Source organism: Carex rostrata, chromosome 34, assembly GCF_964058835.1.
Source record: "Carex rostrata chromosome 34, lpCarRost1.2, whole genome shotgun sequence".
Taxonomy (NCBI): domain Eukaryota; kingdom Viridiplantae; phylum Streptophyta; class Magnoliopsida; order Poales; family Cyperaceae; genus Carex; species Carex rostrata.
Window position 1 is genome coordinate 1,652,695 of NC_135951.1, and position 139,157 is coordinate 1,791,851.

General features: G+C 33.7%; 11 protein-coding genes and 1 pseudogene across 27 annotated transcripts; 11 read left to right on the forward strand and 1 right to left on the reverse strand.

The window, feature by feature from the left end:
- Positions 1 to 3,058: 3,058 nt before the first annotated feature.
- LOC144548845 (uncharacterized) lies at positions 3,059 to 7,173 on the forward strand. Its single transcript, XM_078297559.1, has 5 exons — positions 3,059 to 3,353; positions 3,748 to 3,897; positions 4,092 to 4,465; positions 6,088 to 6,340; positions 6,534 to 7,173. The coding sequence occupies exons 1-5, from the start codon at positions 3,059 to 3,061 to the stop codon at positions 7,151 to 7,153; spliced, it is 1,692 nt and encodes a 563-aa protein (XP_078153685.1). The 3' UTR covers positions 7,154 to 7,173.
- A 21,359-nt stretch (positions 7,174 to 28,532) lies between these two features.
- LOC144548846 (uncharacterized) lies at positions 28,533 to 30,748 on the forward strand. The gene is made up of 3 exons (XM_078297560.1): positions 28,533 to 28,857; positions 30,497 to 30,627; positions 30,740 to 30,748. Exons 1-3 carry the CDS (start codon positions 28,557 to 28,559, stop codon positions 30,746 to 30,748), a joined length of 441 nt encoding a protein of 146 aa, XP_078153686.1. The 5' UTR covers positions 28,533 to 28,556.
- A 49-nt stretch (positions 30,749 to 30,797) lies between these two features.
- On the forward strand, positions 30,798 to 35,983 carry LOC144549078 (putative disease resistance protein RGA1). Its single transcript, XM_078297829.1, has 4 exons — positions 30,798 to 33,909; positions 34,280 to 34,413; positions 35,201 to 35,283; positions 35,370 to 35,983. The coding sequence occupies exons 1-2, from the start codon at positions 30,868 to 30,870 to the stop codon at positions 34,391 to 34,393; spliced, it is 3,156 nt and encodes a 1,051-aa protein (XP_078153955.1). The 5' UTR covers positions 30,798 to 30,867; the 3' UTR covers positions 34,394 to 34,413; positions 35,201 to 35,283; positions 35,370 to 35,983.
- Positions 35,984 to 63,568: 27,585 nt separating this feature from the next.
- Positions 63,569 to 64,860, forward strand: LOC144548847 (uncharacterized). Its single transcript, XM_078297561.1, has 2 exons — positions 63,569 to 64,165; positions 64,571 to 64,860. Exons 1-2 carry the CDS (start codon positions 63,580 to 63,582, stop codon positions 64,858 to 64,860), a joined length of 876 nt encoding a protein of 291 aa, XP_078153687.1. The 5' UTR covers positions 63,569 to 63,579.
- A 567-nt stretch (positions 64,861 to 65,427) lies between these two features.
- LOC144548848 (nudix hydrolase 20, chloroplastic-like) lies at positions 65,428 to 67,129 on the forward strand (annotated as a pseudogene). The gene is made up of 5 exons (XR_013509483.1): positions 65,428 to 65,619; positions 65,921 to 65,977; positions 66,413 to 66,592; positions 66,704 to 66,783; positions 66,876 to 67,129. The product of XR_013509483.1 is annotated as a nudix hydrolase 20, chloroplastic-like (transcript).
- Positions 67,130 to 72,614: 5,485 nt separating this feature from the next.
- On the forward strand, positions 72,615 to 80,348 carry LOC144549140 (putative disease resistance protein RGA3). 4 transcript variants are annotated; one of them, XM_078297878.1, is made up of 6 exons: positions 72,615 to 72,960; positions 75,017 to 78,246; positions 78,627 to 78,846; positions 79,284 to 79,395; positions 79,541 to 79,862; positions 80,152 to 80,348. In XM_078297878.1, exons 1-3 carry the CDS (start codon positions 72,657 to 72,659, stop codon positions 78,645 to 78,647), a joined length of 3,555 nt encoding a protein of 1,184 aa, XP_078154004.1. In that variant the 5' UTR covers positions 72,615 to 72,656; the 3' UTR covers positions 78,648 to 78,846; positions 79,284 to 79,395; positions 79,541 to 79,862; positions 80,152 to 80,348. The 4 variants fall into 4 exon arrangements, with proteins under 4 accessions (XP_078154004.1, XP_078154003.1, XP_078154005.1 ...); XM_078297877.1 differs by having other exon boundaries at positions 78,627 to 78,755; XM_078297879.1 differs by having other exon boundaries at positions 78,627 to 78,715.
- A 4,538-nt stretch (positions 80,349 to 84,886) lies between these two features.
- On the forward strand, positions 84,887 to 95,983 carry LOC144549206 (putative disease resistance protein RGA3). The gene is made up of 3 exons (XM_078297937.1): positions 84,887 to 85,303; positions 92,037 to 95,302; positions 95,626 to 95,983. The coding sequence occupies exons 1-3, from the start codon at positions 84,988 to 84,990 to the stop codon at positions 95,656 to 95,658; spliced, it is 3,615 nt and encodes a 1,204-aa protein (XP_078154063.1). The 5' UTR covers positions 84,887 to 84,987; the 3' UTR covers positions 95,659 to 95,983.
- Positions 95,984 to 96,783: 800 nt separating this feature from the next.
- LOC144549113 (nudix hydrolase 20, chloroplastic-like) lies at positions 96,784 to 100,781 on the forward strand. Its single transcript, XM_078297859.1, has 9 exons — positions 96,784 to 97,030; positions 97,633 to 97,697; positions 97,782 to 97,965; positions 98,076 to 98,156; positions 98,412 to 98,537; positions 99,036 to 99,115; positions 99,217 to 99,332; positions 99,951 to 100,071; positions 100,445 to 100,781. Exons 1-9 carry the CDS (start codon positions 96,815 to 96,817, stop codon positions 100,512 to 100,514), a joined length of 1,059 nt encoding a protein of 352 aa, XP_078153985.1. The 5' UTR covers positions 96,784 to 96,814; the 3' UTR covers positions 100,515 to 100,781.
- A 703-nt stretch (positions 100,782 to 101,484) lies between these two features.
- On the forward strand, positions 101,485 to 104,037 carry LOC144549046 (uncharacterized). The gene is made up of 3 exons (XM_078297806.1): positions 101,485 to 101,893; positions 102,468 to 102,886; positions 103,294 to 104,037. Exons 1-3 carry the CDS (start codon positions 101,729 to 101,731, stop codon positions 103,739 to 103,741), a joined length of 1,032 nt encoding a protein of 343 aa, XP_078153932.1. The 5' UTR covers positions 101,485 to 101,728; the 3' UTR covers positions 103,742 to 104,037.
- Positions 104,038 to 105,788: 1,751 nt separating this feature from the next.
- Positions 105,789 to 110,337, forward strand: LOC144548892 (katanin p60 ATPase-containing subunit A1-like). Its single transcript, XM_078297601.1, has 7 exons — positions 105,789 to 106,021; positions 106,658 to 107,168; positions 107,988 to 108,185; positions 108,427 to 108,671; positions 108,978 to 109,136; positions 109,438 to 109,525; positions 109,612 to 110,337. The coding sequence occupies exons 1-7, from the start codon at positions 105,903 to 105,905 to the stop codon at positions 109,891 to 109,893; spliced, it is 1,602 nt and encodes a 533-aa protein (XP_078153727.1). The 5' UTR covers positions 105,789 to 105,902; the 3' UTR covers positions 109,894 to 110,337.
- A 10,619-nt stretch (positions 110,338 to 120,956) lies between these two features.
- LOC144548893 (uncharacterized) lies at positions 120,957 to 133,516 on the forward strand. Of its 13 annotated transcripts, none has more exons than XM_078297609.1 (19): positions 120,957 to 121,099; positions 121,683 to 122,200; positions 122,291 to 122,372; positions 122,738 to 122,792; positions 122,877 to 122,968; positions 123,067 to 123,139; positions 123,435 to 123,565; positions 123,704 to 123,876; positions 123,984 to 124,129; positions 124,731 to 125,435; positions 125,552 to 125,692; positions 126,171 to 126,473; positions 126,927 to 128,136; positions 128,415 to 128,542; positions 129,078 to 129,185; positions 129,498 to 130,484; positions 130,594 to 131,289; positions 131,802 to 132,034; positions 132,653 to 133,516. In XM_078297609.1, the coding sequence occupies exons 2-19, from the start codon at positions 121,693 to 121,695 to the stop codon at positions 133,272 to 133,274; spliced, it is 6,393 nt and encodes a 2,130-aa protein (XP_078153735.1). In that variant the 5' UTR covers positions 120,957 to 121,099; positions 121,683 to 121,692; the 3' UTR covers positions 133,275 to 133,516. The 13 variants fall into 13 exon arrangements, with proteins under 13 accessions (XP_078153735.1, XP_078153728.1, XP_078153736.1 ...); XM_078297602.1 differs by having other exon boundaries at positions 131,802 to 132,030; positions 132,646 to 133,516; XM_078297610.1 differs by having other exon boundaries at positions 123,987 to 124,129; positions 131,802 to 132,030; positions 132,646 to 133,516.
- Positions 133,517 to 134,900: 1,384 nt separating this feature from the next.
- LOC144548896 (pathogenesis-related thaumatin-like protein 3.5) lies at positions 134,901 to 137,191 on the reverse strand. Its single transcript, XM_078297616.1, has 4 exons — positions 136,903 to 137,191; positions 136,417 to 136,688; positions 135,661 to 135,891; positions 134,901 to 135,029 (listed from the first exon to the last, which is right to left on the reverse strand). The coding sequence occupies exons 1-3, from the start codon at positions 137,144 to 137,146 to the stop codon at positions 135,664 to 135,666; spliced, it is 744 nt and encodes a 247-aa protein (XP_078153742.1). The 5' UTR covers positions 137,147 to 137,191; the 3' UTR covers positions 134,901 to 135,029; positions 135,661 to 135,663.
- Positions 137,192 to 139,157: the final 1,966 nt, after the last annotated feature.

The window sequence follows — 139,157 nt, forward strand, 5'->3', positions numbered from 1 at the left end:
TTTGCCCTTCAATTAAAATTACTGTGACTAAACCTGATTTCTTTATCGCTGATTACTGTTCCTCTTTGTTTTTTCCCACGACCCTCCCTTCGTGCGACACTCCCCCATCTCTTTTGTTGATGATGATGCCTAGCTTATTAGATTACCCCCCTATAAATTTATCTAACTGGAAATTGTTTTTCTTTTCTCCTTCGTTATGCGTCTGGATGTGCAATGACAATAGTTGAGGATGTTGGAATTAATTTTAATTAATTACAATATATGTGGGTTTATATGTAATAAAAATATATATTGAATAATAGACTGTCAAAATTTAGACCCGTTATGAAGTGATCAAATTAAGTATTATTTATCGGGTTCAATATGTGTGATGAGAAGTGGGGCCTTTAATGTGTAGAATGTATATTAATAACTTTATAATTTAGTGATGATCTAAATTATATGGACGCTGATAGCAATCTCCGCAGCCTTCCTTGACCTAACCAGCAAAGGATGCCACGAACCAATCAAATAAATTATAAATTTCATCGTTTCTTCATTTGATCATTTGATGAACTTATTAATTATTTGAAGTTTTGAACTAATAATAAATTTCCGACCAGAGACTAGTTTGCGTTTCATCAAGTTTCTAGCCTTTAAGGCCCTTGGAGTGAAGAAGCTGGTGGTTGGTGATTTCCCCATTGTAATTAAGGACAACTATGGATGAAGCATGGTTGACTACAAGCCGTTAATCTCGGGCAACTTGCTATTTTCTATTCTTCTAATGACAATAAATAGATGCAACTGGGTATATGTTAAGATTCATTATTGCACCCATTGACAATACATTTAATCATGCCATGAGAGATATCCATGTGCAATCCTATTGCACTACCAATGCACTTCATTCTTGGTATAACAATAGTGTAGTGAGTTATTTTTTCCTAATTCAATTATTTATACTTTTTTTTTGTCTCCACCTTAGTGTAAAATTTGGGTCCATTCCATAGTAATTTCGGGCTCCGGCCCTGAGTGTTGTTATCAATTATTTGAACTTTTTTTTTTTTTTTTCCGAAAAATCCTACTGAACGTTCATACATGGTTGGTAGAAAGAAAATCTTATATGATTAGAACCACGATTTTTTCTTTTTTTCTGAAAAATCCCACAGAGCATTAACACACGGTTGGTTATAAGAAAGCATGTAAAATTGTTGAAACACATCATAATATGTTAATTAAAATAAAACCGTGTACACTTGGTTACAATCCTACACAGATTTTTAATAAATAAACTATGTATGAATATTGAAGTACATTTATATACATTTCTTAATTATAAACCGTGTATGAATGTTTTTGTTCATTTTCTCACGTTCGTGTACAATTAGAATTCTTTTTACTAATTGGGTCGTTGAAAAAAGTTAAAAATAAAATAAAAATTAAAGAAATGATTTGTGCGAACAAATCAAATCAACTATAAATTTCATCCTTTGTTCATTTGATCGTTTGATGAATTTAATTGACCTAATAATTATCGAGTAAGGTCATTACCCACCAGAGACTAGTTAGCGTTTGACCAAGTTTCCAGCCAATTAAGGCCCTTGAAGTCAGATTAAAATTAAGTTATATCTAGAACCTGGTTGTTGGTGATGTGGTTTCTGAAATGTTTTGATGGTATATTAATTTAAGGACAACTTGGATGATGCATGGTTACCACAAGCCTTTAATCTTGGGCAACTTGGTATTTTCTATTCTTTTATAATTATTAGAAAATAGTTACAACTTGGTATATATTATGAATCATTATTGTGCCCATGGAGTATAAATTAATCACGCCACGAGAGAGATCCATGTGCAAACCTATCGCACTGTAGACTTAAATCTCGGTGTAACAATGGTGTAATGAGTTATTAATTAACCAGCTGTCATGATAGTTGTTGCACTTGCACGAATTTTTTTTAGCAAATTTTTAAAGTTTATAAATTTAAATTAAGCTATTAAAAATGCGATGTTGTGTATGTAATAACTAAGGTTGCGAATGATCGATTAGTTAGATATTTTAAAATGGACGATGATCATTAAATTTTAACACCAAAAAAATAAAAATAATAATAGGTACTTGAGTAATTTAGGACGGGAAGTTCAGCCTGTAATTCTGACTCGCTCATACTCATTTTGAATCTGGCTAGAGTTATTTTGCTTATAATACATTATTGGCAGCTCTATTGAGTTATAAATTTTAAAACATTTTAATTGACCATTATTAATGAAACATTTTACTTGATTCAAACATAGCTTGGTACTAATGAACGTTATTCAGTTTAGAGTTTTAGCCGCAAGCATTAAAGCTTTCTTAAATAATCAAGATGTATTTTTTTTTTCTAATAAAATTTTTTATGCGATCAATTGATAATTTACTAATTTTCACTGCAAGAAGTAACTATTAGTTATTTATCATTTGGTCTTTAAAATAATATAACAACAAATATAACAAAAATAATAATTTAAGATCCCGTAGAATTTGACCTTGATCAATTCAAATTTGAATTACTTGGGGCTGAATATCTTAACAGATTCAAGCTCAAATTCAACTCAATTTAAATTATAATTAATGAATCAAATTTATTTGGGGATAATTTAACTCAATAACCTGTCTTTAGTCTAATGACTAAAAAATAAAAATAATAATAACTGTACAAGAGGGGTTGTAAGTTTGAAACCCAGTTGAAAGTTGTTTTATAAATAAAATTTAAAAATAAAAAGTTTGTTCTCTAGTTTTATTTAAAATAATAATTCAATATATTTTTAAAATAATAATAATTAAAAAATTTGTACAAATTTTTATCTTAAATTTGATTAAACTCTTGCTAAATTCGTGAGAGGATGTAAAGAAATTTCTGTTTTGTTAATACAATTGTTATCTAGGTTACGCCTAACAACCTTCAAAACTACACGACACGCTCCTCTTTATCTCTTCCAAAAGTCAACCAATACTTATCCTTCTCTTCAAACCTCAATCTCATCTCTTCCTATTGGAAATTTACATACTTGAATCCCCCTGTTTGATTATCGGAGTAGCATGGATCCTGTGTCAATTGCGGCAATCGGCTGGGTGATGCGATCTCTGGGCAACAAGGTTGTAATGGAGTTGTTGGAAGCATGGGCAAAGCGCATGGACCTCGGAGAGGAGTTCAAAATCCTCAAGAAGCAGCTGCTGCAGCTTAGTTCCCTTCTTACGAGCGCCGGCCGCCTTCGTCCCGAGAATAGTTTCCTGGAGGATTTGCTCATGGACCTTCAGCAACTCGCCTATAAAGCTGAAAATTTGCTTGACGAATTGGATTACTACCGTCTGGAGGATCAGATTCAGCAGGGAGGTACCTAAGAAAATATATTGTATCTCTCATAATTTAATATGTATGTTTTTTTCATGATTGAAAGGGAAATATATGTAATAAAATTCGGAAAAATTCGGAAAAATTCAAATTCTCTTACATTTAAAGCTATTAGAATTACTATGTTCACATAAAATTAGCTATAAAATATTTGAAATTTACATTTGAAATAATTTGTTGAAAATAATAAAGAATTGAAAGATTGATCTTAGTCGTTCATTATTAATCAAACAAAAGTCTATGTCTTTTCTTGTAATTTTAAAAATAGAAAAAAGGCAATATGTGCCTCGGTACCTGTGCGTACCAAATACATAAAATACACCAACGGTAACAAACGGCTAGTAACCACGGGACATGCATGGTTTTACATATATAGGGGCAACTGTTGGAGAGCTCAATTCCAAGTCGACAATGAGGCGATTCAAGGAAATCACCACCAGTGATGGATGCAGAAAGATTATCCGAGTGCAGCCACACATTGCACCCAACGTGGCACCCAAGTCAAAAAAGCTTCGCCCTCTCCCAGGTAAACAATACTACCATAGTCATCACTACTCACATCAGTCAAAAGTGCAATGGTTTTTTCAATCATGAGAAAAACCTCATGTCTACCAAAATGCCATGGCCACAGTTCACTTGCGTATGCACACCCAAGCAATTTTTCATCACTGTTTCCATACCCAAAAGCTTCACCAAATCCCTATCAAATCCATCAAACAGCTACCTCTAGAATGCCATATATTAAACCCAAACCCCTCAACCTTCATCTCCCCACCACAGCTCACTCACTCAACATGCCAAAGAAAAAGAACAACTCCCCACATCCTTCTCACTTCACTCCTCCGTGTGCCTCTATTCCACAGGCCGCTATGGCCACCCTTGCTCGTTCATATGCCAATGTACTAACCGGTACCAACAACATTCACCTCATCCAACAACCTAGCCGCTTCCCTCACCCTATTTGGAAAAGCTACACCGATGAGAACCCTTGGTCACTTGTATCCGACAGCCCTAACCCGCACCCAACCCGGTGCATTCGGATTGGAGAGGCCGTTTCTATAACTGCCCCTCCATCAGCCATGAACAAAACGAATGTACTCACAAAGAACTAGTATGTGCAAAGTGTTGGATGACCGGTCACGAGTCAAAGATTTGCACATTTGCAACCATAGAAGGAAAAATCGATATCAGTATCGGGATCGGTCCTGGCCGATACCGATCCCAGATCGGTGTATCAGCCGGTATTGGCCGATTTGGCTCGGAAAATTGGACTTTTTGGCCAAAAGCTTTTTTTACACTAAAAAAATAGAAAAAAAATTATAAAAAAATAATTTGTCAACAATTTATGTTTAGACAAATGATTACAATCAAATAATCCACTAATACAATATAATTTCACGCCCCGACGACCGGACCGGGCACGCGACGCGGCAGAACAGCACCCTCGCATACATCCGCCGTCCTGTCAACCTACGTCACAACAGAAAGAAAACAGAAACAATATGGGATCAGCTACAAAGCCGAGTAACCAGTTATTTAACGACGCATCTTCTCTATAATTGGCTTAATAACAGTAATCAATCATTTCAATAGGATTGGATTAATCCACACAATTAAAAATCAAATTACGTATGCATATTTAACCGGTAATATCAGTTGGGTCTAGGTTTTCAGTAAAATCAGTTCCATTCCAGTTGGAATCCCTGAAACAGGCGATTCGCAGTATTTCCAGTCCATTAAAAAATAATTTCAGTATCTAGAACCAATATTCAAGTTAAATATGCTATCATATTCCGATTACACAATTCAATAGCAAATAAACCATACAAATCGAAACCACATATTATAGAGAAGTCTGGTTACCTGATAGTGATCGGTTCAGAAATCCAATTCGAGATGCAACACTTGTTTGGAATCAACGCGACGTAGTCGGAATTCCAATTGGATATAAAATCAAATAAAAATAAATATCAAAAGATTTCTCTTTATTTTTCTTCGATCTTTCTCATTTCTCTTTTCTTTTCATTTTTCAATCTTTATTTCATTTCCTCTCATGAATTTACAAAGAGATAGATATGATTTTATCTATAGACCGGTCAATAGCGGTATAAAATTTTACCATGCATAAGCCACGTGGCAATAATGCCACCTCATTCTATTTTATTTTTAAAGTTTTTCTCATTTTACATAATACACCTTCAACTTTTCTAATATTATAAATAAGTCCAAAATAATTAAAAATATATGTATTACTGGGGTGTTACATATAATTCAAGCATTAAAACTATAAACACACTCTTTCACTGCCAGAAACTATGACGTGCTGGCTGGATCACTTCATCGTCGTCTGTATTATGATAAAAATAAGAATATTGTTGTCTGGAACCAAAAAAAGAAGAAATTGTAGATCCAAATGAAGGATTGTTAACATCTTCATATCCATATGCATATGGTGGTTGAATAGGAAAAGAATTAGGTTATAATATTGGAACAGTCCCTTTCTCAAATGTGGTATGTTTCTTGCTGTGCTGAACTTTGTTGTATAGTTGCTGAGAACCTTTATCTTTTCTAATTGTGCTTTGTTGGATGCCTTTTTAGTTGAATTTTCGCATGTATGAACTATTTTCTTTGGGTTGAACGTCAATAATTATTTTCTGGATGACAAAAGGCCTTCTTAACTTTAGTAATAACTACACTTGTCTTCTCCAAAAATCAGATGCTCAAGCGAAAGATTAAAAGCACTACCAATGTTGAGAGAAATTGGTCTGAACTTCCAGAAGACATTCTCCACCTCTTCGCCAAAAAACTCCATGATATCTCTGATTTTATACGCTTCCGTGCTGTGTGCAAGAGGTGGCAGTTATCAGCCCCAGTCACTGATCCTCCTCTACAACTCCCCTGGCTTCTAGAGCATCGCCAACAAGAACACCATGAAAACGGTATTATGCGCTTCTACTGTCTCTCATCTGGTAAAGTTCATACTATCCCTGTCCAGGCTCCCGTCGTGCCTGGCTCAATGGCCCCGGATGCCGCTACTTACTTGCCTCTTACTTTGGAACTTCAGATATGTATCTCCTTAATCCTCTTACTCATGATCAGATATTCAGATCCATGTTCCTTTTGTTAATGTCCCTGCATTCCTTCCCGACTATATTGGTCCAGATCCATTTGAAGGTGGTGATATTGTGGTTATATTGTCAGCATATGGGGTTGTTGACATGCGACAAAATACTTTTGCATATATGATGGCTTGTTGGCGACCTAAGGTTGACAATTGTATCTTTGTAGAAGGGGTTGGCCACTATGGTAATGCATATTATATGGGACAGTACTTCAGTAATGATAGGGAAACTGGCATTACCAATGTTATTGATATTGCAACCAAAAAGTTGGCTTATCAAGTCGCACCACCAGATGGCGCAAACTCTTTTCCATATGGTCGCACAATTCTGGTTGAGTCAGGAGGAAAGATCCTAAGGCTGTTCCCCCATTATGAGGCTAAGCAGTGGCTCTTTGATATATACTGTCTTTATTTCAGTGATGGTGAAGAGAAACCTTGTTGGGTGAAAATCATTGATATCGGTGATCAAATGTTGTTTGTGCAATCTTATCGTGGGTTATCTTTCAATGCAAGTAACTTTTCTGGATTCAAAGGGAATTGCATTTACTTCGTGAAAGACCGGCAATATCTTTGTAAATATGACATAGGGGATAGTACAACTGAGGAGTTGCCTTACCCTTTTGATTCAGTGGGAAATTGGTTTGTGCCTAGTCTTGTATAACTGTCTGATATCAAGTAAGTTTAACTCATAGTTCGTAAAATCGGCCGATTCCGATTCAACTCGGAATCGGACTGGACCGACCCGATTTTTGCCCGATTCTCAAGTTGGTGCGATTCTTTTCAAAAAAAGCGGATGAACAGTGAAAAAATCGGCCGATTTTCCGATTTTTTGTCCGATTTACACCGATTTGAACCGATTCAAACGATTTAAAGCAAAAAAATTTCAAGTTGACTAACCTCTGTGCCGATTCAGAGAAAATCGCGCCATTTGAATCCACCTCTGTGTCGATTCAGAGAAGAAGAAGGCAGCCCGAAAGGGGGAGAAGGCGCGCAGGAGGAGAAGGTAGCCCGAAAGGGGGAGAAGGCACTGAAGACGCGCCATTTGAGCTTGATTTTTCGAACCATGGAGAACTGAGAAGGCGCTGATTTTTGCCACCGTGGTGAGAAGGGGGAGAACCGGAGAAGAACACCGAAGTCGTGCAGGAGGAGAAGAACACCGTGCACCGAAGACTTGATTTTTCGAAAGGCGTTGATTTTTGCCACCGTGGTGAGAAGGGGGAGAAGAACACCAAGTCGTGCAGGAGGAGAAGATGAACACCGAAGAAGTGCTAATATTTGGCACTTTTTTAAATAGGCCCTTGATGTTTTTCTTATTCAGAACTTAATATGTATATATCTTTTTTTTAGTGAAAGGCCCTCATTCTTTTTTTTTTTAATGAAAGGCCCTCAGCAGTAGCATGACTAGTGTTCAATTTGTTTTTTCTTGCATGTGATGCTCATTACATTATGCATGTGACTTACTAGAGTTCTTCTGATAAAAATTTAGTGAGTATTAACAATAAAAACAAATACATTATTAACTCACTATCAGCAAGGCATCGAAATATTAATTCTTATGAGTGTATGGGACCTCAGAGTTTAGTGGAGGATATCATTCAAGCTCATTTACGTATGGAGTACAACCAGACTACAATTCAAGTAGTAATTCAGAATTTTCTAGCACATACAATCCATATGTTGGATATGAGGATGCTAATAATTCTTCATTTTTTGGCCCTGTACAACAATATCCCTATTCGTTTTTTAATACAGAGGACGATGAGATGATCCAGCCAGCTCGGCATAGCTTCTGGCAATAAAAATATGTTATATTTGTAATGTTTGTAATACATTAAATAATTAGTGGATTATATGAGTGTAATATTATCTTAATTAACATAGTTTTTTTATAAATTTTTTTTATCAATTTTTTCCTATTTTTTGGCTACAAAACAAGGCTTCTGCCAAAAAAACCCGATTTACCGATCCGATTTTCCGATTCCGGCCGATTTATCCGATTTTAACTAGGCGGTCAAAAATCCGATTCCGATTCCAATTCCGATTTTCTGAACCATGGTTTAACTGAGCATTAATTTATCTTTTTGGTAAATTTGTTAGATATTTAATTGGACTTTTTACTTGACTCTTCTTATGATAGGTCCTTTTGCATAGTTATTTGAGTATGACAAATTTACCTACTGACTTTAATACTAAAGCTTGAACTTTACAATTCCATTCGTGGATCGTCACTGCTGCCAGTTAGGTTAATTTTATTCCCATTCAGGGTTATTATATTAGGATTTATTCTGATTGCAACTGTTATTCTAATATGGTGAAATTTGATATCTTAACTAAATCCTACATGTTTGTGGAAATTTTCAGAATTTTTATTTTTTTTTGTTATTTGAGCCTGGTGAGTGGACCAGTAGTGGCAGTTTCAAATATACAGTTATAGAAGGTTGTCATTAATGGTGGTGCTTTCTCATGTTTTTCCACCAGAAATTGCATTAATCTGTGTCTGGCAGCTTCAAATTTCATAATTTAGAAAATCCATGATGTGTGTTTTTCCTATGCCATATAGAAATTTTGGGACGAATGTCTCGAGAGCATGGGCCAGCGGAGCCACATGAACATGAAATTTTTTATTTTGATTTTATATGAATCAATAAGTAGAAAAATAATTTAAGTTACATTCCATCCTATCACACTTCCTTAATGGGAGGCAACACATGGGAACATTGGGACTTCAGCGCCTATCGGCTATCGCACCACAACACTGTGCGAGGCTTTCTTTCCCTATAACATCAAATCCAAGCGCTCGATTAGATGCATATTCCCCACAACGCCAGAGATAACAGAGGTACGCACTAACATCAATATTCATGCAAAAAGCAAAACGAGGTGGGTCGATCCAATGCTAGAAGAATCTTATAAATTAATTATACGGATCTAACTACTAGAAATGAACAGGGGCGACCGTATAAATGAAAATACAAGACATGCTTTGACAAGTTACGTCGTGACTTGAGTTTTACGTGTTGTATCGTGGTTAAATTGGGATAGATGATTACGGCACGTTAATCACACTGTGACCAATAAGGCAGGTTATGTTCAAATGTGTCTAGTTGCATCAGAAGCGAACATAGAACTTTAATCATGGAATGACAATAAATTATTGAATCGGATTCAAATTCATTAAATTGAATGAACCATCAAATCTTCTAATCAAATCATGATTAGCAATCGAATTCATTTTAAATAACTAATCAAATTACGATTAATTATAAATTGAAACCAACGAGCAAATCGATTAAACGGATGAGATGATCTTATGTTGTACCAGTTTAACCATCTCATACCAATAAACCTTATTATTATCTTATCAAATTTAAACAAAAGTATGCAAAACACATGACAATTGAATCAATAGTTTAATTAACTAAAAAATATATATATGACAAGAAATATATAATTTAATAAAATTGAAATAAAAAAACACATAACAATTGTATCAATAGTTTAATTGATCCTTACTAACAAGTCCTCTTTTACCATTGCAACCCGGAAAATGTTCAAAATCACGAACTACCTTAAATATCTATATTATAATTAATTTTTAAAAAGTAAATAAAGAAAGAGTACATGTCTTAAATTTTGAGAAAATAGGTTATAACCTATGAAACAATCGAAATCCTTCTCAATATTTATTGGATTATGTATAGATGCAAAGTGTACCATGCATCCCAGTTTTCGAACATGTGGGAAATTTATTTGACTTGAAGTAAAACACATACTTGAAAAACATTTATAACGTCATCATATAATATTGTGACTCATATTAAATTTTTGTAAAATAATTCAAACTATCTATAGTATTTATAAACTAATTATTTCGAAAATAATTAATTAATACACCAACAAAAACATAAGAATTACCAATTAAAAAAATAGGTAATTGTAGAGTTCTTAACAAATGTAGATTTATAAATTTTATGTGTTAAATAAGAAATGTTAACATATATAGATTATGAATTTCTTGTAAACTCATATAATTATGTATTTCTTTTACTTTTACTTTTACTTGAAATATTTTAAATTTTAACTGTAACCTCATGATAATTAAAATCGTAGTATTTTAAAGTTTAATTTTATTTCTAAAATGATATACGGTGCTCAACATAGTGAATTTATTTTAAGACTAAATTTGCATGTGGGGACACATGTCAGCCCCTCCTGTCCCCCACTTAACCACCTTAATATTACCTAAAACCCACTAAGAAAAGTTAAACACTAAATCTCCACTAATTTTCATCTCTCCAATATGGTACAATTTTAACATAACAATAAATGTCAAATCCAATTCAATAGGAACACAATAAACATGATTCAGAGAGAGGGTACTACTGACTGATTAGTACCCCTTTTAGTACAATATGACATGTAATTAACTTTTGTGAGATGAATTAAACACCGAAACACACTTAAACTTAACTAAGCAATATAAGATCACATGGAGATCAACAATATTTCATGACAAGTAAATAGCAAATAGCAAATACAATAAATAGCAAATAGCAAGTAAATAGCGATATGAGACGAATTTTTAACAAAAGATGTCATAACTTTTTCAAAGTAAAAACAGAAGAAATTTTTTATCCAGCAAGTGTTCACATTCATGCAGAAAGTCTCCGTATTCTGTGCCACATCGGCTCCGATTAATTAATAGAATTAGTTTTGTTTTATGCGATTTATTATTTGACCTTCTTATTTCTTGCATTTCTCTGGTGCATTCCATTTTAATTATGTAATTAAAAAACCCTCACATAACGAAACTACTATATATTCTTTACTACTGTTTATAAAAAAACTACTATTCCATTTAAATTTTGCAATCTACAAATATGCAATAAACATGTACATATTGCTTATGACCCACAAAATTTGGTAAGATTAATTGACCACTTCTAAAATTGTATTTTGTGGAGTGCAACACTAAAACTATATAATTTTTTTTTTTTTTTTTTTGCAATAGTCATAATAGAAATCTTAAAATTCTCAACTAATGCTCCAAAACCGGTGTACCGTTGTTGTACCGGTATTTAAACCTGCATATTTTTCTTTCGTTCAAAACCAATAAATAGAAGTGGAGCCTTTATAAATTTTCCAAACCGTGTTATGCACTTAGAGTTGTTTGCCACTCAAAAAGTGATGAACTTTTTCTTGCAAGTCATATATATAAATTTGATTTTTTTTTTTTTTTTTTGGAAAAATAGTGAAAATTACCCACCGATTTCGATTGGAAACTGTATCGACCAACCATACGGTCCTAAAGCAGGAACTTATTACTCAGCCAGCATATCAGTAATATTTACAAAATAGGTAATATATCTATACATGTTTATTGCAAAATTCGTACATCTATTTAGCATAAAATCTAAAATGTGGTTATAAGGCATCCCCACATGTGGGACTACAGCTTTGAGAAACTTCAAATTGTTGATATTTTTAAGGAGATTACAAAGGTCGCAACTATCTTTTTTTCCACAATAAAATTTCCTGAAAGGGTCTTATGGACATGAAATACACCTCTTTCAAAGGGCTTATATGTCAAATACAACACAAGCTATCCTCCTCTTTATAAAAAGAGGAGACCCGGCCCTTCTCTGTTTGTAACACGCATTTACATAAAAGATAATTTCTTTTTGACATGATGCGCTTTCAAAATATAATTCTTACCACAATAATGGTGCTCCTTACCGTTGGCTTATTGCTTATCAGCCAAGCTCAAGTGGTCCGGGCTCGCCCCGCACCAGATACAGGTTCATTTATCAAAGTTTGTTTGTATTTTAATTTCTTTTTCTGTGAATAAAACTGGTTGTTATTATTATATCATTTTTTTCAAATATTTTTCTTATAGCTAACATAGTATTTTTAACTTGTACTTCCGAATTCACACCAATTTTGAAACAAATTGTATATAATTCGAGTAATAACATACCTGATTTCTTCTCCAAAATTTCAATTATTTGGGACATGTCCTATTTTGAGTTCTTGACTGTATAAAGCACAAAAGATAACACGGTTAACCAGTCTGTTGTAAAATTGATGTCCTCCTATTTATATGTTTTTTTTATTTTATTTACTAGGTATCGATCTACCACCTTCACCACGTCATAATTTTCCCTGCGGTTGGCACTGCTAGAAGGAAGGCAGGAATAAGTTGAAGAAAACAGAAAAACACCATTTCACATTGTTTTTCAATATGATTATAAGAAAACACCAATCAATCTTCTTTCACTTTTTGGTAGAGATGCAGCTGATGTGGGTACAATAAGATGAATATTTTTTGGAAATAATCTATAAGGTGTTCTCTATTCTATATAGTATGAGGTTAATAGTTTGAGATTAAACTTCTGCTACACAATAAATTACTGATGAAATATGGTTGTAGATTTAGTTTACTAAGAAAAATTTAAGATTTTTTTTCTAAAATTTAGTTTTACTAATAAAATGAGTGGCACAAACCAATTTTATCAGAAAACCATCCCTAAGTATTACTTGGGATTGATTCCTCATTTCTCTAATGATGCAGTCCTTAGGAGATGCATAGCAAACATCAATTCTATGTCACAAAAAAATGATTGATTTTTTTTTTACGCGCACGACAGATCTTTTCTGCTGTAGTTCTCAATATTTTTATTGTCAAACAAACAAAGAATGAATTATACAAGGGCTCTTTTTCTAGTTCGGCTCAAAATATAAATTCGTGTAGCAGAAACTGTATTAGTTTTCTTTATTTACATAAATATTTTTTATAGATTAATTCGATCTCCAAAGTTATCAAAATATTATTTTCTTCATCGTATAATCTATTCAAAATTGATTGAACTTGATCTAAAATTTCGAATTAAGCAACGAAACGTTAGATTTTTTTTTTTTATATACTGAGATTAATAATGAGGAAAATAAGTTCAGATAGTGTTGCTTCTGTTCGTGGCGACTAAGAAGAAATTAAATCTCACCACCACTTATCTCTTCTCAATCTCACTTGTCAGATGACGACTCTTCTTCTGACGGAGAGCGGTTTATTGTATAGTGTGCTCCTCTCCATGCCAAAACCATTAAGTGTAAGGGAATTAATTATAAAACAGGCGCTGACGAATGGGTCCGTAATGTCAAAAATAGGAAATTTAGATAAAGGGTTATTTCCCAAATAGAAATTTAGGTCAAGAAACCAACAAGTATGTTATTATTTGAATTATATACAATTTCTTTCAAAATTTTGATGCAAAGCTCAGATACTTGGTACAAAAACTATGTCATCATCAGTTAGCTGTAAGACAAATATTTGAAAAAAATGATATAATAATATCTACGAAAAAAGTAACACTATTGATGCTCTGCCATACATCTTGCACTACTTGAGCTTAAGCCATTGGTAAGGAGCACCACTACTATTGAGCCAATAATTATATTTTGAAAGGCGTGTTACAAATGGAGGAGAGTCTCTTTTTCCTATAAAGAGGCAGCTGATGTTGTATTTTACATATAAGCCCCTTCTGTAAGATTATATTTATGACAGCAAAAAAAAGAAAAAATCTTCAGGGTGTCAACAAAATATCATCAATTTCAACTTTTGAAGTTTCTCCAACATGCCAATTAATTTTAAATTGGCTGGCTATAGATATGTGTCAAGTTTGTAATAAAAATATAGAGATATAAACATAATTTTCAAAACCAAAAATATTTTCAAAACTAGTTAATTAGAAGAACCCAGACATAATATTTGGTAATATATATGCAGGGAACAAAACAAAATAACAGCCTCAAGTCAAATTAAAAAAAGGCAATATGAATAAAACTTTCAAGTCCACAGATTTATAATACAATATACGACTTTCAAGAAAAAACCACCTTGAGTGGCAAAACTCAAGAGCACAATAAGGTTATAAAATTTGTAAAGCCATCACTTCTATTAGTTGGTTTTGATCAAAAGATGCACTATAACCGTACGCACTAAGCTAGACTTGGAATATGACCAACCAGTTGACACCAAGTCCCCAAGTCTTGGTCTTTGATGGGACCTGGTATTTGGTTGGTGTTCCCTCTAAGCAACTGGTGCATGCGTGATATTTCTTTTATAAATTGAGAAATTTATATATATATATCCCCATCATAACTTCTCAATTTAGATATTTCCCCATCAAAATTCAAAATTTAGTTATTTCCCCATCAAAACTCAATTGTTTTAATTTATTTGTATCTCCATATCTTAATTTAACCACTAAAAATTTATGATTTATATTAATGTGCGACACTCCCCCTTCCCTTTTGTTGATGATGATGCCTAGCTTATTAGATTACCCCCTTATAAATTTATCTAACTTGAAATTGTTTTTCTTTTCTCCTTCGTTATGCGTCTGGATGTGCAATGACACTAGTTGAGGAATTTAGAAGATTACAAGCAAGCCGATTAATGCACTTGCTAAACCTAGTGTACCAGATACCTAACAAATGAAACCACATCTTATTAATTATCATGCCAATTTACAAATAAGGTCTTAGATCCTCACAACATAATAATTTCACAGAACAATTTTACAAGCTGTGCTGCTAGATAATTCATATATAAACATCGGAGCTGCAGAATTTGAGATTGTCAATTCCTGTTTCAAGGTTTCATTCCCTAATAGGCTTCTCTAAACAATATTGATGCTAATAGAAAGTTACAAAATTTTAGTAGATTACAACCAAGCAATGGAATTCAAGTAGATTACAATCAAACTATGAAATTCAAGTAAACCAGAAAGATTTTGTTTTCAATTTTACCCCATTTATATGCTGAAGGATTACACACTACCTCTTGAAATTCATCCAACAAGACATCACTTCTTCAACCTTGTATTTTTGTGATCTCAACACAACAACACATTGATACCACAAATCAGTATAACAACTAGGATAGTACGCAATTTAGTACGAAAGAAATATTATTTAGTTTCATGGTTAACTGTTTGTAAAAGTAAAACACAGGGAAAGTTGGAATTAATTGATCTAAAAAATATTAATCAATCTTTACTTGCTAAATGGTGGGTTAGGTTTCAAGATCCTAATATTAGTTGTAAATAGAAATCAATAGTTTTAGCTAAGTATGGTGTCATAGGTTTTTCTTCCACATGCTTTCCTTTTTGGAGAGGCATCTTAAAAGGTGCCCATGCAGTCAATACTGGACTAGCTAGAATTTTGTTTTGGAAAGATAGATGGTGTTCAGAAAGTAGTGTAGCATGTTTATATCCAAATCTCTTTTTTATTGCTCAAGATCCTGATTTATTAGTTAGTGAGACGTTAGCATATGATTTTTTAGATATTTCTTTCACAAAACAACTCATTGGTGTCACTTTTCATGAGTGACATAATATGCTTTCTCATTTAAATAATTGTAGGCTTAATTTCCTTTTAAATGACATTTTATTATGGAGATGATCCTCTATAGGTAAGTTCACAGTTCATTTTTATTATATGTAGCTTGAATGTGGAGATACCCCAAATTTTGAATTCATATCTATTTGGTAATAAAAAATTCCTCTAAAGATCAAAATTTTTCTTTATCTTCTTGAACGAAATAAATTGCTAACTAAGGAAAATATTTCTCACAAAGGTTGGATAGATAATACATCATGTCAATTTTGTGATTCTTTTGAATTCAATAATCATCTTTTTGTGCAATGCCCCTTCTCTTTTCAAATATGGAATTTCATTGCTCAACATAATAACTTTATGTTTGAGGGATCTACTATGAATGATATTTGATTTATTAATGCTTCTATTCCTCTTAAAGATAAGCCTTTAGTAGAGCTTGTCCGAGGTGCTGTGCTTTGGTGTATATGGCTTGCAAGAAATAAGTCATGTTTTCAACAGGATCTAATTGTCTTAGGACAACATGAGACAGTTCAGGAGGGAAATTCAGAGATAGAGGTCGAGTACCCTATGCTGACACAAGAAGATTTAACTCATATGCTTGGATTAGAGTTTTTAAATAATTAGGAATTGTTTGTTGTCTGATGTTGTCTGATAATTGTTTTTGATGTTTCAGTTCTATTCTTTGGATATTTGTTTGTCTAAGGCTGTTTCTGTGGACAAGCTTTTTGGTTTTTTTTGTTTGTTTTTTGGTACAAGCTGTATGCGTTTTCTTCTCCAATTGTTTGGAGATTAATTGGAAGCAAACAATATTATGGTTTCTAATGAAATCGGTGGGTGACCACTTTTAAAAAAAAAAAAAAAACTAGGACAGGACAAGATAAATGTCTACATATTTTTTTTCAACAAGTAGCTTTAAAATAATATGTGCTTGGAGACCAAATTTTATATTTTTTGGAGACCAAATTCCATATTAAAATCAAAAAGCACCATTGGATCAGTTATTTTCAAAGTGGCTTAATAAATAGTAAAAAAATTTCAAAAAATGTAAAATTTGGTCTCCAAGCACATATTAATATGGAGAACAAGATGAACGGTTTGGATCGGTCATTTGGACTTTGAATCCGGTGATTTATAGTCCAATGCACAAAATGCCTATGCATTGCAATGTACCATAGCCCATCTCTCTCTCTGTATATATATATACAGAGAGAAAGTTGACTACGGTGCTACGCATAGCATAAATGGACTCCGTGCAATGGCTCAATATTTGAGTTTTCAAAATCCTAACGGTCAATCCGAACCGTTCAACATGAATTCCATATGAATATGTACTTGCAAACCAAATTTAACATTTTTTAGATTTGTAGAAAATCACTTAATTTGAATGGTTTCAGAATGGCTCATGTATCGTAATATTTGGTTAGATAAAAATAGTTAAATTGCTCATGTACGCTCATGTATCGTAATATGACTGTCTCAATATAACAAGTTATAGTTTTTTGTTAAAAGTTCAGAATGGCTAAATAAAAGTTATACAATTGAAACGAATACTTTTAAAAGATTAAGTACACATTAAATGTGATAACTGAAATAAGTACCTGGTTTAATTGTACCAGATATTGTAGGCTCAAAAGTTCTTCTCTTGAGGGGATGAATCTTGGTTGCGTTATTTGGTGCAATCCATGTTACAACCTATAAGCCCCTCGTGGCTTATATATAGGATATAACATATAAGAAAATAAGAAAATAATTTATGCTCACTATTAGGATTGCCAATAGACCGAATTCGGATCAGGTATATAATATAATTCAAATACAAATCCATTAAGATTTAACAATATCCATATGTGAATACATGTAAAAAAAAAAAATAGAATTAAAGAATTTAAATGCAGATTTATTTTTATTTTTTAGCGAATTTCATATCCGATTTAGATCATATCAATATATATAGATTATGAATAATGACTTTAATTAAACTAATTTTAGAATGACTAATTATATTTAAATTTGCTTAATATACAAAACAGATAAATTTAAAATAACTCAAAATCATATTTCGTATAGTAAAATTTTGTTTGTTGTATCTGATTTTAACAAAATTTTAGAACATTCAGAATCCATAATCCATTTATTATGTAGCGTCTACTACAAGAATTTTGTAAGACTTCTGATTTGATTAATGAATTTGAGCTTACGGGCTTCACCTCAAAAAATTAACAAAATTCTACAATACGAGATCCAGCTGTCTTGCAGATAGGGGTGTCAATAAATGGGTAAGGTTTTTTTTAGCCATTTACCTGGCCCGTATCGTATTCGATAAGGCGGGCATGGGTAAGTTTTTTTTTTCATTAGCTTATTGGGTATGGGTATGGGTATGGGTAAGAATTTTTTTCGTTAAATAAATGGGTAAGGGTATGGCCGGTAATGACTATTTCGTACCCGTTACCCTATAGGGTAATTATAAAATCCAAATATATATTCAATTCAGTTTTCAACCCACTTAAATGTATATTCAATTCAATTTCCAACTCACTGAAATGTATATTCGTGTTTTTGAATTTTTATTCTTTATAAAAATTAATTTAGTTAGAATTGATTGCACATCTATTTTATTTTTTATTAGAAATGCACTTATATATGTGTTAAAATGAATGAGTTTTTGATGTTTAATTTGTAAAATATAATAAAACTAATTATTATACTAGTATTATCCGTTATTCACCCGCTACCGTTTCGTTACCCGATAATATTAACGGGTAAGGGTAGGGTAGGGTAAGATCAATTTTTAATGGGTATGGGTAGGCTATGGATAAGGTCAATTTTAATGGGTATGGGTATGAAAATGTCTCCACCCGACCCGTACCGTACCCATTGGCACCCCTACTTGCAGAGTATGAGAACTGGATACATGCAGTCTAAACAAAATGGAGCTTCAGTACACTAATCAATAAACCCACTTCATATCATTTTAGCAATCCGAAAAACAGGCCTTAAAGGAATGGGCCGTAGATACATATTTGACTGAGCTTATGGGCTTGAGCCTTCCTCTACTTATATCAATATGAGCACTCCCTTCTATTTAAACAAGGTTTAACATGAGAAAAATATAATATGATAAAAAAATTGAGGATAAGTTTAACATGGAGAAAATATAATAAGAGTAGAACTAGGGTGCTCTTAAGCTTACTAAAGTTCAAAAAAATTTTAAACATTCAAATTAATTTAGTATAACGTCAAGCGGTCAAAAAAGTTCAAAAAATGAATGCACTAAAATTAATTTATTAACCTTCTAATTTTGACCGCTTGACTTTATACTAAATTAATTCGAATGTTTAAAAATTTCACATGTAGATGCATCATACGTAAGGTAGGCGAGTTTCAACAGTTCGGATTCGTCATTTGAAATCGATTTGATGAGTTTTAGAGTTAAGCTCATCAAAATTTTGGTGAGCTTAAGAGCACCCTAATTCTACTCATATAATAATAATATATGATGATTCTCGATATCCTATCCAGATCCAATGTGGATAGAACATATAATTTTCTTGTTGGAATACTGAGTCATATTAATATATTTAGGATCAATATATAAAACTCATTCATTTTATGAAGAATTTGGTGCTACGAAATTATATAGAACTCGAATTTTACGACCACAAGTTTTTGATGTTCACATTCCGAGGAGTGCTCGAACAACTTGCCCTATATATATTCGCAAAATATTCGTGCATGGCATGGAAATAATTATACAGAAAAATAACATAATATATAGTAAGCACTACCACGTACTACATATTCATAAATCATAGCCGGTCATACAACATATCAAGATCATAATTTAGATATATAAAATGGTAATAAATACCCAACATGCTGAATGATTACAAGATATAAAATTTCACTATATTAGAATATTAGTTGGTAATATAACTCTTATGTTAGAATAAAATTAACCCAAGTGGCAGATCTCATAGCATATGCAGAAACACACCTGAATCTGGCCTTGAATTCTGAGTACCTGAAACCAACATAAGAGAAAACAAGTAGGTAAATTTGTAATACTAATTATTTTTAAAAAAGCACTCTCACTAAAAGAGATTAGAAGTCAGTCAAATTAAAAGAACTAAACTAAATTTGTAACCACTTAAATAAAATGCTAAATAAGTACTTATTTAAACTTACTTGGCTCTTAATGTATAATTCATATCGAAGAGCTATGCCAGACTAGGTACAAACCAAGTCCCCATTGAACGAAAAGGGCAAGGCAGCACTGCAGTTGTACCGTCTCCTATGTCGTATCTACAAAGATATCGATAGTTTTTTAGGAAGTAAATGCAATTCCCTTTAAATCCCGCAAAGTTACTCGCACGAAAAGATAACCCACGATTAAATCTTAGAAACAACATTTGGTCACCGATATCAGTGATTTTCACCCAACAAGGTTTTGCTTCTCCATCACCGAAATAAAGATAGTATATACCAAAGTGGCACTGCTCACCCCCATAGTATTGGAAGTTTGGAACAACCTTAAGATCTTTCCTCCTGACTCAACCATAAATGTGGAACTTTTTAGAAAAGGGATGTTTGTGCCCTCAGGTGGTGAAACTTGATAAACTATTTTCTTTGTTGCAATATCAATAACATTTGTAATGCCAGTATCTATGTTGCTGCTAAAGTATTGCCCCATATAATATGTACTACCACCGTAGCAATCACCGATTCCTTCTACATAGACACAATGGTCATCCTCAGGGTGCCAAAAAGCCATCATATTGTTATTTCCTGAGATAATAATATCGCCACCTTGAATTGTTTCTGGACCAATATAGTCTGGGAGGAACCCACAGACATTTACAGCATCTGGGACATGGATTTGATTATGAGTAAGAGGATTAAGCAGATACCTCTCCGAATTTCCCAAGTGATAGGCAAGTAAGTAGCGTCTTGTGGGGCCTTCGAGCCAAGCATGACAAGAACCTGGACAATTGATAGTATGAACTTTACCAGACAAGAGGCAATAGAAACGTATAATGCCATTTTCACGGTGTCCCCTAAAGCGGATCTCTAGAAGCCAGGGGAGTTGTGGGGGAGGATCGGTGACTGGGGCTGACAACTGCCAGCTTTTGCATACAGCACGGAAGCGTATGAAATCAGAGATATCATGTAGCTTTTTGGAGAAGAGATGGAGAATGTCTTCGGGAAGTTCAGACCAGTTTTTGTCACCGTTGGTGGAGCTTTTTGTTTTTCGCTTGGTCATCTGATCGGGTTTTGGAGGAAACAAGTATATATAGTTAGTAATAAAGGAATTTCATGTAGTGGCACCTAATGATACGTCAGTGATTTGGCAGAGATATATATGTAAATTCTGATTTGGGCCTTCTAAAAACCCTATATTGAGCCTAGACCGAGGTCACAATGCATAAAATATAGGACTGCCAATAGGCGGGTTTAGCTCGAAGCCTTATCCATATAATTAAAAAAAAATCAAACTTAGATTCGGCTCGAACCACTAAAGTAGTGATGGTCGATTAACAATGTTGATGCAACCAAACCAGCACATTAGACTCAATTTAGCCTAAATTAACCTTCAATCAAAGTACATAAAAACCGAACAGCTAACTTCAACTATACATAATGGACGGATAAAGACACAACAATCTTTTTATGACTAACAAATCAGAACATCATACAATTTTACAATTGTTTGGTGTTTTCACAAAAGCCGGACAGTAGAAATTAGGAACTGAATTATAAGATAGTATTACAAAGAATTGCAATATATTCTTTTGGATATCGAAATCAGCTAAGATCAAGAGCTGCTTATCTGGTTTGATTCAAACCATGAATCAGCTCTCCATAGTATGTACAAGTGTATCAGAGATTGAGAGAGAGAGAGAGAGGAGACTAGCCTTGACAGAGAGAGAGGAACCTACCTTGTTGAGAGGTTTTGAGACGCTCGACGCCTCAGGGGTCATGAAATTAAATGAAACTGGCCGCCTTTTTGGGCTTGTAAGATTAGCACTATAGAAATTTTAGTGTGAGATAAGAGATAATTATCTCAAGTTAGGGACAGAGAATTTTAGATTTAGGATTTCTCATATTAAAAATAATTTATCGACCAATTGTAAATATGTTTCTCTAATTTTATAATATCTGCGTCATAAAATGACAAATGAAGTTATATAAATTTAGTACTTTAAAGAGATGCCGAGTGGATACCTATAAAGTTTTGTTATTGGAATTTATTCAATTAAAACTATATTATTAGATATATCCCTATCCAAAACTTAAATATATTTTATATTTGTCCATGAAGTTTACATTATTGGAGAATATTTCCGTCCAAAATTATAAATAGAATCTGTCATATTTAATTTCCTCATATTTAGAATTAAGCATACGTACTAATAGTTGTTAAAACAAATTAACCCATAATTCTTGTTTTATTTTATTTTTTAATTTAGTATTTAAATATTTGAATTTCCATTTTATGGGATTCTATTGTTTAGATTTAGATATTAGTCTTAATTTTATCATCATTTTTTTTTCCGTTGGATAGTTTGATATTACTATCATTAGATATAAGCTCCATTCATTATTGTTTTTTTTTTAATATTACCTGTTGAAATTACTTTTAGAAACACAATTTTTCTTTGTATAGATATATTTCTAGTCTGAATATCTACTACAATGGATTTAACTTGAGAGAGATGTAGTAGGGATAAAATTATTTTAATTGATTAATAGAAACAATGGAAATGTCATATATATATTTTTCTTGGAAATGGGTACATATTCATTAATAAAATTTTCATGGACCAAATTTTTTTAATGTCAGATCCGGATTGCCCGATCCGGACGGTCGTGATCCAAACTCAAATTTGAGTTACTTTAGGGAATCCATAGTGGCATGGTTTAGCATGCGGCATTGAGAATGTGTATGACATGACGATTTCATTCTCGATTTCTTACATTTAATAATAAAATTTTGATGAAAATATTTCACAGAAATTGTCCAAATTTAAACGAGGTATAACCTTAATTAACAACGGAAAATAATGGTTAGAAAAAACTCGCCTATGTACGTACAGCCAAAATTACCCACTTTGACAACCATTGCTTAAATGTGGTTGTTGTCTAATTGGTTGTATTATAAAAGAGAAAAGGTATTGTCCCTCGTCTACTAATTCTTCAAAAATCACCGGACTAGATTCCACGCGTTTTTAACGGTCAAACTATACCACCGTAACTCAATCCCCGTATTTCCCCGCTGATCCTCCTCGGCTATCAGTTCTCCAGTCGGGAAATCCTCTTCATCCTCTCCGGCTTCTCGTTCTACGTCCTCTTCTTCACACCCATTGCATCTCTTATTATACAGTCTTTACTGGTCGGGTTAGCAGTAGTATGTGTGCACGGTGCCCTTCGAGTGCCGGAGGATTTGTTTCTTGACGAGCAGGAGGCGGCTTCCAGATCTGTAGCTGGAGGTGGTAGTGCCGCTGGTGGATTGCTCTCCTTCCTCAATGCTGCAGCGGCTTCTGTCACAGCAAATCCTGCTTCACATGTTTGATCAGATTTTTTTGTGTTCCACAGATAACTACTTTCTAATCATCTAAAATAAAATGTTTGATATGGAACAGGCCTATATCACGTTTGATGAGTTTCAATAGAGATAAAATTGCTCTTAAAATGTACATAGTAACTTAAATGGTTCAGAGATCGAAGACCTCTTTAATGAATTGATCAAGTCCGAAAAATCAAAATAAATTAGGAACCTAATAATTGACCCCCTAATAAATCTCCTAAATACTTGATGTCTAACATCCATGAAACAATCAAGTCCCTGTAAGAAGCCTTAATTTATCAATCAGGTAATTAAGAAGCCTTAATTTGTCAATGAAACGCCTTGATTTGGAACAATCAAGTCCCTGTAAGAATTTAAGTTTGAGTTGTATAAGCACATCAAAATTTCAAATGCAATAAATATTTTGCATTGTAAAGTAAAACTATATGAGATTGACATATCGTTTTTTGAATTTATTTCTTCATTTACTCTGGGTAAGAAATTTCCTGCCGAAATTTTTGTTAATATCCAAAAAACATATGAAATTTCAGAAACTATCCACGTTTTCGCATTTAGACTGAATTTCAAAAATGCAAAACAAAATTTACGGTTAAAAAAAGAGAAGAAACAGCAATAAAAATGATTGTTTTTAAAAAAAGAATTCTCAAAATAGATACAACGTTTTACAAATTAAATGTACTAGAAATTTTTTTACCTAGAAGTGGCTTCTAAACCGGGATCTATAACTCAGAATCAAGTATTTTTATTTTGTTCCAATAACTGATAAAGAAATATATTAATTTTTCATATAGCCACAAAAAATCTAGCATGAAAAAAGTTGATCCGGGTTATTTGTTGCAGTCTTTCTAATAAATCAAATTATGTAATATTCCGTCTATTTTGAAAGAAATATATCAAATATTTCTATTATTTCAATACAAAAAAATAAATAAATTATAAATATTTCTATTTAATTCAAAATATAATATGAAAAATACAAAAACAAAATCATATTGGTTTGAAACTGCAAAAAATTGTTGCGGTTTCTTTTTTTTTTTTTGAAACTACAACTTTTTTTTTGCGGTTTGATTCCTTGAATCAAATAGAATCTTTAAATGAGACATGTCACAAATTCATAAAAATATATCCTTCTTTTACTGAAGTTCTAGATAAATTAACAATGGTAGATTTTGAAAAAAATACAAAAACATTGATAGTTTCTGAAATTTCATACTTTTTTTGGATATTAATAAAAATTTCAGAATTTCCTGCGTCCTTGCTTAAATTAGAATATAGTGAAATTTTCCATGCAAATATGAAATAATAAATTCAAAAATTTCAATTAATTACTTGAAGAATACCCTCATAAATCATATTTTTGCACATTTGTGTAAGAAATTTGTTTACAAAAAAATCAGAAGTGTTTCATTTTTATTAATAGAAGGAATTAGATTTAAAACCTATACCTCTGAGGTAAATAATATTTTAATCGTTATATCCAAATTAATTATATGTAGACCTTTAATTTGTCAATAAAACGCTGTTATTTGGAATCTAAAAAGTCCATTTACATCAAAATTTCTAATGTAATTAATTTGTTTGATTGCAAGTAACATTGAGTGAGACTGACATGCCGTGTTTCGCATTTATTTCTCAAGAATTTCTTGCCTTCTATCTCATAATTTAAACCCCACCATTCATAAATTTGCCTATAAATACCATCGATCCCTCCTGCTGGTCCTATTGTACCAAATTCTTCTCTCACTTCATTATTCACACAATGAAGAGATATTTTGTGGCACTCGTCGTGTTTGCTATAATGATGTTTGTCACAGAGGCACAAATTGCTCTTACCCCTACCCCCACACCTTCCCCTGCCCCTGCCCCTGCACCTGTTCCATCTCCAATGGTAATGTCTGATGTGGCATCAGACATTTCTGCTGCTGCCATTGCCATGCCGATGTTTGGTCTATCCGTTTCTGTTGTCATGGTTCTCTTTGGGTACCTATATATCTGATCAGACGTTGAGCTTGGTTCCTACCTTGTTTGGTTTGATTTGGAATTATGATAGTTTGGTTTGTACATTGCTGAGCATAGTTCATATTCAGTTATGGAGATAGTGTAATAAGCGACCACTTAGGCACTAGAGCGTCGCATTATATGTAAGGTACTTCTTATTGTACACAGCCATTGATTATATATATACATATTGTGCTTATACTTGTATTAGAAGTACCATAGGCGTATCATGACCTGTTTCTAATTATTAGAACTGGAATGTTTTGACTTTCTTTTTTTCTGTTTGAGAAAAAAAATATATCGCTCGGTCCAGAGAAAATGAAGGATCCCAAACCCTTCTATATATGAAGGATCCCCTTTGAATTTTCAACTTAAGCGGAATTGATCCAAATTTTAATTGAACGGTCCAGAATCCAAACTTATAATTTTAGGTACCGTAGAGGATGCAGAGACACCCATTATGAGTCCATATCCTTGAGAAAACAAAAGATTTCTGTTTTGATCCATACCGTCCGATCAGAATCCAGGTCAATTCAGCTCGAAATGGAAATACGGAATGCATGAGCTCTTTTAATATTTGTGTGGATATTATGATCGGACGGTCTGGATCTAGACATAAATATTTTGTTACCTTAGATGAAATGATTTCTCCCCTATGGACTCTTTGAGGAAACACAAATTGTTATTTTTCTATAGTTGCTAGAAAAGTTTTGTGTTACACAATGGTCTTTGTTTTGAGTCATTTGATCTTCATCTTCACCACGAAGAAGGAAGATTCAGATGCCGGGCCAGATGCAAGGCAGGATGCCAAAACGAAGCGATGAAAGACTCAAAACAAAGGATTTCTTTTGAGGAGGAGTCTTGATTCTTTGATAGCTCTTTGAAAGGGAGTAGTCTCTCCTCCTCTGGCTTCTAACAAGTAATCTTTGAATTTGTGTTAATCTTTTAAGTTCCGATTTATCTTGAGTTTGACATGTGCTAACCCAATAAAATGTTTGAGTATTGCCAAGCTACAAATTATCTGTTTGTTGTATGATCTGAATTTACTTTGCAAATTTTGATAGTGAATAATGAAGTCAATGACTGATCACCTGAGTCAAAATTAGAACCTGAATCAGGCACATGAGCTGAGCCTAGAATGTCACTTTTTATTTAGCTTTTGTAAATCAATCTTTTTAATTTTTTTTTGTTTTTATTTTATTTGACACATGCATGACAAGCGCATGACAAGAATTTTATTTAGCTCTTATATATATGTTGATTATCCGTAGAACATGCATGACAAGTTTTGCAATATTTGTTGAATATGTATATGTATTTATGTTGGATATTTGTTGAATTATGGATGTATGTTAAATGTTGATGGTACGTTCTCTCTATATTGAATGTTAAGTATTGAATATTGTCCTATGTATGTTGTAAGTATTCAATATATATTAATTAAATTATGAATATGTAATATTGTATGTTTAATGGCTAGAAAATATGGATGCTGGTCAATTACAAATTATAAAATTATATTAGAAATCATACTCGGTTTGTATTACAAAACAATTAGATTACGTAGGATTAACAAACAATTAGATGGACATGAAACAATTAGGATTAACAACCATATAAAGATTAATCCTTCATCCTAATATTTTAATTACTAATTCTTGGTAACAAAACAATCACTCATAGAAATAATTCCAATTTATTTCCAAAATATTCAATTTAAAAATAATTAGGGTTTAAAAAAAATAAAAAATAACGTATAGATGGACATGAAATATATTGAATACTGTGCTCATTTAATTACTATTAAGAATTAGAAAATCAATATTCTAAAACCAAGATTACTCAAATATAAAATTCGTCCAAAAGAAATGCAAACTAAAATAATTTAAAGTACAATTAGCCTCATACACAAAATATATCTTTGTAGGGTTCTTTATAAAAAATGTTTATATAAAGAAAATTCCTGGAGCTGAAAAGTCTTTGTAGGGTTCCTTTTCCTCTGCAAATGAAGTCAAGAAGCATTTAATTAATTTCATGACCTGCCAATTAATACAGCATTCAATATATAGCCATGTACAGTGAACCGTCAGGATCATGAAATTAAGACTTATTGACCGATGAAATGCCACCATTAATTAGTAGCTATTCCTGTAAATATTGTGTTTCTACAAAGCTGACGAATTAAAAGTGTATATTTTGAAGGATTTATATATGAAAATTTGTTCGTCAGATTGCCCAAAAATTTGAATTGAACAATTATATTGTGCATATGTACTAAGATTCTCCGTGAGAAACTCTCATATGCTGTAAGATTGAAGAGTAATATATAATCTGTTATGAGGATTACAAAATTAGATACCACAGAGAACCAAGTTGCATTTACTGTGTACCCACTGACTATAAGTCTATGTGGGCCACCAGAGAGATCCATTGACAATGTCTTTGAATTTCTGAATATAGCAATAGTGTAGTGAGTTATGCTGTCATTCACTGCTGACATACATAGTAACAATATTCACCAATAATTCGGATTTAAAACGGTAATTCACGAATTAAATGAATTCGGATTTAGTAACAATATTCATGAATTCAGATTTAGTAACAATATTCGGCTCTAAAACTATGTTTTTTGTGTTACTGTGCAGTTTACGTTTTTATATGTTTTCGTATTTTTAACGAGATTGTAAAATTATGTCTTTACCCTCAAGATTTGTGTTTTTTGGTTTATGGATTTGTATAATTTTGTATGTTGTATCGTCGATATTTTTTTTATTCTTTCTAATTGGTATTGCAAAAAAAATTTTATTCTTTCTAAATTATACTCTATTTATTTTCGAATCACGAATTTTAAACTCTGAAGAATATTTTCCAACTATGCTGGCTTAACTTGTAATACATAGCTTGTCTTAGTTAAAAGCACGACCCGCTTCACAGAGAATAGTTACAGAAAACCCGGAGCACTAGATTTTTTCTCATCTCTTCCCAGCATCCAGCTCTTATCTTGTTTCTCTTGAAAATAGATCTCATCTCTCCCAATTGAACTTCTTCATACTTGTATTCTCCTGTTTGATACCCGAGTAGAATGGATCCTGTGCATATGGCCATTGCGGCAGTCGGCTCGCTGATGAGTTCTCTGGTCGACAAGACGGTAACTGCATTGCTTGAAGCATGGGCAAAGCGAATCGGCATTGGAAACGAGTTTGAAACCCTCAAGGAGCAGTTGCTTCAGCTTGGTGCCCTGCTTACAAGCGCCCGCCGCCTTCATACCGACAATATTTTACTGAAGGAGCTGGTTAATAATCTTCAGCAACTCGCGTATCGAGCTGAAAACTTGCTTGACGAATTGGACTACTACCGGCTGGAGGACGAGATTCAACAAAGAGGTACCTGAGAAAAGTTATTGTTCTCACATATTTACATACTCATTTAATGATTAAAATGAAATATATATATTAAACCAAAATCTAGCTATTTTTTTTTTTTTTTTGAAAGTAGTGACGGAATTAATCCCACCAATTTCCATTCCAAATAGAAACCATCACACAGAGTTAAGTACAGGTAAAACCCATTTGGTACCAACATGTAGCAACACAAATAGGAAAGCAGCCTACATAGGTATTACAGAACAATCTTTCTCTAAGCAAACAATAAAAGTCCAACAACCAGCACATTCATATTCAACTCAACAATCCAAATGAAATTATGCACTAAGGACCCTAATCATCTAGAATTAACAAACCTCTGGTACCAGTACCAAACACTACTGGTATTGAGCCCTGTGATCTGGTCTTCATCAGTAAACATGTCTCTCTCCCAAGCATAAGGGTTGCAATCTAGCTAAATTATATCAAGCATATATCTTCTTATATATTAAATCTCACCCATGTCAAAAACCCATAATCAACAATCAATAATTATGAACTTATTAAAAAATTAGACTAAGTAACTATGGATTTACCTTCTTAAAAAAATACCACAATGGATTTAGAAACCGCCAAGTACCATGAAACACAATTGATTTAAAAAAAAAATACAATTGATTTAAAAAAGCCCTCTTAATTAGTTAGTCTTTCTTTCTCCCTCCGCAATCATCTTTCTTTTAGTTTCTTTCATGATGCAATTTTTCACTTCTAATAATAAAATATAAGAGATAAAATGGAATGATATAAACAAGAGAATATAATGAACTAAATAACCCAAAAAAAGGACTTGTTCAAGCCAGTACGGTCTCCATAACATTTAGGTTGATTGAGTGAGCCTACGAGCCAAGCAATAATCAAGACAGGGACGATAGGATAATCGAGATAGCGTCGATAGAATAATCGAGCCCAGCAGAGATCTCTTTTATCTAAAATCAATAAATTGCCCATTGTTTCTTAAAGAATAATCAAGACAGGGACGATAGATGTTATGCAAAAAGTAATACTTAAAAATATGTGTAGGAGTGTTAAATCAAGACGGGTGAGATATTAATTAGAAGGAAATTTTTTTTCTTCTTTTCAGGCTAAAGGAATTAGTTCATAGGTACACATGATGTAAAATCATTTGCTAATTACTAAATATAAATTAGATGAATTAGGAGTTATATTTATTGAAAACATCGTAATTAGATGAATGTGAAAAATTAGGAGTTTCTAGGAGAGTATAAATAAAGTTCTTCGTTCAAACTAAAAGCAAATAAAAATGCAAATAGAGCCCCAAGGGATTCTGAAAATTTGTAGAGAGAAGGGACTCCTACTGAAATGCTGAAATTTTATAAAATAAGTTACCAGTAATGAAGTTGTTCTTTTTATTAGTCAATTCTTCAGCATTTTGTTACAAATTCATTTAACCATTTTAATTTTGATTAAATCAGTGAATTGTCATAATTTTTATTAAGCTATTAGAATTACCATGCTCAAACAAAATTAGCTATAACATATCAGAAATTTATTAAAGCCATTAGAATTACTCTGTTCACCAAAAAATAATCACAGGTTAAGATTCAATAAATTTCTGTGTTTAATACAATTTTAGTAATAGGTACCCAGGAGAGACTAAACTGCATCAATAAATCATTAGCTGCATCCTCTTCTTCTGGCTTTCGGCTCGCATGCCGTTCCATCCTTTCACCTTTGAAGAGGATGTCTCGTCGCTTTGTACCATATCCACAAGTACCACAACCCAAAACCTTCTCTTCTAGAATTAATCTGTCTCGAAAAATGAATGAGTTAGCGGAGCAGATGCAGAAATCTCAGGAGAACATCCGCAAGTCTGTGCAAACAGAATCATTAGTTATATTTGCCTCTAAAACTGAAATAAGTCAAACTGAAGCACCAAACATACCCCAAACATCTTCACTTCTCACTGAACCTAGAGTAGTTTTTGGGAGAGATCAAGAGCGTGAGCAACTAATGAACCTATTAACATATGAAGAATTTACAAAGGTTGGTCAGGTCCATGTTCTAGCAATAGTTGGTAGTGGTGGCGTGGGGAAGACTACCCTTGCTCGACTAGTTTTCAATGATCCAAAAGTTCATAGCTATTTTGATATTAGAACCTGGATTTGTGTTTCTACTCATTTTGATATTGTCAGACTTACACGCGAGATGCTAGAAAGTGCATGTGCCAATAGATATGACAAAATCACTAACCTCGAGGAGCTCCAAAAGAAACTTAAGGACGAATTGGTATCCAAGAGATTCCTACTTGTTTTGGATGACATGTGGTATGATAAAAATAAGAGCCAATGGGACTTAATGGTGGCTCCATTAAATTATTGCATGGTAAAAGGGAGCATAATCTTAGTGACGACTAGAAACAAGTCTGTTGCTAAAATGGTCAATGCAAGAGATATTTCTTTGCAGGGTCTAGATGGGGATGCATTTTTATCACTCTTTAGTACCTGTATATTCAATGATCCATGCTTTGGAGGAAATTGGAGATTAAGAAATATTGGACAACAAATTGCCAATAAGTTGAAGGGTAACCCACTAGCAGCAAAAACTGTAAGTGCTCTATTAAAAGAAAAACTTGATGAGCGATATTGGATGGAAATTAGGGATAACGAAGAGTGGAAATCTCAAAGTGGTTCAAATGATATTATGCCCGCACTCCGGTTAAGTTATGAGTATATGCCTTTTCATCTTCAAAGGTGTTTCTCATACTGTGCTATTTTTCCAGAAGATCACTCTTTTACATGTCAGGAGTTGGTATATCTGTGGATGGCTCAAGGTTTTCTCGATGTAAGATCTGGAGGTAAAAGGATGGAGGATATTGGGAGTGCTTACTTTAACGATCTGTTCAACCGAGGGTTCTTCCAAACCAAACAATCAACAGATGATTTAGTGTATTATACTTTTCACGACTTGATTCATGATTTGGCACATATGGTTGCCTCCAAAGAATGTTTAACCATTAATGATCCTGAACCTAGACAAATACCTCCAACCATTCGTCATTTGTTGATTTTTGATGGTTGGATGACAAGAAAGGCCGAACATGAAGAAGCAATAGTCAGGGCATTGGAGTGTTTAGAAGGAGATAACCTAAGCACGATACTATTAATTAATTGGGAAGAGTTGCCTTCAGGTATTTTCCGAAGTATTTCAGACCTGTTCAAAGAAACAAAATTTCTCCGTGCAGTGAGATTAAATCTATGTTTTAATATACAGCAACATAATTTAATTCAGAATTTTGTGAGCCTCCGGTATCTAAGATTAAGTTTAAGAATTTCTCTGTCACATAATAATTTCATCCGTAACGAACCTATACAAGCCATTCCCCTTACATTTCCAAGAGAAATATGTAGGCTGTATCACCTACAAGTGTTTGAAATTGAAGATGGGGAAATTTTAGAGTTGCCAAATAATTTTAGTGACCTTGTTAGCTTGAGGCATTTTATTGTTGAAGGAAAGTTACACGCTAAGATACAGGATGTAGGGAAACTAATCTCTCTACAAGAGCTGAATCATTTTGATGTTCAACAAAAGATAGGCTTTGAGATTGAACAATTAGGCTCTCTTAAAGAGATTAGAGGATCACTCCACATTTGGAATCTTCAGAACGTAAAATCTAAGGAAGAGGCAAGCAAGGCTAGACTCGCAAAGAAAGACAAGCTTGACGCATTGTATTTACATTGGATTCATGGCGAACAAGAGAACGAAAGTGTCCTGGAGGGCCTTAAGCCAAACACCAACCTCAGATGTCTTTATATGGATGGCTATGGTGGTAAGGCTTCTCCTACATGGTTGGAGCCCTCTCTCATTTTCCTCGAGTCTCTAACTCTAAAGCGTTGTAAAGCCTGGGAGCAGCTTCCACCTATAGGGGACATGGAGTTTCTCAAGCATTTGGAGCTGTCTGGATTGGCTGTGAGGGAAATTGGATCTCGGTGCTATGGCACTCGTCAAAGCATGAAATTTCCATCTTTGGAACAATTGGCGATCATAGATATGACAAATCTCGAAAAATGGGTGTGGAGTGACCATCTTTGCCTTAAAAAACTCAAATGTCTCACAATTCGTCTTTGCCCTAAATTAGTGGATTATCCTCTCTCAGGATGTGCTACATCTGAGCTATTGGAGAGGTTTCCTAACCTAGAGAAACTCATAATTGTTGATTGTCCACTAATTTTTCAACTACCACCTCTTCCATACAGTTCTCTATTTTCTCTTATATCAATTGAAAGAACTGGATTTATTAAATCAATGTTTTACCGTGGGGAGTTCTACGATATGGAAAGTGAAAAGTTGAGTTTGACCCTTGATCAGATTTCCAGCAGTAAGGTCGGTGACCTATTGGCTTTCCATGAGCTTAGATCTCTACGTGTGCTAGATATATCCTACATTTCCAGTTTGGAATATTTGGACTTGCAGTCTTTTGTGGCCTTAGAGAATTTGGTTATAAAGGGGTGCCAATCACTCACTTCTCTTACATTTGGGGAGCATTTGGTCTGTTTGAAGAGCCTCGAAATATTATCCTGTAAAACATTGAACTTAATGAAAGGTCTAAAGTCCTTGGTCAACCTGAAATGGTTGCATTTTAGCGAATGCCCTGGTTTTGTTGCAGCTTGGGACTCTGCATCAAAAGAAATACAGAGGATTGAGCCATACTTCTCCTTGTCTCTAACAACAATCGTAGGAGATTCTCTTGACCTTTTAACATTGCCTATCTGCAAGCAACTTACTTCTGTTCAAACTTTCGAATTGGAATTTTCTGATTTTACTGAAGAACTCGAAGTTTCTCCGCAGCTCCTTACCTCTGTCAACTTGGTAAATATCAAGGGCTGTAAAAACCTTCTGTCATTTCCTTTTGATCTTTTCCCTTCTATCAAGAAACTGAGGATCAAGTTCCCTCGCATTAAAGCACTACCAATAAAGAGCTATACGGAGATATATAATGAATGCTTGAAACTAAGAAACATCAAAGAGGTTAATGTCTTCTGGCTTCCTGTTGAGGTAATACTTTAAATATTCCACTATTGCTTGCTGCTGACAGTTCCAATGCAAGTACTTTAAATATTCCACTATTGCTTTCTGCTGACACTTCCACTATTGCTTACTGCTGACACTTGCAAGTTTGACAAATTCAAGGCACTTCAATTATTTATGCTTGAAAATGGGTATTAATTTTCATTTTGATATGTTTTGGCACTTGGCATATATGCCAAGCAAACCTTATTCTGTACTGGATGGTTTAGTATTTTTTGTTTCATTAGTCAATGGTCATTCTTTTCTTCTTTTGTTGCTTGTAAAGATGTGCATTACGAGAGTCAAAGTCCTTGGCTAGGTATCTAACAATTCATTTTGTTATAATATATGAAACTAGATTGAATTTGAACTGAGCTCAGAGGAAATGATACGGAAGGGGATGGATGCAGTTGAAAAGCAGCTAAGATGCAATAGAAACTGGGTACTACAAGAACACAATCATTGGAAGTGATAATTTCTCTGGGACAGAAGGTAGATCACTCTAACAAGCTTTGTGGAAAGACTTAGATAAAATTGAATGCAATAATAATAAGATTTGAGAATATTATGTGGGATTTTAATGCTATTAGAAGTAGAGGAGAGAGATCAGGGCCATCTTGTGATATTCAAATTAGCAAACATTTTAATGCTTTTATCAATAGGCTTAATCTAGTAGAACATGAACTTATTAATAGAAAATATACATAGTCTAATGGGTGGTAATAAAAACTGAACTTTAGCTACTAAATATCATCATTTATATTAATTGTGCATTAATAAAAATATTTTGTTGGGTGATGTGGTCAATTCTCAAGGAAGTAGTATTAGATTTAGAATAGAATTTTTAGGTATAGCATTACATGTATGGGCAGAAATATTACCAATTGTTCGATCTATCTCTTTTACTCATTTACAAGACAAAACAGCATGGAAATAGGAACACCTAGGAAAATTTACTGTTGAATTAGTTTATAAAATGCTTAACTTCCGAGGAGTTATGCCACAACATCCTATGGTTTGGTGGTTACTCCGTATTCCATCTAGACAAAAAAAAAAATTGTGGTTAGTGATTAAAAACATGGTTCTAACAAAGGCTAATTTGACAAAAAAGGATGGGCTGGGAAGTTTGAAATTTCAGTTTTGTTCACAAATAGAAACAACTTCTCATTTGTTTCGAAATTGTTATTTACCACAATAGATATGGTTCTGGTTGGGGACATGCCAAGATTATTACATTTACTGGAAATCATGTAGTAATATATTTGATTTTGATTTACAGCTGCCAGAGACACACAAAAAAAACAGTGTTTTTGCTAGCGCTCAGTGCAATGTGTTGGTCACTTTGGAAGCACATAAATCAAGGTTGTTTTAATTCAGTGAATGTGAAATCATCTAGAAGCCTAGAATCATCAATCTACTAATAATATTTTTGGGTACATATTGGACAGGAACTGTGAAGAAGAAGATTAGAGAAGCTGCAGAACAATGGATTCTAGAAACCTTAGATGCTATACCACTAAGATCGATCTTGGAACCCCAGTGATACCCAAATGGGGGTACTAATATTGGTCACGTTTGATGGAGGAGATAATCACATCTCACATTTTTGTTAACTATAGAAATGATCCTACCCTATATATAGCACAGTTGTTATTGCGTTAACTCCTTTGTGCTCAATAGAATATAGATTTCTGCGGGTTCTGTTGGTAGCCTTTTGGGTACTTAACTTTGGGTTAGTAGTTGATGTTTTGTTCATTGTTAATCGACATAGATCACAGTGGGTGATAGAACAGCTATATAAAGGCTAATAGCTAGTACTAGGCTCTGATGTAAGTTAATGGCTCTCTGTTTCAGTTGAAAGGAACGGGCTACAAAAGCATTTTTATTAGAAAAAAAAAACACTAAGATGGCAAGGTTCAGGAATGAGGTGGGCTTCACTTCATAGGCAGGTACGAGTATTAGTTAGTAAGCTTTGACTAGCATGAGTTGTTCATATCCGAACTTTACTGCAATGGCAGGATTATAGATCAAAGCAGCTTATGATATTGTACAAAAATGTACTTGCTAGCAAACATCTTTTTTTTGTCTTTGTAATTTTTTCTCCTTTTGAACAAAATGTTACCAAACTTAACAGTACCTGTTACTTATGCAAACACTAACCATTACAAAGATTGGGGCTCATGCATACAAAATTTGAGAAATGAGCCTTATACCAAATATCACTGCATGCACTTTACCATACTAATTAAAGATGTTCCATCTCATTGTGAAATAGCATGAAGCCTGGAAATACCTTGGGGAAGCATAATCTTACAATTATTTGGATTGCACACAACATAGTTTACAACTCTTCTAAAAAATCACAACGTATGTCAGGGGAGGGGGCACCTGACATGCCTTTGAGTGCGAAAGGAGATTTAATGATTAGGACTCTGATATCAAATGCAATGATACTATAAATGATACTTAAAATTTTGCTTAATTAACAATTACTTCAAATAAATATTCTTTGCATGTCAAAGGTCCCATATTAAAGTAATTTGCATTCTGGAGTTCTTTTTTTATTCAAGTAAAATCGATCAAACTTTTTTCATACCGAACAAGAAGTACATATTACAGCCCAGAAGAAAAGAAACAACAGTTAGCCCTGTGTGCTTAGACGAGAAGATTAACACAAACGGTTAATTAGTATCTTAATTGTTTGTACATTTTCCAATTTTCTTACATGAATAGGAAGAATTACAATATAAAAGCTTATATAGAATTCTAGCCGGGCTTCTTAAAGGTACGTAGTATCTTATCAAATTCATTAATGAAAAATTAAGGGGTAAATAATTGATATATATACTCCTTCAAAATTAGAATTGATATCCTACTTCAGTATGTGTTTTACTGGTATTTTAACTGAGAATGATTCCGGGTAAATAAACGGGTAGGTTGTAAGGGACCATTAATGGGCTTAGGCCCAAATTGAGTATCGGAGATGGGCTCCTTAGTGTTTAGGCAAGAAGATGAACAAATTAGAAAGATGCATGGCTTCCTGCATTGGAAATTAGAGATTACAAGTCACCGACTCACCGTCAACTATGACAAAGCACTGTTAATTCTACTCTCAGATTCATCAAAGAGGTCGACGTTCCAATCAGTTTCAGACAATATAATGTTTACATATATAATATAAGGAGCACATTATACACTAAAATCCACATGAAATTATAGTCAAGATAACCATGTCATATTTATTTGTTTGGGAAGAAAATATTTAATACAGAATCAATAATGTTCATTCGTTATATAATTTTATTTGAAATATTATCGACTAGAGATTGTAAAATCTATTCATTATTACACTTTGTTTTGCTCATAGAAATAAAACAAACATTTTAAAAACAAATTTAGCTCAAATGAACATATTATAAAAGTCTAATTTTATAGAGGAAAGCTATGGTGTGATGTGCTCATCAATAGAGTTTGGTGAGCACAACTCAAAAAGTATATCGGATTGATCTCAAACGCCGAATCCAAACCGTTGAAATCCATCTACTTCATGAGTGATCCATGTACATGCAAAATTTTTAAAGTTTCGAATTTATTTGCTACAAGGTCAAGCAATCAAAGAAATAAATTTTTTATAAATTTATTTATAAGTTGTTTTATATATTCAATTTTTATTATTTTTTTTTACCGCTTGGTTTTCTCTGGCTATCCTTATCAATGGTCCGCGTGGTTTTCTCTGGTGATTTGTCTCTGTTGGGATGATCCTCTCTGCTTTTGTACTCTTTCTTAAGAGCGAGAAAAGAGGTTACGCAAAAGCAGACATCATAATATCTTATTTTTTATTTGGTTCTACTCTATTCATGGAATTTATTTCCCTTCTACTAATCATATATTCTATGATTGGATGATAGTCGCACTTGAACAAAAGGAATACAGTCTACTAAAGAATCTGGCAGTTATAATTGCCAAAGTAATGTCATGTTTTCTCTCCGAGAGCAAGCCCCGGTGGTCAAATTCAATGGGTCAATACAGATTGTTGAGTTTTCCCTGAGAGATACAAATACCATTATTGCACGGATTTTGGCTGTTAAGGTGAAAAGGTTATGGGATAAGTTGACTTTCATTCACTCTGTTCCTGTAACAAGAGAGTTAGAAGATATATTATATTGGGCATTACTGTACCGTAATTTTGAAAATTCTCGATGGAAAGTGGATGGTCATGAATATTTTGACTATTGTATTCTATTATGGCACATTGTCACGGATGTCTGCTTCCATGCCCATGGTGCTACGAATGAAAATCTCCACGCCGATGGTGCTAGGAATGAAAGGAATCACAAAATCCGTGAAATAAGTTTGATAATTTCAAACTAGATGGTGTACCTTTTAATAATGCAACCGTTGATGATGCCAGATGGAATTGGTAAAATAAGATTTCAGGACACCTGTGCTGCTGTCAAAAATTTCTATCACGAAAATATAGGAGTGGGCTTACAGAAGAAGAGGCAAGAGAAGCATTATTGGATCTAGACAAAGGGTTGTATGAGGAAGGTAAATGGTCAGTGTTGTCTGATGCGTGCGTACTTGCAAAGTCGCTAAATTGTGGGGATGCATGAGAACGAGAGGTGGCACAAACTCACTAGAGTAATTGGGTGGAGATGTGCCATGCGGCTTTATTTAATTTATTCTTAGTTTTTGTGCATGTTTTATTTACTACTGGATTTATTATGTGCTGTAATTTACTATATTTGTACCAACTTAAATCTTATAGACAGAATAAGGTGAAGAGAATGTGTGTGGTCTTCCAAATAAATTCCCAAGCGCGTTCCCAAGTATTTAATGTCTAATTAATTTTCATTTCCACCACTCATATTCATATTTTAAAATCTCTGTTTATAATATTTTAGAATGCTACTCGCAAGCTTTTAAACATGTATCTACAAGAATTTAAATCCTAAATTTAAGTTGTTTTAACTCTTAAGTACTTTTACAAACATCACAGCTACTTGAGTCTAAATTATAACAAAAAAGTTTATTTAAAACTTGGTCGGACGGATGTCCAAATCTCCAATGCAATAATTTGTCACGATCTATTGAACCTAGTGACACAAGACACTTATTGGTAGTTTCTTCAAGATAATAAAGACCATTTTGTAAATAACCCTCACCAATCTTCTTCCCTGATTCTCGGTCCTGAAATGTCACTTTATTTGATGAGAATATTACATCACAATTCAAATCTTGGGTAATTTTGCTAATTGATAATAGATTTGAATTAAAATTAGGTAAGTATAAAATATTTTCTACATCTTTTGTAAAAAATATTGTATTACCGGTTCCACCAATTTAGACTTTATCTCCATTTGCAATAATTACATGTTGTGGTTCCTTAAGTTGTTTAATATTTTCTAATTTATTTTGATCCCATGTCATATGGTCGGCAGCACCGGAGTCAATAATCCATTTACTTGGATTATGACATACATTTGCAAATTTCGAATTACTAATGTTGGGACAAATTAAATTAGGATCATATAGTACTAAATCTGATGTCTGTTGCTGCAACAGACCATTTAATTGATTGAGCAATTGAGTCAGCTGCGCGGTTGATGCAACACAAGATCCTGAGGGATCGGTTGAGACAGTTGGAGTCGGTTCGACTAGAGCCAGACTTAATTCGTTCCCATTTGTTCCGCCAAAATTAGCGAACTTGCCCCCTTTATGTCCACTGCCCCACTTCCCCTTCTCTCCTTTGTTGCGATTCGGCCGGAGGTGAGGATGGAGCACCCAGCAGCCGTCTCGGCAATGCCCTGCGCTTTTGCAGTGGTCGCACCACTCGGCTGTTGTGGTCCCTCTCGTCACCTTGGCCGGATCTCTCGGATTAGGGTTTGGGTATTGTGCCCTGAACGCCTTGTTTTCTGACTCGGCTGACTGTTGAGGGTTCATGAGGGCCCTTCGTGATTGCTCGTGCTCGATTCTTGCTACTACATCATCAAAACTTGGCATTTCGGCTGATGCCAAGACTTGAGACCTGATTGTTTCATAGCTTGGATCGAGAGCCCCCAGGTATGTGATAATTAAGTCTTGTTCGGACCTTTTTTGGGTTTCAATTGGGTCTGTTGTTGGTGGGAGATAGACATTGAGTTCTTCCCATTTTGACAAGATTTCAGTCACTAGTTCGTTATTGCTTTTGTTACTCTGTTTAATCTGGGCAAGCTCTTGTTTAAGGCTAAAGATATTAGCAAAAATTTTCTGTTGGCCATACCTTCTCTTGGCTTTGTCCCAAATCTCCTTTGATGAACTGGAGTACATGAGTACGTTTGAAATCTGGGGTTCCATTGTGCTGAGCAGCCATGTCATGATCATTAGATCGGTGGTCTCCCATTCTTCTACCTGTGCTGTCTCTTCTCGAGTTGCCCGGGCTTTTTCTGGTTTGGGTTTTTGTTTGATTCCAGTGACAAAGTTTAATTTTCCTTTGCCACCAAGACCGATAGTGACTGATCTGGCCCAAGGGATGTAATTTTTGTTCCCATTGAGGATGATATTTGTGAGTTTAGCGTTATCAGATTGGGACATATTTGTGGTATGAATTTAAAAAAGATCTGATTTTTTTGTTGGTGGAAGAAGGGATTTTAGGGATTTTTCTGGTAAGATTCTAAGGAAATTGAGAACCTGGAAAAAAAACTGAAATTTTTTGGTTTCTGTGTATGAATCGGCTCGATGATGAAGAACAAAAACATGAGTGGCTCGTCGAGTAATCGGTTGAGGATACTGTTGCTAAGTTCTGAGCGCCTCCTCCTTGTTTGCTTCTCTTGAGTCAGGACTTATCCTGCTCTGATACCATGTTGAAATTTAGAGAAATGAGAGAAATGATGAAAAATTGTTCTTATTGATTTGTTGTGTGATTTACATAGTCTGTACATGTATATTTATAGCCTAAAATTGCTATGTATTCCTACTAGCCGTTGGGCTCATTCCTATTTTACAATAGCGGGATCTGTTGCCTAATTACACCCTAATTATATCATAATTACAGATATCAAGCTAGGTACCATATTTGGATGCTAGCTGATATGTTGCCTAACTATGCCTATGATGAATATTCTGAGGCTAATATTCTAATTTCTCAACAAATAGCAAAAAAATTTCAAAAAATATAGTATTTGGTCTCCAATCATATTTAATGTGGATATCATATTGAACACATCAGATGGTCTGTTTAAACTTTAAAATTGAAGATGAAAATGTTGGGGTACGATTGAGATATGAAGCAACGGAGCATTTGAGCCCTCCTCTATGTATATATGTCAATTAATGTTCAACTAACAACACATTACAAATTTTATAATTCCAACGCGCGTACACATGAAAACATAAAATGTAAAACCATTCACGATTCTTATAAGCAAAACTACTATGGCCAATGATAATAGTAGCATCATACTCCTATAGAAGAAACCAGTCAGAATTATTTCTGAAGAAGTGCCCGACAACAACAAAGGTGATAGAGTAAGTAGCCAGAAACAAGCACGGTGATTGCTACCTTTGACATCGTCAATGACATTTGGGCTGGTGGATATGGCTGTATAAAAAGTGGCCGAAAACAAGCACAAAAATAGACGAAGGTGCCAAAAACAAACATGGTGATAGCTACATCTAACATCATCAACGACATTGGGCCTGGAACACTTCCGATGGCCATTAACATCATGGCGGCGAACATCATACATTTTATTAAAAATCGATCCATCACGGCTACTTCCATCTCACTCTGTTCCGTCTCTTTTTGTTGTCTGTAGCAATGTAAAATGCTTTATGAAATTGGCTCAATGAAAACTGCGAGACAAATGGTGGAATTTATAGGTAAGGTTTTTCTAGGATGGATTTCATATAAAGCCATAATACATACATAAAAATAGTTATATATAATTAATAAAAGACAATTTTAAATGCCAAACACGGAGTGTCTGTTTTTATATTTCTAAATTTATTATTTACTTTTATTTAAATTTCTTTTATATGAAGTTTTAATTTTCAATTGTTATGTATTCCTAATATATATGCAATACTGTTTTTAACTTGTCTATTTCTTTTATGTGTGTGTGTGTGTGTACATTTATTTGCTTCTATATTGGACCTGGCAATGCTTTATTCTAAAAATATCTTGAGAAATGTGACGTTTATAACTCACTTAAAATGTTTTAAATTGTAAATTAAATCAGCCTAATATTACTGACACCGGCATGTCCGGTAATAGAATTCCAATAGAACATAACTGAGGACTTCATTGGATCAGAAAGATAATTATGTCTATAAGTTTGATTGCATAATTCATATTTGACCAACTCTTAACCTTAGAATATTATTAATTGTGACCTACATATATGCCTATAGCTCATAATTAACCTTCAATCCAAGTTCTAAATTACATGTGTTTGTTGCTTGAATTGAACAAACTTGGAATTGTGTGTATGTCAAAAAGCACGTAAAATTAATATGAAAAATTGGAATTAAATAAACGCTAAGAAATCAAATTACACTAACGATAATTGAAATTGAGACAGCGAATGCACGTCACTTGTGAGGTTCCATTTGTAAAAAGTTCATAAATAATTTGCATACAAATTATATTTCAAAAGTCTGACATACATTAATTATATGTGCATATTGATGGATGACAAGATTTTTATATTTTTTTTCTTAGAGTTAACACCGATGGTGTATGTAACTAGGGATGGTAATGTAATTATTTGGAACTTTCTACCGACTGATAGCACAGATATAGCAATTTCAGCCCATGCTAACCTAGCTATTATTGGAGTTTTAGCATTCCTAAATTTATCATTTATTACATGCCATAATTCCAAACAATAAAAATCAATACACACACACACACACACATCAATTGGTAAAGCATATATTACATCAATTGGCTCACCAAATTTAGCTTGCTAGAGAATACTAAGCATATGTAGTTTTGTTCAAAGTGCTTTGTACATGATCTCATCCAAAGCTGAACTTTGTTGTTTGATTTACTTTAATATTCATGTAAACATATTTAAAACTTATTAATTTTAAATGGCTCCCTAAATCTAAATCATCCGTATAAGGCTCTGGGGAGATAAATCGATCGACCTAGGATTTATTAGAATATACATAATATAACAGCATCACCTTCGGTTTAACATGTGGAGCAGATAGTGCATACTAAATCCGAGGTTCTAATTATTTACGAAGCATTGCCCGTGAGAATATGCCATCTGTTTAATATGGTAACGAGTTGTTATTACTTTGTACTATCACCAACGGATAATGTGCACAACGGATGGTAAAAGTAGCCCCCTTAATGCCATCGGCCGTTAAGCCAAACCGATGTTGAAGACTCGCTCAATACTAACTGTTCATAAAATACCAACTGTTGTTTTTACCGAACAGATGGTAAAAAGTTCAAAGTAATTACAGAGCTGTCATTCCTGACGTACACCATCTGTGCAAAAGCACATCCGATGGTAAAAATATTTTTTGTAGTAGTGATAGTATCACACTAATTCAGTTATAATTTTATTGAGTTATGCACATAATTCATCTCAAATAATTCAACAAATAATAGTTCAACTTGAAAATGCATAACAATTTAATTCTTAAAAATAAAATATCAAACAAGTTCCTTCTTCTGATAATGTGAATTGATAAAGTGAAAAGTTGCTGGCGATCAGCTACTCTCGAAAATATCATCTAAAATCCTCTTGAGCTTTTTCTCCGCTGGAAGTGCAATACACAGGCAAATAAACAATCATGGGGAGTCATTTTCCGAGCGGGATGCTGGTTTTTATGGAGAGCGGAATAATGAATTTTTTGAATTTTTTTAGATGTTGTAGTTTTTGTAGTCCTGTAGTTTTTTTATTATCTTACCGTATGTTATAAGAGGAGGGTTCAAATGCCTCCATGTTTTTGTGCCTCCATCTCTCTGCATCATTTTCAAAGTTCAAACAGTCAATCTGAACCGCTCAACTTAACCTCCATGCTAAAATATGTTTTGGAGACCAAATTTTATATTTTTAGAAATTTTTTTACTATTTTTTTAGATAGGTAAAACAATACTGTTTTTCGATGGTTCAGATTTACTGATTTTGTACCTATCTAAGAAAATAGTACAAAAAATCCTAAAAATATAAAATTTGGTCTCCAAACATATTTTAGTATGGAGGTTAGGTTGAGCGGTTCGGATCGACTGTTTGAACTTTGAAAATGATAGAGAGAGATGGAGGCATGATAGAGGCACAAAAACATGGAGGCATTTGAACCCTCCTCATGTTATAATAATAACACTTGATAAACTATCAAGGTACAAAAAGAAGAACATTTTCTCCGCTGAACTTGAGTTTCACTTCTTCTACCGAATTTGGCTCTCTATTTCTTCTACTCTTTCATTTTTGGATCCTGATAACAATCCCCGCAGGTCTATCCCCGCAAAAAATCCCGCACAAACTGCCAAAAATATCATGGGGGACCGCTCAATAATTAATACTCCGCAGAAACTGTTAGTATTTAACTTGAAGCATCAAAGTATTTATCGTGAATTTGCAAAGTGTTAATCCCTATGCAATGATCTCTATTTAGGAAAGAATAAATCAATCCATTAGTTGTCCCCGTACAAAATTTCATTTTATTTTAATCATCCCCACACAACTGGGGACCATTAAATAAACAATCCCCTCATAAATACTTGTCATTTATCCCCGCACAAATTTTCCTTTTTTTTCTGGATTGTCCCTGCACAACTGGGGACCATTAAATAAATTATCCCCTCACCCAATGATAAATACTTCTCAGACATAAGGATAAAAATAATTTATGATACATTGATAAATACTTTATGTTACATGGATAAAAACTTATCAGACATAATTGCAACTTTCAGTACAATATGAATGATAAATACTTCTCAGACATAAGGATAAATATTTTATGATACATTGATAAATACTATATGTTACATGGATAAATACTTATCAGGCATAATTGCAACTTTCAGTAAAATATCAATTATAAATATTTCTCAAACATAATGATAAATACTTTATGTTACATGAATAAATATTTTATGTTACATGGATAAATACTTCTCAGACATAATTGCAACTTACAGTAAAACATCTGTGACAATGATAAATACTTCTCATATATAATGATAAATACTTGTCAGAACAACGATAAATACTTTCTTGAACTTTGTTTTTGAACTTATCAATAAGTAATGTTTAATCAAATCAAAGTATTATCATGTCAGGGACAATGATAAATACTTCTAAGACATAAGGATAAATACTTGTCAAAACAATGATAAATACTTTCTTGAACATCAATAAATAGATAAATATTTATTAGCGGGAATTGTTATTAAAGGATAGTATAATTAATGCGGGGAATGTTATTAGAGGACAGTATAATTAATGCGGGAATTGTTATTAAAGGACAGTAATTAATGCGGGGATAAATGAAAATTCTTAGAGGAATTAATGCGGGGATAAAAGACAGTTTAGGAAGTTAATTTGGAGAGAGAGAGTGCGGGGTTAAATGGGGAGACAGGGGTGAGGGGATCAATATAATTATTCTTCATTTTTATGTTTCCGCTTCCTCGTTATTTCCTTTGTTTACTTTAACTTTCATCTCATCCAAAATAAATGAGAAATGCCTTAAAAGGCTTACAGGAAAAACAGGAGGAGATTTTAAACCCTTTGCCTGGGGGCCGCGTGGCATGGTTACCACATTGGCCAATTCTATATATATATATATATATAGACACACACACTTTATTTAATTTATTTAGAGGAGAGTTCAAATGTCTCCATGTTTTTGTGCCTCCATGATGCTTCCATCTCTCTCCATCATTTTCAAAGTTTAAACAGTCGATCTGAACCGCTCAACCTAATCTCCATACTAAAATATGTTTGGAGACCAAATTTTATATTTTTAGGAACTTTTTACTATTTTTTTAGATAGGTAAAAAAATATTGTTTTTAGATGGTTCAGATTTACTGATTTTATACCTATCTAAGAAAATAGTAAAAAAATTCCTAAAAATATAAAAATTGGTCTCCAAACATATTTTAGTATAGAGATTAGGTTGAGCAGTTCAGATCGACTGTTTGAACTTTAAAAATGATGGAGAGAGATGGAGACATGATGGAGGCACAAAAATATGGAGGCATTTGAAGCTTCCTCATTTATTTATTACTAGTTATTGAATACATATTACAATTTCGGAATTAGATATGATATGAGTACCTGCATTGTACTTGTATCTTACTGTCATAATTGTTTGTGGGGACTGCAAAATGTAACATTGAATTTTTTTTCTAAAATATTTATATCTATGCACATAAGTAGATATATCTATACTTGAAAGTATTTATATCAATGACATGTACAATTTTTACGTAAATAATTGTCTCCCACTAAATCTCCCAAAACGTACCCGTGCCATAAAAACCTATGTGGACCACTCAAAGATGACCGTACACGTTTTTAGAGGTTTTTTTTCTTCTTCGTTCAATATCCAATCAACCATACAAATTAAAAACTTAGATTATAAATAAATCTGGTTACTGAATAGCGATTGATGAAGAAATTCAATTCAAGTTGCAATAACTATTCAGAATCAACACGACGTAGTTAGATTCCAATCGAAAAAATTCAAAATATTTATTTCCATTCTTTTCCAATTTCTTTCTCTTTTCTCTTTTATTTTTCGCTTTTTTGTTTAGAGACTGATTTAGAAAGATTCATATGGATTTTAAGAAGGTATATATGAAGTGGCATCTGTGCCACGCAAAAGGAATCAAGGAGGAATGCATGGAGGCCGCGAGGTTACTTGATCACGTTGGGTTATTTCCTTTTTGTTAAATTTTTAATATTTACAATTTCAACCTTTAATTTATCCAATATTATACACAAGTCCAATGTCTTTTTAAAAAAAATTGTAAAAATTACTAGATGTTACATATGAAGAGGAGAAAGACGGGATGAATGGGACAGGCGTGTGCTTTATTCTTTTACCAAAATTTTATGCGTCCATTGTTATCGCCAATCGCTGATACGGTGACTAATATTTTTGGTGGTCTGATCACCAAAAGTCTATCCTTTTTTTCTGTAGAAAAAACATTTTCAGTGACTGATGACAACTCCGGTCGTTGATATTGATCGCTATGTTTAAGTCTTGTAACTAATTACTATAAGTATCAGATTGGATTACGTCTCATCTGTATATAAACCAGATGTCAAATTACTAATAGCATTAATTTATATCAAAATATATTTAGATCATATAAATCATGAAATACAAACTCTATATTGAACTAATCAGTCATGTTTTTGTGAAAATTGTTAAAATGATACGAGTAAAGAAAATATTAGGCACCTAATATTTACTTACAATTAGATAGTTAAATTATATTATAATTAATTGTGATCATGATATTTACAGCCAATTTGTATAGTACTCATCTTTTTGTAAGTAAGTGCTATAAAGGTTTGGTAAGCATACCTTCAAAATATATCAGATTAATTTCAAACGAGACAAATTCACACCGTTGAAACCGATCTACTTCACAAGTAATGCGCGCACATGCAAAGTTTTGAAATTTTCGAATTCATTTTGTCCAAAATCAAGCGGTCAAAGTTGATGAAAAATGAATGCACCAAAATGAGGTTTCAATTAAAAGTTATTTTAATGCATTCATTTTTCATCAATTTTCGCTACTTTACTTTGTATCAAATGAATTCGAAAATTTGAAAAAAAATTCATGTACATACTCACTCGTGAAGTAGATTGGTTTCAATGGTTTAAATTTGTCTCGTTTGAAGTCAATCCAATAAATTTTAGAGTACCGCTCAAAAAATATTTTGATGTGCACATCACACCCTAATTTTTTTATAAACTATAAGTTTACTTCCAATCATCCCCGATATTGATTACTAGAAATATTAAAAGATAACAACTATGATGCAAATAGTTTTGTAAAACCCTCGTGTAAAAATCATGTTTTTTTTGTGGTAGCTTAATAGTACAATTAGATGAACCAGTAGCATTACCTAATGTTCAAATTAGTGAATTACATGACAGTAGAACCATTAAAATGCATATTCGAATTAATTGAGCACAAAAGGCAACAGGGTTGTTAATTTACATACTCAGCCCATTGAGTTTGGGCCCATCTTAATTTCCAGCCCATTTTCTTCCACTTCAAACCGCTCTTCCAAATTAAGCGGACTCTTCTCGCCACAACACAATAAATAGATGTATTACATTAAAGGCAATCCATTCCTCATTCCTCATTGACACAGCAGCACTACGTTAAACTAAAGCTTCTAATTTATAATAAGATATATAGGCCGATCATGGATGAGGAACTGGTGGAGATAGTACTAAACGCTGTACATAATGCCATTGCTATTGGCCAGCGGAATGGGTTTCTGAACCCTGAAAACCATGCACTAGATTTGGCAATGGTGAATATACTGGTCACCGGTGTTTACGTGGCGTGGGCTTCCGGAAGAGCAATACCCGATGAAATCATAACCTACGTGATTCGAAGCATCTTCCTGCTCATTTTTATGGCGATAGTGGCACGTATAAGAAGGTTCCTAGAAGGTCCTGCAGGGGAGGTTCCGGAGGAGGTGCCCGGGGAGGAGGTGCTGGAGGAGGAGCCCGAGGAGGTTGAGCATGCTGAAGAGACCAATGACACGGCTTATGGTTCTTGAATTTAGATCTTCTTGATATGGTTTTCTTCTGAACTGACAGCGGTCGCAATATTTTTTCTGGTTATGTAGCTAATTTTTTCATTTCTTGATATATGAATGTTTTCTTGAATCCTCTTCGATCTTATATTAACTTTATTTTGAATTAGTTTTGTTTCTTCTATGTGAACTGCTTTTGCTTGAAAGAAAGATGCATCTATCATTTAGTATATGAATGTGAACTGCTTTTGCTTGAAAGAAAGATGCATCTATCATTTAGTATATGAATGTGAACTGCAGGCAAATTATTTAATAATCTACTTTGGATCTTGTTATATTCTTGATATTCTTTTAAAGTGTATTATTTAATTATTTCCCACATAACTACTTTGGATCTTGTTATAGTTTACTCGCCCAGAACATTAACTCATGTAGTCATGGGTAAATTATTTGCACTCTTCAGTCTTATTTTATTTTTATTTTTTAAAATTATACCAAATGAAACTTGTCATGTTGCGGGACAAGTTTAGTATGTATCAACAATAATTTGTGGGTAAGATAATGTACACGTATGTAGATTATTGCAACACAACAACTCTATAATATTGTTATATTGATGATATACTTATGTTAGTTGGTTTATAGGATACCATAGTGTTATAAGTCAAGTTATTTGCTTATTGTGTAGATCATAAAAGTATACCCTGAAACTACAATAATATATTTTGACATTTGACAACAATTCTTTGTTGTATATATCACAATATAACCCTCATATATATAAACTTAATGAAATCTCAGGGTCACATAGGTTTTCCTTAAACTTAATAAAATTTTAATCACTTTAGGACAATATTCTATATACATTTGATTTACTAAGTCATAGCTTAAAAGTCTTAAATTAGTTTGAAATTAAAACACATTATAAATAAGAAAATAAATAACTGACCCCTGAGTTCATCGATTAATTTCAGTACTATGTGTACCTTATTGGTTATGATGGTTAAATTATGCGTACTTTATCTTTGTCTGAAGTAGTTTATTATACTGAAACTAATTATCAAAATTCAAACTAACAAAATAATTCATATTAACATGCATGATTGAAACATAGTCCGAATTACTATGAGTATTTTATCCGAAAGGTCCGGATGTGTTTTTAGTGAAATATGTAACATTTTCAAAGAAATAGTATTTTATTGAACAAATTGATAAGGTAAATAAGTTATTTTAAGACTGAATTACTACCAAACTGATTGAATAATCAGAAAATTTATAAATTTTGAGTTAATATCATATTTTACATTAATCAAAAGTAGATACAACAGATAAATTAAAACCAAGTAGTAAAGTCCGGTTGAGGACTGATTTTCAAATAAAAAATGGAAAGGTTAGTTTTTAAAAAAAATAATAATAAAATTACCAACGTGGCACTAAGGCATATTCTGGATCCGAAATCGTGATGTCACCTTATTTTGCTGCGTTCCGTTAAAATCGGAATAAAATAGATAAATTAAAAGTATTTAATTTTTAAAATTATTAGCTAAATTAAAATTGAACCGAATAAATTAAATTAAATTGGAATTTATTTGATTTAATCGAAATAAGAAGATTATTTATAAAAATAAATAATTTTTATTAATTTTTTTAAGATGGATTTAGAAAAAGAAAAATTGGGTTTGGATTGAAATTGTTGGATGTCAGATGTTGATTGCATGCTTGATTCCTAATGTAACGGGCCAACTTAAGTTGTGTCTATCGGTACCAAGCTAAGACCAGCCAGACCATATGAATTGCTATTTTTTTCCTTGTGAGATATATATCTTTCTTTGTGTTGAGAAATAGGATCTAGGATCTCAGATTGGAAATAGGATCTAGGATCTCAGATTGATAATCATCATAGATCTAGAAATAGAAGGCTAGGATTAAATCAAGGAAGTAAAGGGGCCTCCTTGCATATATTCAACAAATAGGTATACTGTACATAGGTACAAGGTACAAACGGTAACAAAACAGTAGCTTAGATGTTTGTAATATATATAGGAATGGAAACAGTGTAAAGAAAAAAAGATTGAATGAAAAAATTATTTTCTCAAAATAATCTCTCCTCAGAAATTGCATAAATTCAACATGGTATCAGAGCATCAGTCTCTGTGACCAAAAAAATATCTTCCAAATTCTTACCAGCAAAACTGGTATATACACAAGCAAAATCAAAACCCATAAACAGAAGTCTAGCACGTCAAAGAGATGGCTTCAGAGGGGCAGCATTCGAAAGAAGCCACCAATACCTCAAAACTCACAAACTCATTGCTCAACGGCCAAAACTATCTCTCATGGGTAAGTGCCGCAAGATTATCTCTCAGTGGAAGAGAGGTTTTAGAATTCATCACAGGAGAGTCTGAAAAGCCGGTTCCAAAAAAGAAAGATGAGGCAACTGAGGCCGAAAAAAAGGCAAGAAAACAGTGGCAATCTAAGAATGACAGAGTCATGACATGGATCATGCAATCCATGGAGCCGAGTGTTTCAGAAATATTCCTTGGCCATGAAACAGTTTTCTCACTGTGGGAAGGCATAAAAACGATGTATGGCCGACAAAACAACAATTCCCACATTTATCGATTAAAACTAGAAATCCAGCAAGAACAACAAGGGTCAAGGAGTAATATAGAGTACCTAGGTGCTCTTCAAAAGAAATGGCATGAACTTCGAGTTTATCGGCCACCCATACCAGATCCAATAGCCATTCAGAGAGAAGAAGAAGATAAAATCTTCCAATATCTCGCGGGTCTCAATCCAAGCTATGAAGCCGTGAAATCACAACTTCTTTTAACAACTTCCCTTCCCTCCTTTGCTCAAATTACCACCATGGTGGAGCAAGAAGAAAGCCGACGGCTTGCTATGAGTGGTCCACAAGTCGGTGGCAGCGAGGGACACGAGACTCATAGCTTTGCCACAAAAAACCCCAATTTCGGAAAAAACCCTAACTTCCCAAATTACTCAAACCAGTCAAGTATCAAGAGAGATAGATGCTCTCACTGCAAAAAGGAGGGTCACCAAGCCGAAAAATGTTATTTTCTTCACCCACATCTCAGGCCGAAGTGGTGGGATTCAAAGAGGGGAGGGGGAGACGTGAAAATGGCGGACTGGAATGAAGGGAAGAAGAGAAAGAAAGGGGCTGAGTCGCGTGGGGGCTATTCTGCTCAAACTGAACCCAACCGGCCAATAAAAATGATTGGTTCAAGTGAACCAGGGTCTAACCCAGATGGCGCTGGCGGGTCAAGCGGGTCAGATCCGATGCAGCAGTTTTTTGAGCAGTTCTCTGTGTGGTTCTCCAAGAAAAATTCAAACAACACTTGTGGTATTGTCTCTAACTCAAATTATTTAGATTTGTATAATCAAATAATTATAGATAGCGGTGCCACTGACCATATGTTTGGAAATAAAGACCTTCTTACAAATTTAGACATGACAAAAAATAATCAATTTGTATTAGTGGCCAACGGTATGAAAGCACAAATTAATGGTGTAGGAGAAATTGATATTTTTAACAAAAAAGTTCATAATGTTCTATATCTTGATACATTCCCTATAAATCTAATTTTCGTAAAAAAACTAACATATGAGTTTAATTGTGACTTAATTTTCTCATATAAAAATATTATCTTTCAGGACCGGGAAACCGGGAGGAAGATTGGGGAAGGTTTTCTTGAAAATGGACACTATCTCTTGAATTTACAAGAATTAAACGTTTGTGCTTCCGCTAAATCTATTAACCAAGACATTTGGCATAAGAGGCTTGGGCATCCTTCCAACAAGATTTTAAATAGTGCACTAGATTTTTCATTTTCAAATTGTATCAATTGTGATATATGCAAGTTGGCAAAACAAACAAAGCTTCCTTTTTTCCAATCAAATAGCAAAAGTGAAGCATTGTTTGATTTAGTTCACTCCGATGTATGGGGTCCGGCCCCAATTAACTCTTATAATGGATTCAAATATTTTGTTATATTTATTGATGATTTTTCTAGAACTACTTGGTTGTATTTATTAAAATCAAAAGATGAGGTTTTCAATTGCTTTAAAGAGTTTCTATGTCTCATAGAAAATCAATTTGATGCAAAACTTAAAATTTTTAGATCGGATAATGGAACGGAATTTGTAAACAAAAATTTCACAACTTTTTTTAAAGAAAAAGGAATCATACATCAAACTACTTGCATAAACACTCCCGAGCAAAATGGAGTGTCGGAAAGAAAAAATAGACATCTATTGGAAATGACACGTGCATTACTATTTCAAAATAATGTTCCAAAAAAATTTTGGTCGGATGCCATCCTTTGCGCCACTCATTTAATAAATAGATTACCAAGCGTTATTTTACAAAATAAAAGTCCAATGGAAATCCTTTACCAACGAAAAATTAATTTTGATTATCTAAGAGTATTTGGTTGCGTATGCTTTGTAAAAATTAAAAGAAAAGATAAATTTGACTATATGTCAACCAAAACTATTTTTTTGGGATATTCCTCATTTAAAAAGGGATATAAGTGTTATGATCCTATAACAAAAAAATTATTTACGTCTAGAGACGTTATATTTTGTGAAGATAAGTCATATTTCAAAACAATGGAAATGAGTGAGACACCACATGCAAGTGACCAAATAAATTTGGAACCAACGGTACTACCTCATGTAAATGACCAATTAGTTACACAAGATAATAACCAAGAGGTTGAGACAAGTGTTGTTGAAGAAACAATAGAAAATATTGAAACCAATGATAATGAAATAGAAGAAAATCAAGAAGTTAGACAGTCCTTAAGAACACCAATACCGTCCACTAGACTTAGAGACTATGAGACCTATACGGTGCAATACCCTATACAAGAATTCATATCATATAAAAATATTTCTTCTTCTTATAATGCATTTCTCACCTCCATTGAGAGAACACTAGAACCAAATAACTACCAAGAAGCCATAATTGATCCGGTATGGTGTGGTGCCATGAAGGAAGAGCTAAGAGCTCTTGAAAAAAATGGGACATGGGTAATTGTACAATTACCAAAAAACAAAAAACCCGTTGGTTGCAAATGGGTATACAAAACCAAATATAATAGTGATGGTACCATAGAACGGTACAAGGCTAGATTAGTTGCCAAAGGATATACTCAAACATATGGAATAGATTACAATGAAACCTTTGCCCCGGTAGCTAAAATGAATACCGTTAGAATTTTATTTTCTATTGCGACGAATAACAATTGGAATTTGTACCAAATGGATGTAAAAAACGTCTTTCTTCAAGGAACACTTAAAGAAGAGGTATATATGAACCTACCACCCGGCCATAAATTGGAAAACAATTATAATTTAGTTTGTAGGTTAAATAAATCGATTTATGGATTGAAGCAATCTCCACGGGCATGGTATGGAAAACTTAGCTCTTATTTAATTTCTTGCAAGTTTAAAATTTGTAGTGCCGATCATTCATTATTTATTAAAAATGATGGAGAAAATATAACCCTTGTACTAGTATATGTAGATGATATTATAGTTACCGGAAATAACGTAGAAGAAATTAAAAGAGTTAAAAGCCAATTAAAAGAAAAATTTGACATCAAAGACCTTGGATATTTAAAATATTTTCTAGGAATAGAGGTAGCACATTCAAAATTGGGACTCTTCATCTCCCAAAGAAAGTATACTTTAGACCTCTTAAAGGAAACCGGTAAATTAGGATGCAAACCAATCTCTACCCCAATTGATAACCGGCATAAATTAAATGATGAGGATGGTGAACCAATTAAAGACATAAACCAATTTCAAAGGCTAGTTGGAAAGCTAATTTATCTAACGGTCACCCGTTCGGATATTTCTTTTTTCGTAAGCCAAATTAGTAGATTCATGCACTCGCCAAGAACTCTACACCTAGAGGCAATAAATAGAATTTTAAGGTATTTAAAGAAAAATCCCGGCAAGGGAATTTGGATGAAAAACAATAATTCTAATATCATATGTGGCTATTCCAATGCAGATTGGGCTGGAAGTTTTGATAGAAAATCCACTACCGGCTTTTGCACATTTGTAGGAGGAAATTTAGTCACATGGAAAAGCAAGAAACAAAACGTTGTGGCACGATCTAGCGCGGAGGCGGAATATCGTGCCATGGCGTCAACCGCATGCGAATTAACTTGGATAAAACATCTACTCAAAGAAATAGGCATTGCTTGTGATCAACCAATGAAGATGTATTGTGATAATAACTCCGCAAGACATATCGCATCGAATCCGGTATTCCACGAGCGAACCAAACATATAGAAGTGGATTGTCACTTCATTAGAGAAAAAGTTCAAGCAAAGGAAATACAAATACCATACGTTAAGAGTGAAGATCAACTAGCAGATATCCTCACCAAAGGCTTGGACCCGAGTTCATTTGAAAAAATTTCAAGCAAGCTAGGATTGTATGATATATACATTCCAAGCTTGAGGGGGAGTGTTGAGAAATAGGATCTAGGATCTCAGATTGGAAATAGGATCTAGGATCTCAGATTGATAATCATCATAGATCTAGAAATAGAAGGCTAGGATTAAATCAAGGAAGTAAAGGGGCCTCCTTGCATATATTCAACAAATAGGTATACTGTACATAGGTACAAGGTACAAACGGTAACAAAACAGTAGCTTAGATGTTTGTAATATATATAGGAATGGAAACAGTGTAAAGAAAAAAAGATTGAATGAAAAAATTGTTTTCTCAAAATAATCTCTCCTCAGAAATTGCATAAATTCAACACTTTGGTTTGCGAGACTGAATGGTTGGCTTGAGTGCTTTGATTGATGGTACATGTCCATACCAGTTTCTTTTCTATTTTGGTACGCAAAAAAAATAAGTGCAGAGATCTATTTGGTTGTTTGTAAGGAAAAAAAGAATAGGGAGGTACAATATAAAGGCTCAAGAACAAGCAGACAACACTACTACGGTCCACACAAACAGACAGATGACGACAACAACTCAAAGAGACAAGTGAGCACCACAGCCCAAGAACAAGCACAACATCTTGGAGTAGGCAAGCAACAAAGTCTCTAAGTCCGGACAATCATTAGCTTCACTCTAATTTCACAATTATCAATTTTGGTGAAATATATTTAAGGTTGTTGAAAATATAATTAAAGTTTAGGCACAAAAAACAATGGACTAGGCTAGCTAAGCCTCTCAATAGATTTGTATATGTGAGGGTATTCTCTTTGTCACCTTAGACAGATGACATAACTCACTATTTATAGTGGACTTTAAAGGAGAGTCAACAACTCTATGCATATCACAAGATCAACAACATTATGGATTAACCTATTTTGCTTGTGCCTAGTTTCCAGTATCTACTAGACCCAGTAATTTGAATTTTGAATTGGACATCAAGCCATGCAATGACTAGACTCGGGTGATCACAACTTTTGATCTACTTTACCATACTTTTGGATATAATTTAAGATTGATAAAACAAAATGGTAAAGTGTGATCTTAATCTTCATGATCTCGATCTCAATGATCTTCGGTAATCTTCATGATTCAACATCTCATCAATATCTGACATTCCAAATAGCTTGTGTGAATCTTCTATCAAATCATTTGCATCAAATCATTTGGATCCAGGAGATCATGGATCATGTTAATTATCTTATACAACTTGTCACAATATGTATCTTTGACTTTCTTTGACCTTAGGACGTAACAGCTGAACATGCATACGTCTTAAACAAAGAAACAGTAAATTTCAATGTTTATATGTTTTGCAAATTAGTCAAACAACACAGAAGATTGCTTACAACAATAAACTAGTGGTGCAAGGTTTTACTTAAATACCTGAGATCGATTATGAAGAAACATATTCACCTATAATGAATGCGATAACTTTCAAATTTCTATTAAGTCTCGCAATCACAAAATCTAAATCAACTTATGGATGTTGTAATAGCTTATATATATGGTTCACTCGATAATGACATATATATGAAAGTACCTAAAGAATTGAAAATGCCTAAAATAGTCAAAATATAGAAAAATGTACTCTATAATATTAAAAAGATATTTATACAGACAAAAAAAATCAGGTCGAACAAGATAGACCATCAACTAAGTGAGTGTAACAATAGAGACCGAACTAAACATATTGCATATGATTCTTGTGATTGACCCTTGGATAATTTTAGCATCCTTCTTTTTCTACAAAAGTAGAACACAGTAGTATGTTATAAAAAGGGTGAAATAAAGAAAAACTTTCAGATTTTGATGTTACAGAAAAAGCAAAAATAATTGCCATAAGTTGAAATTGAGGATTTCTGTTAAATTATTATACCTTTGAACATGTACTCATATTGTGGCCTTTCTTTCTTTGACAATAGCTACAAGTCGGACTCAAGGTATGGGTATACCCATGTCCAACTCAATTGATTTTACACATATCAGAGCTTAATGCGAGACTTTCAATATGAATTTTATTTTGATGAGATGGTTGAACCATAACACCAGCTGGTTTTTATACTTTTTTTTAATTCATAGCACATAAGTTCGCAGAAGTTTGAGCAAGGATATCTGAATTTAATACTAAAATTTCAGTTTAAAAAAACAAGTACCAGTACCACCCAGACTGATATGTTCATCCTTGGTTTTGACAAAGAATATTAAAAAACTATGCATAATGTATACTCTTGGACAAGTATTAATCAATACATATATACCTCATTGAATAGTAATTTGCTTACCTATTACTACTATAGCTTTCGCATCATTTCTGCTAATTAAGCATCTGTGTTTATAATTTTCCTTCATGCTGTATAGAACTGGGACAATATACAGAAAACAAAAAGGGCAAATTATATAAAAGCTTGATTTCAAGTATACAACATTGTTAAGTTCCATGAAACTTTTGTCCGAGTTCGAAATTAGTTATCTAACTTGTGAAGAGATAATTATATCTTATTATGTTAGAAGCAATTGGGATCAATTAATCAGAAACACAGAGACATGGAGAGAAGGACAGAGACTTACATGGTTCTGTTTCGATTCCGTAAAACGCGAAGGATCGATAGAGATTCACTGGAGTCGAGGGAGAGACGACACAGGGAGCAGAGCTGACGGGAAGAGAAGAGAACGAGAGAGAGGCAGAGCTGAGCGACCTAGAGCGTAGCTGAGCTAACTGGAGCTGGGCAGAGTTGTCGGAGCGATCACGAACTAGATGGGCCTGGACCCAGCTTAGCAGCCTGAGAAGAGAACGAGAGAGGCGCAGGAGGAGAGAACGAGAGAGAGAGGCTGAGGGGAGGAAAGAGAAAATCAAAACCCTACACACGGAGCATTTTTTCCATTCTCTCAAATCAAATTAGCACTTCATCAGGTACGAATCTCAAATCAGATCCGACAGCTAATAGATCTGGCAGCACTTTGCTGAATTGCTGCCGGCAGCAAATTAGCCATACTATATATATACTATATATATACTTATATATATATATATATATATATTTGCTTCTATATATATTGGACCGGGCAATGATTTATTCTAAAAATATCTTGAGAAATGTAACGTTTATAACTCACTTAAAATGCTTTAATTAAATTGTAATTTAAATTTGCCGATAAGAGTTTTTGAACAACTCACAAAGGAGACAAAGAAGATTGGTCTATATCAGTTGAAAAATAATCAATAATATCAAAATGTCGGAAGCGTTATATACGTAGTATTGTTTTTTTCTTAACCAAGTTTTTATTTCAATAAATTTTTTCTTGGTAAGATTTTTAATTGAGAATGGCTCAAATGCCCCATTGCTTCATGCCCCAATCGTATATACCTCAATATTTTTATCTTTAATTTCAAAGTTCAAACAAAAGATTCGAACTGCTCAACATAATATCCACTTAAAATGTGCTTCGAGATCATATTTTACATTTTTCGGAATTTTTTACTATTTTTTAAGATAGGTATAAAATCAATGTTTTTAAGGAAATTGTGGACCATCCAAAAATAGTGATTTTGTACCTATCTTAAAAGATAGTAAAAAAGTTTCAAAAAATGTAAAATTTGATCTTGAAGCACATTTTAACATGTATATTATGTTGAGCGGTTTTGATCTTTTGTTTGGACTTTGAAATTGAAGATAAAGATGTTGGGGTACGATTGGGGCATGAAGTAATGGGGCATTTGAGCCCTTCTCTTTTTAATTAGGTAGTATAAATGGTCCAGAAGTATCATTTTAGTATTGATTCTATAGTATCATATTAATAGTATATAACGAAATATGAACATCCAAGCAGAAGTGTTATAAACCAAATTCTATATGGTTTATGTAGATATTAATTCATCTTCATCTCCTCACTACCCATTTATTCTCACTACTCCCACTATCTATTTATTTGTGGAATTAATTGATATATCTTTTCTTATACAATTATTGCCTATAGATAGAGACTATATAAACTTGTATGAAATGAAAGACATACACAATAAAAGAAATATATTTTTTCCCGAAAAACCCTAGACAATAACCATACATGATTAAATTAAAGAAACCAAGTAAGAAAGTTTACCATTATATACACCATTCAGTTAAACAAAACTATGTACAATTGTTGAGAATCATACACATTTCTTATTAAAAAAAAATTGTGTGCAAATAGAGGAGTTTTTCGTACACAGTTGCATTTATATGGCCCGAGTATGTATGCATGACTGAGCTCATTTTCGCACGAATGTCTCCTTCATTTACACATTGTTTATTTGGAATTTTCTCACATTCGTGTATGGTATATCATGTATGGTTAATGTTCGTCTGTAGCTGATCGTCTGTTTGATTGTCTGTTTATTGGGAATTTTCCCACATCTATGTATGATATGTCATGTATTTTGTAAAATAAGTACAAGTAATTACTTTTAGATGATCCACAATTTTATGAAACACACTGATTTTGTACCTTTCTTAAAAAAAATAGCAAAAAGATTTCAAAAAAATATAGCATTTGGTCTCCAATATATCATATTTAATGTGGACATCATATTGAATACATCAGATGGTCTGTTTGAACTTTAAAATTGAAGATGAAAATGTTGGAGTACAATTGAGGTATGAAGCAATAGAGCATTTGAGCCCTCCTCTATATATATATGTCAATTAATGTTCAACTAATTAACAACACATTACAAATTTTATAATTCCAACGCGCGTACACATGAAAACATAAAATGTAAAACCATTCACGATTCTTATAAGCAAAACTACTATGGCCAATGATAATAGTAGCATCATACTCCTATAGAAGAAACCAGTCAGAATTATTTCTGAAGAAGTGCCCGACAACAACAAAGGTGATAGAGTAAGTAGCCAGAAACAAGCACGGTGATTGCTACCTTTGACATCGTCAATGACATTTGGGCTGGTGGATATGGCTGTATAAAAAGTGGCCGAAAACAAGCACAAAAATAGACGAAGGTGCCAAAAACAAACATGGTGATAGCTACATCTAACATCATCAACGACATTGGGCCTGGAACACTTCCGATGGCTATTAACATCATGGCAGCGAACATCATACATTTTATTAAAAATCGATCCATCACGGCTACTTCCATCTCACTCTGTTCTGTCTCTTTTTGTTGTCTGTAGCAATGTAAAATGCTTTATGAAATTGGCACAATGAAAACTGCGAGACAAATGGTGGAATTTATAGGTAAGGTTTTTCTAGGATGGATTTCATATAAAGCCATAATACATACATAAAAATAGTTATATATAATTAATAAAAGACAATTTTAAATGCCAAACACGGAGTGTCTGTTTTTATATTTCTAAATTTATTATTTACTTTTATTTAAATTTCTTTTATATGAAGTTTTAATTTTTAATTGTTATGTATTCCTAATTAAGGTTTTAGCTGAACAACAAAGAGTTCAGTTATGTAGTTAATAAAGAAATAGACAAGTTAAAAACAGTATTGCATGTGTGTGTGTGTGTGTGTGTGTGTGTGTGTGTATACATTTATTTGCTTCTATATTGGACCTGGCAATGCTTTATTCTAAAAATATCTTGAGAAATGTGACGTTTATAACTCACTTAAAATGTTTTAAATTGTAAATTAAATCAGCCTAATATTACTGACACCGGCATGTCCGGTAATAGAATTCCAATAGAACATAACTGAGGACTTCATTGGATCAGAAAGATAATTATGTCTATAAGTTTGATTGCATAATTCATATTTGACCAACTCTTAACCTTAGAATATTATTAATTGTGACCTACATATATGCCTATAGCTCATAATTAACCTTCAATCCAAGTTCTAAATTACATGTGTTTGTTGCTTGAATTGAACAAACTTGGAATTGTGTGTATGTCAAAAAGCACGTAAAATTAATATGAAAAATTGGAATTAAATAAACGCTAAGAAATCAAATTACACTAACGATAATTGAAATTGAGACAGCGAATGCACGTCACTTGTGAGGTTCCATTTGTAAAAAGTTCATAAATAATTTGCATACAAATTATATTTCAAAAGTCTGACATACATTAATTATATGTGTATATTGATGGATGACAAGATTTTTATATTTTTTTTTTAGAGTTAACACCGATATATGGTGTATGTAACTAGGGATGGTAATGTAATTATTTTGAACTTTCTACCGACTGATAGCACAGATATATATAGCAATATTAGCCCATGCTAACCTAGCTATTATTGGAGTTTTAGCATTCCTAAATTTATCATTTATTACATGCCATAATTCCAAACAAAAAAATAAATATATATACACACACACATCAATTGGTAAAGCATATATTACATCAATTGGCTCACCAAATTTAGCTTGCTAGAGAATACTAAGCATATATAGTTTTGTTCAAAGTGCTTTGTACATGATCTCATCCAAAGCTGAACTTTACTGTTTGATTTACTTTAATATTTGTGTAAACATATTTAAAACTTATTAATTTTAAATGGCTCCCAAAATCTAAATCATCCGTGTAAGGCTCAGGGGAGATAAATCGATCGACCTAGGATTTATTAGAAAATATATATATATATGAGGAGGGTTCAAATGCCTCCATGTTTTTGTGCCTCCATCATGCCTCCATCTCTCTCTATCATTTTCAAAGTTCGAACATTCAATCCGAACCGCTCAACCTAACCTCCATACTAAAATATGTTTGGAGACCAAATTTTATATTTTTAGGAATTTTTTTACTATTTTTTTAGATAGGTACAAAATCAGTAAATCTGAACCATCTAAAAACAGTATTTTTGTACCTATCTAAAAAAATAGTAAAAAAATTCCTAAAAATATAAAATTTGGTCTCCAAACATATTTTAGTATGGAGGTTAGGTTGAGCGGTTCGGATCGACTGTTTGAACTTTGAAAATGATGGAGAATGATGGAGGCACAAAAACATGGAGGCATTTGAACCCTCCTCTATATATATATATATATATATATATAGAGTTAGGCTGGGGTGCTATGGATAGCATAGTGGCCTCCCGTGCTACGGCACAATATTCAAGTTTTCAAAATCCAAACGGTCGATCCGAACCGTTCATCTTATTCTCCATATTAATATCTGCTTGGAAACCAAATTTTATAATTTTCTGAATTTTTTTTACTATTTATTAAGCCACTTTGAAAATCGCTAATCCAACGGTTTTACTATTTTGTGCAGCCACCGTTGGATCAACAATTTTGTAAAATACTTAATAAATAGTAAAAAAAAATCAGAAAAATGTAAAATTTGGTCTCCAAGCAGATATTAATATGGAGAATAAGATGAACAGTTCGGATCGACCGTTTGGATTTTGAAAACTCGAATATTGAGCCGTAGCATAGAGGCCTTTATGCTATCCATAGCACCCCAGCCTAACTCTATATATATATAATATAACAGCATCACCTTCGGTTTAACATGTGGAGCAGATAGTGCATACTAAACCCGAGGTTCTAATTATTTACAAGCATTGCCCCTGAGAATATGCCATCGGTTCAATATGGTAACGAGTTGTTATTACTTTGTACTATCACCAACGGATAATGTGCACAATGGATGGTAAAAGTAGCCCCCTTAATGCCATCGGCCGTTTAGCCAAACCGATGTTGAAGACTCGCTCAATACTAACTGTTCGTAAAATACCAATTGTTGTTTTTACCGAACATATGGTAAAAAGTTCAAAGTAATTACAGAGCTATCACTCGTGACGTACATCATCTGTGCGGAAGCACATCCGATGGTAAAGAAGTGATGGTAAAAATGTTTTTTGTAGTAGTGATAGTATCACACTAATTCAGTTACAATTTGATTGAGTTATGCACATAATTCATATATCTCAAATAATTCAACAAATAATAGTTCAAGTTAAAAAATGCATAATAATTTAATTCTTAAAAATAAAATATCAAACAAGTCCAATAACTCTGCTTCTTCTGATAATGTGAATTGATAAAGTGAAAAGTTGCTGGCGATCAGCTACTCTCGAAAATATCATCTAAAACGCTCATGAGCTTTTTCTCCGCTGGAAGTGCAATACACAGGCAAATAAACAATCATGGGGAGTCACTTTCCTAGCGGGATGCTGGTTTTTATGGAGAGAGCGGAATAATGAAATTTTTTAAGGAAGGTTTTTGTGCCACCCGATAATCACAGCACAAAGAGCTTGGGAAGAAGGAAAATTATGGCAAAAGCACTGCTGATGCGTGGTGTATATTCTCACTTGCAGGAATTTTTGTATATTCTCACTTCGAACCCGGATCTGACTATGTAAGATTGAAGACGGATACAGATGTAAGGAATGTACGCAACAGAAAATATTTCAAAAGAAGGGATGAGTCGTTGCCTTACACTATACTGTATGCCTACGATTTATTTAAGAGATTCATGCCTCTTGTGGCTGACCTCAGACTCACCTCCAATGAGCAAAACAATTGGCGACCTTATTTCCAAAACTGTAGTGTATGGAAGGCATTTAAAGTTGTGGAAATAGAGCTTTCATTCCTATATGATGTGCTCCACACCAAGGCTGTTCTTATTAATGGTCTGCGTGGTTGCCTCTGGCGATTTCTCTCTCTTGTGATGATCTTCTCTGCTTTCGTACTTTTTCTTAAGAGCGATAAAAGAGGTTATGCAAAAACAGACATAATAATATCTTATGTTTTATTTGGTTCAGCTCTATTCATGGAATTGATTTCCCTTTTTCTAATCATATTCTCTGATTGGATGATATTCACACTTGAATTAAAGGAACACAGTCTACTAAAGAATCTGGCAGTTCTTATTGCCAAAGTTATGTCATGTTTTTTCTCCGAGAGCAAGCCCCAGTGGTCACACTCAATGGATCAATACAGTTTCATGAGTTTTTCCCTGAGAGATAAAAAGACCATCATTAAACGGTTTTTGGGTGATATTAAGCTGAAAAGGTTATGGGATAAGTTGTTTTCATTCACTCTGTTCCTGTGCCAACCGAGTTAGAAGAGCTTTTATATAAAGAGCTCAACGACAGGTTGCCAATCAGCTACACTGATGCACCCAAGGTCGATTTGCAAGAGCTAAAAGATAGCAAAGGAGATAGAGTACTCCAAGATGAGATATGTGAACATTTGGATTGGAGCATCAAAGATAAGGAATTTGACGAGAGTATTCTATTATGGCACATTGCCACGGATCTCTGCTTCCACGCCCTCGGTGCTAGGAATGACAATAGCAGTAGTCACTCAGACTGTGAAATGAGTTTGAAAAATTTCAAACTACATGGTGTACCTTTTAATAATGCAACCGTCTTTGATGCCGGATGGAATCGGGAAAATAAGATTTCAGGACACCTGTGCCAGTGTCAAAATTTTCTATCACGCAAAGAGAATTGGGCTTACAGAAGAAGAGGTGAGAGTAGCATTAATGGATTTGCATTTAGACATGGATGATAATACCTTAAACTTAGAACACACAACATGGTCGGTGTTGTCTGATGCGCGCCGGCTCGCAAAAGAGCTAAATGATATGTGGGAAGAGGACAAGAGGTGGCTCGTTATCAGCAAAGTTTGGGTGGAGATGCTGGGCTATGCGGCTATTAATTGCAAAACATACAACCATGCCAAGCAATTGAGCCAGGGAGGAGAATTTCTTACGCACGTCTATCTGCTCATGTTTCAAATGTGCATTTGAGAACTATATCTTACCAAGCTCGACATATATGCTGTTGCAACGCTTACCTTAAATATAATTGAAATCTGTACGTAGACGATATAATTATCAAGTTTTCAAGTTAAGCAGTAAAACTCTTGGAGCTCATAAATAATCTTCCTTACTGTTTCACTTTCTTATTTAATTTCTTCTCATTATTTGTGCATGTTTTATTTACTACTGGATTTATTGTGTGCTGCATGTACTACTATATATGTATGTACCAACTTAAATCTTTTAGACAGAAAAAGGTGAAGAGAATGTTTTTGTGTTTAATAATTTTGTTGTTAGTTAAATTGATCTTTAATTTATACTTTTTTTTTGCATGTTTTATTAATATATTACTGGATTTCTTCTGTGCTGTACTACTATATGTGCGTGTGTGTGTACCAACTTGAACACTAGGCCTTATTTGGGCTCAAATAAGCCCAATACAAGGTCATGGGCTAACATATAGACAGAGAAAATTAAAAAGATGTCCATTCGGTCCACATATCATCACGCCTCCTACTACTACTGTCAAATCGCCGATCTAAAGGAATTACCAAAATGCCCTCAATCCCCTTCTCCCGTCCTCGCTTGTCTGCTCTCCCGCCAATCTCCCTTACTAAGCGCCTTACTTCCACCCCAACCCGGTTCGCCTCCACCGGCTCATCGGTTCGGTTTGACTGGACCGATGCGCTCCGGTTCGGTTCCATCAACGATGATGAACCGTCGGATCTCAACGGTTTCTTTCAGAGAGTTGGTGTCTGAAAACCGAGGCTCCGTGAGTCTCTCTTTTTTTTTGCACAAAAACCCCTGGAAATTTTGGAATTTTTACTAATACAAATTGGTACTGAATTTTGCAATTTATATTTGAAACTCTTCCTCATATCAAATTGGTACAGAATTTTTATTTGATACTCTCCCTCGTATCAAATTGTTATATCCATGTTTACCTTTGTTTTCCGTTTTGCATGCAAACCCCTAGAAAAAATGGAATTTTTGTTTGGTACTCTTTCTCATATAAAATTGGTACAGAATATTTTGGGTGGATTTGTAGTATGCATTGTTGTCCTCAAATTGGAAATATGAGGGTGCTGATGCCACTGTGGCTATGGTACCTATTAGAATTTGAGATTGAATTGAAAGAGAAACAATTTCATTTATTGATTTTTCAGTACATTGCTTTCAAGGGTTTATATAAGCTAATTAGTCCTTATGTTTGCCTAATTTGCTACTATCCGTTATGGGTTTTCCTAATTACACAAATCTTATTTGATTTGATATTCATTTGATTGATAGTGCAAACTTAGAAGGTAATTTTGGTAAGATTACATTTTATGATAAAACACTAGTGCTTATGAATTTACAATTAAGCTTAAAAAATTTGTAGGAAAAGAAGGATGAATTCATGTCATTCCTGATTGATAATCAGATTGCCGCCTATACTCACAAAGCATAAGCTTTTGTTTATCACTTTTTTTTTTTCAAACTTTTTTTAACTTTTACTTATTCTCAATAGTTTTCTTTGAATTTGTTTTGTTTTTGATTTACCGAACACTTGAGCAAACACAATGATGTATTTAGCATTGTAAAAGATAAAAATGGAGAAGGAAAAGTAGGTGAGCATACTAAATTTAATCCATCACTAAAATCATACGAGGCTAGAACAGAAGCAGTTGCACATGTCATTAAATACTTAGGCAACCTTATTCCCGGTATTCGAAATGAGGTACTTCTACACTTTCTCATAATTAGCCTTTTTGTGAAACTTGGATAGAATATTTTATATATTGAGATAACTCTGTGTAACATTGTACTTCTTTTCTTATATATAATTCAGTTGTATCCCGTGACATTAGCATTTGGAGTGCCCCCTTCTTCTCCTTAGAGCGTTCAGCTGCCCCATATTTTGGCATAAAGGTCTAAAATACCCTTCAATTCATGTTACCATGGAAGGAAACATTAACATGTATCTTTCTTTGTAGCTTACTTGATCAATTAATATATGATAGGCTTATGGAGTACACATGAATGGATATGTGGAGATTGACGGTGAGAAGTTTTTGTGGGTTGCTAAAAGAAGCAAAGATAAACCTACTTTTCCTGGACTGCTCAATCACATTTAATACAGAACAAAAATTATCAACAAAGTACCTAAAAATCACTAGGAGACTTCTAACTAGTTATATATATAGAAATCTTTTTTGAACGATTCAGATCAACTATTTGGACATTGAAAATCAAATTATTGATCCATAGTACGTGCGAATATACTTATTTAGTACATCAATTTTTTTCAGCCACATGGAATTTCATGCAAGAAGAACATAATAAAAGAATGTGAAGAAGAAGCTGGAATCCCAGCGTCTATCTCTACCAAGTATACATCCCAACCTTGTACTTTCATCTAAATATAAGAAAATTTTTTTTTTTTTTTTTTATAGTTATAGTTGATATTTTGTGGCCGTACTGTTTTTTTTTTCAGTGTTATACCTGTAGGGGCAGTTTCGTACATGGATATTGAGGAATATCCGTACAAAAGAGATGTACTTTTCTGCTATGATCTGAAGTTGCCTCCAGATTTTGTTCCCAAAAATGAAGGTTTTACTCCTTTTTTATAGTGAGATTATGGTATTATGCATATTATGGATCAATCCGTGCTATGGATCCATATTTCTATTTCCTCTGTATGAAAATATAATTGGAGATCAAATTTTACATTTTTTAGAATTTTTTTACTATATTTTAGATTGGTAGAAAATCACTACTTTTGATGATCTAGAATTTCAAATCAAGTTATTTTTTACCTATCTAAAAAGATAGTTAAAAGGTTCTCAAAAATGAAAAACAAATGTTTGCAAGTGCATTTTCATATGGAGGTCATGTTTAGCTGTTTGGATCAACTATTTGAATTTTGAAAATAGAGATGTAAGTTCATAGAACAGGCCACTCTGTAATATGCATATTACCGCGCGTAGCCTCACTCTTTTCTTATATTCAATTATGTGGTGTGCATACACCACTGTATAACCAACAAATTTCATGCATATACACATTTTTATATAACACTCGTTTTCCTAAAATCTAAACCTTTTGTGATTGTTCTTTTTTTTATTCATTTGTGCTAATGTCAATTGGATCAGAACTTGTAAGAGAGCAACTGTGAATTTAGTTTTTGTGGTATTGTAATTTAACTTTTCAGATGGATAGTTTTAGGTTAATAACTGATGTCATATCCAGTTTGGACCAAAATGACAGTTTTGTTTAATGTGTTGAAAAAAAACAAATTATGATTTTATTGCATATGAAATATCATGTGGACTATGACCTACACTTTAATGAACGGTATAAGTCTAAACACATGAGATGAGAGTAAGTGGAAGTACTAGATATCGACAGGTGTTTGTTTAGCGTGGTCACCTGTGTGATCAGTTGGTGGGTCATCTTTATGTGTTACTAGTTTTAGTAATCTGAGTCAAATGTTTTTGTTGAGCTTCATTTGAAATTCTATGAGTTGAGATTCAATTGAATATTGTGATTGAGCATTTATTTTTGTTTTTATATATAAATTGAACTGTTAATGTGAAGTTGCGATTATTTAATTCTGGATATAGATTTGATTGCAAGTCCAGTGGCCTGATTATGGCAAATTCACACTAGGAGATAATATTATTTTATTATTTTTCATTTCCACCCTTTGAGTTATTTTCAGATTTATTACATGAATACAGATAAATGATTATGGATTGCATCTAATAGCATAATCACATAAATATGGGGTTTTCGGTTGTTGTAACTAACAGGATTGTATCTAATAGTTTATCGTAGTTTGTCAGATAAATTAGTAAGAAATATTGGGATGTGGTTAATATATAATGGTATTATTGGTAATGCATAAAAAAAATCTAGTGTCTGACGTATATGTCTTAATAAATATATGTGGCAGATTGTTATTCCTGTATTTTGGGTGGGACAATAGTACCCATCATGGGATGTCAATAAAAAGAGAAAATCAAGGCGAAGTCATTTATAACATTAGATTTACAAGTTCTTCATTGTCAAGACGGCAATCTCGGTCAGAAGTAAAAGGATGTTTTATTTTTTTTTTTCGTGCCTTGGGCTTGGAGCCATAGGCTAAGCAAGAAAGAATAGAAAAATAAAAATCGCTTCTTGAGGAGAAGTACAAATTATAGGTAATTAAAATAGTCCATAAACGCTTGAAAGATTCTCTAAAAGGGGACTTAAGGAACCTGTATCTCAAGGAAGAAGTGTGGATTAAGAATCAAGACTAATTAAGGAGATCTCTAAATCCGAGCTAAAAAGTGAGTGATCAGCCGGAATAACTAAGATTAAGATGTAAAGGAGGCTAAAAGAGCTCTGCCGAACAAGCCGCTCTCACTGTATGTATATTTAATAAGCCATATTAATTAATATAATGGTTGGGTGGGTGGAAATAATAATAAATAAGTAAAATATTGATAATAAATAATAATAAAAGGTTTACAGAAACGATTTCTGCTAACTAATCAAATAATTGCAACCAGAGACAAGTTGCGTTTCACCAAATTTCAGGCCCATTAAGGCAACTTGAACTGTGCATGTTTAATTGACCTAATAATTACAACCAGAGACTATTTTTTTGAACTGTGCATGTTTTGATTATTATTTTCTAGCATATTTTTAAAGTTAATAGATGATCGATTATTTAGATTGTTTAACTACACCAATAAATAGAATGGCTTAAAATTGACGGCCATTAAATTTTAGCACTGAAAGTTTACCTTGTAATTCTGGTCAACTCGGACTTATTTTAAAGGGGGAATTTCATGTATATCCCTCAAAAGTTTCAATATTACTTATTTATCCCTCTAAAATTAATAATTATATATTTATTCTTAAAAATTGTACAAACTCACATATTTATCCAATCTAACTCTATAACATATCAAATATCTCAAAAAATAATTAAATAATATTTTTTTTAACTTTAAAATTTATTTTACAATATTAATTAATAATATATTGACCATTGTGCCCAAAGTCGCTTTAGTTCACTTGAGTTCTCTTCTTTGTAAAGCGCCAAACTTCCCCCGCCTCTCACTCCAAACACGCCAAATCACATATTTCTCCCCGCCTTCCCTAGTCGCCTTCCCTCTCACAGATTTCTGTCACCTCTCACTACTTTAACTTTCCATCTTCGTTTGGAGAGAGAGGCGGGAGGTTTGACGCCTTTGAGAGAAGAGAACTTAGACGGACTAAAGATAAACAAATGGGATAATAGTCAACATATTATTAATTAATACTATAAAATATATTTTTTAAGTTTTAGAAAATACTGTTTAATTATTTTGGAAATATTTGATATGTTTTATAGTTAGATTGGAAAAATATGTGAGTTTGTTTGATTTTCAAGGATAAATATGTAATTATTGATTTTGGAGTGATAAATACGTAATATTCAAACTTTTGAGGGATATACATGAAATTGCCCCTATTTTAAATTTGGCTCAATTTCATCTTGCTTGAATTACAATAATTTGCTATCTTGATTTGAACTATATATTCAAAACATTTTAATTGACCCGTTTGAACTTGATCCAAATATATCTTGGCATTTGATACTGTTTATTAAATATAGTTTTTAGTCATAAGCATTACAAAGTAAAAATTTGTTTTCTAAAATTGTTATATATGCAATCAAGATAATATTGATAATTTAATAACTTTAAAATAAAAGTTATTGTTATATATGCAACCAAGATAATATTGATAATTTAATAAATTTAACTTAAAAAAGTAACTTTTTATTTATGCTTTGCTATTCAAAATAATATAAAAACAAGTATCACAAAAATAATAATTTAAGCTCATGCAGAATTTGACCCAATTCAAATTTAAATTACTTTGAGCTCAATAACTTAACTGCTATCACGCTCAAATTTAACTCAAATTATGAATAATAAATCAAACTAATTTAGGATCAAACTACTTAACTCAATTTTTTCATGATCGGGGCTTAAAAAATCAGTCGAGACCAAGTTGACTTAATCGAGTCGGAACGGATCATTGCCGATTTAAATTCAAGTTATGTGTCTAAATGATTTTTTTTTCACACAAAATCGGTTGAATTTGGTTGGCTTGGCTAATTCAACCAATTCGTTTTTTCTGATTTTCATGCACAAAGCTGAAGGAATCAGCTCTAAATCGTAAGTTTGATTAGGGGCGGACTAAAAAATTGATAGAGGGGTTAAAAAATTAAAAAAACACTGGGCTAGACCCTTATTTTTCCTCAAAAAAAAAAATTAAAAAAACACAATATATGGTGAGCGGAATTTTAATTCAACTTCTTTCAACCATAAAATAGAACTCTAATTATTAGACTACAACTAAATTTATTTTATTTATTGAGAATACTATATAAAAAATTTAATTAAATTTCTATACATCATTAAAATTTAGGGGGAATTTCATGTATACCCCTCAAAAATTTCAAAATTACATATTTTCCTCTCTAAATTTTGAAATTATGTATTTCTCCTTCTAAACTTCAAAAACTCACATATTTATCCATTTTATTGAGGAAAATATGTGAGATTTTGAAGTTTAGAGGGAGGAGTATGTAATTTTAAAGTTTAGAGGAGAAAATACGTAATGTTGAAAGTTAATTTTCTAGGGACATACGTGAAATTTCCCCTAAAATTCAAAAGAAAAAGTATAAGGTTAGCTTAACTATTTTTGACTAAAGCTTGAGGGCCTGTTCAGCGTTTTTATTGTTTCTGTGGGAAAATAAAAATTCAGTCAACTGAATTTTTTTTTTCCACAAAACAGTAAAAATTAGTTCAAATTTTATGTCCATGCCCATTCCCGATGGTACGCCGAATATGGCCTTAGATCCACCTTGAGTCTGGCCAATTTGGTACGAACAAACGACAAAAGAGGATGGGAAGAAAAATCTAATAAGATGGGACCATAAGTAGGTGAACCTGACATTATAATTCACAAGGAATGGGCCCCACTTTTAGAACCTTATCTTATTTCATATTAATTTACATTATATATATTTGAATCATTCTAAGATTTAATTTATGGTCTATATTCTATTTATATATATATTATATTATTTAATTCGATATTTTATATTTTGAGGACTATTTATATTTTATTTTTGTTTACCATTGTAATTTACAATTAAATTTATTGAGCTTTATTGTTAGTTTAATTTGCAAAGTGCATTTTATTATATTAGTAAATGATTGCAGTGAAATCTTTATCTTATAGTAATTAATTATTTTATAAATTTCTATAGTTTTAAACAAAAAAAACAAAAAAAAAATTAATGTTTTGTTTTCATTCTCTCTTTTAGAATCCATCACGCTTTTCATTTTTCTAATTTAGAATGTTTGTAATTTGTATGCGTATGAAGATTATTAAAATGTAAACTCTTTTTCTAAAATAATTTTTCGACAATTTAATTTTTTACAATATATTTTTTTATCTTTTGAATACAAAACAGAGCGCTTTTGAATAAGATCCGGATTTCGGATCCCATTAACTATTCCCACCGATTCCGATTTTTGGGTGTCATGATGGTCCTGACATAAGCTGAACCTGTAAAAGTAATACAACGCTATTCTTAGTTAAACTACACGATACGCTTCACAAGGAATAGTTACAGCAAACCCATAACACTGGCGTGCTCCCCTTTAAGTCTTGCCAAAGTCAATCAATGCTTATCCTTCTCTTCAAAACTCCATCTTATTTCCCCCAATTGGAATTTTTGATACCCGATTAGCATGGATCCTTTGTCAATTACTGCTGTGGGCTGGCTGATGAGTTCTCTGGTGAAAAAGGCTGTAACTGCGTTGCTGGAAGCATGGGCAAAGCGAAAAGGCCTTGAAAACGAGTTCAAAACCCTCAAGGACCAGCTGCTGCAGCTTGGTGCCTTGCTTACAAGCGCTCGTGGCGATCATACCAACAATAGTTCACTGAAGGAGTTGGTTGAGGAGCTTCAGCAACTGGCGTATGGAGCTGAAAACTTGCTTGACGAATTGGACTACTACCGGCTGCAGGACCAGATACTAAACCAGATTCTGCAAGGTAGCTTCTGATTTTACGGTTTGGTTAAGCCACCGTTGGATCAGCGATTTTCAAAGTGGCTTAATAAATAGTAAAAAAATTTCAAAAAATGTAAAATTTGGTCTCGTAGCACATTTTAATATGGAGATCACATCTAACGGTTTGGATCGATCATTTAGACTTTAAAAATTAGAAAATGACTTGATTGCACGGGAGGCTAGAAACAAACGATTGCTTATTAGCCTACCTATATATATATATATATATTGTTTACATGAAAAAAATAACCGTTGGAGTAGGTACCATACGTGGCATTTATTTTTGTTATACTTGCGGGTATCAGAAGGAGCAAAGAGAAAAGAAATAAGGTGGATGGAAAAAACCAGGGTACTATTTGGAAAAGTACCAAACATGGTTACGCTACATTGTACCTTACCAAATATAATTAGTTATGCTACATTGTACCAAACATCGTCATCTCCTAACAGATTCCATTCTAATTAAATATCCATCTAAAAATAAAACTCGAAGATATAAACAATAAAATAAAGGCAATTATATTCGCTTTCACTTCTTCATAGAGTAAGCATACAACACAACAGATATGATCTTCTTGATAGTAATAACTATAGTCCAGTGCTTGTAATTGGTATGTGTATACAGTATGCCCAACTGAACTCAAAGATTATGTGTAAGCTAACAGTGGCTTTTGTTAAAAGCAACCTTCATTAATACTGACCCTTTTACATACTTCTGTTATTGTAATTGTGTTGCTTCATAAACATGTGGAGTTCATACAATCATGCAAAACTTATAGTTTTATCCATGGAAGGAAAAAGCGGCCGATCCGGATCGGAATCGGCCGTTTTGGATCGGAATCGACCGTAACCGATCCGATTACTTGCCGATTAACGCGGATTTTTGTGTTTTTCATCCAATTTCTGCCATTCTGGTCCGATTCCGATGTGCTTTCTTGAGTGGTTTTCTGAGTGGAATGGAGGGAGTAGTTGGAGATGCGGGGGAGCACCGGTGGGCCGATCAGAGATGCCATTAATGGATTTTGATGATCTTGGAGGAGATTAGTGAGAAGGCAGGAGATGAGATTGATCGTTTGGTGATTTAATAATCTCATTGCTTGTTTGGTCGTATCTGAGAGAAGAAGGAGATGGATGGGGAATGCGGGTCCCAGCTGTCTCATTAAAAAATTTCTTTTTACAATTTCAACCTTTGAACTTTAAGATTTTATAAATCAGTCCCAATCATAATTAAAATAAGATTTTACCTATTATCAAATATAAATTTTCTACAGTACCTATTTCATACGAAATAAAGACAAATATATTATCAATTAATCTGTGTTTATCTTATTAATTTTAAATTAACTAAATTTTGTTGTTCATTTGTCCAAAAAATATATTATTTGCTCATTAGATGTTACCTATTTTATTGAAACAAATATATTCCAACTTTTCGTACAAATATGATTTGCTTGTATTATATTGTATTAGTGCATTATTTGAATGTAAATTATTTGTCTAAACATAAATTGTTAATAAATTATTTTTTTATCATTTTTTTTCAATTTTTTAGTACAAAATAAGTTTCTGGCAAAAAAACCGAGTTTCTGACAGTGAAAGAGTGTGCTTTTAGTTGTAATGCTTGTATTATATTGTATTAGTGGATTATTTGATTGTAATAATTTGTCTAAACATAAATTATTGACAAATTATTTTTTTATCAATGTTTTCCTATTTTTTTTAGTGTAAAACAAGATTCTAGCAAAAAAGTCCGATTTTCCAAGCCGAATCAGCCGATTCACCAATTCCGGGTCGGAATCGGCCAGGACCAATCCCGATTCCGATTCCGATTTTTCCTTCTATGGTTTTATCTTGTAAATACAAGAAAGAATGCAGTTGAGACATTGATAGAAAAATATACCAGCATGAAAATCTACTGTTGTCTGGTCTTATTACCCCATAATTAGTATATTGCGTCTCAGAAGTTATGGAAGTTGATCATTCTATTATTTTACAGTCACATATTCCCATTAAATTATTTGTTGTTTCCTCTTCTTCAGATGCATTCTCTTCTTCTGACATTTGGTTCTTAAGCCCACGCAACCATTTCGAAAGGGTGATGATGTCTTTTGACTATATACTAGATGCGCAAGTACACTCTCGCACAACTGATCTGTCCCAAAGGATGAAAAAGTTAGCCGAGAAGTTGCAAGAATCTGTAGAAGAAGTCCGCAAAGCTGTGGGAACAGAATCAAATGTTATGACTACCCAAAATACTAAAAGAAGTCAAACTGAAGCAACAAAATTACTCCAAACATCATCATTTCTCACTGAATCTAGTGTTTTTCAGAGAGACCAAAACCGTGACGAACTACTGAACCTATTGGAAAATGAAGAAACTACAATAGTTGGTAAAGTCTTTGTTCTAGCAATAGTAGGTTGTGGTGGTGTGGGCAAGACTACCCTTGCTGGACTAGTTTTCAATGATCCAAAAGTTCAAAGTTGCTTTGATGTTAGATCTTGGATTTGTGTGTCTACTCGTTTTGATATTGTTAGGCTTGCACGTGAAATGTTAGAAAGTGTATGTGGCAACAGATATGGCGAACTCTGTAACCTCAACGAGCTCCAAAATAAACTCATGGACAAATTGGAGTCCAAGAGATTCCTACTTGTTTTGGATGACATATGGGAAGGCGAAGATATTAAGAGCCAATGGAATTCAATGGTAACTCTATTAAATAATTGCATGATGAGAAGGGCTATAATCTTAGTGACTACTAGAAACCATTCTGTTGTCGAAATGGTCAATGCAAGGAAAATTATTAATTTGCATCGTCTAGATGACAATGCACTTTTATCATTCTTTAGTACCTGTATTTTCGATGATCCAAACTATGGAGGATATTGGAGGTTAAGAAATATTGGAGAACAAATTGCCGTTAAGTTGAAGGGTAACCCTCTAGCAACAAAATCTGTGAGTGCTTTGTTAAAAGAAAATCTTGATGAGAGATATTGGATTGAAATCAGGGATAGCGAAGTTTGGAAAATTCAGAGTGGTCCAAATGATATTATGCCCGCACTCCGGTTAATTTATGAGCATATGCCCTTTCATCTCCAAAGGTGTTTCTCATACTGTGCTATGTTTCCGGAGGATCGCCCTTTTTCTTTTGAGGAGTTGGTATATCTATGGATGGCTCAAGGTTTTCTTGATGTAAGATCTGAAGGAAAAAGAATGGAGGATATTGGGAGTGATTACTTCAATGATTTGCTCAACCATGGTTTCTTCCAATCCAAGCCATCAGCATATGGTAGTTTAGTGTGTTATACATTTCATGATCACTTGCTTTATCGTTTTGCACGTATGGTTTCCTTGAAAGAATGTTTAACCATTAGCAGTACTGAAAGTAGACGAATTCCACCAACCATACGTCATTTGGCAATTTTTGATAGTACTGCAAGGGGTGAAAAAGAACTAGACTCGGCATTGCCGTGTTTAAAAGGAGAGAATCTAAGCACTCTAATTAATTGGGATGAGTTGCCTTCGGGTAATTTGCGAAATATTTCGAACCTGCTCAAAGAAACAAAATTTCTTCGTGCAATGAGATTACCTCTGCAACAACTACATTATTGTAACTTTCAGAATTTTGCTAGCCTCCGGTATCTAAAATTAATTATGTCTAATATGAACACTTGCGAGACTCTTCCTGGAGAAATATGTAGGCTATATCACCTAGAAGTGTTTGTTATTGAAGGTGGGATGTTTCTGGATGAGTTGCCTAATAGATTTAATGACCTTGTTAGCTTGCGGCATTTTATTGTTGAAGGGTACCTGCACTCTAAGATATGTGGTGTAGGGAAACTAACCTCTCTGCAAGAGCTGAATCATTTTGATGTTCAACAAAAGATAGGGTTTGAGATAGAGCAATTAAGCTCTCTTAAGGAGATTAGAGGATCACTCCAAATTCGGAACCTTGAGAATGTAAAATCTAAGGGAAAGGCAAGCAAGGCTAGATTAGTAGAGAAAGAGAAGCTTGATGCCTTGTATTTACATTGGAATCATGGTGAACAAGAGAACGAAAGTGTCCTGGAGGGCCTTAGGCCAAACACCAACCTCAAATCGCTTACTATAGATGGGTATTGTGGTGTGGCTTCTCCCACGTGGTTGGATCCCTCTCTCATTTTTCTCGAGTCTCTAACTCTAATAAATTGTACAGCATGGGAGCAGCTTCCACCTATAGGGGAGTTGGAGTTTCTCAGGGATTTGAAGCTGTCTAGATTGCCTTTGAGGGAAATTGGGTCTCAGTTCTATGGTGTTCGTCATAGCATGAAATTTCCATCTTTGGAAGAATTGTGGATCGCAGATATGGAAGATCTCATAATATGGGAGTGGAATGACCAACTTCAACTATTTCCTTGCCTCAAAAAACTCTCAGTTCTACATTGCATTAAATTAGTGAATCTTCCTCTCTTAGGATCTCCTACATATGAGATATTGGAGAGGTTTCCTTCCCTAGAGATACTCATAATAGAAGATTGTCCACTAATTTTTGAACTACCACCTCTTCCATACAGTTCTCCATTTTCTTATATATCAATTGAAAGAAGTGGAAGTTCGAGCCTTAAAATGGGTAAATCATTGGTTTTCCATAGCCCTCTGCATTCTTTAGAGATATCCTACATCTCCAGTGTGCAATCTTTGGACTTGCATTATTTTGTGGCTTTGAAGAATTTGGTTATAACGAGGTGCGAGTCACTCACTTCCCTTACATTTGGGGAGCGTTTGGTCTGTTTGAAGACCCTTAGTATTATATCTTGTCAAACACTGAGCTCATTGGAAGGTCTAAAATCCTGGGTCAACCTGGAAAAGTTGGACATTCGCGAGTGCTCTGGTTTTATTGCAGCTTGGGACTCTGCATCAAAAGAATTAGAGAGGACTGAACCAGACTTCTCCTTGTCTCTAACAAGAATAGAAGTTGACTCTCTTACCCTTTTAACCTTGCCTATCTGCAAGCAGCTCACTTCGCTTCAAATTTTTGAATTGAGATTTTATGCTTTTACTGAAGAACACGAGATTTCTCCGCAGTTCCTTACCTCTATCGACTTGGTTGATATCAAGGATTGTAAGAATCTTCAGTCATTTCCTCTTGATCTTTTCCCTTCCCTCAAGAAACTGAGGATTATGTTCCCTCACATCAAATCACTACCAACAAACAGCCACACTAAGATAACTGAGAAATGTTTGAAAGTAAGAAACATCAAAGAAATAAATATCCGCGAATCTCCTGTTAAGGTAATACTTTAAATATTCCTTTACTAAAAAAAAAAAAAGGACTTTAAATATTCCACTATAGCATAATGCTGACACTTACCATTATGAGGTTCGCATGCAAGTTTAGCAAATTCAAGCTACTACAATCATTTTTGCTTGAAACATATGAATACATTGAAAATGTGCTCGACTGTCCAATTTGATATGTTCTGGCACTGGCATATCTGCCTGGGAAACCTTATTCTGTACCGGATGATTTATATCTTTTTGTTAAATTTGTCAATGGTCATTCTTTCCTTCTTTTTGTTGCTTGTACAGTTAAATTTGATAGTGTTTTACGATAGCCAAAGTCCTTCGCTAGTTATCTAACAGTTAAACTTTCTTTTAATATCTGAAAATAGATTGAATTTGTACTGAGCTGAGAGGAAATGATATGCCAGCAAATGGATTCAGTTAATTAGCAGCTAAGAGGGGAAGATTAAGGAATGAGGTGAGAGCATTACTTCATGGGCACATGCTAGTATTAATTGGTAAGCTTTGATTAACATGAACTGGTCATAGGCAAACTTCGCTGCAATGGCAGGGTATACATCAAAGCATCTTAAGATATTGAACAAAAATGTAATTATTAGAAACCTTCCTTTTTTTTTCTTGAGAAAACTTGTTAGCAAACTTTCAAACAGTACCTTGATATGGAACAACCTTATTTTAATTTCTCTCACAGAAGTTCATTCTCTTTTATAGCTTTTTTTTCTTTTCACTATCATGTTTTGTATTCCACTAGTTTTCTTCATGTTAACATCATCAGTAAAAAAGACTGTTTATTTCAGTATTGGTATAGTCATATGCATGTTGTACCAACAGTAACCAGTACAAAGATGAGGGCTGATGCATACACAACTTCTGGTTGAAATAACACTTGAGATGAGCGTTGTACGAATTGTTACTGCACTTTACCATACTAATTAAAGATGTTCCATCTCATAGTGAAATAGCATGAAACTAGGAAATACCTTGGGGGAAGCATAATCTTACAATTATTTGGATTGCACATATAGGTCATGTTTGGCTGTGGAGTAAGTGGAGTAAGGTCCTCACTTCACATTTAAGCAGCCATACAAGAAGGAAAATGAGAGGAGTAACATGGAGTACGAACTGATTTAATCCAGAGTAAGTTACTTCATCTCTCCAGGCGGATTAGTTACTCCACCTGTGGAGCCCATTGTCGGACAAACATTGATTAGTATATTTTCTCTCTCTTCATTAACCGACTTTTTGTTTTTTCTCTCGTTTTATCCCTCACCCTCGCTGTCAGCTTCCGCACCAGCGCTTCTTTCATTATTCTCCATTGATGCCGCTTGAAATTGATGACGTGAACACTGGCTTTTCCATCTCCACGCAATGACGATCTGTTAGAGACACTGATTGCCTACCTTTTTTCCCGGTCTATTTTCTCTGATTGCCAGTTCACTCAGATGTACTTTCTCCGATCGCCACTATCTCTGTTGAGACTCTCTGTGGAGAATTCACTGTTGTTGAAGCTGCCCCAAATCCTACTACTGATTCGAACAATCAGAAGTGACCTTCGATCAAGCCCTGTAGACCAACAATTTGCTTACGTCACTGTGATCAACCAGGTGTGCTCCTTTCCCTGAACTTGATGTTTTTATTTTTATTTTTTTAATTTGTATTGTTTATTTTATTATTTAATCGCCAGTTATTTGGATTTCTCTCATCGTGTGCAAGTCAACTAAAACCTAAATTATGATGGTTGTACTGGTACACAGCCTAATTTTGCAACCAGTTGTAACAGTACGAAATTCTAATGTGCTAATTGACTAAGTTTTATGAGGTTCTCATTGTAATTTTGGATTTGTACCCAAATTGATAATTGTAACATGCTTATTTCTTATGCTTTGTACTCAGCTTTTGAATCATGGAGCTATGCTTGATTGGATTGTGGAAGAGGAGATTTGGTTTTCCAATATTTATGTCATGCTACTTAAAAAATCAGAATCATGTTCTTTGTAATTAAATGTGTTTAGCAGTGGACATTTTTTAATTCAAAAGCTGAACACATTTTCTAATTCATAAACTAATATATGTTGTCCGACTAGTTGATATTTTGAGTGATTAATTATTTATTTTATCTTTTTTTTTGTGATTCAAATCCGTTGGTATGAGTAATTTATTATTACAACTATTTATCATAAACTTAAAATTTAGAACCTATTTTGGTATTATTCTAAAATCTACATTTTATTATTCTATTTGAGCATGCTAATAATATATTTATGATTAGTGTCCAATTCAATATTCATGTAAAATTATGCGTTTTCTATGTTTTACATACGGATTCTTTTATATAAAAATTATTCATCATTATTTAAGTTAGCTATGAAGTTTAATAAAACGGACATGTAGCTTCTCATCAAATTTCTATTTTATAAATAATCAAATAATCTTGACATGTTAGCATTTACAAAACAAAAAAAAGTTAATCTCGAAACATCACATCTTATCAAGTTAAATATGTTATTACAAAATAAAGTTAAAATAAAAAATTTAAGTCATGACTTAACTAACATATTCCAACCAAATACCAGTAACTTAATTCATTGCAATTATCATGCTCCAATTAAACATGAGTACCTTAATTTACCTTAGCTTGAAATAAGCAATTTAATTCAGAGTAACTTTACTCTACAACAAAATATAACCATAATTTATAATTATTTTCAAAAAATCATAACAAAAGTAAGAAGTGGAATGCACTTTTCTTGACTCAGGGTAGAGGACGAATGGCTTGAATTCAAATCCTCCCGGTACCGTAATAGGGAATCTTTTAAAATTATTGGATTTGGACGGCCCATTTTATTAATATCCAAAAAAAAAAAAAAAATTAAAATTGCCCCTGCCATCTATTTTTTTTTTCAAAAATGACTCGACCGTAAGGTCCACGGGCGGCCCAGATCCTCTAGCAGACCTCCCGGGCCAGGGGCGGTCGGCTAGGGACCAAATTGCCTGGGGGCCGAGCGGTCCTCTATTTTTTTTTTTTTTTAGAGATCTATATTTTGATTTAAATAATTTTGTGAAGACAAAGTTTTCTTGTTTTTAGTGTACGCCAAAAAATAAGACATTTGATATATTTATAAAGTTATGTCGTAACTCTTTACTACGATTTATACAGTTTACGCGCGTGGGAATCAAATCTGCAACTCACATGCATTGTTTTAACTTTTGTCAAATCAACGTTTTACTTTCGTCAAATCACCACTCAAAAAAATAAAAGAGCAAACCGGAACACCACGCTCAAAGAATCCATATCTTATGGGACCCGGGGTGCAATTTATATAGACGGTCCAGATTAATTTTCAGCCAAAATAAATTCAATGTCTTAAGAAAATATAAGAGTCTGTTTCAAGATGCGTGCCAAGTTAAAAAACGGTTCAGATTTTATAATTGAACCTCGGGTATCTAGGATCATTCCACACTCAATAGCGCCCTATAGCGGCGCAATAGTGCGCTCAATAGCAGCGCAATAGCGACGCAATAGCGGGTGAGCAAATAGCGTTTTCAGACCTCTGTCCATGCACACGACCCTAGACTGACCTTTGGTATGGCACCAAGTCCATACTCAGCAGCCAAGCACTAGGCAAAGGCCACTGGTATAGTGCAATGCACTAAAAATATCAAATTTGACATCTGCTGATAAATCAACAAGTCTGGACTGATACAGGGATCAAACTACAAAAGTGATTATACCAGCATGTAGAGCATTAAAAAATACACAAAATTGATATAATTTCAATTTATTTGGATTTTTCTACAGTTAGTTAAACAACCATAACTTTGGCTAGGAAAGTCGGATTTGCGCGTATAACCACTTTTCGGAAAGGGGGGGGAGACGAGACGGATCCGGATATCGCCCCCGGGGGGAACCCCTGAACATCCGAAGCATTAGAATTTCAAAAAAACGTCGCTTGGTGCCTCAAAAATTCAGTTTAAGTTTTCGTTCAACTATCGGTATTTTATTTAGTCAAAAGCCTAAGAGATTATTCAAGAATTATCCATATAATTATTTTAAAATGCATTTACTATTTATTGTGTTTGTTTGCCTATCTCCGAGTAAATGGTATATGTTGATAATAATCAAATAATTCAATTATTCTCTCTCTCGCCAATTATTCTCTAAAAAAATAAAGAAGTTGACATCATTGATGCAATCTAACCATATTTTCTTGTGTATATTTGAATAAAATAAATCATTAAGAATCAAGACCAAATCCTTAGTTATCTTTAGACTTGTGATATCCAACTGACAAATTAAATCAAAGTTATAAATAGTTACGACATCTCACTCATAAATATATCAAATATCTTATTTTTTTGGTATACAAGAAAATTTTTTCTTCACAAAATTATTTAAATCACTCTAAAAAAAATAAAAAAATAAATAGAGGACCGCCCGGCCCCCAGGCGGTCTGATCCCTAGCGGACCGCCCCTGACCCAGGCGGTCTGCTAAAGGATCTGGGCCACCCGTGGGCCTGACGGTTGGGTCATTTAAAAAAAAAAACATATAGGAAAGACATTTTTAAAATTTTCTTTTTTTCGGGTATTAATAAAAATAGCCGGGATTTGGACCATTCTTTTTAACTTGACATGAATCTCAAATTCCAATAATACTGCTCCTGTGCAAGCCCGAATCTCAAAGCAATTGGAAGTTAATCTTAAATTGTAAAGTGAAGGGAATCTTTTACAATATTGGAGAAGATACTTGGAATGGCTTCCCGAGTTCCCCTGCCACCTCTTGGCCCACACCGACCAAACTAATAATGGTTTGTTCTTATTTTCTTTTAGCTTCGGTCCCCTCTACCGAATTATTGCAGTAAATGGCTCCCAAATTCATACATCACTTTAATCACATTCGTTAGTGTAGCAAGTTGCTGCCTTTCTTTTTCATAATGAAAATGACCCGTTATGTGGAAAGAATAGCATTGGACTGTAGCTTTATATATATATTATTTTCCATAGATGAGAAAGTCAAACACGCAAACCAATGTAATGAAAGGATTAGGTTGTAATATATACTTTTTTTTCTAATAACTTATTTAAAGGAAGCTGCTAACAATCTCCGGACATCAATTTTCAGGAAATATCTAAACGCAATTGAAAAGTGTATGTAAACTAATTTAACAAATTCGATAAACATCTCTTTGTTATACTATGAATATTTACACTGAATGCCGAACAAACTACCGAATTTTCAAAAGTCGTTAATATATGCGTGATCTATGTTATCCCGATACGCCAGTTTAGGCCCCGTACCCGTATCACACGCGTATCGGATACGGATACGCACCCGATACGCCAGCTGGCGTATCAGCTTACGTGGCGTATCCTTACTCAGCCGATACGGTCTCCGATACTCTGTTGACACCCACAGATACGGCTACAAATACGGGAGATCCCTCGCCAGCTCTCGTGGACCGCGTGCCGCGCATGTGGACCGCGACTGTAGACCACGCGCCGAGACAGTGGACCGCGAAAATCTCCTTTTTTCTGCTTGAAGCGGGATTCGATCTTGGGTCTTCCTCTTTGGTGCCAAAATTCTTAGCTAGAGTATGCTATGTGATATTTTTAGATAAATATAATATTTAAGTTATACTTATTTTTTCTACAAATTTTATTTAAATTATGATTATCTAAATATAATATATAAGATAATAAAAAAAATATATATATAATAGACGTATCATATCTTAGATTTTTTAAGATTGTCATATCGCCGTATCCGTATCGTATCCGATACGATACCCGTATCCGTATCCGTATTTGTGCAACATAGTGCGTGATCTTCCATGAAAATAGTCCCTATAAAACCGCCAATCTAACGGAATTGATAGTTATCACTTGAACTACCAGGACCACTGGGATCATCTTCTAGAAGATATCTAATAGCTTTTGAAAACCATCAACTAAACGGAACTACTTTTAATGTATGTAAACAAAAAAAAAAATCATAATTTTTTTTTTCATTTTTATTTTAAGTTCTGCATCTCGAAGTTGCATTCAAATCTTAAATTATTTAACTTAAAGTACTTGTAATTAATTATTCTTTGATTTTTAAAATAATACAAAAAAACAAATATCGCAAAATAATAATTTAAGATCTTGTAGAGTTTGAGCTCAATTTAAATTGGAATTAACATGGGCTTAATAGCTTAATTAGGCTCAATATCAAGATTAACACACAATTTGAAATATAATTAATGATTTGAATTAATTCAGAATCAAATACACTTTAACTCGAAAAACAGTCCTTGACTAAAAATAATATTCTATATGGAAAGTTGCACGTTTGAAATTCATATAAAGGATCTATTTTATAAATATTTAAAATAGAGGAAACTTAATTATCATTTATTTTTATTAAAAAAAGATATTTATGTCCAAATATTTATTTTAAATATTAAAAATGATAGATTCAACATTGTTTAAAGGAAGGAAATCATCTCTTAACTCAATTCGTTCCCACCGTCTTGACATGAGCTGAACTTGTAATTCACCGAAGTTCTAATTAGTTTACTACACGATACGCTTCACAAGGAATAGTTACAGGAAACCCGTGGCACTGGTTTGCTCCTCTTTTTAAGTCTTTCTTAAGTCAACCCGCAGTTATCCTTCTCTTGAAACCTGATCTTATCTCTTCCAATTGGAACTTTTCATACTTGTATTCTCCTGTTTGATACCCGAGTAGCATGGATCCTTTGTCAACTGCGGCAGTCGGCTGGGCAATTTCGGCAGTCGGCTGGTTGATGAGTGCTCTGGTCAGCAAGGCTGTAAATAAGTTGTTGGAAGAATGGGCAAAGAACAACGGCCTCGGAGACGAGTTCGAAACCCTCAAGGACCAGCTGCTGAAACTTAATGCCCTGTTTACAAGTTTCTGCGGCCTTCGTACCAACAATAGTTCACTGAAGGATTTGGTTCAGAAACTTCAGCAACTGGCGTATGAAGCTGAAAACTTGCTTGACGAATTGGACTACTACCGGCTGGAGGACCAGATTCTGCAGAAAGGTATATGAGAAAATTAAAATTATGTCTTTTCATAATTTAAAAATATAAAATTAAACCAAATTCTAGCTAAATTATGTCAACCAATTGATGATATTTTAAATCCCATTTGTGCACATTAAATTATATCGCCCAAGATGATACTTTGACTTTTCATGATTTGTAAGAATTTCAAAAAAAAAAAAAAACTTTTCATGATTTGTAAAGTCCCTTGTCAAAAAATCACAACGAATTAAACAACAACAAAATTAGACAAATTAACTACGAATTCACATACCTCCGCCAAGTAGGGGAGAAGCAGATCTACGTATATCAATAGAAGTACTAAGTCGTCCCTATGATTTTATAATTTTAGTTATGTATATCAAAATTTAATGGTTGGAGCTATCTATTTTGTTATTGTGGAAACTTAGGTTTAAATCTCATTTATCACATATTGTACATTTTAAGCTTCAACTCCCTTTATCAAGATTTTTCTAGTTCGATTCCTGACTCCAAGTATAGTAAAAGAGAGGAAAACCAACTAATGATCTTTTCCACTGTCTTTTTTATTTTCAAAATTTTGACAGAGTCTGTTAAGGTCTTTTATAAGTTATTTTATAATTTGTTTTATGTATTCAGTTTTTATCATTTTTTTACCGCTTGATCTTGTACGAAATAATTTTCGAACTTCAAAAAGTATGCATTTATATGCATCACTAATGATGTAGATGGATTTCAACGATTTGGATTCATCGTTTGAAGTCAATTCAATTGAGTTTTAAAGTTTGGCTCACTAAACATTTTTGGTGAACACAACACAAATTGGAAAAAAAATATACACATACATATATATGTATATATATATAGAGAGATAGTCTACGGTGAGTTGCGAAGTAAAATGCGTTATTACTTCACGCCGTATTTTTATTTTGAAAGTCCAAATTATCGATCCGAACCGTTAGATATTTAATCCATATTGAAATGTGCTTGGAGACCAAATTTTACATTTTTTGGAATTTTTTTACTATTTATTAAGCATTTTTAAAAATTGCTGTTTTGCTGTGAACAGTAAAAAATAGTAAAATTTTCTGGACCATCAGATCAGCGACTTTCAAAATTGCTTAATAAATAGTAAAAAAATTCCAAAAAATGTAAAATTTGGTCTCCAAGCACATTTCAATATGAAGAACAAGATGAACGGTTCGAATCGACGTTTTGAACTTTAAAATCGCAAAATATGAGCGTGAAGTAAAATAGTCGCTTTACTTCGCAACTCACCGTAGCCTAGCTCTCTCTATATATATATATATATGAGGAGGGATCAGATTACACTCTTTTTTTGGTGACACCGGTTACACCCTATGTTTACAAAGTCCAAACAGTCGATCCAAACTGTTCAACTTGTTAGATATGTTAAAATATGCTTGTAGATCATATTTTACATTTTTCTTAATTTTTTTATTATTTATTAAGATGGGTACAAAAATTCAACGGTCTGAATATAGTGATTTTGTTAAATACTTAATAAATAGTAAAAAAAATCCAAAAAATATAAAATTTGATCTGTAAGCACATTTTAACATATCCAACAAGTTGAACAGTTTGGATCAACTGTTTGGACTTTGAAAATGGAGAGTGTAATTCGGTGTCACCAAAAAATGGTGTAATCGGATCCCTCCTCATATATATATATATATAGTGTGGCTAATTTGCTACCGGAAGCACTTCGGCCGAGGTGCTTCCGGGGTCATATTTTAGCGTGTGATGTTCAAACAACAAATCCAAACCGTTAGATGTTCAATCTATTATAAAATCTGCTTGGAAACCAAATTTTACATTTTTTGGAATTTGTTTACTATTTATTAAGATGGTTTGAAAATCGCTGTTTTTTATGGTGCAGAATTTTAATAAAAAAAGCGATTTTCAAACCATCTTAATAAATAGTAAAAAAATTCCAAAAAATATAAAATTTGGTCTCCAAGTAGATTTTAATATAGATTAAACATCTAACGGTTTGGATTTGTTGTTTGAACATCACACGATAAAATATGACCCCGGAAGCACTTGGCCGAAATGCTTCCGGCAGCATTTTAGCCGCTCCCATATATATATATACTAGTATTGTGCCCGTGTGTTGCAACGGGGACATTATAAAATTGAATAGAATATAAAGAGACATTTTTGTTTGACATTCACACAAAATTAAGAAAAAATATATTTCGATGAAAATAAAAGACAAATAAAAAAAACATAAATCCAAATAATAAATAATAATACAAGAAACAACAACAAATGAAAAAAAAGACGATCAAATATAACATGAAAAAAGTTCTTGAAATATCATTGCGATTTAATATCTAATTTTCTCCACAAGCAAGACATGTCATTAAATAATTTAGAGGAGAAATGATATGTAAATAAACAAAATTGAGAAAAATATGATTAAATGATTCAAATAAATTTTTTCTCAACATATATATTATTGATAAAAATTATTTTAACAATGAAAATTTCTCTACACATCATTTCTCTATACGAAAGTTCTAGATATTTTTCATTCTCTCCAGGTCAGAAAGATTATATAATTGTTTCCATCAACACAAAATCTGCTATTAATCTATTCACAAAGATACAGATACAGTAGCCATAAATAAAATTTGAAAATATATGATTGTTTTTGTTTTTATTTTCGTAATTATAGAGGAAGTGGAGAAATGAAATAGATAAATAAGGAAATAAATTAATTGCAAGAATTGAAGATAGGTGTAAAGAGAAATAAGGAAACGGATCGCTAGGGATCCATTCAATTTTAATTGTGACAAATATATAGCAGTCTGTGTGGCGAGTATATTTTTAACTAAATTTAGACTTCTACACATTAAATAGATGTATTTAATCAAAAGAAGATAGATTATGTGATTGGAGGGCTGATATTCAATTCAAAAATTCATCTTTCAATCTCAGTCGTTGGCGGATCATGACAACTACGTGCATAATATAAGAATGAAGATATATATATATAGGCAAAGGCTTCTATGGACATAAGGACCTATTTGTAAAATGAACATATTTTTATTTTCAAAGTTCAAACAGTCGATCCGAACCGTTCATCTTGTTCTCCATATTAATATGTGCTTGGAGACCAAATTTTACATTTTTCTGATTTTTTTTACTATTTATTAAGATGGGTACAAAAAATATCAAATTCAGACCATTGAATTTTGTACCATCTTAATAAATAGTAAAAAAATTCAGAAAAATGTAAAATTTGGTCTCCAAGCACATATTAATATGGAGAACAAGATGAACGGTTCAGATCGACTGTTTGAACTTTGAAAATAAAAATATGTTCATTTTACAAATAGGTCCTTATGTCCATAGAAACATCACTCATATATATATATATTGTTTACGTGAAAAAAGAATAACCGTTGGAGTAGGTACAGTGTACCATGGAATTTATTTTTGTTATACTAGTTGTGAGTATCGGAAGGAGCAAAGAGAAAAGAAATAAGGTGGATGGAAAAAATCAGGGTACTATTTGGAAAAGTACCAAACATGGTTATGCTACATTGTACCTTACCAAATATAATTAGTTATGCTACATTGTACCAAACATCGTCATCTCCTAACAGATTCCATTCTAATTAAATTTCCATCTAAAAATAAAACTCGAAGATGTAAACAATAAAATAAAGGCAATTATATTCGCTTTCAATTCTTCATAGAGTAAGCATATTACCATGGTTTTGAAAATCGGCCGATTCCAAGTCAACTCGGAATCGGATGGGACCGGACCGAGTTTCATCCGAGTTCATGCGAGTTTTTCGGCAAAACTCGGATGAAAAGTGCTTGACTCAGCCGAGTTAGCCGATTTTTAGACTGAGTCAAGCCGAATCAACTGAGTTCTCGCTGATTTTTCCCAAGTTAACTCGCTAGAATAAAACCCGAAGAGAGAGAGGGAGGGGCGTGCGACTTTCCTTCTCCAGGAAGGAAATGAGATGGAGAAGAAGAGATTAAATGGGTGGGGTCCGCGGGTCAGTGAGAGAGACTACAAAAGAGATAAATGAATTAATGAAGGTGGGGTCCATTTGTAAGAGGAATAGAAAAGGAGAGGCATGGATTTGAATCCAAAATTGAATTGGAATTTTTGGCAGCCAATGCCTTCTACAAGAAATAAGAGAAGGGAATAGGTGGGCTTTAAAGATGTGGGGTCCGCCGGGAAGGAAATGAAGAGAGAAAGAAAAGAAATATGGTGAGGATGGAGATGTGTGGCATTTCGTGTGGTCACATAGTTGTTTTGTTTCTTCGTTAAAAACTTACTTGTTACGTAAGTTCGATCTACGTTGAACTTTCAGTTTCGAATCGTTAATTATTCTAATTTATAACTCTAATTTATAGTTTTTAGAAAATTCTTTTTAATAACCATATTATTTAAATGAATCCTGACATTCTTAACATGTCAGAAGAATTAGGATTTCTAAATATGCAATTGTATTTATAACAATTAATTTTATAAATTTCAAACTTTTAAATTGGTTTAAGAATAATTATATATACATCAAATTTATTGTTTAGATGTTTCTAAGTCATAATATATTTCGATCCACTAAATTTGATTTCAGTTACAAATTATAATTTTATAGTTGCCCATTTAATTAATTCGTTAGTGAATTTTATTTTGTTGAATCTTAGTATAAAATTTCCTTTTGAAATTTCAAAAGTTTTAATTAGTCGAGATTTTATTATCAATAATTTGTTTAAATTTACTTAACATTAATTAAAATTACGGGTTATAACAAGATAGAAGAAAGAAAATCAAATTTATATGGAAACAAGATAGAAGAAAGACAATTTAAAGAAAGGTCGCTGAGCGCTGGGGTCTGCATCCAGTAAAGGAAACAATTGCTAGAATAAAATGTAGAAAATATAATTCACGTTTTTATTATTACTAGTTAAGTGTCTGTGTGTTGCAACGGGATTGAAATATTATTTTGATTACTTTCTTTAGATGTAATTAATATTTATTTGATTTTGTCATAATGTATTAATCAATAATGAGAGAAACAAAAATCAATGAATTCAATCGAGGTGTTAATAGATGGAAACACAAACAACCACATCAAACAGGGCCATGGAAGATCTGGGAATGTATCCTTTGAGATATCCCAACTTTTGCGTATCCTCTGAGACATCCCAACTTTTGCGTGACGCGTGTCCGGTGCCTATTCGGGGTGCTGTAGGGGGTCAGTATTATGTGTGTTTTGAGATTCATGTGGAGCGTATTTAAACGGTTGGGATTTTCCATTATGTCACGCAAAGTTTGAGATATCTCAAAGCATACGAATTCGTGGAGAGAAGGGAAAACGCGTGGAGTGCGTGGAAAGAAGGGAAAACGCGTTGAGACTTTGTTGAATTACTATGCGGCTTTTCATGTAGTGGATACGGTTTTAATTAAATTTAGATTTCTACACGCTTGACAATATTAAACAGGTGTATAAAATCAAAACTATTTATTAAAGGCTGAGATTGAGATCTGTTTTGATGAGTGGCTGAGATTTATGGAATCAACGGCTCAGATCTTATCTGGACAAATAGAGGGTTGGATCCCAAAAAAATATGCATGCTATTATAGTGGTCCTGATTTTGGCAGAAGCGCTCGGGTCCACATTCAGTTTTTTTTTTATACTAAAGTAAATAATGGGATTGCATTAGATTACAAATTTGATTGTTAAGAAAATATAAAATGTAGAAATTAAACATTTTATTTCTCTTTTGTAAATATCACGTTTTTATTATTATTTTATGAAATAGTCTATTTTATATTAAAATTAGATAATTTTAATATTTTAAGTAATTACACTACAAATTTAATTGTTATCCATCCGAATTTAATTATTATGAGTGTTATTAATATTTAAACTGTTAACTATCCAAATACCTTATTTTTCCTTTTTTTTTTTAGTACAAAACAAGTTTCTGTCAAAAAAAATCCGTTAACTATCCAAATTCAGCCAATTCCAGCCAGCTCGACATAGCTTCTGGCAATAAAAAGTGTGTTCTATTTGTAATGCTTGTATTACATTATATAATTAGTGGATTATTTGAGTGTAATATTTTGTCTTAACATAGTTTTTCTACAAATTATTTTTTTACCAATTTTTTCCTATTTTTTGGCTACAAAACAAGTTTTTGCCAAAAAAATATGAGTTGCCGAGTCAACTCGGCCGATTCCGGCCGATTCATCCGATTCCGATTCCAATTCCGAGTTTCAGAACCATGCATATTACACAACAGATATGACCTTCTTGATAGTAATAACTATAGTCCAGTGCTTGTAATTGGTATGTGTATACGGTATGCCCAACTAAAGAAAAAAAATTATATGTAAGCTAGCTGTGGCTTTTGTTAGAAGCAAACTTCATTAATACTGACCCTTTTACATACTTCTCTTATTGTAATTGTGTTGTTTCATAAACATGTGGAGTTGATACAATCATGCAAAAATTATAGTTTTATCTTGTAAATACAAGAAAGAATGCAGTTGAGACATTGATAGAAAAATATTCCGGTATGAAAATCTACTGTTGTCTGGTCTTATTACCCCATAATTAGTATATTACGTCTCAGAAGTTATGGAAGTTGATCATTCTATTATTATTATTTTTTTTTGAAATCTTGGTAGAGGCTGATCATTCTATTATTTTACAGTCACATATTCCCATTAAATTATTTGCTGTTTCCTCTTCTTCAGATGCATCCTCTTCTGACCTTCGGTTCACAAGCCGTTTCAACCTTTTAAAATTGAATGGGATGTCTTTTCGCTCTGCACGAGATGCGCAAGTACCTAAAGCCAAAAACTTCTCTCCCATAATTGATCTGCCCCAAAGGATGAAAAAGTTAGCCGAGAAGTTGCAGGAATATGTAGAAGAAGTCCGCAAAGCTGTGGGAACAGAATCAAATGTTATAACTACCCAAAATACTGAAAGAAGTCAAACTGAAGCAACAAAATTACTCCAAACACCAGCATTTCACATTGAACCTAAAATTTATGGGAGAATACAAGAGCGTGAACAACTAATAAACCTATTAAAAAATGAAAAACCTGCTGAAGTTGGTAAGGTCCCTATTGTAGCTATAGTTGGTAGTGGTGGTGTGGGAAAGACTACCCTTGCTCGACTAGTTTTCCATGATACAGAAGTTTGTAGCCACTTTGGGGCCAATAGATTCTGGATTTATGTGTCTAGTCGATTTGATATTGACAGACTTACACATGAGATGCTGGAAGTTTCATGTGGCAACAGATATGGTGAATTCAGTAACCTCTACGAGCTCCAAAAAAAACGTAAGGACGGATTGGTGTCCAAGAGATTCCTACTTGTTTTAGACGACATGTGGGAAGATAAAAATAAAAGCCAATGGGATTCAATGGTAGCTCCATTAAATGATGGCATGGTGGAAGGGAGCATAATCTTAGTGACGAGTAGACACGAATCTGTTGCCAAAATGGTCAAGGCAAGAGATATTTTAAATTTGAAGGGTCTAGGAAATGATGCATTTTTATCATTCTTGAGTAAATGTATATTCAATGATCAAAACTATGGAGGAGATGGGAGGTTAAGAAAAATTGGGGAAAAGATTGCCGAGAAGTTGCAGGGCAACCCACTAGCAGCAAAAACTGTAGCTGCTATGTTAGTAGATAAGCCTCGTGATGTGATGTCTTGGATAAAAATCAGGGATACTGAAGAGTGGATATCGCAAAGTGGTCCCGATGATATTATGCCAGCACTCCGGTTAAGTTATGAGCATATGCCCATTCATCTCCAAAGGTGTTTCTCATATTGTGCTATGCTTCCAGAGGATCACACTTTTACATGTGAGGAGTTGGTATATTTATGGATGGCTCAAGGTTTTCTCAATGTAAGATCTGCAGACAAAACAATGGAGGATATTGGGAGTGATTACTTCAATGATTTGCTCAAACGGGGTTTCTTCCAATCCAAACCATCAGCATATGGTGGTTTAGTGTGTTATACATTTCATGATCACTTGCTTCATAGTTTTGCACGTATGATTTCCTTCGAAGAATGTTTTAGAATTAATGGTACCAAACGTAGAGAAACAGTTCCACCAACCATTCGACATTTGTCGATTTTTAATTTTATAGGAAGGGATAAAGAAGAAATAGGAAACGCGTTGGTGCATTTGAAAAGTGAGAACCTAAGCACGGTAGTTAATTGGGACAAGTTTCCTTCTGATATTTTCCAATGTATTTGGGATCTGTTAGAAACAACACAATTTCTCCGGGCAATGAGAATAACTCTGTGTTCCCAAGTACAGCCTGAAACCTTGACGTTTCAGAATTTTGTTAGCCTCCGGTATCTAAGATTAATTATGTCGAATTTGAACAATCGCAATACTCTTCCAAATGAAATATGTAGGCTATATCACCTGGAAGTGTTTGAAATTGAAGGTAAACTTCAGGTGTTGCCAAAAAAATTTAGTGACCTTGTTAGCTTGAGGCATTTTCTTGTTGAAGGGAACCTACACTCTAAGATACAGGGTGTAGGGAAACTAACATCTCTGCAAGAGCTGAATCATTTTAATGTTCAACAAGAAATAGGGTTTGAGATAAAGCAATTAGGCTCTCTTAAGGAGATTGGAGGATCACTCCACATCAGGAATCTTGAGAACGTAAAATCTGAGAGAGAGGCAAGCAAGGCTAAACTAGCAGAGAAAGAGAAGCTTGATGCCTTGTATTTAAATTGGAATCGGGGTGAACAAGAGAATGAAAGTGTCTTGGAGGGCCTTAGACCAAACACCAACCTCAATTCGCTTACTATAAATGGATATGGTGGTGTCGCTTCTCCCAGGTGGTTGGGGCCCTCTATTTTTTTTCTTGAGACTCTAACTTTAACGGGTTGTAAAGCATGGGAGCTGCTTCCACCTATAGGGGAGTTGGAGTTTCTCAAACATTTGACACTGTCTGGATTGTCTGTGAGGGAAATTGGACCTCAGTGCTATGGTACTCCTCAAAGCATGATATTTCCATCTTTGGAAGAGTTGGAGATCATAGATATGCCATATCTAAAAAAATGGGTGTGGAGTGACCAATTTCAATTATTTGTTCGCCTTAAAAAACTCACAATTCAAGGTTGCACTAAATTAGTGGATCTTCCTTTCTCAAGATGTGCTACATCTGAGGTGTTGGAGAGGTTTCCTTCTCTAGTAAATCTCAAAATTGAAGATTGTCCACTAATTGTGCTACTACCACCTCTTCCATACAGTTCTCTGCTTTCTTTTATATCAATTGCAGGAACTGGACGTATTGAATTAATAATTTATGAGGAGAAACGACATAATTTAAGTGTGACACAGGGTAGGTGTCCCAGCCATAAGTTGGGGGAACTATTGGCTTTCCATAAACTTAGCTCTCTCCATTCTCTAGAGATATCGAACATCTCTGGTTTGGAAAATTTGGACTTGCATTCTTTTGTGGCTTTAGAAAAATTGTATATAACGGGGTGCCAATCACTCAAATCCATTACATTTGGGGATCATTTGGTCTGTTTGAAGATCCTCAACATTATATCTTGTAAAACATTGAGCTCAATGAAAGGTCTGAAGTCATGGGTCAACCTGGAATGCTTGTATTTTCGGGACTGCCCTGGTTTCGTTACAGCTTGGGACTCCGCATCAAAAGAAATAGAGGGGACCCCAGAGTTCTCCTTTTCTTTAACAGAAATTGATGGCGACTCTATTGCCCTTTCAACCTTGCCTTTATGCAAGCACCTCACTTCCCTTCAAAAAATTTACTTTGAAGATTCTACTACTAAAGAACATGAACTTTCTCTTGATCTTGAGTCATTTCCTTTCGATCTTCTCCCTTCCCTCAAGGCACTGAGAATCAAGTTCCCCCACATTCAATCACTTTCCACAAACAGCCATACTAAGATAACTAAAGAATGCTGCGATCTAGAAAACATTGAAAATGTTTTTATCGACGAATCTCCTGTTCAGGTAATAATACAAGTACATGCCATTATAAGGTAGGCATGCAAATTATGCAAATTCAAGCCACTTCAATACTTTCTTCTTGAAACAGATAAATAAATTGAAAATGGACTTTAGTGTCCAATTTGATTTGTTCTTGCACTGGGCATATATATCAACCTGCCAAACCTTATACTGTACCGGATGATTTAATTTCTTTTTATTTAATTTGTCAATGATCATTCTTATTTACCTTCTTTTGTTGCTTGTACAGTTCTAGTGCATTACAGTAGCCAAAATCCTTTGCTAGTTATCTAACAATGACCTATTCTCTCAATATTGAAAACTAGATTCGTCTTGAACTGAGAGAGGAAATGATATGACAGCAGATGGATGCAGTTAATTAGCAGTAAAGATGCAAGGATAAGGAATGAGGTACCCATAATTTCACACGAAGGTACAAGTATTAATTAATAAGCTCTGATTAACATGAGCTGGTCATATGCAAACTTTGCTGCAACGGCTGGGGTACAAAACAAATCATATTACCAATTTGTACGAAAATGTACTTGTTAGCAAACTTTTTTTCTCCTTTTTTATTTTTTATTTTTTTTGAGGAAAATTTGTTAGAATACTCAACAGTACTTGTTACTGGTGGAACTGTTTTTTTAATTTCTATCATATAAATTAGAAGTCTGTTCTTGTTTATATTTATTTCATGGATCCGAAAATCGGCCGATTTCAAGTTGACTTGACTGAGTCGGAACAGAATCAGCAAGTGGCAATCCGAGTTTAATTAACCCGAGTTACGCAGTGGACGAGTTTTGTTATGAAAATCACTAGCTAGACTCAATGGAATCGGATCAATTCAACCGAATATTTGTCGAAATCAGGCCAATTCTCACGATTTGGATGAAAAATGCAAGTTTAATTTGAGATATGAAGCTCCATTTTGCATTTTTTTTTTGGAAAAAAGATAATGGTGCTCGCGAGAAATTTGGAAGGTCGGAATAGTCTCTACAAATATAAATTTGCAGTTTTAGAATTCAAAAATCCAAAACTGCAAATATTTTTTGCAATTTTGTGAAACCGTGCAGTTTTGAGATGTCTAAAACCGTGAAATAATTTTACGCTAATTCGATCTAAAAATGTGAAAAAAATCTACAGTTTGGATACTTTTGGAAATATTGTCAAACAGGATGTTGATTTTGAAATTTAATATTTTTTGGATATTGATAAAAATTTCGAGACATGCGTAATTAAATAACCGGTTACTATGCTTTGTAGTTGACTCTGTTTTATTATTTTATTTTATTTTCTGTTGACGATGTAGATTGAAGGACAAAAAAAATATGATAATAATATTATAAGATAGTTAAAATCTGAAATATAACATACCATATACCTGTTTTTTCATTTTTAAAATAAAAATAAAAAATAAAGAAAAATACGAATAAAAAATTCCCAAGTTAAAATCTTTACCGAGCGGCGAGCGCACACCTTTTTTCGAAGAAGCCACAACCGATCTAAATTACCAAAATGCCCTCAATCCCCTTCTCGCCTCCTCGTTTCTCTGCTCTCCCGCCATGCTCCCTTACTAAGCGCCTTACTTCCACCCCAACCCGGTTCGCCTCCACCGGCTCATCGGTTCGGTTTGACTGGTCCGATGCTCTACGGTTCGGTTCCATCTACGACGATGAACCGTTGGATCTCTCCGGTTTCTTCCAGAGAGTTAGTGTCTGCAACCGAGGATCTGTGAGTCTCTCTCTCTCTTTTTTGCACAAAAAGCCCTGGAAATTTTGGAATTTTTATTTAATACAAATTGGTACAGAATTTGGAATTTTTATTTGAAACTCTTCCTCATATCAAATTGGTACAGAATTTTTATTTGATACTCCCCATCATATCAAATTGGTATATCCATGTTTGCCTTTGTTTTCAGTTTTACATGCAAACCCCTAGAAAAATTGAAATTTTTGTTTGGTACTCTTTTTCATATAAAAATGGTACAGCATATTTTGGTTTGATTTGTAATACGTATTTATACACTCTTAAGCTTGTAATTTTGCCACTGTGGCTATGGTACCTTTTAGAATTTGAGATTGAATTGAAAGTGAAACAATTTCATTTATTGATTTTTCAGTACATTGCTTACAAGGGTTTATATAGGCTAATTAGTCCTTATGTTTGCCTAATTTTCTACTAGCCGTTATGGGTTTTCCTAATTACACAAATCTTTTTTTATTCGATATTCATTTGATTGATAATGCAAACTTATAAGGTAATATTGGTAAGATTACATTTGTGATAAAACACTAGTGCTTATGAATTTACAATTAATTTATAAAAAATTGTAGGAGAAGAAGGATGAATTCATGCCATTCCTGATTGATAATCAGATTGCTGGCTATACTCACAAAGCGTAATCTTTTGTTTATCCCATTTTTAATTTTTTTTTAACTGTTACTTATTCTCAATAGTTTTCTTTGAATTCATTATGTTTCAGATTCACCGAGCACTTGAGCAAACACAATGATGTATTTAGCATTGTAAAAGATAAAAATGGGATAGGAAAAATAGGTGAGCATCTTAGATTTAATCCTTCACTAAAAACATACGAGGCTAGAACGGAAGCGGTTGCACATGTCATTAAAAGCTTAGGCAACCTTATTCCAGGTATTCGAAATGAGGTACTTCTATACTTTCTCATAATTAGCCTTTTGTGAAATTTAAATAGCATGTTTTATATACTGAGATAACTCTGTCTAACGTTATACTTCTTTTCTTATATATAATTCAGTTGTATCCTGTGACATTAGCATTTGGAGTGCCGCCTTTCTTCTCATTGGAGCGTGCAGCTGCCCCTTATTTTGGCATAAAGGTCTAAAATACCCTTCAATTTATTTATTTTTTTATTTCAAACCCATTGGTCATTCATTAAACTAAAAGACAATAGTATATAGTTCAGAAGAAACCCAGAAAATTACATAGATACCAGAAAATACTGGTAAATACCAGAAATTACCAGAAAATACTGGTCAATTTATGTTACCATGCAAGGAACTGCTAACATGTATATTTCTTTGTACCTTATTACTTATTATTTATACATTACCTATTTTGATCAATTAATTAGGCTTATGGAGTGCACATGAATGGATATGTGGAGATTGACGGTGAGAAGTTTTTGTGGGTTGCTAAAAGAAGTGAAGATAAACCTACTTTTCCTGGAATGCTCGATCACATTGTTGCCGGTGGATTGGTTTGTGTTTTGGATAGTTTATAATTATGTACCCAATATTTCATATTTTGCAAATAAAACCCAACAGTAAAAGTTAATAGTTAAGTGAGAACAAAAATGAATGAATTGCCTTATGTTAACATAACCTAATCACTCATTATTGGTTTGTTGTTGTTTTTTTTTTTTTTTTTGATAAAATTGGGAATTAACCAACCAATTTCTATTAGAAATCCTTTTACAGTATTAAAATAACAGACATCTCAACATAGAGAACCAAGATTCTCAACAAAATACCTAAAAAATACAAGGATATTTCTAAGTAGTTATATATGTAGAAATCTTTGTTGAACGATTCAAACCAACTGTTTGGACTTTGAAAATGAAATTATTGATCCATAGTACGGGCAAATATACGCTATGCATAGTACCTTAGCCTCACTCTTTTAGAAATGTAATGTAGCTTGGTGGCATTTAGCATTGAGATTATATATCAATTTAGTATATTAATTTTGTTTTCAGCCACATGGAATTTCATGCAAGAAGAACATAATTAAGGAATGTGAAGAAGAAGCTGGAATCCCGGCATCTATATCTACCAAGTATACAACACATCCTTGTACATTTATCTAAATATGAAATTCGTGTTTTTTTTTTATTGTTATAGTTGATATTTTTGTGGCGGTAATTTTTTTTTTTCCAGTGTTATACCTGTGGGAGCAGTTTCGTACATGGATATTGAGGGATATAGGTATAAAAGAGATGTACTTTTCTGCTATGATCTGAATCTGCCTCCAGATTTTGTTCCCAAAAATGAAGGTTCTACTCTTTTTAAATAGAGTGAGGCTATGGTAATATGCATATTACAGATCAGCCCGTGCTATAGATCCATATTTCTATTTCCTCTATATGAAAATATATTTGGAGGTGATATTTTACATTTTTTAGAATTTTTTTTACTATTTTTTTAGTTTGGTAGAAAATCACAACTTTTGATGATCTAGAATTTACACATCAAGTGATTTTTTTCCCTATCTAAAAAATTAGCTAATAAATTCTAAAAAGTTTAAAAATTTGGTTTGCAAGTACATTTTCATATGGAGGCCATGTTTGAGGTTCGGATCAACTATTTGAACTTTGAAAATAGAGATATGAGTCCATAGTACAGGCCACTCTGTAATATGCATTTTGCCATAGCCTCACTCTTTTCTTATATTCAATTATGTGGGGTGCATACACCACTGGATAACCAAGAAATTTCATGCATATACACATTTTTGAAGTTTACAAAATGGCCCATTATTTCATCATTTATTTCTTACCCTTTTATAATTGTTATTTTTTTTCATTCATTTGTGCTAATGTCAATCGGATCAGAATTTGTAAGACAGCAACTATGAATTTTACTTTTTGTGGTATTGTAATTTATTTTTTCAGATGGAGAGGTGGATAGTTTTAGGTTAATAACTGTTTCTCAAGCTGCCAATATCATTAGAAGAACTGAATTTTACAAGCCAAATTGCTGCCTTGTTATTCTCGACTTCCTCTTTCGACATGGGTTCTCTCTCTCTCTCTCTCTTTCACACACACACTCTTATATCAACAGGGCATATTAAAGTTCTAGGTTTATGCAGCAAATGAAGAATGTAGCAACCAATTTAACTATTTTCTAATCTTAATTCAAGTTTGGTCATCTCCAAGTGAAAAGAAACCATAGCTCATTAGGAATAGATTAAAATTTGTCGATCTTTGGTAGGAGGTGCTTTTTCTTTGTTAGTCTAATGCTTGGGTATATTGAAAATTGTTGGAAATAGATGATGGGTGTCAGTTGCACATGTAAAAAAATTTGGTATTGTTTATGGGTGAATTTGCAAAATCTAATTTTTTTTATTAATTTCTTTTTTGTTATTTGGTTGTTTGTCTATTTATAGATACATAGACCCTGATTGTGAAGGTTATCTACAACTGTTACAGAGCTTGCGGAGTAGCGATTGTACTTGACTATGACATTTCCAATTCAAGTATTTGATAACAATAAGTTCTTTTTTCTCCTAGTTGCTATGAAATTAATTTTTTTTTATTGGATTTTACTGGTACTTAAATGCTGCTTGAAGCAATTTCGTGTGTATGGGTGTGCTCCCGAGAGGGTGAATGTGGAGGAAGGGAAGGAAATGGAAGGAAAAAGCACCTTTTACTTTGCTTTCGAGTTCTAATTTCAGGAGGTGAATAGAAGTGAACTGAGTACTATGCATAGCACGCATCGCTCTGTGCTATGAATTTATATTTTTATTTTTATTTTCAATGTTTGAATAGTCGATATGATTCACTCAACATCATCTTCAAATGAAAAATGAATAATATAAAGCTTCTAAAAATGTAAAATTTAACATTCAAGTACATTTTCATATGAAAATCATAATGAACAGTTCAGATCGACTATTTGGACTTTCAAAATGGAGATATATCTCCCTCCCCCTTTTTGTAATGAAAAGTTTTTTTTAATTGAATGGGTTTTGATGGAAACGATTGATTTAGGAAATTGAATCTCTCACCACTGTAAGTTTTTTAATTGAATTGGAACAAAACCAATGATGCATTTTAATACTACTCGTATTTATGGTGCGACATACTGGAAACTTGGATGCTATAATACAAATTTTAAACACAAATTACACATCTTTGATCAATTTCAAGTGGTAATTATAAAACAATTTCCACTGAAACAAATGTTGGTGGAGAATCAGAAAAATATATTAAAGAAAGAATATACTGGAATTCTTTACACAAAAGAAATAAAGAAATGAGAGAGAGGGTTATTGTTTCCAAATAATATCCATCTGGTGAATTTTGTAAATCTCAAAGAAAAAAAAAATCTTTGCTAAATTAGGTGGTCTATCTTTCTTGATTTATTGCAGCCAACCTTGTGTTGTATATTATATTTTTGTATGCATCATATTAAAATACTTCTTAAGGATTCTAATATCCAAACATAATTACCTTAATAAAAATTGGTTGGTTGAAAATCAACTTGCTCTTTCTCTCTCTATCTCTTTGTGAAAGACAAAAAAAGAAAGTTACAACTATCAATTTATCTCTGTCAATACATTTGCTCATTCTCTCTCTATCCCTCTTTTTTTTGCCATTGTTACTAGGCTGTACAATTGAGGAAGAACACAATGCAAGGTGCCTTAAATTGAATTTGGTTAATTTGGACAATGGGATTAGATTACTATGAAATATTAAATGTGAATCGAGATGCATCAGATGACGAATTGAAGAAGGCTTACCGCAAGCTGGCGCTGAAGTGGCACCCCGATAAGAACCTGACCAATAAACAAGAGGCTGAGGTTTTTTTCAAGCAGATCTGTGAAGCTTATGAGGTACTTTTAAATTTTGATTTGTTCTGTTTTTTGACTTGTTAATTAATCTCTGGTAATAATATGTGATGTGTTTTTGCTTGCTGGTTGATTTCTGCTTTTTGGCTTTTTTTTTTCTTTAGGGTAATTTTATTGTATATTTAGTTTGATGGTACATATATTTAAAAAAATTAATTGTAGATGTGTTATCAATTATTTAGATCAAATGTGTATCAAATTTGAGTAAATTTAAAATTGATCATCATAAAACTATTAAAACTCTAATTTTAGAAATTTTAATTTGTTTGATGTAATGCTGTGCAATTAAAGCAACGAAAAATACATCTACATTTTTAATTTTTAATTTTTAATTTCAATAATATATTTTTGTATATATATATCATATAAGTTAGATGTACTATTAAAATTGAACAAATGCTATAATTATCCTCCTTTTTTTTTTACTTTTTCTGGAAAAAAAGCCCTTTTATTATATATATTCTTATGATCATTGATCTGGATTTGCTTTTTTTTTTTTGCTTTTTAACAATAGAAAATCATGTTGATATGATTATATATACCTTAAAATGAAATGCAGGTCCTTATTGATCCCTTGAAGAGATCATTCTACAATGATTATGGGGAAGAAGGCCTAAAAGGCCACAGGGCATCATCCTCTCAACCGGGACAAAACGGTTTTCCTTTTGACAGAGCTTCTTGTTATAGACCGAGAAGTGCCGAAGACATTTTTGCCGAGTTTTTTGGTTCAAAGCAGTTCGATTTTGGACCAATGTGGCGTTCTGCCTCCACAAATTCCTCTAGTGGGTCCCAACCCGAGAACCGCCAAAGTAATTCTCGATCCGTTGATGGAGGAGTCAGTTCGGGTGGGGCATCAAATTACCCGGCCCAAAATACTACAACAATTGAGAATACGCTGCTTTGTAGTCTCGAGGAATTGTATACTGGATCTAAACGAAGGATGAAGATCTCGAGGAAAGGGATCGATGCCTCTACCGGGTATTTATGATTTTTTTTTATCAATTTTCACTATTTTTGTCTATTTTTGCATGATCTTTTTGAATTATCTTAGATTCTTACATTTTTGTTTCTTGAAGTGTTGATATTAGCATTAATTTCCTTTCTGATTTTCAAATTTGAATAACAATGGAGGAGTTGTGTTCTTATTTATTTATTTATTTATTTTGAACACTTGAATTTCGATATTACCAAAAAATATATATATATAATTATGATGAAGTTTGGCAAAAGTGTTGGTATATCTATGTAATTAATTTCCTTCTGATTTTAGCACTTTTGTGTGTTCACAAGTTCTTTATAATTAGATTGTTGGAAAAATTCAAAACAATATTAAACAATCAAATTAAGGACTAACTAATTTGGCAATTTATTTTTGATGTATGTAGGGAAATGAGAACAGAGACAGAGATACTAGTGATCACTATTAAGCCGGGATGGAAAGCAGGAACGAAAGTGACATTTCCCGGGATGGGAAGTGATCGAGGAAACCAAATGGAACCGGACCTCGTCTTTGTCATAGACGAGAAGCCTCATGAAGTATACACAAGAGATGTCAATGACCTCGTCACTCAACTCGCCATTCCTTTAGGCGATGCTTTGGGCGGTACCACCATAAACCTACGGTCTCTTGATGGCAGGAATATCATCGTGCCTATGGATGATGTTATTATCAAACCCGGAGACGAGTTTGTAGTTGCTAATGAAGGCATGCCTATCTCGAAAGACCCGGGGAACAAGGGCAATTTGAGAATTAAATTTAACGTGGTTTTCCCGAAGAAATTAACTGACGAACAACGGGAAAGAGTTAGGCAAATTCTTGGATATGAAAATTAATTAGTAGCTACTAATTATAGCTAGTGAGATAATTATGGATTAATGAGAGGATCCATAGAATTAATACTTGCAATTGGATGCATTCATGATCACATTCATGGATTAATGGATATTGTGGTTTATCTTTTAGTAGGTAGCTTGAATATTTTTCAACTAATAATAAAATTTAGTAGAATGAAGAATATCTTCAATAGCTATTTTCTTTTTTCTGATTTGAAATTTTGAATTTTTTATTTAATCCTTCCCGCTATGTTGTTGTGTAAAATTTGTAAAATGTGTGTGCCTATTGCTATGATATGAACTAATAGTTTATTTTTCTACTAATTTTAATACTTTTTCAATAAAAAAAAGTTTACATGTTTATGACACAAAATCATGCACATATGGAATTTTTTAACATATATTTAACTAAGTTATTATAAGTCACTTATATGGTTGTGTCTTAAGCAGTGTTGCAAAAAAACGTTCATTTAGACCGATTAATCGGCCGATTAGTCATTGGTGGTAATCAAACCGTTACAAAAAATTTCAATTAATCGGTCAATTATTTCCGATATTCTTGATTAATCGCTTGGCGGTACCCTGTCCGTCCGATAACTGCATATCGTTATTTATAACACAGTCTTAAGAAGTGACAATTTCAAATAATTTTGATGACAATTTTGTAATCTTGCACATGTGACCCGGGTAACATAATTCTTATTTTTTTCCTATTTTATTTTAATTTGTTTTTGGTGCTATTTGGTTTATTATGATTTAGGTCTAGTTACAGAAGATATATAATCACTCGACAATTGTTAATTTAAACATCTTGACGATAAATAAATCATAAAATTTAAATGTAAATATACGCATTAAAGAAATGATTGATACATTGCAATTATCATGTTTATAAAACAAATAATGAGATTTAGTACCCTTTTTCTATTAATTGAGTGATTTGAATTTCTCAACCAACAATCTACGATGATATTTCACCAAATACATACCAACAAATTTATTTTGTACATTGCAAAATTATTTCATTGATTTAAAAATATGTATTAAAATTGTCAAGATATTGTCCAAGTACTTCAATAAGTAAGCTTAGCTAAAAAGGCAAAGCACAGTTATTACGAAATTATACGGGATGAGATTTTGTGAGTATGAGAATTCACAAAAATTGAGAGAATTTATATCCATGAAGCTTTTAAAGAGTTATAAGAATGTGCTGAAAATTATGTCAGATGCACCGTGTGAATAGTTTGTTAGAAATTTTTTTTTTCTAAAATGCTTAATAACAATACAATTATTCTTATTAACAAGTATTAATATATTTAATAAAATGATTAAACAATAATTATTAATTACTAAACGTAATGAGACGTTTGCTCATAAACTTGTTATGCAATTATTAAAAAATCAATTCAAAATTAAATTAACAAAATAATTAAGACCAATCCTTAATTTTCTTGAAAATACAAATATGAATTTTGTAAAATTTTGGTATACTGAAAATTATTATGAAACATTCCAATATGCCCTTAAAGTTCAAAGCATATCCTTTCATTAAAAAAACAAATGTTCAAAATTTCCGTTTTGAAAATTACTGAAACATCAAATCAATTGAGCGCGACATTTCACGTACCCAAAAAAGAAACAACCCATCAAATCAACAAAAAGCAAAAAAGCAAAAAAAGACAAAACAAAAGAAAAAATAATTATTCGAGTAAATATTTTAACGGACCTGTTTTAGCTTCACGCAGCTCACGGACCATATACAGCACTCTTTTAATTCTATAGTCCGTGCGCTGGGTGAAGCAAAAACTACTCTGTTACAATATTTACCCAATTATTTGAAGGGAGGAGGAGAAGTATCTGTATCGAGCACACACTCTACTTCTCCGACCTACTTTAGGTTCAATAGATCTTTAACCGTCCGATGAACATTAAAATTCGTGTAATTTGCATCAATATTCGTGCTCACAAATCTTATAACAATCGGACGGTTGTGGAGCCCATTGGACCCAAAACAGATCCAATGGGTATCGGACTTACTCCTTTGTCATCGTGCACACACACTCTTTTCTTCTCCGACCTCGTTCGCTAGTCGCCTGAGAGAGGAGCATTTCTCATTTCTCATTTCTCAAACCCTAACCCTAATCCAAGGAAAATCCAATCAATGGTGGGAGCATTGGCGGGGTTGCAAGAGCACGTTAAGCTCGCTAGAGAGTACGCGCTCGAGGGGCTTTACGACACCTCCATTATCTTCTTCGATGGAGCTCTCGCTCAGATCAACAAGTACCTACCTTTCTCTTCTTCATCCCTTTTCAATTATTCTTCAATTTTGTTCTCTGGGACATGCAATGTGGTTACCCAGTTACAATTTTGAGTTGAAATTGTGCGCAATTTCTGAAAAAGTTAGGTTCAAATTGCAATTTAGGAAATAATTTATCTGGTTTTTTCTCGTAAATTCCTCAGTTTTGACTGGACCTCATGTAGATCTGGTATGCTGAACTGTTTCCTTGGAGATGCAATGTGGTTCCCAAATTACATTTTTGGGTTGAAATTGTGGGCAATTTTGAAAAAAAAAGAGGTTCAAATTGCAATTTAGGAAGTAGTTTATCAGTTTTTGCTTGTAATTTCCTCAATTTGACTGGACCTCATGTAGACCTGGCATGTTGAACTAGTTCCCAAATTACATTGTTCAGTTGAAAAAGTGTGCAATTTTGGTGAATAAAATAAAATTTTCTTTTTATTTTTCCCTGTTTGAGGTTAAAATTGTAGTTTACCAGGTAAATTGCTCAAATTTTACTGGAGCTCATGTAGATCTGATATGAAATCAACAACTGGAGTAATTAAGCTTACCAAATTTACATTTGTTTTTCTGTTTTCTTAATTTTGGTAGTGATTAATTATTCGGTTTCACCATAATAGGCATTTAAGCACACTAGATGACCCAGCAACAAGGGCAAAATGGTCAAATTGCAAAAAGGCTATCTCAGAAGAAATAGAGGTGGTAAAGCAACTCGAAACTGAGCTCAGATCATTCAAGGATGCTCCTGGGACCCACCGATCATCCTCTCCTCCAATTCCAACCCGCTCCAATTTTGTCTTTCAGCCCTTGGATGAGTACCCATCAGCCTCGAGTGCACCGGGCGCATCTCCTTTTGACGATCCTGACGTGTGGAGACCACCAAGCAGGGATCAGCAAGGGAGGCGTTCTGGCACAGGGAGGGTAGCAGGAGGAGGTAACAGGAGGAGTTCAAATGATGGGGCGTGGGCCCGAGGTGGTACTGGTACCAACAGAGTGGGTACTGGTGGTACGCGTGGAGGTAAATCAGGTGGTACTGGTACAGGGAAAGGTGCTACTGGTACAAGGTCATCAAATGTTGGTGGTACCAGTGCAAAGAAAGGGAAAGGAAATTCTAGCAAAGGAGATTCTCAGGTCATCTTTGTTTACATTTATGTTTATTTTATTTTTTTTCCTCATTAGTACTAGATATTATTATTTTGGTACAATAAGCTGAGAAATTTGCTAATCTAGAATTTATTTACGTATTTACTTATAGATTTATTCTTCTTTTCTTTAGAGAAGCTAATGTAGAGTTTAACTAGTATGTAGCAATATATTCCCCAAGTAAATGTATTCTCTGTGAATGCTAGAATTAGGGTTGAAATTTATGATTCATAATTTAAATATCCTGAGAACAGAAATGCAAATGTAACAAGAGTTCACACTTAAAAGTTAAAAGGAATAGTTGTTTTCCAATATTCCTTTGCAAAGCACTTTATAACTACGGATCAATATTTTTTGTTTTCGAAGTCCAAATAATTGATTTGAACCATTCAACATGATTTCCATATGAAAATTAACTTGCAGACTAAATTTTATATTTTTTATTATTTTTTTTACTATTTTTTAAGTTATGTAGAAAATCACTATTTATGAATGGTCTAGAATCTTTTTTTTTTTTTGAAGGTTAGCGGCATAAACCGCTAACGTTTGTATTGATAATGGTCTAGAATCTTTAGATCAAGTTATTTTCTACCTATCTAAAAAAATAGTAAAAGAATTCTAAAAAATGTAAAATTTGATCTACAAGTACATTTCCATATGGAGAACATATTGAATTGTTCAGATTGGTTTGGTTGGACTTTGAAAAATGAAGATTTTGATCCATAGTATAGAGCAATATGCGCTATGCATAGTACCATGGCACCTTTTTGTGTGCTAGATCTAAATAGTGGATGCATTTCATTGTAGGGTGGGGATGGGGAGGATGGCAAGGTGAAGAGAGGACAGTACGAGGGACCTGATGGTGACCTGGCAGCCATGCTGGAGAGAGATGTGCTCGACAACACGCCAGGTGTCAGATGGGATGACGTGGCAGGTCTTAGTGAGGCCAAAAGGCTTCTAGAAGAGGCCGTTGTTCTCCCTCTTTGGATGCCTGAATATTTTCAGGTTTATTTATAACCTCCTTTTCCTTGCGGTTATTTTTTTTTTTGTATATTTGTATAGTTGTATAGTTGTATAGTTGTACTATGAGATACTATGCATCTGGTGGCTATGTGGGTCCCGGAGCATAATTTATTCAAGATTTTTAGTTGAATGGTTCAGATTGTGTACTGCTGTGATTATTTTCATTCATAGATAAGCAACTTTGGTGCTAATAATTTTTCCTTTTTTTTTTTGCTTGATTTAGGGAATACGTAGGCCGTGGAAAGGGGTACTCATGTTTGGTCCTCCAGGTACAGGAAAAACTCTACTGGCAAAGGCAGTGGCCACGGAATGTGGGACCACCTTTTTTAATGTTTCCTCTGCCACGCTGGCATCGAAATGGAGAGGAGAGAGCGAGCGTATGGTTAGAGTTTTGTTTGAATTGGCTCGAGCATATGCACCCAGTACCATTTTCATTGATGAGATCGATTCCCTCTGCAATTCCCGTGGGTATGTTATTTATTTATTTTGGTCATATTTGTAATTTTATCCAGTCTTTAACATACTGTCAAAGTATGCATTTGCCTTTTGAATTTTGTTTCTATGTTCAAATCGTGTTTTCCAGAAGTTTTGACACCTTTGTAAGGCTTTTTGATAATTTTAGAACTTTACTAATCTACCAGGAAAAAGTAATTTTGAAGAAAAAGAGAGAAGAAAACAATGCCAATTTTTGATATTATGTATGCAAATGTATATGCAAAATGATATCACAGGTACATTAATCAGATTATAATTGCTTTTTTTTTTTTCTTTCAGAGCATCGGGTGAGCATGAATCATCTAGAAGGGTAAAGTCGGAACTTCTTGTGCAAATTGACGGAGTGAACAATAGCTCTACTGGCGATGATGGCCAGAAGAAGATTGTAATGGTTTTGGCCGCCACCAACTTCCCTTGGGACATTGACGAAGCGCTCAGGTTGTCTCTCTCTCTCTCTCTCTTTATGAATAACTTGACAGATGCTGTCTCTCTCTCTCTCTCTCCTGCTAAACCGAAACTCACAGAAAACACACTTTTTTGCATGAAAAATCCCAAAGTGGGCTTGAATCCTGAGTAATTTGTTGTAAGCCCTCACAAGATATTTTCTTCTAAAGTAATATAGGCAAATATTTTGGAGAGAGAAACTTCTATTTACCTTTTCTGTAATGTGGGGAAGAGTTGTGGGGAAGAACTATTTTACTCGTTCATTTTTATAAAATGTTTCTTTGAACTTAAATAGGAGGCGTCTAGAGAAGCGTATATACATCCCTCTCCCAAATTTCGAGAGTAGAAAGGAGCTAATCAAGATTAATTTACGAACTGTTGAGGTAAATATTAAATTAATCTCTCTTTTTTTATTTACAATGCTTCAGAACATAATTTCACCATTTTCTCTCTCTCCCCCCTCTGACAGGTGGCAACAGATGTAAACACAGAAGAAGTGGCCCGCCGCACAGAAGGATACAGTGGAGATGACCTCACGAATGTTTGCCGTGACGCATCTATGAATGGCATGCGTAGAAAAATTGCCGGGAAAACAAGGGATGAGATTAAGAACATGTCTAAAGATGAAATTTCGAAAGATCCCGTGGCAATGTGCGATTTCGAAGAGGCACTTGCAAAGGTACAGAGAAGTGTTTCTCCAAATGATATTGAAAAACACGAGAAGTGGTTTAATGAATTCGGATCGGCTTAATTTGTTTCTTTTATTTGTACTTTGTTTTCCTTTCAAGTTTTTTTTTTTTCTTTTAAGGGGGAATTTCATGTATATCACTCAAAAAATTGGAAATTGCGTATTTTCCCCTAGTTCATAATATCGTATTTACACTTCTAACTTTCAAAAACTCACAAATTTACCCATTTTAATTTCTTTTCTATTAAAACTCATTTTAATGAAGGGTAAAATGGGTACTTCATAAATTTAAAATGAGTCATGATAAAAGAGAATAAAATGGGTGAATTGGTGAGTTTTTTAATTTAGAATATTAAATATGATATTATGAACTTTAAAGGGGGGAATACGTAAGTTTGACGTTTTTGAGGGGTGAAACCCCAACCCCCCCATGTATTTTAATTTTGTAATGTGCCCACTTGAACTGATGCACACTTTTTTGAGTGAGCTATTGTATTGTGTGTGTAATTTCTTTGAATTTGTTGTTGGTTGCCTCTTGATTTGTAAAATTTGGTACATAGGAACTGTGCATTTCATATTACTGTTTTTGTGGAAGTCAGAGTGTGTGCGCACTTGATCAGGATCAAATATAAAATTCAAATGGTAAGCTGTTCCCTTTGAAGTTTGAGCAAATCCATTGAGCAATTTTGGTAGCAAATTTGGATATAAAGTCAATTCTAATTAAAGAAAACAGTACACTTCAGTTCACTTCATAACAAGTCAACCTAAAGATTAAATTTTCAAAATGTTATTTTATTTCATTTTATTTTTTGGCTCGAGACCAATTTTTCATGATTCAGTTCATATGTTGTGTCGTGATTAAGTTAGATTTATGTGTTGTGTTCAAATTTGAAAGGATTGATATAGCATGTATTCATGCCGTGAATTGTCACATTTGTAATTTGGTCATGTTTAATTATTATTTTTATAATTTAGGTTAGTTTATTCAAAATTCACCGTTCGATCAAGATCTAATAGTCCTAGTTACACGTTGACTCGTGCGATTACGTACTGTACTGTGATTAGATCTTTTGCATAACATTCCGTGTCATGTTAAATTTTCAAAAAATTATTATGCCATGTGAATTATCACGGCATAGAACATGTGAATCACAGCACATGACTCTAATGTTGTGGCATGGTGTATCCGATCACAGTATGACTTTCTTAGATTCCTACTTGTACCTACTTACTAATGCTGTCAATTGAACTGTTTACTCGAGGAAACCGTCAATCTGTTCAAACTGACTGACTAAACAAAAGTCGTATTTTACGTGCGCGTGGAAATTTCTGCCAATAATCCAAAATGCAACACAAGCTATCTCTCTATAAAAACAGGAAAAAATATCTAAATTTTATCAAAGCAATTAGAGAGGTTTAGAGATGAAGAGTCTTCAAAATGTGATTGTTGCCTCAATAATTGTGCTTCTTACAGTAATAGTTAGTTTTGTGCAAGCAGGCAGATCAGGTATGTATCCTCTTACTCATATTGGTGTACAATTATGTTACTTCATGTGTGGAATCTGTACCCGTATCGTATTGTCTGATACCCGTATCAATACCCATATCGTATCACCCGATATCCATATATCGTACCACCTGATACCCTTATTGTATTGTCATATCAATACTTATATCGCATCCCCCGATACCCGTATCCATACAACATAGGTGTACACTGTATCTTTATTTCTAAAATTTGGAAGGTCTTGCAAGTAAAATGCAACACATGCTCTCAGCTCTCTCCATAAAATCAGAAAACAGTTTACAGCTCTTAATTGCTCTACCTATTCTCTAATATTTTGTTGTCAATTTATTTTATTTTTTTCTTTTCTGACAAACTGATTTTTAATTTGACATTAAACACTGGTTTTTTTTTACTGTTTTGTAATCCAGCACCAGGAGGAAGTCCTACGCCAGGATCACCAGTTGCCAACACAAATATTAATAGTCATGGTTAAGATATCATATATACATTTCTGAAGGGAAAATCATGACTCTGAAAATTAAAATCTGAATCGGAATCAGTCACTTAACAATGGAATCATAATCAAATAAATTGGTCGAATTGGATAGAAAACTCGGATTTTTTTGACAGAAACTTATTTTGTACTTAAAAAAATAACTTGTCATAATCAATCCACAATTTGTCTTTTACATGAAGTAAATATCTGTTAATTTCATCCTTGTTGTCTTACATCTCTTAAATTTTGGCTTAATTATGTATCTCAGGCATATGTTTGATTGTAAAATAAGAATAGTTAGAATAGTAGAATTAAGAATAACTATTATTTGTCGTATTATAATAGTCAAATTTCAAAACTCTTCAGAATAATATATTCTAATAAAACAAAAAGTTTGTATTCTCTATTCTAGCTATTTTAACTTTTCATTTTGAACCGTTTTATTTTAATCTTACATGAACTCAACAGCCCCTTGCATCAATAGAACAAAGCATCGATCGGATCTATTTTTAGATTCAATGGACTCCAAAACCGTCTTATTTTTTTAAGATATGTGTGCACGAAATTGAAGCAGATACACATAAATATTAAAACAGAGTGCACGGATCTTAAAACAGACAGAATGCATGGTCTTAAATTCCATGTCTTTGCTCTATCCTTCGGATGGAATTAACTTAAAGTAGATACGATATCTTACGGGATAGTGGGATACTCTTTATGTGGACTTATCATTTTATACTCTTTATTTGTGTTTATTCTTTTTAAAAAGAAAATGTTTATTTATATGTCCTCTGCTCACTTTTTTTTTTTTTTTTTTTTCTATTTCTTGAAAATCTTGAGTTGGGCTATTGTGTTTCATGAAGTAAATGGTGTGTTGTACTTCACACTCATATATATATATTTAAATTTAAAAGATTGATCTAGACTGTTCAACATGATCTCTATAATAAAATGAGTTTGGAGACCAAATTTTATATTTTTTTGAAATTGTTTTACTATTATTTAGAATGTTTGAAAATCGTGGTTTTTCATAAATTTTCTAGACCATAAAAAATAGTCATTTGCAAAAATTCTAAAATAATAGTAAAAACATTTCAAAAAAATATAAAATTTGATTCCAGATCGACTATTTAAACTTTAATATCAATCAATATGAACATAAAGTAAAATATGTAATTTACTTCATGAAGAATAACCCAACTAGAAAACCTATTGTATTATATATCCAGCTAATTAGTTGAGATCATGTTTTCTGATTATGAATTTTATTGTAATTCTTAAATCATTAATTATTTTTGTTTGCCGCCTTGTAGTTTTTGGTTATATTGTGGTCTTAAATAAAATGCAATATTTGTTGTACAAAAGGAAATATAAACATGTGTACAAAAGGAAATATTTGTTGAACTTTGTTTTAAAAAGAAAATAAATTCTATAATTTTTTTGAATCGAACTAGACAACATAAAATGCACAAACTAGACTTCAGCTTCAACTCGTTTAATCTGGAATAAGCCACTAACAAGCTGGCTCGTTAATAGCTCGGTCCAATAACAAGTAAGTTATCAATGAACAAATCAGATCGAGCTGTGAGCTACGAGCCTTTTTGTCACCCCTAACTGATACGAATTCGTATCCTCTGAGATATCTGAAACTTTGCGTGACTTTATGGAAAATCCCAACCGTTTACATACGTTCTGCATGAATCTCAAAGCACACATAATACTGACCCCTACATCACCTCCGAATAGGCACCGGACACGTCGGTCATACAAAAGTTGAGATATCTCAGAGGATACGCACTCAACTGATACACCAGTACTCTATCTCTCTCCTGTTTCTCCTTTTATAATTAAAGCAAAAGTTATTTGAATTAGGTTGCTACATTAGACTATGTTGATTAAATGACACTGAAACAGGGCCATTCTTTAGAGCATTTAAAATTACGACTTTCTATTTTAAATTCTAATCTAATGTGATATTTATGTTTAATGTCTAAGATTAATGATAATTTCATTATTAGCAACTTGTCTTTAAAGCAAAACTTTATAATTTATATACTAATTCTGTATTGAACATTCAATTCTAATTTCTAATTGCACATGACAAATTTTAATTAATTTTAGACATGAAGATGATCTAAATTGAGTTCTATTATTTAATCACAGCTATATTTTCTTTAATTTTAATTTCATTGAAATCATTCGATATTTTTTTCCTAGAGATATTTATGCCAGACAACTTATTTTAAATTAGTGTTTGAGGTTCTTTTATGCATACATTTAATATATATATTTTTATGTGCACCTATATTTTTTTTTATTATTATTTACTATTGATAAACAATCTGTTAATATTTGCGTGATTTGGGAAGGACTGAATCATTCACTTTTCATGTGTGTCATACAAATTAAAATGCCAATAAATCAATGTACAGTAGTTTCTTCATTATTTTCTCATTTACAACCATTTCAAAAATATGTTGTGCAAAAAAGGAAGTATGTCAACTTCTCAAAACTTCCACATCAATAAATATTTATTTGTTTCATATTAAAATGTATAGTCTCGTATCTAAAAACTTAAATTATTATGAGATATATGAGAAATATCAATTAATTAAATCTCACTACTCAGCGCATCTATTCTGAGAAAGGACTCTAAGAAAATTCAAAACATATTTAAGTTGTGCACTGCTCCAGCTATAAATATGTACAAACAATAAAAGCAAGAAATAAATCAAACGATAACATAAAGAAAAGATGATATTATGAGACAGAACGAAGTAATTTTCTGTAATTGATTTAGACTACTAATTCAAAGCAGTTATAGTACTCATGATGACTCTTCGATATTTTTTAGATAACAAGATAATTATCTATTTTAGTACTATATCTAAAATTGACCGGATCACTACATATATGTATATTACATACTATTTAATAAGATATTATTTTTTTATTACTATACGGTGTGTTGGAGCCGGAGACATTACTTAAAAACAATTCTTCTTTTGAACCAATAAAAACAAATTTTCTTTTGAATCATTAATTTATCGCTTCAACATTATAATAAATAGTAGTTAATTGATTAATTTAGTGTACATTAATTTCTCAAGTATGAGTTATGAATTATAAATTAACAAGGGTTTAGAAATATAAGAGCATCTACATCCCTAAAACTCAATAGGATTTCTAAATAACTGTTAACTACTTTTTAGAAATTACGGTCTCTAAAATTTCTAACTCTCACATCTCTGAAATTCATTGTAGAGTTTTTATTAAGCCATGTCAGCAACAAATTAAAAAGGAGAAACAATTTAAGTCAATCATTTGGCCAATATAGAGTTTATAAACAGTTTCTTAATAAGAAACTTTCCTGCATAGTTTCTAAATAAGAAACTCTCCCACATCCCTGAAACTGGATTAGAAACTGCCACATCAGATTAGAAACTCTAATAATTTCAGGGTGTAGATGCTCTAAGGTTGATAATATAATGATTTTTTATCGCATTAAATTGAATTTAGGAAATTTTGTAGAAGCCTTTTTTTTCCAGAAATAAGGTTACAAAAAAAAAATCATAATTCATTTGAGATTAGATCTAAAAAGAGTCTATAATTAGTTTGTTTAATTTTGATTTGTTATGACAAAAGCAAGTTCAAAGTTGTCTCAACTCAATTTGCAAGTGCGAGCACAGTTCGTTTCTGAATTCATTGCGAGAAGAAGATGAAATATTTTCTAACTTTTTTACTATATCTTTTCATGCTCATCATGAGAGGATAAAAATCATTGCAATAAAATAAGATAATTTTTTTTCTCGATTTGTGGTCTACATGCGGCTCAGATTTTTTTTTTTAAAATAGAATTCCTTTAAATTATTTCAACGGAACAAGCATTCGTTGGACGGATTTTCGAAAACTAGCCTCCACCGATCCCTAGGATCGGTGGAGCAAAAAAAACCCAACCTACACCGGTCCTAGGGACCGGTGGAGCCAATATTTACTCCGCCACAGATATGCTGCACCAAAGATCACACCAAAATCTCCACCGATCCACAGAATCGGTGTAGCTTCAAAAAACATCTCCACCGGTCCTGTGGACCGGTGTAGGGTTAGAGCATCTCCAACGGCGGGTCAATTTGCTAATAAAACAAACGCTTTCTTTTGACACGCTGGTAGAATAGAACAAAATGTTTGGCTGTCAAAAAAAACAACTCCTTTCTTTTCCCTACCTCTCTTCTCCAAACTTCCGTACCCAAGACAAGAAAAAAAAAAAAAAACAACTTTTTCATTCATTTTTCTCAAAATATGTTCGTTTCTGATCGTTTCTCACTATTATCAAAGTCTTGGTTGATTTTGCCTTTTTATTCTGCGCATTGTAAGATCCCAACAATTTCTTTTGATCTCCGATGAGAGTTTCTGAGAGTTTCTCCGAGCAACAATGACGATGGTTGAAATCTCATTTGAACCCTTTCTTGTTGGGGTTTTCTTCTATCTTCGTCCCTGCTACCTGTTAGGAGTAATTGTTTGAGATTTTCTAGTGCCTGAACATGTATAATTGGAGGAATTGTTTGATTTGTTTCCAAGTTTGCAAAAGAGAGAATAGAAGGTAGAAAGGGGGCTTCTTTAAATGTTTTTGAGTTAAAGATAAGTTTGGCAATATCTCAAAATGGAATGTTAGAAGACTTTGTCACAGGAGAAAAAAAGGGAGTAACGGAGAAGGTGGAAGAAATAGAAGGACTATCCTTTGATACTGCCATTGACGTGAAGAAGAACAATACGATGAAAGAAAGGAATTTGCTGCTGACGTGGCACTCAAAACAAATTAAAACGAATTTTAAAATCAAAGCTGTGGGGTGAAATTCGGAATCAATGCTCCACCGATCCTAGGGATCGGTGGAGGTATAGATGAGAGATTTTATGTGGCGAGGGTATCGGCCGGTGCAAAACAGGCTCCACCGGTTCCTAGGACCGGTGTAGGTTGGGCTTTTTTTGCTCCACCGATTCTAGGGATCGGTGGAGGCTAGTTTTCGAAAATCCGTCCAACGAAGACTTGTTCCGTTGAAATAATTTAAAGGAATTCTATTTTAAAAAAAAAATCTGCGGCTCACATAATCAAATTGACAATTTGTTATTTTCTATTTTTGGATAATTTTGTTCTAATAAAAACAAAATTGAAGTTTCAATTTAAATAAAACCCTTATTCTATTTTGGTTAGTACAATCTTTAATTTCGCTAATTTTACAATATACACATTCTTAAACCCTAATTTTAATTTTCTAATTTCATTGACACAATCTTTAATTTAGTCAATGTACAATATACATATCCTAAATCACAATTCTATTTTGATTTGTAAGAATATCTAATTTTCATCAAGTTACTATAATATGTGCATGCTCCTAAATCATTATTCTATTTTGATTTGTACATTCTCTAAATCTATCACTACCACCGTAAAAGAGATATCCGAGAGAGAATTTAATTGAATTAGAGAGGGACTATTGTAAAAAATTAAAGATTTCGATTCAGGGAAAAGATGCAAAATTATATTAAAGTCTTTATATTCTAACGAGTCAGAAGATACTACCGATACTAATGTATGATCTGATATCAGAAGATCGTGAAATAATTATATCCGAACCCATTTCGAATCGAATTAATTGCGAACTTGGTTGAACCGATAGATGAATATTTCAACTTATTTATTAACTTGCCACAACACCTCTAGTCATTGACTGCAGATCACAATCGATTTAAACCGTTAAAAAATGGATGTTAGGAGATGCATTTCTGTTGTAGTGAAGATATTTTTAGCTTAGTGTTTGAGGTTTTCTTATGCATGCATTTAATCTAATTTTTATGTGTCAACAATCAATAATTTATGCTGCCATAAGTAGATTTTTATGCTTCTGATTTCGTAGTACGTGACGCACAAAATTAATGATTACAAACAAACCTACATAAATTATAAAATTGAGCACAGATAAAAAAAAATGACAAAAAAATAAACTCTTGAACTTTGCTAAAATAAAAAGTTTAAATAATATTTATCGCGTCATAGTAGAATAATTAAAAAAATAGCACACTGTAGTGTACTATAGCACCAATATATAACATGATAGTCAATAACATTATATTTTTTATGGTTCAAAAACACTATAGTATTGTTATTTATAAATCTGACTAAAATTAATCTAGACAATAATTGAATGCGGTTAGACTCATGAACCGGTCGATAATTTATTGGAAATTAAGGAGGTTAATAATCTATTTTAGTACATGACCTAAGTTTGGTAGGATGGTGAACTATATATTATATACTACTAAATAAGATATCATTTGATTGTACAGTGTTAAGGGAAATAAATTCTTTTGAAATAAATAACATTATCATTTTTTTTTTTTTTGAAAAAAAATTCTTATAGAAGCTATAGAAACTATGAAGTGAAGAATTGAACTTTCAATCTTTGAATAATCAATAATTTTAGAATTTTTTTAACTAACTTTGTTACTTTTTCTTTCTCGATTTAACATCATCATGAAAGGTAATTATTTTACCCTACTTAAATTTAATTTTTCAAGTATGAATTACGAATCATGCGTGAATTAACAAGTTAGTTTAATTCATCTCTTGATCAAAGCATGCTCGCTCATATTCTCTTGAACAAAGTCAAGCCATGGATCTCTGCCATCTACCCCTCTCATTTGAAATCCATATCCTCTCCGGTACCATACCGAATTATAAATAAAAGTGGCACGATTTCAGCCGAGCAATTGAAATTTAATATTTATTATAGATATAGGGGCCATTTTGAGATTAATGTCAAGTTATTAAGGTATGTTTGGATGTAGCGAGAATAGCGGGAACAGCGAGAACAGTGCTATTCCGATACATTCAAACATACTCAGGAACAGCGAGAATAGCGATGTTCTCGCTATTCCTACAAAAACATGGAATAACAAACTACTATTTAAGAATGACAATTAATTCTTTAAGAAATTATAGTTTAATGTCATAATTTAATTTTTTAATTAACATTTGTGCTATATTTAAAAAACGAGTTATTGGATACATTGGCTTTATTAACCGAGATATGACAATTAATTCTAAAACTTATCACTAAATTATTATTAGAGATCGACTAACAGTCTCTCTACTTCAGTCCCCTATCTGTCCCCCGCTCTAAAAGACAAAAAAATAATTAAAACATGCTAACTACCACTAAAGAGCAAGATTAATGCTATTTTATTAATAGTTAAAACGTATAGTATTCATACTTATTATCAGAACCATTTGTCATATGTAAACACAAGTTGGAGGAGACTAGTAACGATTAGGGGGACCGCTGACGTCTTGTGACAGCCTGGATTGGAGACCGCAACTGTCTGAAAGCGACATTTGCCAAGATTGGGGACCACTACAGCGAATCTATATATTATTCATATCTAACTAAAGAAGTATTCATATCTAAACAAATGAAGTATTCATACTGACGATTACGAAGTATTCATACATGTTTGAAATAATTTATACAATTCAAAATTCAAAGTTAGATCCTTTTTCTTGAACACCTCTTCTAAGAAATATTCATATCTAACAATATGAATGCATATCTAACAAATGAAGTATTCATACATGTTCGAAATAATTCAAAAGTGAGATTCATCTCTCTCACCCCACCTCTTTCAAGAAGTATTCATATCTAACATGAAGTATGCATATCTAACAAATAAAGTATTCATATGTTCCACTGTGATAACCTTCGCTGGGCTAGCATGGACCCCTTCAAATGGTGCACCACGCTCTCCCTGTCGAATCTTGATGGTGCACCACTCTCTCCTCGTCGGATCTCGACGGTGCACCACTCTCTCCTCGTCGGATCTCGACGGTGCACCACTCTCTCCTCGTCGGATCTCGACGGTGCACCACTCTCTCCTCGTCGGATCTCGACGGTGCACCACTCTCTCCTCGTCGGATCTCGACGGTGCACCACTCTCTCCTCGTCGGATCTCGACGGTGCACCACTCTCTCCTCGTCGGATCTCGACGGTGCACCACTCTCTCCTCGTCGGATCTCGACGGTGCACCACTCTCTCCTCGTCGGATCTCGACGGTGCACCACTCTCTCCTCGTCGGATCTCCACGGTGCACCACGCTCTCCTCGCCGGATCTCGACGGTGCACCACGCTCTCCTCGCCGGATCTCGACGGTGCACCACGCTCTCCTCGCCGGATCTCGACGGTGCACCACGATTTTCTCGTCGGATCTCGACGGCGCACCATGCTCCCCTCGTCGGATCTCGACGGTGCACCATGCTCCCCTCGTCGGATCTCGACGGTGCACCATGCTCCCCTTGTCGGATCTCGACCGCCATCACAACCATCAGCGTGGGTAGCTGGTGTCGAGCAGTTGAGGAGAAGAACATGGTGGGTTTTGAGTTGTGTTGAATTTTTTTTTTTCTAAGAGAAGATTGAATAGGGTGGATTTTGATCACGTGAGGGAACAAAAAAGAAAGATTATTAGGAGGACAGATAGGAAATAGATTCAAGGGAACAACATTTTACTCTTATTATTATTATTAAATATCACGAGTTATAAAAGACTAGATGGCAAATCACAGGTACAGATATTAACATAGTAGTTTTTACTTCACGCAGTACTGTTTTGCCTCTTACTTGCGCTGTATGAAGCAAACATTGGTCTGTCAATATCTTTACCCCAATTAAACCACTGGTACGGTGGTACCTGCCTTCAACTCATAAATTGATTGCTGAGGAGAAGGCAAGCGCGAATTCATATCATCTGAAGTATATCAAATTTTGAGGTTATAACCAGACGTCAGATCTGTATAGCACGAAGTCTAAAGAAACCGCTTGCATTCCATCTCTGATCGGACGGTTCAGATCTAATACAAAATTCGAGTTACTTTAGAGGATCCGGACAACAGAAGCGCGAATTCATTTACCTAAAGTAACTCAAATTATGAGGTTAAAAAAAAGAACGTCAGATCCATTTAGCACGAATTTTGAAAGAGTCATTTGCATTCCACCTCTAATCAGACGGTCTAGATAAAAATCGAAATTTGTGTTACTTTAGATAATATGAATACGTGCTCTTTAGTCTGGGAGCGGAAGGAACGAGGGTGAATTTGTAAAAGTGCCCCTCGCGCTCTCTCTCTCTCTGTCGTTCTCATTTCCAGCAGCGTCGATCTCTACTCGAGTGTCGCCGTTTCGGATACGGTGCACATGAGATACGTCGCTCTCTCTTCCTAGGTAGGTAAGGTGTAGCACCATAGGACCGTAGCTAGGGTTTCCTGATTTTCTTCATCAACTGATCGTGATCGTCAATTTGTGCGGGTCTTGTCCTAAACCCTAACCCTAGGTTTTTCCCTTTTCTTTTTATTTTCTTTGATAATGTCGGATGTATTGTTCTTTAATCCTTACAAGTGATTTCATAGAAATTATGTAATTTGTCTTCTTCTTTTTTCCCCATTTCAATTTAAGGAAGAAATTTGGGTTCAATATACTTTTCTTAAAATTTGCACTCTGCTAGCGGGTGATTATACTGGTAATAGTACTGGGATAGGGTATTCTTAGTATTTGAAGTGGTACTGGTAATTTTTTTTGGAAGAGTTTTAATACTGGTAATTGTATTGGTAACTCATTGTAATTGCTTTGGTATTAAAGAGAGGTTGCCTATGGGCTTAAATGATAATTAAAAAAAAAATGAAATGCCACATGAGCATTAAAGGAAAGCTTACTGTAAATTACATCGTCACTCTTTATCACCTTTTATTTTGCAATATATCTTCATATATGAGAGGTTTCATCTGATTCTCTACCATTGTTTGTATAGGAACTAAATAATGGTGAAAACTCGATCAAAAGGGAAAAAAGGAGATAAAAAGTCTTGCACTGACGCCAATTTAGAGGCAAAGAAACCAAATTCTAAAGATTCAGAAAGCAACAAGAAATCTTCGGTATCGAGCTCTAATACAGTCACCCCTTCTCCTTTAAGAAGGTCAACACGAGAAACACCAACAAAGAAAAAAGCCCAATTGAGTGGCACTACCACTGCCCCTAGTCCTTCTACTAAGAAAAAAAACCCAACTTCAAATTCTATGAAGTCGGTTTCGGGTGGGTCCGGTTCAAGTGTAAAAAGTCCTAAGAAAAAATCAAAGGGAAAAGAGAAGGCGCTAGTAGAAGAAGAGAATTCGAAAACGGGCAAGAGGGGTTTAAGTTCGAGTTCACCTTTGAATGAAAATGAAAAGGAAGAGGGGTCATCGGTAAAGAGACGGAGACTTCTCATGCATGCAAAACGATACAAGGAGCTGTTCATGCCTCATTCCAAAATAAACAAACCTTCACCTCCTGGTATCTACCCTTCTTTGTTGCTTCTATTATTTTACTCTTTTTTTATGGGTCTAAACTCTAAATCAATTTGCTTTTTGAAATAAAATGTAGTGGAGAAAGCAGAGGCAGTTGAGGCACCAGTAGATACAGATTTGATTGTAGATGATCCTGTGGAAAAAGCATCCTGCATGAGGTGTTTATATTTACTAGTCTATGGATTTTAAGTTCTAATGTGGGGTTTTGGAAGCATTAAAGTTTTTTGAATAGTTTCATAACTTGTTTGTATTACCAGTTTTATGCAAATTTTGAGTGCCATGTGATGATCTGTTAATGGTTGTTGAATCTGGACATATAACTCAAAATGTTTGATGAACAGGGAAAAAAAAATATAATGTTGTATATTAATTTTAAGAAAATTCTGGCAATTGTGAAGATTGTCAAATTAAACTCATTTGCTGATGAAAAAGTAGTTAGAGATATTTGTTTCTATAATAGATAGATTTTCAGCTTTGCATTTATTAGATATTTTCAAGAAAAAATATTTTTATTTATTATCAGGGAGAACTCAAGCAGTTCAAAATCAACTAAGGAAGCCATTCCACATGCTCCTGAGGTTCTTCTATTTTCCTCATTAAATATTTTTTACATGCATGTTGACTTGCATGTTATGTTAAAGTTTTAACGTGTTATGATTTAGGCAAACTCATCTATGAAGGTTTCGGAGAATAATGCCGAAGAACATGTTATTTCAGTAAAGGAAGCTAGAGGGGAGTCTTCTTCAGATGAAATGTATTTATTTCCCTTTCTTTGTTCTTTTTAATCAATATTCAATTCAAATAAGTGAAACTGCTCTCTGTTCTAATCAATACTTGCATGCATGCATATAGAAGTGAGTGCGAGATATTATCAGCACCACCATGTAAGGCCGATGATCCTCCTGCTACTGGTTCAACTGCAGAGGTATTATTTTATTTTTTTTATTTCAAAATTATGAATTTACTCCTCTTAAGTTCATAATATCATATTTACCCTTCTAAATTTCAAAAACTCACAAATTTAGCCATTTAATTGTCTTTTCTATTAAAACTCATTTTAATTTCATAAAATATCCATTTTACCCTTTATTAAGAAAAGAAAAAAAGATGTAGAATGTTTCAGGTAAATGGCAGTCTTCTAATTAGTTGGTTTTCAAGGGCTTTTAGGTATTATATTAATTATTTTTTTAATTTAATATGGTTTTTCTCTTCTTGTGTAGAGAAAGGTGGATTTAGAAGAAGCAGTGATCGCTAAGGATGAGGCCATTGACATATCTGAGCAGCATCAGGCCGGTGAAATAGACTCTGTGCCTAATACTTGTCTTACTTGCCAAAAGCCAGGAGTTCTATTGTATGTATTCATCTCTCTCTCTTGTTCATCTCTATCTGGAGTTCTCATTTAATATTTCCTTGCTTGCTGATTTAATAGATGATTTATTTATCTACGTATTATGTATATGGTGAATTAAATAAAAACGGGACTTTGCAGGTGCTGTGAAGGGAAAAATTGCAAGAAAACCTACCACCTGTCTTGCTTGGACCCACCACTTCAGTCAAATCCACATGGCACATGGCTATGCATCACTTGCATCCAGAAAAGAATCCAATTTGGTGTTTATGCAGTATGTGGTGGTATTGAAAATATCTGGGATGTTAAAGACGGTAATTGATTTTTTTCTTTTTAATATATCCATTTTTTTAATTTTTTTAATTTTGCATATTTTTTTTGCTCTGTTGTGTAAATTGCTGGGTTTGTGTGATGTTTGTAGCAGGGTCTAATAACGGGAAGCTATATCTTGTGAAGTACAAGAATTTGGCGCATGTGCACAACCGATGGGTCCCGGAGGCCGAAATTGCTTTTGAGGCCCCAGAACTCTTATTAAAATTCACCACTAGGATTCATAGGGATAAGAGGGTATTTCATAAAATTCATTGAATTCCATCATTTGAAAAATTAAATTATCTGATGGAACACATCTACAATTTTATTTTATTTGCTTAAAATTGAACTTAATTTTATCAAAGAGGAGGGTTCAAATGCCTCATGCCTTTCATACCTCATTGTGCCTCACATTCTATATTTCCGTTTTCAAAGTTCAAATTGTCGATCCGAACTGCTCAACATAACCAAATTTTATATTTTTTGGAATTTTTTTACTATTTTTTAAGATAGGTACAAAATAGTGGTTTCTGGAACATCCAAAAACAGTGACATTGTACTTATCTAAAAAAATAGCAAAAAGATTCCAAAAAATATAAAATTTGGTCTACTAGCATATTTTAAGATGGATATCATATTGAGCGGTTCGGATCGACATCTTGAACTTTGAAAACGGAGATATATGATATGGGGTATGAAAGGCATGATGAGGCATGAAAGGCATGAGGCATTTGAACCCTTCCCTTTTCCAAAACATCAAAGAGATGTATATAAAGGTGGATGCATGCTAGAACTACCTAATACAATATCAGGCCTCCAAAGTTTTTATTTGTGATAAGTTGTCTCTTGGTGACAGAACCTACCAAAGTGGAAGCAGGAGTGGACAGAGCCACAACGGCTACTGACAAAGCGTCCCCTAATGCCAGAAACAGCAGCAGATGAGTTCTATGACGGGCCCGGAGACAAACTACCATATTGCAATGCTGAGTTTCTTGTCAAGTGGCGTGACCTAGGCTATGAGCATGCCACATGGGAGCTCGAGACCTCCCCTTTTCTCTACACAGAAGAAAATGCCTCTCTCATTAAAGCATTTGAATCTCGCCGGCAACAGGCACGTCTCTCTTCATACCCGCAGCGTATTAACAGAGCACTTGAGGTCAAGCAATCTCCTTTTGAAAGGCTTGAGAAGTTTCCGGATCTCTTCCCGCCGGGTTTAAACAGTGAAAACAGCGAACACCTTCACTCTGTAAACCAACTACGCCTTTTCTGGCACAAGTCACAGAATGCGGTTTTCATTGATGAGCAGGAGAGAGTTATAAAGACGATCTTGTTCATTATGTTGGTTATAGAGGATATCTGCTGCCCGATTGTTATAGTTTCAAGTGTTGGGTCTTTGCCTTTGTGGGAGTCGAAATTTCAGCGTCTGGCGCCAAATATCAATGTTGTCAGTTATACAGGTACCAAACCGGTACGGAAACTCATGCGAGATTTTGAGTTTTATGAGGAGAGTGGTTGTGTCATGTTTCAAGTGTTACTTTCTCATCCCGATGCTATTTTGGAGGTAAGCATCTCTTTACATGCATGCATTACCTAAATATTTCATGTTCCTTGTTTATTTTTTCTTACTGTTTTAATCCCCCCCCATATCTCTTTCTCTTTCGCTCTCTATTTTTATAGGATTTTGAGATGTTAGACTCTATTGGGTGGGAGACGGTTATTGTAGATGATTGTCAAAACTCGCGCATTTCAAAATATCTCGAGAAATTCAAGAATCTCTCTTGTGATTTCAGGCTTCTTCTATTAAGCTCTCCTCTCAGGGTATTTTTAACAACATTTATTTTTTACCATATTAATTTCATAAGCAGATTTCCAGTACTTAAATCTGGTGTACTTTACTGAGACAACTTAACACCTGTGGTCTATTTAATTTGCAAGTTCTATTTATTTTAGTTAGTTTAAGTATTCATAGCCTGTTTGGGTTAGTCTAAAGTTTCATGTTAATGTATTTGAAACCGGTTTGAGTAGTCTAAGTTTTAACTATAGTCTAACTCAACTGCTTCTAAGTGGTTTTGTTTTCATTATCACAATAGACTTGTTAGTGTTATTGTGCTTTAGATTCTGGTGGTTAGAACTTTTAAATTTTCAATAGAGTGCTTCATTATGTATTAAAAATATGCTTCTGTTATTTTTTATTTTTTATTTCTAAGTTCTCTAAATTTGTTAGAAAATAATGATTTGCATCATTACTAGAACTGTAAGAGTTCAATTATTGACAACCTCTACTATTATTTTACAGGACAATTTATCAGAGTACGTGAACATGCTCTCCTATCTGGACCCAAACCATGACATTTCAAATAATAACCTTAGCAAAAGTGATATGCTGGCTCATTACAAAGAGAAGTTGGGGCATCACCTGGCGTATGAACGAAAAGAAGAAACATCTAAGGTCATGGAGTACTGGGTCCCGGCACGGTTTTCAAAGGTGCAGCTGGAATTGTACTGTTCAACTCTGCTATCTAATTCTTTCGCTCTTCGTTCTTCTTCTAAGAACGATCAAGTGGGGGCGCTTCGGGATATGCTCATCTCACTTCGCAAGGTAAAAATCAACATCTTTGCTATTTTATTAACATAATTCAAATTCAAATCTTAATTGGAGAAGTTGAAGTTGCTTTGCAAGAGTCCTGTGGTTACATCCATAGGAGATTTTTTTTAATAATTATTTTTTTTGTCATAACAACTTTGACATGGGTATTTCCTTTTTGAGGCAATTTCATGTATACCTCTTAAAAACTTCGAAATTACGTATACCCTTTTTAGTTTCAAAAACTCAAAAATTTACCCATTTTATTGTTCTTTCTATTAAACTCATTTTAAATTCATAAACTACCCATTTTACCCTTTATTCAAAAAACAAAATATATGCAGCATGTTTCAGAAAAATGCCAGTCTTCTAATTGGACGGCTTTCGAGGGCAAATGGGTAATTTATCTACTTCTGACGCTTACACAAGCATATACTTAGATGTCATTGTGTACTGTTTACTTTACAGTGTTGCGATCATCCATACCTTGTTTATCAAGACTTGCAAACGGCACTAACAAAGGAGAAACCGTTATCTGAGATATTAAATATTGGGGTCTATGCATCTGGTAAGCTGCTATTGCTAGACAAACTGCTGCATGAGATGAAAGAGCGGGGCCTACGGGTACTTCTTGTGTTTCAGTCAGGCGGTGGTTCTGGTAGAAACCAAATAGGAGACTTCTTAGATGATTTTCTGCGGCAGAGATTCGGTGCCGAAGCGTATGAACATGTGGAGCGGGGCCTACTGATGTCAAAGAAGCAAATTGCTATGAATAACTTCAATGACAAGAGCAAGGGGAGGTTTGTGTTCCTCATTGAGAACCGTGCGTGCCAACCCAGTCTGAAACTGTCAGCTGTAGATGCCGTGCTAATCTTTGACAGTGACTGGAATCCCATGAATGATACCCGGAATCTACAGAGGATTAACATACAGCCTGAGAGAGTTCCTGTTTTTCGCTTCTACTCTCCATGTGCTGTTGAGGAGAAGGTGCTTAGCCTTGCCAAACAGGATGTCTTCTTAGACAGCACTTTGCAGGGTGTGGTCCCCACCGTCAGTCATTCCCTGCTCAGCTGGGGTGCTGAGTGCCTCTTTTCACAATTACATGAGCTCCATCTTCAGCCTGATGATGCACATGAAAATTACCGTTCTTCCTATGTTTCCCCAGAGGACACGGCCTTTGTGGATGCTGTCATGACTGAGATAATGGATAAGGTTTCCGGGAAGAGCAGTGCTGGTGCCTTGTCAGTGGCATCTCTGCTGGTTGAGGCACAGCCGAGTGGCGAATTCTATTCACACGATTCGGGTCCATTGATAGGTGAGAAGGAGGGGGTTGCTTCATTGCATGGGGACCCACCAGTGTTCTGGTCTGGTCTTTTAGAAGGGAAGAATCCACAGTGGAGGTTTATACAATCTGATGGCCCTTTACAGAGGAATAGAAGGAAGGTTCGTCCGTTTGATAACTCAGAGAAGCCCCTTGTGGCGGGGCCTAGTGGAGGAGGTGAGACCGAGGAGTCAAGGAAGAAGAAAAAGAAGAATGGGGTTGATACCAGTATGGCTGGTACGGGTATCGTGTCCCCCCGAGGAAAGACTGGTACGAATGTGTCTGCTAGGAACCCTCTTGCTGCAGTTTCAACTTGGGATGATTTCTCGGGCATTAGTGCTGGACCCTCTCAACAAGGTTTTTATTGTACAACTCTTTTAATGAGCACTTCAAAAATGAATAACTGCATCAAAACTGAAAAGAATATAGAACCATAAATGCATCAGTGCTGGACCCTCTCAACAAGGTTTTTATTGTACAACTCTTTTAATGAGCACTTCAAAAATGAATAACTGCATCAAAACCGAAAAAAATATAGAACCAAAGATGCAGTTGTTGCTGGTTAATATAGAACCATAGATGCAGAAGGAAAAAGTTTATAATGCAATTAATGGTGTATGATGATTCATTTACAGAGATATCAAATCAAGCGGGTGCTTTAGCATCAGTTGAAGTGGGAGCAAATCTAAGAAGCATGCAAAAGGGCATTCATCTTTTACTTGAACCTCAACTGCTCAACTTGTGTCAATCTGCCGGGCTTCCAGTATGCTTTTCAATTATCTTTGTTTTTAGTTGAACTTGTCTTTTTTCAACATTCAAATAGTCATCCAAACCCTTAAAACATGATCTCCATATGAAAATGTACTCGGACAACAAATTTTACATTTTTTAGTATTTTTTTACTATTTACTAAGATAGAATATCACTGTTTCTGGATGGTACAGAATTTTCAAATAAAGTGACTTTCTACATATCTAAAAGAATAGCAAAAAAAAAATTTCTAAACAGAATGTAAAATTTTGTCTGCAAGTATATTCTCATATGAAGATCATGTTGAATGGTTCCGATCAACAGTTTAGATTTAAAAATAGAGATAGGAGTTCATAGCACGGGCCGATGTGTAATATGTATATTACCATAGCCTCACTCTTTTTTTTTTTTTTCTCCTTTCCTTTCTTTTCTCATAATCTCAGCAGATATAGATTTGTTGTCCGAGTACATTTTCAATGCCTTTGTGCTGAGGATTTTTTTTTTTTTTTTGCTGAAGTGGGTGCTGAGTTTGTTGAGTTGTTATGTAGGATTATGTGAAGACAATGGCCAGGATGCTGTTGGAGTATGTTATGAACAATTTTAAGGTTGATAATGGCGGAGATGCAGCGATCCTACAAACATTGGTCATTTCATTGGTTAGTTCGAGCCCTGTGGGCCCTCCTCCACAGTTATAAAACAAAGAGAAATGAAGCAAAACACATGCTCTAATTTATCATAAATAAAGTAATTCTGTGAGGAAAAATAAACGAGTGGATCAAAATTACTCCCACTTGTTGGACTAATGCCACATCTAGTTGAATATTATTCACCAAATTACTCCCTTTATAAATAATTTCCTAAATATGGGGATCAATACAAACTGTTTAGTATATCATGCTTTCTTATCACAAAACCCTGTATTACTATTATAGTTGATGTCATGATTTACAAATTTTGGTCATATGTAGTGCTGGAGAGCTGCATCTCTCTTCAAACATTGGATCGACCCGTTACAGCTGACAGCTCTTGCATCCGAAAAGTTGAATTACAACTGTAAGGCTGATATTGTCGAATCCGTCTATTGCCGTTTAAAGGCATTGAAAGTGGAGTTTCAAGAGAAAGCAGATGCCATGCTGGCAGGTCACATCCCGGCTATCAGATTATACAACAAACTATTCAAGGTACCCAAGCAAGAGGTGATCACCCTTCCGGAGACTCCCTCTTCGGATGAAGAAATAATTGAAACCCCTGCTCCAATGCCTGTTCAAAATCAAACCGCAAATGAGACAGAGGTAGAGCAAGAAAATACAAAGGAAAAACTGTTGAAAGCACAACTGGACCTAATAGAAAAGGTTTCTTCTAGAAGGGTAGAGGCTCTTTTAACTAAGCAGGAAATGGTGGTTACTGAGATGGAGCAGTTCAAGGAGAGAGAGGCAACACAGTTGACGAAAGAGCACCGATCTCAGCTCGAGAGATATTCTGGTAGTGGCATGGAGGAGAAGGTTAGAGAAGTGGAAGAGGAGTTTGAGAGAAAGATGCATGCATTCGAGGCTCATATGGAGACGGAGAGGAAGAGGCTGCAGGAATTACATATGGCTGCAAGGGAACTGGAGAAGAGCATTAAAGAAGACTGGGTTCAAAACGCAAAATTGGGTAATCTGGCGGATGACTTTGAAAATGTACCCTTATCGGATTGCGGTGAGTTCATTGTGCAGGTGTTTAACTGGTATGCTCCTACTCCACCTTTGGTTCAGAAAGATAATTTTTCTGAAAGTGATGGGGATGGGGATGGGGACACTGCATCAGGGCCGTCGAATCATACTCCTTCACCTCCCCTTGGAGAAACTGGAGTAGTTGCAGGGGAAGTGACACCAGTTGAAGTAGCAGCACAGGGAGTTGCTGCTGCTGAATTGACAGCTCAGCATAGAGATGTTGAGAATACAATTATGGAACAGGTAATAGTTCAGATTTCATGTTGAGTTGATCATTGTTGTTATTTGCTTCTAACAAGTACAATTTCCTGTTGATTTGATTAAAAAGGAGTGCTTTTCTGGTTAACTTCAGGAAATTCAATCTGTAGCAGAGTCAACTACACCTGTTGAAACTGCTGAGTCAACTTTACCTGTTGAAACTGCCGAGTCAACTCTACCTGCTGAAACCACAGAGTCGACTCCACCTGCTGAAGCTGTAGAGTCAACTCCACAGGGAGAAGCTGTAGAATTGGCTCCACATGCTGAGGCTGTAGAGTCGACTGCATGTGCTGAAGCCACAGAGTTGACTCCACATGCTGAAGCCGCAGAGTTGACTCCACATGCTGAAGCCGCAGAGTTGACTCCACATGCTGAAGCCGCAGAGTTGACTCCACATGCTGAGGCTGCAGAGTTGACTCCACATGCTGAGGCTGCAGAGTTGACTCCATCTCTAACAGCAGTTACGCTTCCAGCTGTAGTTGATGTTGCAGTTGCAAACGGAGACAACACCATGGCTTACACATTGGATGCTCATCCTTTTCCCCAGCAAAGCCAGGGAACAGTGCCTCAAAACTCGGTTGCTTTACCTGTACCGTTTCAGAATTCCGGTACGCAGAACGTTGGCTCCATACCTCAAAATGGGTCAGAGGCTAATTACAATGTGTGGCAGATGCTTCCGTTGGCATCCCCAATGGTTTTCCCGCACGGGCTCCATGCCGACCCATTAAAGAATGAGCTGGCAAGGATCAAGCATCAAGAGAACATTCTGGCAAGGCGTGATGAAGCTAGGGTTTGTGTTTCTCTGCTTTCCTTTTCTTTCTTCTGTTATAATTATACTTTTGAGTAGAACTAGAGTTTAACTTGATTGACTTCAAACTAACAATCCAAACTGTTCAAATTGATATACTTCACAAGTGATGTGTTTACCTACGTTATTTATAAGTTTTCAAATTAATTCATGATAAAGTCAAGCGGTCAAAAATATGATGAAAAATATATTAAATTAACTTATAAACCATCTTTTTTTTACCGCTTGACTTTATACTAAGATAATTAAATTCTTATAGATTTTGCTTGTAAACACATCATTGTTGACGTAGATTGGTTTTGGAGTTATGCTCTGATAATAAATTGTAAATTATAAATTGCATGTAAACATCATCTCACTACACAATGATGCAAAATTTCGTCGTTTGAAGCTAATCCAATAGGTTTTGGAGTTAGGCTCACCAAAAACTTGTCTTCGAACTGGTACTGGTTTTGGTTGCTGTTTTTAAAGTGTGTTTTATGTGATTGGAACAGAGATCGCAAATAAAGATGTTAATGGAAGAAGAGATGGAGGCGCTAAAGAGGAAATATGATGAGATGGTACGGGAGCATGAGAACACGTATCGGCATCAGAAGCAGCAGCTGGAGGATGTCTACAAAAAAGTTCTTTTAAATCAGTCCCTGGCCGAGGAGTTCCGTGCAAAATTCATTGAGCACAGGACTGTTACATCCGCTTCACCTTCCACCTCTGCATCCTCCCATTGTATGTTTTCATTTCTTCTGTTTATTTGTGTGGGGGGGTGGAGGATTTTCACTTGTACCCCTCAAAAATCTTGAAATTATGTATTTATATTTGTGCTTTGAAACTTCAAAAACTCACAAATTTACCCCATTCATTGACTTTATATTAGAACTCATTTTAAATTTGTAAAATACCCATTTTACCCATTATTTAAAAGATAAAAATATGTAGGAGATTTTTTAGGGGTATCCATGAAATTCCCCCTTTTTATTGACTTTTCTATTAAAACTCATTTTCAATTTTTTTGAGTAGGAATTTCATTTATACCCCTATAAAATCTTGAAATTACGATAATATCATATTTGCTGTTCTAAACTTCAAAAATTCACAAATTTACCCAATTTATTGACTTTTCTATTAAAACTCATTTTAGTATAAAATACCCATTTTACCTTAATTAAAAAGCTAAAAAAATATGTAGGAGATTTTGAGGGGTTTACATGAAATTCCCTCTTTTTTAATTTTAAACCAACTACCTCCCTATTTTTTAAACCACCTCCCTATTTTTCAATCCATGCAAGTAGATCATGAAATGAGACTAACAACTCTTTGTTTGTTTTGTTGTCATGCTTGCAGTAAGAAGCCACGTGACTGGGCATAGACCACAGATGCCGCCGCAACATCGAGTGCCACAGCAAATCCAGAGAGCATCTGCTCCTCCTGCAGCTGCACCACCTCGGCAAGGAAGTGTCAGTGTAAATGCAAATGGATCTCTCAGACCACCATCTGTTGCAACGCTTCACATTCCTTCTACCTCCTCCCCACTACGGCCTTCAACCCCTTCTCCAAATCCCAACCGGGCTACATTCAGCCCGGTTACTCTCCCTCCACGACCCGGCCCACCACTTCGTACCGCACCTGCACCTCATCTTGCTCGTGCCCGGTCCCACATGTCAGCCACGGTCCCCACTTTGACTCCCACCCCGACACCTGGCAGTGGTGCCTTAACTCCCATGCAGAAGCTCCAATCCTTGTTTGCCCGAACACAGGAGTCCCCACCTGCTCAAACTCAAACTCAGACTCAGAATTTCCTTATGGAATCTTTGACTCCCTCCCTAAGAGAGGTTCCAGTTACTGTTAGTCAAACTCAAACTCAAACTCAGAATCAGAATCAACCTGTGGAATCTTTTGGCAATGGTAGTGGTTTTGGATCGGGACAGGTGGCGGTTGGAGATGGTGTGGTGTACTTGTCAGATGATGATTAGGGTTTAGAATATTGCTAACATTTTGTACAGTCATATTATATGAGATTTAATGAGCTGGGGCTTAACCATGTAGAGAGAGAGAGAGAGAGAGAGGGAGGGAGGTATCAGTTTCTGAAATCAAGTTGTGATTTGCTTTTCATTTTTGTGGGTAGGAAGGGTGAAGAGGTTTTAGCTATGCTATGTATATGTGCCTTATAATTAACGAAAATTAATCATAGGAGATGATCAGATCCCAAATTAAATATTAGTAATGAGATTAGCTGATCATTTGCCACTTTAAAATATAACAGCATAAAAAAATACAAATGCATCAATTATTGGTGACAGTTAATAATCTTGTATTATAAGAAACATTAAAATTAAAATTAATAGATAAAAGATATTTCCCAACTATGTGAGATATCTCATTTGGTTAAATCAGACAATTAAGGCGGTTACTACAGATTTATTATTTGTGAACAATTGCATTTGCTTCATAGCCCTTGTAAAATTGTGCAATACAGATATGATTATTTGCTGCCAATAAATCTTGTAGTTTGTGATTTGATCGACTTCGAATGAAAAAAAATTGTAGTTAACTCTGTTCGATTGAAGTCTGTTTTGAAATAAATTAAACTAATTTGGTTTGAATCTTATTCAAATTCAAACTCAAACTGGGTATAGTTCGTTCGAAATTAATTCGCAAACTATTTAGGTTCAAATTTCAAATTAATATATACCGTTCAAATTAGAGAAATGCCAGTGGCTCAGTGGAAAATCACAGTTCCTAAAATCCATTTACGAAAATGAGGACAATTCTCCTAAAAAATGTTCTAGAAGAACTAAAAGCTCTCTATATTATTGCCAAAGAATGCAACAAAATTATTTGATTAATTTGCCCTACTATTATTACTCGAAAACAAAATTATTTTACCAATGTGCTATTTTGTTTTTTGATGTTTTATTCCAAATATTCTTTCAATTTTTGCCCTCTATAAGCAAGTTAGAACTGATTCTTTTCTTCAACCATTTGTCTTAAGCATAAGAGAGGCGTTTCTAGATCTCTACTCAAAGCAAGGATTCTTTTATATAAAAAATAGATTTGTACCTAACAGTTTACTTAATAAAAAAATCATTGATGTTGCTATCCTTTGCAGAAGCAGAGCCAAATTTTTTTATTAATGTGTGACAAAATTTCAGGATGAAGTATTAATTTTATAATTATTTTGAATATTAAGTATATTATATAATTTAAAAAAATAGAAATAGAAGCATATTTTGGAGAAATTTTTAATGTAAACATGATTTTATCATTTTTTACTTTTAATATATTTTCAAAATTTTTATCTAAAATAAAATAAAATTAATAGCATATTTTTGATTTTTTTTGAGACAGCACGTACAAGTATTCCCGATTCTATGTGGCAACGCCACTGCTTCCTTTGATCATATGCCAGATAGAAAACAAAAATATTAATTGTTTTACAAATTCAATATATTTTTTTCATTCTTAAAAATAATAATGTTCACATGAATGCACTGTGGTTTTGAAATAAAACTAATTGTAAGCACACATTAGTAATTACACTGAAAAGAATGCTCAAACATATAAAAAAAGGGAAAAAAAAGAACTAAAAAATAGCAATCACACCAAGAATAGTACAAGGAAAACAAACATATATGATTAAAATCCTATATCCAAAACCACCAGTTAATAACAATTGCAAACATGGGAATAATCCAAGAGAAAATTGATTTAGTTCTAGTTGCGCCACTCTTCTTATTCCTGTATTTTCAACAATAAAAAGAAAATATAAGCAAATAACTTTTAATAAAAAGAGGTTTGATTTTGATTTCCCAGTATTTTTTGTTAAAAATATTATGGGTGAGTATAGTAAATAAATAATGAAAATACAAAAGTTCATGCTCATTCATGCTTTAGTAATTTAAAAAGAACTTTATTTTGTATATGCAATATCTGTATTTCATTATATTTGGGAGCAATAACAATCATGGAAGAATAAATTTTGTTCATACAATAATACACAGGCAATAACAATCATGCAGAATATATGTGTAATTTGATAATTGTTATCTTTAATTCCTCAAAAATCAAAACGGACTAAAATTTGGGCAGCAAATAATGTGGTCAAAAAATTAATCTAAACCTTCAAAAGTATTTTTGCCTTTGTCATGTAATGTGACAATTCAAAAATTAATCCATGAATTGTCAAACCACAACTTTATCCTAAATTTTTTTGTAAGTCACAAATTGATAAGGACTGATAATAAATTTTTGATTTATACTTCTGATAATTGATATTGTAGTAGCAGAAGGTGATCAAAAACCTTTTTGTGCCCTTTCTCTTTGCTAAATAAATTTGCAAAAAAAAAATGGTAATACAACTACTCACTTGTTGGGGCAGAAGGTGATGATGTAATCACCCTGAGTGCATGTAAAAAGACTGCTACGATCGTCATACGCGTAGCTATACGCACCGGGGCATGCCGCCTTGAAAGGTTTCGAATAATTGGTTGGTGGACATGTTGATGGCCCCCCATATGAGCCTCTGCAACAGTACTGGTCGGTGTCGAACACATCGCATGCGCTTCGACATGCCACTGTCTTGCCTTTAACCTGCCCAAAAATATGAAAAGACTAATCAATTGTTTTCACAGGAGGGTTCAAATGCCTCCATTTATGGTGCCTCTATCGTGCCTCGCTCCACTTTTTCATTTCTCATAACAAAATTTTTAAAATTTAAATGTTAATATAAAACTATTAGATGTGATTTATATCATTTCTTTACATACTCATAAAAAGTTAGTATTTTTCAGTTTTGTTTTTTATATGAATCAATAAGTTAAAAATTTACGTCAGAAATTATCCACATCAGTGTATTTTTTGCAACCTCTTGATAATAATGAAAACAAAGTTAAAATGTCGTAATCTTTTATATATGCACAAAGAAAATGTTATATATAGATCATATCTAATGGTTTATTTTTAGCATTTAAGTTGTATATTTTAAGTTATTTAAGTTTTAAAAATGTAAGTATGACGGAGTATAAAAAATGAAGACATTTGAACCCTCTTGTTTTCATCATAGCATCAAACTATTATAAAGTTCATGTAATGTTAATTTTCACATCATAAACAAACCTTAACAGCGAGCTCATTAGGGCAATGGTCCCTCAAGTCGCTGTTACAGCCGGCCACACTGCAATTTCCGCCGCCATTCTTGTTACCATTTACCGGCGTGATGGATATCGGGAGGTTATATCCATCAACCAAGCTGATATCATAAAAATCAAGCTTTGCGAGGGTGAATTCGGCCAATGTGGCGGGGGTTTTGCCACCTACGCCGCACTTGAGCGTGGACCCACAAGATGCGGTCTCGCACGGGCCGTTCCCGTCTTGGTCAAAGGAGCAGCCTGTTCAGGGGCAGAGCCAAGATAATCATGAGGGTAGGGAAAAATTTAATAGTGAGACATAATTTTATAATTATTTTTAATATTAAGTACATTTTTATAATTTTTTTTATGAGAAAAGTATTGAAATAGAAGATATTTTGAGGAACATTCTCAGGGTTGGCAAAATTTTATAATTTTTTTGTCTTAAGTATATTTTTATAAAAGTTTATTGAACCTGTTCGACCCCACATGCGGCCGCTCCACGCAACTGGGGCGGTGAAAACCTTGGATTGACCGGCCTTTAAGGCGAAACCGCCCCCGTCGAATTTGTCCCCAGGAATAACTGCTGGCCATATGGTTTCCTCGCACTCATTTGTTATTGTGAAGATTCGCGCTCCTTCGGATAGTTTCGCCCCTTGTGCATACATAAGAGAAACACTATTTGTTTTAGGAATGAGTGAGGCTATGGTAATATGCATATTATAGATTGGCTCATGATATGAATCTATGTCTATATTTTTCAAAGTTCAAACCATCAATTAAAACCGTTAAATATGATCTTTATATGAAAATGTATTTGGTGAGCAAATTTTACATTCTTTTACTATCTAGGTAAGAAAAATACTGCTTTTGATAGCTCAAAATTTTAAAATCAAGTGATTCTCTATGTATCTAAAAAATGAATAAAAGTTCTAAAAAAGTGTAAAATTTGATCTGCAAATATATTTTCATATGAATATCATGTTAAATAATTCAGATCGTTTGTTTGAACTTTAAAAACAGAGATATGAGTCTATAGCTCGAGCGACTGTGTAATATGCATATTACCATAGCCTCACCCTATAGGAATTGTAAGATTACATATTAGGGAAGAAAAACTTGTATTTATACAATATTTTCTTATATTCAAAGTATATAGAAACGATGTATAAAAGGAGAAATGGAATATTTCAAGTACCTAATAAGAAGAAAATGAAAAAAACCAAGCACACAATTCCTCTTGAGAAGTTTCTCATTGATTTCTAATATGAGACTTATTATTTGCTCTCTCTTTCTTTTTCTCTATCTCATCACATTTCCAGATTAGTAACTATGTTTGATGGATATAGAAAGAAATAAAGAGGTGCGATGAGAAGAATACTTCATGCCCAGGTCTTCTGGTACAGTGCAAAGAAATAAGAATTAATATTGGTACCTTGCTTGCAGAAATGGAAGTACAGAGTGCAGAGACAGATAAATTCCTTTCTTCCAATCATTGAGGAGGGTTCAAATGCACTCTATTTTTCAAATCCTTTTTCTCCGTTTTCAAAGTCCGAATAGTCAATCCGAACCGTTAGATGCGATCTATATATTAAGATGTGCTTGGAGACCAAATTTTATATTTTTTGGAATTTTTTTACAATTTATTAAGCCACTTTGAAAATCGCTGATCCAATGGTCCAGAAAATGTAAAATCAGCGATTTTCAAAGTAGCTTAATAAATAGACAAAAACAATTCAAAAAAAAAAATGTAAAATTTGGTCTCCAAGCACATCTTAATCTATAGATCGCATCTAATGGTTCGGATTGACTCTTCGGATGACGCAAAGCGGTCCCGTTACGATTTTGCCCGTTAAGCTCACGTACCGGTTTAGTAGTAAAGAGAAGAGTATAAACGGTAAAAAACTCAAGTAACACACACAAACTAAACTTTTCATTCAAAACAATGCTGCCCCAACAGGGGATTGCCATACATATTTAAAGTAAAACAAGATTAAATGCTATCCTAGGAAATACAAAATATTAAATACTGTCAATGCTCATTTTTTTTGTAAACTAGCAAGAGTTTAATTCTTATCAAATCCCAAGTGGTCAAAGTAAATAAATAGATTAATTTTCTCAAAGACTCCTAGAAGGCCACCCGTGCATGTATCTTGATAAAAAAAATAATTATTCAATCAACTTGTAGAATTAATTCCTTCAAAGTTCGGCCCAGGCTATTAAATTTGTGGATCATATTTCAAGTTGAATATATATATCCTTGATCTGTCTGGATTTGTTGTGACCATTGTCTACATCCGAATATGAATCGGATATGTCTTCAATACGCACCGCGTCATCGGACTTTGAAAACGGAGAAAAAGATTTGAAAAATAAAGTGCATTTGGGTGCATTTGAATCCTCCTCCCAATCATTTGCTTCTCATTTCTGTACTCTGTGACTCGTTTGATACTGACAGGTGCTTTTTCTAACCTACAAATTTTCATAAATTTAATGGTAAATTCATAAGCATTAGTGTTTTATCATAAAATGTAATCTTACCATAATTACCTTCTAAGTTTGCATTATTTATCAAATGAGAATCAAATCAAATAAGGTTTGTGTAATTAGGAAAACCCTTAACAGCTAGTAGAAAAATTAGGCAAACATAAGGACTAATTAGCATAGTAGGAAATATTGGTATCGGGATTGGGATCGGTCCCGGCTGATTCGGATCGGAAAATCAGACTT

What these genes read in the sequence shown, in the direction of transcription:
- LOC144548892 (XM_078297601.1), top strand. Translation starts at nt 105,903, where the DNA reads ATGGTGGGAGCATTGGCGGGGTTGCAAGAGCACGTTAAGCTCGCTAGA. An exon ending in GACATTGACGAAGCGCTCAG is followed by an intron (nt 109,137 to 109,437) that starts GTTGTCTCTCTC and finishes GAACTTAAATAG; the next exon opens with GAGGCGTCTAGAGAAGCGTA. An exon ending in TTAATTTACGAACTGTTGAG is followed by an intron (nt 109,526 to 109,611) that starts GTAAATATTAAA and finishes CCCCTCTGACAG; the next exon opens with GTGGCAACAGATGTAAACAC.
- LOC144548896 (XM_078297616.1), bottom strand. Translation starts at nt 137,146, where the DNA reads ATGCATATTACCATAGCCTCACTCATTCCTAAAACAAATAGTGTTTCT. An exon ending in CCGCATGTGGGGTCGAACAG is followed by an intron (nt 136,689 to 136,902) that starts GTTCAATAAACT and finishes GCCCCTGAACAG; the next exon opens with GCTGCTCCTTTGACCAAGAC. An exon ending in CTAATGAGCTCGCTGTTAAG is followed by an intron (nt 135,892 to 136,416) that starts GTTTGTTTATGA and finishes ATTTTTGGGCAG; the next exon opens with GTTAAAGGCAAGACAGTGGC.
- LOC144548893 (XM_078297602.1), top strand. Translation starts at nt 121,693, where the DNA reads ATGGTGAAAACTCGATCAAAAGGGAAAAAAGGAGATAAAAAGTCTTGC. An exon ending in TATTAAGCTCTCCTCTCAGG is followed by an intron (nt 125,693 to 126,170) that starts GTATTTTTAACA and finishes ATTATTTTACAG; the next exon opens with GACAATTTATCAGAGTACGT. An exon ending in CACCTCTGCATCCTCCCATT is followed by an intron (nt 132,031 to 132,645) that starts GTATGTTTTCAT and finishes TCATGCTTGCAG; the next exon opens with TAAGAAGCCACGTGACTGGG.
- LOC144548847 (XM_078297561.1), top strand. Translation starts at nt 63,580, where the DNA reads ATGCCTCTTGTGGCTGACCTCAGACTCACCTCCAATGAGCAAAACAAT. An exon ending in TCTGTTCCTGTGCCAACCGA is followed by an intron (nt 64,166 to 64,570) that starts GTTAGAAGAGCT and finishes TTGGGCTTACAG; the next exon opens with AAGAAGAGGTGAGAGTAGCA.
- LOC144549140 (XM_078297878.1), top strand. Translation starts at nt 72,657, where the DNA reads ATGGATCCTTTGTCAATTACTGCTGTGGGCTGGCTGATGAGTTCTCTG. An exon ending in ACTAAACCAGATTCTGCAAG is followed by an intron (nt 72,961 to 75,016) that starts GTAGCTTCTGAT and finishes CCTCTTCTTCAG; the next exon opens with ATGCATTCTCTTCTTCTGAC. An exon ending in TCCGCGAATCTCCTGTTAAG is followed by an intron (nt 78,247 to 78,626) that starts GTAATACTTTAA and finishes ATCTGAAAATAG; the next exon opens with ATTGAATTTGTACTGAGCTG.
- LOC144548845 (XM_078297559.1), top strand. Translation starts at nt 3,059, where the DNA reads ATGGATCCTGTGTCAATTGCGGCAATCGGCTGGGTGATGCGATCTCTG. An exon ending in GGATCAGATTCAGCAGGGAG is followed by an intron (nt 3,354 to 3,747) that starts GTACCTAAGAAA and finishes TTACATATATAG; the next exon opens with GGGCAACTGTTGGAGAGCTC. An exon ending in CAGCCATGAACAAAACGAAT is followed by an intron (nt 4,466 to 6,087) that starts GTACTCACAAAG and finishes TCCAAAAATCAG; the next exon opens with ATGCTCAAGCGAAAGATTAA.
- LOC144549078 (XM_078297829.1), top strand. Translation starts at nt 30,868, where the DNA reads ATGAACCTATTAACATATGAAGAATTTACAAAGGTTGGTCAGGTCCAT. An exon ending in TCTTCTGGCTTCCTGTTGAG is followed by an intron (nt 33,910 to 34,279) that starts GTAATACTTTAA and finishes ATATGAAACTAG; the next exon opens with ATTGAATTTGAACTGAGCTC.
- LOC144548846 (XM_078297560.1), top strand. Translation starts at nt 28,557, where the DNA reads ATGGATCCTGTGCATATGGCCATTGCGGCAGTCGGCTCGCTGATGAGT. An exon ending in GGACGAGATTCAACAAAGAG is followed by an intron (nt 28,858 to 30,496) that starts GTACCTGAGAAA and finishes TTTTAGTAATAG; the next exon opens with GTACCCAGGAGAGACTAAAC.
- LOC144549046 (XM_078297806.1), top strand. Translation starts at nt 101,729, where the DNA reads ATGGGATTAGATTACTATGAAATATTAAATGTGAATCGAGATGCATCA. An exon ending in AGATCTGTGAAGCTTATGAG is followed by an intron (nt 101,894 to 102,467) that starts GTACTTTTAAAT and finishes AATGAAATGCAG; the next exon opens with GTCCTTATTGATCCCTTGAA. An exon ending in GGGATCGATGCCTCTACCGG is followed by an intron (nt 102,887 to 103,293) that starts GTATTTATGATT and finishes TGATGTATGTAG; the next exon opens with GGAAATGAGAACAGAGACAG.
- LOC144549206 (XM_078297937.1), top strand. Translation starts at nt 84,988, where the DNA reads ATGGATCCTTTGTCAACTGCGGCAGTCGGCTGGGCAATTTCGGCAGTC. An exon ending in GGACCAGATTCTGCAGAAAG is followed by an intron (nt 85,304 to 92,036) that starts GTATATGAGAAA and finishes CCTCTTCTTCAG; the next exon opens with ATGCATCCTCTTCTGACCTT. An exon ending in TCGACGAATCTCCTGTTCAG is followed by an intron (nt 95,303 to 95,625) that starts GTAATAATACAA and finishes ATTGAAAACTAG; the next exon opens with ATTCGTCTTGAACTGAGAGA.
- LOC144549113 (XM_078297859.1), top strand. Translation starts at nt 96,815, where the DNA reads ATGCCCTCAATCCCCTTCTCGCCTCCTCGTTTCTCTGCTCTCCCGCCA. An exon ending in GCTGGCTATACTCACAAAGC is followed by an intron (nt 97,698 to 97,781) that starts GTAATCTTTTGT and finishes ATTATGTTTCAG; the next exon opens with ATTCACCGAGCACTTGAGCA. An exon ending in TTTTGTTCCCAAAAATGAAG is followed by an intron (nt 99,333 to 99,950) that starts GTTCTACTCTTT and finishes TTATTTTTTCAG; the next exon opens with ATGGAGAGGTGGATAGTTTT.